At 44.8% G+C, this 143,169-nt stretch overlaps 4 protein-coding genes and 1 long non-coding RNA gene across 18 annotated transcripts in view; 2 read left to right on the forward strand and 3 right to left on the reverse strand.

Moving 5' to 3' along the window:
• KRCC1 (lysine rich coiled-coil 1) overlaps positions 1 to 5,353 on the reverse strand; it is a 14,342-nt gene extending 8,989 nt beyond the window's left edge. For 4 of the 6 annotated variants that reach the window (XM_014479658.2, XM_005900370.3, XM_070379459.1 and 1 more), the window contains exon 1: positions 5,194 to 5,353. The gene's annotated coding sequence lies outside the window, so the exon portion shown is untranslated. Of the gene's footprint in view, positions 1 to 4,972; positions 4,996 to 5,193 lie in introns of those variants that run through there. The other 2 variants (XM_070379457.1, XM_070379460.1) reach the window with 2 other exon arrangements.
• Positions 5,354 to 15,812: 10,459 nt separating this feature from the next.
• Positions 15,813 to 20,899, reverse strand: LOC138989986 (uncharacterized). Of its 3 annotated transcripts, none has more exons than XR_011466176.1 (3): positions 20,834 to 20,899; positions 20,182 to 20,319; positions 15,813 to 15,947 (listed from the first exon to the last, which is right to left on the reverse strand). It is a non-coding gene; the product is annotated as an uncharacterized lncRNA (long non-coding RNA). The 3 variants fall into 3 exon arrangements; XR_011466178.1 differs by lacking the exon at positions 15,813 to 15,947 and adding an exon at positions 16,657 to 18,110; XR_011466177.1 differs by lacking the exon at positions 15,813 to 15,947 and adding an exon at positions 18,426 to 19,064.
• A 392-nt stretch (positions 20,900 to 21,291) lies between these two features.
• SMYD1 (SET and MYND domain containing 1) lies at positions 21,292 to 68,244 on the forward strand. 2 transcript variants are annotated; one of them, XM_005900371.3, is made up of 10 exons: positions 21,292 to 21,487; positions 36,913 to 37,089; positions 39,602 to 39,815; positions 41,727 to 41,857; positions 44,581 to 44,619; positions 46,741 to 46,930; positions 59,666 to 59,758; positions 63,357 to 63,520; positions 64,894 to 65,062; positions 66,225 to 68,244. In XM_005900371.3, the coding sequence occupies exons 1-10, from the start codon at positions 21,351 to 21,353 to the stop codon at positions 66,381 to 66,383; spliced, it is 1,473 nt and encodes a 490-aa protein (XP_005900433.1). In that variant the 5' UTR covers positions 21,292 to 21,350; the 3' UTR covers positions 66,384 to 68,244. The 2 variants fall into 2 exon arrangements, with proteins under 2 accessions (XP_005900433.1, XP_070235562.1); XM_070379461.1 differs by lacking the exon at positions 44,581 to 44,619 and having other exon boundaries at positions 21,293 to 21,487.
• A 9,273-nt stretch (positions 68,245 to 77,517) lies between these two features.
• Positions 77,518 to 83,100, reverse strand: FABP1 (fatty acid binding protein 1). The gene is made up of 4 exons (XM_070380149.1): positions 83,034 to 83,100; positions 80,646 to 80,818; positions 78,364 to 78,456; positions 77,518 to 77,568 (listed from the first exon to the last, which is right to left on the reverse strand). The coding sequence occupies exons 1-4, from the start codon at positions 83,098 to 83,100 to the stop codon at positions 77,518 to 77,520; spliced, it is 384 nt and encodes a 127-aa protein (XP_070236250.1).
• A 33,345-nt stretch (positions 83,101 to 116,445) lies between these two features.
• Positions 116,446 to 135,546, forward strand: THNSL2 (threonine synthase like 2). 6 transcript variants are annotated; one of them, XM_070379462.1, is made up of 10 exons: positions 116,446 to 116,569; positions 118,266 to 118,500; positions 121,000 to 121,194; positions 122,104 to 122,256; positions 125,489 to 125,719; positions 129,301 to 129,449; positions 129,548 to 129,673; positions 132,432 to 132,583; positions 133,095 to 133,295; positions 134,484 to 135,546. In XM_070379462.1, the coding sequence occupies exons 2-10, from the start codon at positions 118,278 to 118,280 to the stop codon at positions 134,827 to 134,829; spliced, it is 1,776 nt and encodes a 591-aa protein (XP_070235563.1). In that variant the 5' UTR covers positions 116,446 to 116,569; positions 118,266 to 118,277; the 3' UTR covers positions 134,830 to 135,546. The 6 variants fall into 6 exon arrangements, with proteins under 6 accessions (XP_070235563.1, XP_070235566.1, XP_070235567.1 ...); XM_070379463.1 differs by lacking the exon at positions 116,446 to 116,569 and adding an exon at positions 116,602 to 116,799; XM_070379464.1 differs by lacking the exon at positions 116,446 to 116,569 and adding an exon at positions 116,901 to 117,633.
• The last annotated feature ends 7,623 nt before the right edge of the window (positions 135,547 to 143,169 follow it).

Genomic DNA, 143,169 nt, shown 5'->3' on the forward strand with positions numbered 1-143,169 from the left:
TCTTTGCTAAACTCACTTATTCTAGTAGCTTTTCCAAAATTCCTTGGGATTTTCTACATAGATGATTATTTGTTGTTGTTGAGTTGCTAAGCCGTGTCTGATTCTTTTGTGACCCTGTGGACTGTGAACTGCCAGGCTCCTCTGTCCATGAAATTTCACACTGGAGTGGGTTGCCTCTTCCTTCTCCAGGTTATCTTCCCAACCCAGGGACTGAACTTTATTCTCCAGCACTGCAGGCAGATTCTTTACCACTGAGCCACCACGGAGCCCATAGATGATCAGATCATTAGTATCAGCAAACAAAGACAGTCTGATTTCTTCCTCTCCAATCTGTAAACCTTTTTTCCCTTTCCTGACTATACTGGTTAGGACATCCAGGACAATACTAAAAAGAACTGGCGAGAATAGACATCCCTGTCTTGCTCCTGGCTCTTGAGGTTGGCAATCTTTTAAAACCATTATAACCTGAGGGAAGACTAGAGCACAGCCTGTATCAGGAAAGGGGTTCCCAACCCCTGGGCCACGGACAGTTAACTGTCACGGCCTCTTAGGAACAGGGCTGCAAAGTGGAAGGTAAGTGGCCTGCAACCAAGCAAAGCTTCATCTGTATTTATAGCTGATCATCGCTTGCATCCCCCAGTCTGTGTAAAAATTGTCTTCCACGGAACCAGTCTCTGGTGCCAAAACAGTTGGGGACTGTTTGGGGGACCGCTGTTTTAGGAGACTAGGTAACTGATTTCGTTCTCTTAACCAAAGTATGCTGCTTTATTCCTTTTTACCAGAGGGTCAAATTCCATCTAAGAAGTTTTGAGAGATGCAGTGTATACTTTCTAGTATTATGAATACTCACTCTTAACTGAGTTAGTTATTAACCTTGCCTTTTCAGGAAATGAGATTAGTATGTGACCTATGAGTTTGCCATAGAACTGGATGACTTATAGTTATTTTACACTAATAAAATCACACAAGTAACAGGATTTGCTATGGCACATTTCCAATGACAAAACATGAAGGAATTAACAAAATCATTAATTGGGATTATTGGTTACAAATGTAATATAAAATTTATGTCCATTTATTTTGGTTGTGCTGTACAGCTTGCAGGATCTTAGTTCCCTAACCTAGGCCCCAGCAGGAAAAGCACTGATTCCTAATCATTAGATGATCAGGGAAATTTCCTGTCTTTACTCAAACTAAGCCTTTGGTAAAGAATCCACCTGCAGTGCAGGAGACCTGGACTCGACTCGTGGGTTGGGAAGACCCCCTGGAGATGGAAATGGCAACCCACTCGAGTATTCTTCCCTGGAAAATTTCATGAACAGAAGAGCCTGGTGGGCTACAATCCATGGGGTCACAAAGAGTTGGACATGACCGAGTGACTGAGCACACACAAATGTTTTGAATATCAATCATTGTAAGTAATCTATGGCTAGCTAGCTCAAGGACCTTGACTAGATCAACTAAGAAATTAGTTTTACTTGGGCCCATTCTGAATTAGAATGTCATCAAATACGTGCCAGTCCTTCCAAAAGGTCAGTAAATGTGAATAGGTCAGTAAGAATGATCATGTCCTAACATAAGAACCTGGTTAATGGGAGGGGCTCTAAATGGTTTCTGAATAAATATAAGGGCTTATTAGCTTGATTTTCTGTCATTTGTCTCGAATCTCTGCAAAAAAACAAAGGAACACTTCAGACAATTGCTATGTAAATGGGTTAGATTCAATAAGCAGTTAGAAATGCTCTTCATTCTGAAAATGAGTCTAATTTTCTTTTCTTTTAAAAAGCCAGATAAGAAAGAACTGTTTGCTGTGGTTTTGTTTCTATTGATTTCTTAGTAATATTATTCTGAAAAAAGTTTTTAACTGTCAAAAATATTTGAGAAACTTCTTTCAATGAATTACAAAGTGTCCTGGAAAATCTTACTACACTTTCACCATAAATGTGATGTATATTTCTTTTCAAGTAAGTCTGGTCATGTGGTATTTGAGTTTTTGTGATTGAGTCTAATTTCTCAATTTCCTATTTGTAATTTACACCTTCTATATATTCCCTGCTTGCAAATTCTTAATCCTTACTGACCTTTATTATCAAGCCCAGTTTAAGAGAAGCTCCTTCATAAGTATTACAGCTATAGGTGAAAATGGATCAGGAGTTTTAATAGTCCTTTCAGGATCTTGAAAAGGAGAGTGGAATTTAATAATTGAAAGGATGATAATTCTTTGACACCTTTTGGAGGAATCTTAAGAAAAAAAGATACTGGCTAAGTACTAGATAAATTTTTTTTTTCTCTTCCAGCTCATGTACAATAGGAAATTACATTAGGCGTTTATAAATATCTAAACTAAAAATATACCGGGTCCTAGGAGTGTTTTAAATAGCATATCAAATATTTATTATTTGTTAAGTAGCAGTTAACTGAATAATTAATTAGGATATTTACTTAAAAGTGACGAGGTAATTTTTAGGTAGTAAATTCTATTTTCCAAATCCTAACAAAATCTCAGCTGTAACTCAAAATATCTCACTACTCTTTGAACGTCATTTGATAGCCATTTTAAGTCAAAGTTTCACGTTTTATAAATTGCTGTTCTAGTACACAGCCAAGCCAAACCAGTTCATAATTTTAAAGCTGGTGAGGTCCTCTATTTGGTTTGTGCAGACTTCCTCAACCTTGACACTGACATCTCATGTAGGATAATCCTTTGTGGAGGCTATGGTATGTCTATGTTGGTGCCCTGTGCTTTTCATGTTGTGTGTGCCATCTCTGGCATCTAGCAGATACCAGTAGTACCACTGCTCACCAAGCTGTTCCTTGTCCAGTGGCAAAAACCAAGGAAAAAAGTCTTCAAACACTGCTAACTGTCCTCTAAGGTAGGGGCAGGGCAAAAGCATCTGTTTGTGAAAGTCACTCAATCGGGCTAGTCCAACTCCCCTCCCCACAGATGGCAAAACAAGTTCAGAAAGTTTGGGACTTAGTGTCATAAAGCTAGTTGAGAAATTAGCACTAGAATCTATTTAGTCAAGACTCCTATGCCCTCAAAACCACCTTGAAGCAGTACAGAAAGGTAACTGCCTGCCAACACTTTGTTTTGAACTGATTTTTAGTCTTTAGTAACTGCACATATTCAAAGTCATTGCAAAACAAAACAAAACAAAAAAAACCCCACTCTGGCAAAAAGCTGTTTTTTCCCCCCCCATGAGAAACTGTTTCCAAATTTCTGTGATGTGGCTATGGAAGCTAAACTGAATTGTAGTCTTGACATCATAATAGCTCAGGCTTGTTAGTGAAAGGCAGGAAGTTTGGTATGAAAGCAGAAAATTCAGATTTTATTTTTTTAATCTCAGAACAGTAATACTAACCCAGGCTGATTGAAGACACTAAACCTAGTCTTCTAAAAGTTGCTCTCACTAAGGTACTTAATGAAACATCATTTGGTTACAGTTTCTGATTTCCATTTTTAGTGAATGGAATTTATATAAAATATTTACAAAATGTTCTAAGAAATTTATAATATTTTACTGTTTTGTCATTCCTTCAAGTGAAAGGTATAAAAGATTATTCAAGAGTACACAAAAATAGAGTATACTGTGGAAGATGAAAATAAAAATTATTTTAATGAAGTTATATTTACTGCTGTTCCTCAGGAAAAAGGAAAATTAAATTATCCAACAATGTTCTGGCTTCCACCAAAAATAATCTTCTCATTTTGTCTCTCTGGAGACAAAAAGCAACATGAGGCAACACTGCAAATACTAAAAATTAACTATGAAACTGAAGATGGCTGAATGTTCTACTAGAATCTTCTGCAGTGGGATCAAGCTCCACGATCCAAAATCATTTCAAAACTGCCTTAAAGCCTAAACTCATAGTTTGGAACCAGCAGTTTGTTTGTACTTGTAAGTTCTTACAGTACTTGTAAGAACTCAAACATCTCTTAGATCGAAATGGTCAAGAAGTAGCTCTTTGTTTTAGGGAAAATGAACTGGTGAAAACTGTAAAAACTCTAGGCAGGTATATTTCTTTCAAACTTTTGCAGAGACTTGACCAAATTTTAACATGGTCACGTTTGAATGAACCAGCCCCATCGTTGAGCTCAGGTCTGGAAAAGCTCACGGCTGTCAAAAAATATTTACTGTTTGTTCTAGCCAACACCTGATGAGGTTCCTGGCCTCTCTTTCATACAGTTCTTACTAAAGGGTTTACAATTGCGAACTCTTCCTCAGGCTCTTTGAAATGAATTTCTGTCTCCTACAGCTCGGGTGTGTCTGAGTCTCACGGATCTGAAAGTCATTCCTTTGAAATGTGATGATCATGTATTTCAGAGGCTGTCTCCCAGTTTCTGTGGGAAAACAGAATTCTCACTTCCGTAATTGCCAGCAAGCTGACACTGCCCAACCCTTTGTTAAGTCTGTACTTCTCCGACTCTACTTGAACCCCACCTTCCCCCATTCCTTCTTTTAAGACCCCCCAGTCACTTCTGCGAAAAGTCGGAATGGAGCTCAGTATTTTTCCTACTATCAGTAGTTACTGAATAAAAGTTGTTTTCGCCGCCCTAACTGAAGTCCTGCTTTGACACTGGCAGGTATCTATTAAAACTCACACCACTATCAAGATGAGCTTGTACATCTTGGAGGCTTGTTTTAAAGGGTGTTATCTTCAAAAAACCCGGGGAAACTCTGCGAAGTGATCCCTCAAAACTTAACCCCCTCTTCTCTTCCTCCAGGGCCCCAGGAACCTTGGGCTCGCGTGTTTACTTCCTATTCTCCCCAAGTTCCGACTCCACTTCTCCCTACTTGTGAGTGAGGTCGCCACTTTCCGGGATGTTCAATTTCACCCCGCGCAGGTCTACGCCCTTCCGCGTCTGGGGCCTTTTCTCTCCTTGCCTCTGTCCCCATCACATCCTCCCCTTCCCTCGCCCTGTCACTCTCTATCTACAGCCTCGGCCGGGTCGCCTCTCTCCCGCTCCAACCTCAGCTCCCCCGGCAGCGGAGACGTCCCTTCTCCCTCCGCGATCCACGTGGGAGCCCGGCGCCCGTTTCCCAGGGGTGACGGGTGGGGAGGGGAGCGGAGAGCCTCAGGTCCTGTCCGGTCCGCCATTTCGCACTCTCCGGGCGCGCCGGGCCTTTACCGGGTCGCAGGATGGAGGGGCTAAAGGCCCGGGCCGCCCCCGCCGCCGGGGCGGGAACTCACCTTCTCTGAGGCAGGGGCAGCGTCTACAACTACTGTCCCCCTCCCCGCCAGCGCCGCCAGCCCGGGGATAGGCCGAGGTGGAGGTGGCGGAGAGGCAGGGACAACCGCTGCCGCACCGCCGCCTCCGCCGCTGCCGAACAGGCGGGGTAAGAGGAGGAGGAGGAGGCGGAGACCGGACTTCCTGAGGGGAAGTCGCCGCCACCACCAGCGGCTGACTGGACGGAACCGGGGACCATGGCGGCGAGGCGCGCTACTGCGCTTGCGCAGTCTCCCGGCTCCACGAAAGCCGCGCCCTCCGGGTTGCCCTACCCGCTCAGTCCGTCACTTCCCGAGTTCTCTTCTTCTCTGGCTTGCATTAGCCTTTCTTTTGCTGTTCCTTGGTGTACCTCGGTGTTCCTTGCTGTTCCTTAGTCTTTTGCTCTTTGGTGATTTCCCTGGTGGCTCAGTCGGTAAAGAGTCTGCCTGCAATATGGGAGACCTGAGTTCGATCCCTGGGTCGGGAAGATTCCCTGGAGAAGGAAAGGACAACTCACTGCAGTATTCTTGCCTGGAGAATCCCATGGACAGGGGATCTTGGTGGGCTACAGTCCATGGGATCGCAGAGAGTTGGACGCGACTGAGTGACTCACTTTCACTTTCTTTGCTGTTCCTTGGTCTCTCCATGGGCCTTCCCAGTTGGTGCTAGGGATAAAGAACTCGGCTACCAATGCAGGAGCCACAAGAAACGGGTCTGAGCCCTGGGTCGGGAAGATCCCCTGGAGAAGGCAATGGCAACCCACTCTAGTATTCTTGCCTGGAGAATCCCATGGACAGAGGAGTCTGGTGGGCTACAGTCCATCGGGTCACAAAGAGTCGGACAGGACTGAAGCGATTTAGCACGCACCCACCATTGGAAGAGAGGAAAAACTCCTGGGGCAGCTCACCTTGGGAGAGTCTGAAACCAATTAGGAAGCCGGTACCCGACGATCCTACATTCAGGGCAGCAAAGGAGACACAGATGTAAAGAACAGACTTTTGGACTCAGTGGGAGAAGGCGAGGTTTTGAGAGAATAGCACTAAATCATGTGTATTACCATATGGTAATCATGTACATTACCATATGCACTTGTACCAGTGCAAGTTCAATACATGAGTCAGGGCACCCAAAGCTAGTGCTCTGGGACAACCCAGAGGGATAGGGTGAGGAGGGAGATGGGAGGAAGATTTAGGATGTGGGGGGACACGTATACTTGTGGCCGATTCATGTTGCTGTATGGCAAAAACCCATCACAATATTGTAAAGTAATTATCTTCCAATTAAATTAATTGAAAAAAAAAAAAAAAAACCCAAAAACCTGCGACTTTCCCGGTTCTGTAGTTAAGAATCCACTTCGCAAAGCAGGGGACTTGGGTTCAATCTAAGATCCCACATGCTGAGGAGCAACTAAGCCTGCCCGCTGCAGAGAGTCCATGTGCAACAAGACAAGGTCCTGCATGACACAACACAGACCCTGAGTGCTGCAACTAAGACCAGACATAGCTCAATAAATACAATTTTTAAAAAATCAGAAAAATACATGCCTTCCTCCCTTACCAGTTTTCTTTGTTAGAGCCTTTAATACAGGGTGGAAAATCCTTGGTCTTGATATGCTGTCATCATTGCTCCATAAATGACCTCTTTCTCTCTCCTTCTGATAGTCTCAGTGTATGCAAATATACATACACACCGGTTCATTTCATCCTCTAATTCCCTATCTCCCAAGGAAATTAATACCCTGTTTGTGGTCATTTCCTTTCATATGAATATAATATATGTGATAAAGATATACTCATTTGAAAGGAATATATGTGTGACTGGGAAAAAAGTTTCGATTATTTTTGAATTTCATAAGATTTATGTCTTTCTCTAGCGGTATTCTGGGACTTGTTTCACTTGCTGTTTTAAGGTACATCCAAGCTGTTGCATATACGTGTAATTTACTCGTTTCGTTGCTGTACAATATTCCACCCATCTCCCAATTGATGGGCATGCCCCCTGGTGCACTGTGCAAAAGTTTCTCTTCTGTATGTTCTCCTTTCCCGTCAAACTAGCATTGCCTAATTTCTGGTTCTCATTATCTTTTGTTAGAGCCGGGGCAATGTCTGCCTTACTTATCATCATTCCTGATTTTGTTACGGAAAGTGGGTTCTGGGCTGCTTGCTGCTCAAAAGTCAAACAGTCAAAAGAGGCCAGTTTGGTGGGAAGGAAAGTTTTCTTTATTTTGGATGCCAGCAAGCGGGAGATAGGGTGGAATCTGTGGAAAGACTAACTCCTACCCTTGACAATCTGGACAAGAGCTTTTATAGACAGGGAGCGGCTCCATGCAGAAACAGCCCAGTCAGCTCTGACAATCACCTTGAAATTGGTCATCAGTGGTCTGACCAGTGTCATCTTGATTGTTTTGTGTGCTGTGCTTTGTTTGCTCAGTCGTGTCTGACTCTTTGCAATCCCATGGACTGTAGCCAGGCTCCTCTGTCCATGGCGATTCTCTAGGCAAGAATACTGGAGTGGGTTGCCATGCCCTTCTCCAGGGGATCTTCCCAACCCAAGGATGGAACCCAGGTCTCCTGCTTTGCAGGTGGATTCTTTACCATCTGAGCCACCAGGGAAGCCCATGAATATTGGAGTGGGTAACCTACTTCTTCTGCAGGGGATCTTTCTGATCCAGGAATTGAACCAGGGTTTCCTGCACTGCAGGCAGATTCTTTACCAGCTGAGCTACCAGGGAACCCCCTGATTGTTTTAGGTACAGTTAATCTTCAGGGTGGGTTGTTCCCATTTCCTTGAGGCCAGTTCTCGGAACTGTGGCAGCTTATGTCATGGCCTACAGTCTGGTCATCATGTAGTTAACTTCATCTGAGGGGAGAAGTATCTATAAGACAGCTCACAGGATATAGCTCAGAATATTATCTATACCTCTTGAGGAGGAACTAAAGGCCCGTGACTTTGCTTAATGACTGCATTGTTATCATTTGGTCTCCTTTGACTGTTTTCCTTTGTTTATGCATTTTTTCACTTCTCTGATTAAACTTATTCTTTGGCTAAAGTTGTTCCATTATTTTTCCCACAAAGGTCCATGTAGTTAAAGCTGTGGTTTTTCCAGTAGTCATGTATGGATGTGAGAGCTGGATCATAAAGAAAGCTGAGTACTTTCTTTCAAAGAAGAATGGATGCTTTTGAACTATGGTGCTGAAGAAGACTCTTGAGAGTCCCTTGGATTGCAAGAAGATCAAACCAATCCATCCTAAAGGAAATTAATTCTGAATATTCTTTGGAAGGACTGATGCTGAAGCTGAAACTCTAGTACTTTGGCCACCCAATGTGAAGAGCCAACTCATTGGAAAAGACCCTGCTGGGGAAGATTGAAGCCAGGAGGAGAAGGGGATGACAGAGAAGATGGTTGGGTGGCATCACTGACTCAATGGACATGAGTTTGAGCAAACTCCAGGACATAGTGAAGGACAGGGAAGCCTGGTGTGCTGCAGTCCATGGAGTCGAAAAGAGTTGGATAGGGCTGAGTGACTGAACAACAACAGGAGTTATTCCACAGACAAAAGGCAGGCTGAGGACATGGTGGGGTGGGGGATCCAAGGACCATAGGGTACTGCTACATTTCAATTTCACCCTCCAGTCTACTCTCGGTACTGCCAAAGGGTACTACCTGGAAGTCATTACTGGCTCTTCATTCAGTCAATCATGAATGCTGTACTACTGGGCTTCTGTGCACCTCCCTGATCTCATTAGCTTCCCAGTGTTCTCACTTCCCCACCCTGCTTTCACTTTATGATTCAGCAACATTAAACCTTTACTGATTCCCATAAACAGTATGCATAACTCAGTTTATTGCATCTGCCACTTCTTCCTGAAACACCCTCTTCCTACTTCCGAATGAATTCCTCTTTTCCTCAGAAGTAAACACTATCCTGAATTCAGCATTTCTTATTCTCATGCTCAAAATTCAACAAAGAGGCCAGGTTAGTGTAAAGCAAAGTTTTCTTTTTTTTTGAATGCCAGCAAGGGGCGAGGTAGCCTGGTTCTTTATATTTTTACTACATAGATATGTATCCCTAAGTAACATGATGTATTACTTTGCATGATTTAAAACTTTACATAAATGTTATTTTGCCTACTATTTATTCCCCTGAAGGTTCCTTTTTTCACTTACTATTTTTTGATATTAACCTCTGTTGAGTTGTGAGGTTATAACTGATTCCCTTTCACAGCTCTATAACATCCATTGTATGAATACACATGAGCTATCCATTCTCCTGTCTTAAGACTTTGGGCTTATTTCCCATTTCTAATTTTATAGACGATGCTGCTTTAACTTTCTTGTTCAGTCTCATTATGCTCACATGTGAGAGTTTCTCTGGGGGATTATACTTAGGAGAGGGATCTACTTTTTAACTAGGAAGTCTCAGTAATACCCACCTCAAAGGATGTTGTGAAAGCAATATGAAGTAATGCAAATAAAGCACAGTTTCAAGCATTCAAACACTTATTTTTGCTGTATATGAAACACTGGACATAAAGGGTGAGATAGTCTGGTGACAGAGGATAAAGTGAAGTATAATACGTGTGCTTCTTTAGCTCCCAGAATACTGATTGTAATTGTCTATACAATATCATGCTGTTTCTTTACCTCCGTATCTCTGCTCTGTCCTTGGGCCTGAAGGTTTCCCCCCCACTCCCACACTTATCTTTGTCTGCTACTTATGAAGCCTTTCCTGATGTCTTAGGCTGCTATTACTACCCTTTCCCCTTTGCCTTATACATCTCTATATGCATGCGTATGTGCTAAGTCATTTCAGTGTCTGACTCTTTGCAACCCCATGTACTGTAGCCCGCCAGGCTCTTCTGTCCATGGGATTCTCCAGGCAAGAATACTGGAGTGGGTTGCCATGCCCTGCTCCAGTGGATCTTCCCAATCCAGGGATCGAACCCTTGTCTCCTTTGGCTCCTGCGTTTCAGGCAGATTCTTTATCACTGAGTGACCAGGGAAGCCGCCATTACCTATAATTCTCTCTAAATGGTCAATGTCTTAGATACCAGGCCTATATTTCAAAAAAAGTTTTTGTTGGAGTAGATTTGCTTTACAATGTTGCATTAGTTTCTGCTGTACAGCAAAGTGAAACAGCTATACGTATACATATATTTGTGCATCTCAGGTGGCGCTAGTGGTAAAGAACTGCCTGCTAATGCAGGTTAGATGTGAGACTCAGGTTTGATCCCTGGGTGGGGAAGATCCCCTGCAGGAGGGCACAGCAACCCACATCAGTATTCTTGCCTGGAGAATTCCATGGACAGAGGATCCTGGTGGGCTATAGTCCATGGGATCACAAAGGGTTGGACATAACTGAAGTGATTTAGCATGCATACATATATCCACTCTGTTTTGTATTTCCTTCCCATTTAGGTCACCAGAAAGCATTGAATAGAGTTCCCTGTGAAACACAGTGGGTTCTCATTAGTTATCTATTTTATATATCATATGGGCCTACATTTTAATCACCATTGTGTCGGGGCACTGAGTATAGTGCCTGGTAAAAGTGCTGATAAATGCATGTGGAATGAGTGCCTTCAGGAGCTCTTGAGAGGAAAGCAATTTGAGCTGAGAATTTTAGGAGCTGAAGGAAGAAAGATGGAAGCAGGAGTGCTACTTTAGTAAGAATGCAGGGACCAGAGAGAGTGTGCAGTTTTGTCAATGATGTAATTTTATAGGATTGTTACTGTTGTTGTATAGTCACTAGGTCATGTCCAACTCTATTGCGACCCCATGGACTGTAGCCCGCCAGGCTCCTCTGTCCATAGGCTTCCCCAGGCAAGAACACTGGAGTGGGTTGCCATTTCCTTCCCCAGGGGATCCTCCTGGCCCAGGGGTCCAACCTCTGTCTCCTGGGTCTCCTGCATTGGAAAGTGTATTTTTTACCACTGTGCCACCTGGGAACCCCGATTACACAGGATATAATGGACTATTCAGGAGGGAACCTGCTCCTCTCATTCTGGAATGTGAGGGCTAGGTGTGCCCACAAACCTCTTTGATCCTGTGATTATGAAATGATAATGAATCAGCCAGTGAATGCATTTGAAAATAGTGAGCAACCCCTGGCTTATTTAACACTGCTAGGCGTTAGCTACTATTAGTCTAAAGCAGGATTGGCAAACATTTTCTGTAAAAGGCCAGACAGTAAATATTTTTGACTTTGTGGGCCATGTGGTTTTTGTTGCAGTTATTCAACTCTGGGGCTATAGTGTGAAAGAAGCCTTAGAAAATATGTAAACATATGAGTATGGCTGCTTTTTTTATATGATTTATTGTTACTGAAATTTGAGTTTCACATAATTTTCAAGTGTCACAAAATATTCTTTTGATTTCCCCCATTCTACCCCAGTGCCAATCATTAAAGAATATATAAATTGTTCTTAGTTCACAGGCCTAAAGGAACCTTTTCAAGCCCTGGCCTAAATGAATCTTAGCTCTGGGTACAAAGGAAGGTCGAAACCAATGATAAAGTGCTGTACTTTTACTAAAATAATAAGGGTGTAGAGTTTTTCCCCTGGAGTAGGAAATGCAACACACTCCAGTATTCTTGCCTGAAAAATCCCATGGACAGAGGAGCCTGGTGGGGTACAGTCCATGGGGTCGCAAAGAGTTAGATATGACTGAGCGACTGAGCACAGTTTCACAGTGGGGAATGAGACAGGTTGGGAGACCTGGGGACCTTTGCTAAAATGCTTGCGCCTGGACACACCTCTCCTCCAAACAGCAAAATATAAAGAAACTATATAGGACTAAAATCAACTGCCTGCATGTGCAGTTGGGGTGAACTCTGGACAAAAGATACAGAGAGACCAAAAAACCAACCACCACTTTAGAAGAGCCGGGAGCAAAAACTGGGTGTCAGGAACAAAAGCAGGGTACAGAGCACACCCTCTGCCCACAACACCTAAGCCACCCCTCCAGCCGAACCTCTGGACACATCCCTACCCTCACCCCAAATAAGGAACAAGCTTGTCCCCTCCCTAGGGGAGCAAACAAGCAAGGGAACCTGTTGTTTATTCTTGCTCCGCCCTGCTACAGCAGGGGCCCCAGTAAAGCCATGCCTGGCAAAAAAAAAAGGTCTTCAAAAAAAGATTTAAAATCTTGCAGCTCTCTTGATTTGCCACTAGGTGGTGGTCCTGCAGGTGTGTGACTGAATCTCACCAAAAGGAAGGATCGAGCGTGGTGGATCAGCTACCATGATATTAACACAGGCACACAAACTGTCTTGGTGGTTCAAAATCGTTACTCTGGGTTTCACAGACATCTCCACCTTCACACTTACTTCTACATATTCCTTGAACTGTAGCATATCCAACTGAAGGGAATGCAATCACTCTTTCAAGGCCTCTGAGATTATTTGCTCAAAAATTCAGGATAATAATATGAAAACAGAATATGGTTAAAGACTTTGACGCTAAAAAAAAAGATTTTGGGGCTGTGATGTGGAATCTGGGAACAGATTCTATCCGAGATGAAAGTTAACCAGTGGCAAATTATCATATTGCACACCTTAAACTTATGCAATGTTATATGTTATTATATCTCAATAAAGCTGAAAAAAAATAAAGTAAAATACAGGAGTTAATAACAAATGAAAAAGAAAAAAAAATAACAATGTCTTACAACTTATTGAATAAAATAAGAATCTGAGAATCTATACCATAAATAAATACATACATAAATTAGAAAAAAAAAAAAAAACAAAGTCTCAAGAATACTGGAGTGGGAAGCCATTCTCTTCTCCAGGAGATGTTCCCAACCCATGGATTGAACCTGGGTCTCCCACATTACAAGCAGATTCTTTACCATCTGAGGCACCAGGGAAGCATCCCCACCAAAAATACATAAAAAAAAAAGTTAACCAGTGGAGCTTATAGTAAGGGTTACTTGAAACCCATGTTTAGGCTTATAATGTTATGCTAATAATTCTTTCCAAAATAGGCCCCAGTCTTGGCCACTTCATGTTAGCTTCTTCTACCGTTGAGGTACAAGACTGGGAACCCAGCAATGGTTGCCCACACTTCTTTAGGGTGCTGGGTACTCAATAGCCATAGTAATGTCCTTGTGTATGGCCTGAGTGGGGAGGGGAGTTCAGCTAAAAATCGAGGTAAATGGAACCGAAATGGAGCAGGACCCTATGGTCCTTACCACCTTCTTCCCCTCCATCGTCCCACCCATGTTCTCTGCTGACCTTTTGTTTGTGGAAAAACTTCAGCCAAATAATACGTCCAGATCTATTGGGTAAGAATCTGCTCACCAACGCAAGGGACAATTTCTGGTCTGGGAAGATTCCACATGCCCTGGGGCACATAAGCCCATGTGCCACAACTACTGAAGCCCTCTTGCCCTGGAGTCCATGCAGCGAGAAGCCGCTGCAAAGATAATCTGTGCACTGCTATTAGAGAGTAGCCCCAGCTCTCCTCAACTAGAGAAAAAAGGTCTGAGTGCAGCAAAGAAGATCAATGCAGCCAAAAATAAATAAATAAATAAATAAAATTTTTTTTAGAAAAGAATAAATCTAGTTAGAGAAGTAAGAAAATGAAGAAGCAAAGAAAACCAGTCAAAGGAGACCAAATAATAATGTAGTCATTAAGCACAGCTAAGGACCTTTAGTTCCTTCTCAATAGCTATAGATAAAAATCTGAGCCATATCCTGTGAGCTCTCTTATAGATACCAAAATCCCGACCAGGTGGAGAATTTAACTATATAATGACCAGACTGTAGCCATGACATAAGCTGCCACAATTCCAAGAACTGGCCTCAAGGAAATGGGAATAAACCCACCCTGGAACTGAAGATTAACTGTACTAAATCAAGATGAAGCTGGTCACATCACCAATGACCAACTTCAAGATGACCGTCAGAGCTGACTGCTGTTTCTGTTGTTTCTGCATGCAGTCCCTCTCTCTGTCTATAAAAGCTCTTGTGCCCTAATTGTTAGGGGTTGGGGAGTAGTTGACCTTTGGACAAGCATCCGCCTTCCTGACCCCCGGTTGCCAGCAACCAAAATAATGCAAACTTTTCTTTCCACCAGCCTGGCCTCTTTAATGGTTTTGGAGTGGCGAGCAGCTGGATCCCACTTTGAGTTACAGAACCACTGTAGTCATTCTCATCATTCCCTTGTCTGCAATCTCCTAACTCAGCCAGTACTTGTGGGACCAGGGGTCCTTTGACTTCCACAATCTCATTTTTCTTTCTTTCTTACCATCCTTCTTTATCTGTTAATAGATATATCAAAGAAAGAGACTGGATGGCTATTAAAATCATTAACAATGGGAAAGTTTCCATCTTCTTGGAGCAGAAAAGTGCTCAAGAGAGATAGGATTGTGAGGGTCTGTGAAGCTCAAGTTTAGGATCTTAACCTCGATACCACATTGCCAAATGGTTATGTCCACTCTGGACCCTCGTTTGCTCTCTTAAGAAACGTGGAATGAATCTCCTGCTTCTTCCATGCTTTGATGAATGATGCTGAAGAAAGCTCTCATGTCCTTCTTAAATCTTTTCTGGCTAAACATCTCCAGTAGAGCGATAAGAAATCCACTAAAAACTCTAAATGTGCTTTTTCTGATGATGACGACCAGCACTTTTCAATGGAGGCAGTTCCACTAGTTAGGGGCCATCTTAGAAATGTGGGGGTGGATATTTTGGTTGTTATGATGATTGTAGGGTGCAACTGACATAATGTGGGCTTCCCAGGTGGCACAGTGGTAAAAAATCCACTTGCGAAGGCATGAGACATGCCTTTGATCCCTTTTTGGGAAAATCCTCTGGAGGAAGAAATGGCAGCTCGATCCAGTATTCTTGCCTGTTAAATCCCATGGACAGAGGAGCCTGGCGGGCTACAGTCCATGGGGTCAAAAAGAGTCAGACACAACTGAGCACGCACATGTAAGCACTGGCTTATTGTTGGCAGAAGTAGGGCTAGGGCCAGCAAGAAAGGCTGATCCCAGTGGGGAAAAAATGAAATGTAGGTGGGTAGATGGGCAAAAAGCCTTTGCATAGGATTTGTGTTGGTGTTTGATACCACAGAGCCCTGTGCTCCCTTCTCCATCACCAGCCTGATAACTAGAGTCAACATCCCCTGTCTCACTGGTCCTGGCCAGAGATGCTGGATGCCCCAGGAAGTAAGCAACAGCCTTGTACTTCAAATATCTGGATATTCATTTCACTTATGTAAAATCGTATTTATAATTATCTGAGTCTAGAACACTGTCTTACGTAATCATAGATCAGTTTCTGTAAATTTTTTTAAAAAGCTGGGTCCTTTTATTTTTTAAATAGTATTAACATTATATAAGCTAGTTTTTTTTTTTATGTTGTTGTTCAGTTGCCAAGTTGTGTCCAACTCTTTGAGACCCCCATGGACTGCAGCATGTCAGAGTTCTCTGTCCTTCAATATCTCCTGGAGTTTACAATGAATATATGTTATTTTATTATAATTTAACTGTCATTTTCCCTTTTCCTTTACTAGGTTAGATCAGAGTCTTAGTCCATTTGAGTTGCAATAACAAAATACCAAAGCCTGGGTAGTTTATAAACACCAGAAATTTATTTCTTACAGTTATGGAAGCTTGAAGTCCTAGATCAGGGTGCCAGCATGTTTGGATGAAGGCTTCTTTTCAAGTCACAGAATTCTCCTTGTATCCTCACATGGCAGAAGAGAAGGGCCAAAGCAATCTCTGGAGCCTCTTCTATATATAAAGCATGACTCTTATTCATGAGGTTTTCACCTTCATGATTTAAGGATCTACCCAAGCCCCCACAGATTAATACCATCACCATTGAGGGTGAGGATTTCTACGTATGAATTTGGAGGTGGAGGGGACAAATACTCAGACTTTGTGAAGTGACCCTGTTAGTCACTCAGTCATTTCTGATTCTTTTGTGACCCCATGGACTGTAGACTGCAAGGCTTCTCTGTCCATGGAATTCTCCAGGCAACAATACTGGAGTGGGTTGCCATACCCTTCTCTAGGGGATTTTTCTGACCCAGGGATCTAACCTAGGTCTCCTGCACTGCAAGCGGATGCTTTATCATCTGAGCCACCAGGGAAGCCCCAGAGGAGTTAGTAATCTATGTTTTTTAGGTTCAAGAACTAACACATTATATTCTCTATAAATTTAATTTCATACATCAAAAAGGATTTTATATAATATTTACTCTCAGTTCAGTTCAGTCGCTCAGTTGTGTCCGACTCCTTGTGACCCCATGAATTACAGCACGCCAGGCCTCCCTGTCCATCACCAACTCCCGGAGTTCACTCAAACTCACATCCATCGAGTCGTTGATGCCATCCAGCCATCTCATCCTCTGTCGTCCCCTTCTCCTCCTGCCCCCAATCCCTCCCAGCATCAGAGTCTTTTCCAATGAGTCAACTCTTCACATGAGGTAGCCAAAATACTGGAGTTTCAGCTTTAGCATCATTCCTTCCAAAGAACACCCAGGACTGATCTTTAGAATGGACTGGGTGGATCTCCTTGCAGTCCAAGGGACTCTCAAGAGTCTTCTCCAACACCACAGTTCAAAAGCATCAATTCTTTGGTGCTCAGCCTTCTTCACAGTCCAACTCTCACATCCATACGTGACCACTGGAAAAACCATAGCCTTGACTAGATGGACCTTTGTTGGCAAAGTAATGTCTCTGCTTTTGAATATGCTACCTAGGTTGGTCATAACTTTTCTTCCAAGGAGTAAGCATCTTTTAATTTCAGGGCTGCAATCACCATCTGCCGTGATTTTGGAGCCCCAAAATATAAAGTCTGACACTGTTTCCACTGTTTCCCTATCTATTTCCCATGAAGTGATGGGACCAGATGCCATGATCTTAGTTCTCTGGATGTTGAGCTTTAAGCTAACTTTTTCACTCTCCTCTTTCACTTTCCTCAAGAGGCTTTTTAGTTCCTCTTCACTTTCTGCCATAAGGGTGGTGTCATCTGCATATCTGAGGTTCTTGATATTCCTCCTGGCAATCCTGATTCCAGCTTGTGCTTCATCCAGCCCAGCATTTCTCATGATGTACTCTGCATAGAAGTTAAATAAGCAGGGTGACAATATACAGCCTTGACATACTCCTTTTCCTATTTGGAACCAGTCTGTTGTTCCATGTCCAGTTCTAACTGTTGCTTCCTGACCTGCATATAGGTTTCTCAAAAGGCAGGTCAGGTGGTCTGGTATTCCCATCTCTTTCAGAATTTCCCACAGTTTATTGTGATCCACACAGTCAAAGGCTTTGGTATAGTCAATAAAGCAAAAATAGATGTTTTTCTGGAACTCTCTTGCTTTTTCCATGATCCAGCGGATGTTGGCAATTTGGTCTCTGGATCCCCTGCCTTTTCTAAAACCAGTTTGAACATCTGGAAGTTCACGGTTCACGTATTGCTGAAGCCTGGCTTGGAGAATTTTGAGCATTACTTTACTAGCGTGTGAGATGAGTGCAGTTGTGCGGTAGTTTGAGCATTCTTTGGCATTGCCTTTCTTTGGGATTGGAATGAAAACTGGCCTTTTCCAATCCTGTGGCCACTGCTGAGTTTTCCAAATTTGCTGGCATATTGAGTGCAGCACTTTCACAGCATCATCTTCCAGGATTTGAAATAGCTCAACTGGAATTCCATCACCTCCACTAGCTTTGTTCGCAGTGATGCTTTCTAAGGCCCACTTGACTTCACATTCCAGGATGTCTGGCTCTAGGTCAGTGATCACACCATCATGATTATCTGGGTCGTAAAGATCTTTTTTGTACAGTTCTTCTGTGTATTCTTGCCACCTCTTCTGAATATCTTCTGCTTCTGTTAGGTCCATACCATTTCTGTCCTTTATCGAGCCCATCTTTGCATGAAATGTTCCCTTGGTATCTCTTATGTAAAACAAAGTATAATACTGTATGTGTTAGTTTCTATTGCTGCTTTTTAACAAATTACTTAGTGATTTAAAATAACATAAACTTATTATATTAGAATTCAGTTATCAGAAGCCAGAAACGGAGGGTTCACTGGGTTTAAATCAAAGTGTCATCAGGGCCGTGCTCCCCCTGGGGGCTCTTGGAGGAGCAGCTATACCCCTGCCTTTTCCAGTTTCTAGAGGGCACCTGCATTTCTTTGCTCATAGCTCCTTCCTCCTACTTCAAAGCCAACCATATAGCATCTTCAAATGTCTCTCTCTCTGACTCTGACCTTCTTGCTTCCATTGTTACATCTCCACCTGACATTGATCACCCCCCAACTCCCTCTTATAAGGATTCTTATGATTTCATCGGGCCAACTGGACAATCCTCCCTCTCTCAAGAGGTTTAATTAATCACACTTGCAAAGTCCCTTTTGCCATGTAAGATAATATCTTCACGGGGTTGTGGAGTAGGACCTGAGTATCTTTGGGAAACCATTATTCTGTCTACCATGTTTTAAATTTTATTTATTTATTTAGGCTGCACTGGGTCTTTGTTGGTTTGTGTGGGCCTTCTCTAGTTGTGGTGTGCTGGCTTCTCATTGCGGTGGTTCGTCTTGTTGCAGAGCACAGGCCAAAGGCAATGCCTGCTTCAGTAGTTGCAGCTCTCAGGCCCAGTAGTTGTGGCATACGGGTTTAGTTGCTCCATGGCATATGGAATATTCCCAAACCAGGGACTGAACTCATGTCCCCTGCATTCTCATCCACTGCACTGCCCTCTACCATGTTTTAATAATATAATCTTGCTGTTCTGAGAAGGTTGAGACTCACCATTGAAACTAAAGCACCAGGTTTGATGCTCCTTCTCTCTTTCTGATTTCAGGCAGGTAGATGTCTTCCTTGACCTTGGGTTGGGCTGAACCTGTGTCTAGAGGAGAATGAGGTCATCTCTACCAGGCAGAGCTGCTGGCTCCCAAGGGTGGACCCTGGCTCTTGCCAGGCAATGTGGGTGCAGACATTCATTTGAGACTAACCTGAAGAACTCTTATTTAATTGCTTTTTTTCCCCCAAGAGCATGTGATGTTTACTTTTGGGGCACCCAATTTTAAATGTCTTAACGTATTTTGCCCTTTGGGATAGATCAGAGTTCGCTGAATTATTCTCTAGTTCCAGGTACTATGTGTTATGACCTAAAAACTGGGATACATGGAGAGAGCTTCCCAGGTGGTGCTAGCTACCTGCCAATGCAAGAACACAAGAGAATTGGGTTCAATCGCTGTGTCAGAAAGACCCCCTGGAGAAGGACATGGTAACCCACTCCGTATCCTTGCCTGGAGAATCCCATGGACAGAGGAGCCTAGCAAGCTACCATCCATGGAGTCGCAAAGAGTCGGACACGACTGAAGTGACCTAGCATGCGTGCAAGGTCTGACAGACGATTCTCCAGCTGCTTCCAAGAGCAAAGAAGCATCAGGAGATGCAATTGGGTTGAAGACACATTAGAATTTTGAATGTATCTTGATGGTTTGGGGGAAGAAAATGGACAGAATAAATAAAATAAATTTGCTATCGTTTAGTAAGTTCTGTATGAACATAGCCAAGTGCTGTGCCATATCCATTGTACCTATTATCTCATTTACCAGTGAGGTAGAAATTATCACCCTTGTTTTACAGGTACTATCTCAAAGTTGTCCTGCTAAGTTGCTTCAGTCATGTCTGACTCTTTGCGATCCTATGGACTGTAGCCTGCCAGGCTCTTCTGTCGATGGGATTCTCTAGGCAAGAATACTGGAGTGGGTTGCCATTCCCTTCTCCAGGGGATCTTTCCCACCTAGGGATCGAACCTGGGTCTCTTATGTCTCATGCATTGGCAGGCGGGTTCTTTACCATTAGTGCCACCTGGGAAGCCCATGGTCCTAGAAGGCTCAAAATTCACATGCAGACCTGTCTAACTCAGAAGCCAGTGCTTGTAAACTAGTACACTTACAGAAACCCAGAGCACAGAAATCCGTAAACAGATGCATCCCAGAAACTAAAAATATTACCTGGAAGATAAGCCATAGCTCCAGATCTGCAAGTGTCTTTCTTTTCAACCTCAGTGAGAGCTGTCTGATGATCAAGATGAGCGGCGTCCAGTGTTCAATAGCTGGGATTTTAGACTAATCCTTCCAATGTCCTCATTCCTGGGAAAGAAGGTATTGGTACTTTTCTGGTAACAGACATAAAGTTTAAGGGAGATTTGACAGCATGATAGATATGAGGACTTTCTTCTTCAAAGCCAGCCTCCTTTCATAACACATCCTGTGGTCCAACATACCTGCATTCATCAGAGAATGCTCAGACCTCCATGCCCTGGGAGGGGCACTGTGGGAGAGTCAAGGAATATTAGAGAAGAGGGAGGCCCCTTGGGGCCCAGAGAGTACTTGGTTGCTCAGTCATGTCCGACTCTTTGCAACCCCATGGACTGTACCCACTGGGATTCTCCAGGCAAGAATACTGGAGTGGGTTGCCATTCCCTACTCCATGGGATCTTCCTGAGCCAGGGATTGAACCTGACTCTCCTGCACTGCAGGCAGATTCTTTACTGTCTGAGCCACCAGGGAGGAGAGAGGTTATGTATATGGCAAAGGGTCAATTTATCATCTGTTACTTTCTGCCAATAGTCTACCCATGGAGGAAACAAGGGCCCCATCTCACTTGAGAAAGTCCAAGTCTGACAGCTGAAGGGTCCCAGAGCAGCAAACATCACCTCTCCTCTTCTCTTGGACCACTTCAGCTGTCTCTGCTTTGGATTGACAGAGGCATCTGGTTGCTAAAAATACCCTACTGACCAAGTGCTGCCCATTCCAACTAAAGCTGAGCATGACTGCAATCCAGGACTTACTACTCCTTGCAAAGGAACTTTTCCAAAGTTTTCAGGCCCAATTTGAGAAGCACACCAGCCCATGGTCTTTTTCTACTTCGTCAGCTTGGCTGGGCGGTGGAGGGGATCCTTCCTGGGTCACTGTCCACTGGCCTCCCCCATCCCGGTCTCCAAGAAAAGAAGCAGAAGGGGGAGTGAGAGAGGGCCCAGGGGCTGGAGGGGGTAGGGAAGGGGAGGTGCTTGTCCATTTATAGACTTGCTCTTTGGGATGCTGAAGGTGCTGAAATAGCTGCGAGGACAAGGGACTTGGCTCAGTTTTAAATATCTGCCGAGCTGCCCGAAGACTCTGAGATGACAATAGGGGGAATGGAGAACGTGGAGGTCTTCACTGCTGAGGGCAAAGGCAGAGGTCTGAAGGCCACGAAGGAGTTCTGTGCTGCCGACATCATCTTTGCCGAGCGGGCTTATTCCGCTGTGGTTTTTGACAGGTATGGAATGTGGGTTCTTGCCTTCTTTACTCCTGGTGATTTGGCCAGTGCCACACTCTCAAATACTTTGCTCTCAAAATTGAGGGAGAGTAGCGCTGACATATGTACACCACTGTGCGTAAAATAGGTAGGTGGTGGGAAGCTGCTGTGTAACACAGGGAGCTCAGCCTGGTGATATGATGACCCAGAGCAGGGGGGATAGGGTTAGGGTGGGAGGGAGAGGGTTATGTATACATATAGCTGATTCACATTGTTCTACAGCAGAAGCTAACACAACATTGTAAAGGAATTATCCTCCAATTAATAAAAAAATAATCATGGGAAGGGATACAATTCATGTGGCTGTTGATAATGACGGGTACATGCACAGCTGTTTGCTGGCGTTACTTTCTCTGCATGGGATTTGCTCTGGTGCCTAGGAGGGTTGCAAAGGTGATTGAAGGCTTTAGGGCATACTCTCAGGACACTGGGCTTCCCTGGTGGCTCAGACAGTAAAGAATCTGCCTGCAATGCAGGAGACCTGGGTTCAGTCCCTGGGTGGGGAGGATCACTTGGAGAAGGAAATGGTTACCGACTCCAGTTTTCTTCCCTGGAGAATCCCATGGACAGAGGAGCCTCTCGGACTACAGTCCATGGGGTCGCAAAGAGTTGGACATTACTGAGCAACTAAGCACAACACAAGCACTCAGAACATAAGTGAACTTGCCCGAGTGGGAGTGCTGTGAGTGGAGATGGTGGAGGGAAAGGGAATGAAAAGGGGGTGTGGTGTCTAGGAGACATTCTTCTATGGAAGGCTCCATATTTTTCGCTTCTGAGGTGTAATAGATATATTAGAAGATTAAGTAATTGCTGAGACTTTAAAAAAGTAATTGCAAGCATACAAGTAACACTGGAATCCATTTACCTTTGAAAATTAGAATATCACCAATGACCTGTAGTCCTGTTTCACCTTTCCCACCCCAGGTCCCAGTTTCCTCTGTCTTTCCTCAGAGGTAATCCTTGTTTTAATTTTAATGTGTTTCCTTCTAGAATGTTCTTGTACTATTACATCTCTTTACCTGTAGAAATAGGTATAGATATATATAGATAGATAGATAGATACCTATATATATATATATATATATATATCTGTACTTATCAAAATGCATAGCTGTAGTTTGTTTTTTCTTTTTAACAGAAATGGCACAATACTTTTTTTTTTTCCTGGCCACACTGTGTGGTTTGGGGGAATCTCAGTTCCCTGACCTGGGATTGAACCTGGGACATGGCTGTGAAAACACAGAATCCTAACTACTAGGTCACCAGGGAACTCCCAATAATATCATACTTTCGATGTTATCCTTGAACTTGCTCCTTTCACTAAACAACATGTTTTGATATTTATCCTCATGGGAACCGTTAAATCTATAGCCACTTCTTTTAAATCCTCAAAGATCTGTGGGCTTTTTTTTTCCTCCCCCTCCCTCAACATGTAGATCTATCCACGTTGATCCATATGCTATATGGACCACCAATTTTAACTGCTGTGGGTATTTTACCATATGAATATATGAACTTTCAAAAATCTATTGCCCTGTTGAGAGACATCTGGTGGTTTCCAATTTTTCATAAAAACAAATGTTTCTGTGATTGAAATCCTTGACCATGTCCACTTGCATACATGTGTGATTATTCTCTAGGTGAACTGGCTAGGAGAAAAATCACCGTGCCTTGGGGTGTGCTGTTTTCCATTTTAACAGGCCCTCCAAAGAGAATCTATTAAATTTACATTCCCATTTCCCCTACAGTCCTGTCCATATTTGACCACTACACTTTTGCATGCGTGCGTGCTCAGTCGCTTTAGTTGTGTTCGACTCTTTGTGACCCCGTGGTCTGTAGCTCATCAGGCTCCTCTGTGCATGGGATTCTCCAGGCAAGAATGCTGGAGTGGGTTGCCATACTCTCCTTCAGTGGATCTTCCCGAACCAGTAGCAATAATCTTTATTTTTAAAAAACCCTCCACTGTGATAACATTATGACAGTATTCTCTGAGCCCCCAAATTGGGGTGACCTGACTGACACTGATGTGGTCTAAATTAAGATGGTCTCTGATAATCTAGATTTGGTGGTTGACTCACTGTATGACCATCCTGAGAATCAAATCAGATCAGTCGCTCAGTCGTGTCCGACTCTTTGCAACCCCATGAATCGCAGCACGCCAGGTCTCCCTGTCCATCACCAACTCCTGGAGTTCACTCAAACTCACGTCCATTGAGTCAGTGATGCCATCCAGCCATCTCATCCTCTGTCGTCCCCTTCTCCTCCTGCCCCCAATCCCTCCCAGCATCAGAGTCTTTTCCAATGAGTCAACTCTTCACATGAGGTGGCCAAAGTACTGGAGTTTCAGCTTTAGCATCATTTTTTCCAAAGAAATCCCAGGGCTGATCTCCTTCAGAATGGACTGGCTGGATCTCCTTGCAGTCCAAGGGACTCTCAAGAGTCTTCTCCAACACCACAGTTCAAAAGCATCAATTCTTCAGCGCTCAGCCTTCTTCACAGTCCAACTCTCACATCCATACATGACCACAGGAAAAACCATAGCCTTGACTAGACGGACCTTTGTTGGCAAAGTAATGTCTCTGCTTTTGAATATGCTATCTAGGTTGGTCATAACTTTCCTTCCAAGGAGTAAGCGTCTTTTAAGTTCATGGCTGCAGTCACCATCTGTTGTGATTTTGGAGCCCAGAAAAATAAAGTCTGACACTGTTTCCACTGTTTCCCCATCTACTTCCCATGAAATGGTGGGACCGGATGCCATGATCTTCACAGCTTTTCAGAGATACTTTAAGTAGCATTCAAATTCTCATTTCTTCCTGCCCACCAAGACCTTCAGGGAAAAGGCTGTGAATGGAGTGTATGGCTAGCTACAGCTGAGGAATTTAGAGAGGCTGAGATGACAGTAATACTTCTTCAGGGGGAGTGTGTCTTACTTTATTTACTTGTGTGGGTGTGTTGGGGGCAGTTGAGGAATCAATTGGATTCAGAAGTAAGACAGAAAAAGCTAGAAACACAGAAACTCTGAACAATGATCTTACTACTACTACTGAGTCGCCATCTTGCCTTTTATAGAACATCCATGGGTGTCTTCAACTCCCTAAAAACCAGTATTGCCAATCAGTTTCCCTTTCAAGAGTGTCCGAAGTTGAGTGGATTTTCCTTCCATTACAAGAGTAAAACTTAGGAAGAGAAAAATGTATCTTCACATGAAGCTAGCATTGACATGGTGGTCATTTCCTTCCAGCTTATTTTAAAATGTTGTTGTTGTTTATTCACTAAGTCGTGTCTGACTCTTTGTGACCCCACAGGCTCCTCTATCCATGGGATTTCCCAGGCAAGAATACTGGAGTGTGTTGCCATTCCCTTCTCCAAGGGATCTTCCCAAGCTAAGGATTGAACCTGAGTCTCCTGCATTGGCAGGCGGATTTTTTTACCACTGAGCCACAAGGGAAACCCATTTTAAAACATAGGTTTCATTTATTTGTACTATTAGTTGGGATCTTATCTAAACTTCGAGCATTCCCAGTCATGTCTGACTCTTTGGGATCCCATGGACTATAGCCCACGAGGCTACTGTCTGTAGAATCTTCCAGACAAGAATACTGGAGTAACTCCAGGGGATCTTCCTGACCCAGGGATCAAACCTCCCCGTCTTGTGTCTTTTGTGCTGGCAGGCAGATTTTTTTACCACTTCCCGACTTGGGAAGATTTTCATTTAATGATTTAGGTATCTTCTGTGTTACTATACTCTCTTTGTAGAATTTAAGACTGCATACTTTCTGACCATTCTTTTATGAATGGACATTCAGATTGTTTACATGTTTTTCTTATTATAAAAAAATTCATCATTCATTTGAAGTAATAACTATATAAAAACAACTTTAGTGCATGTTGCAGATAAACTGTTAATAAAATCTTATTGTTATAATAGTAATAAAGATTAGGATGATTAGAGTAAATGATCTTTAAAATGATTTAAAAAATCGAAAAGATTATTTTTTAAAGTGATTTACCCAGTACACCTGAAACTAATACAACATTTCAAGTCAACTATATTTGAATAAAAAAGAAAGAAATATGGAAATTGAAATGACTGCTTCATAATTAAAAAATAAGAGATAGAATCAAATTCATCACTGCAAAGATGAGGGAACTGCTCAGGTGTACCTGAGACAGCCTAGAGAAGCATCAGAGGAAAGCTTTGCTCATCATATCCTCACTCCAATTTTAGGCTCCTGATGAGATTCAGCCACTGGAAGGGAGGAACCTGACTGGGGAAGTAGGACCAGGTGACCCACAAAAGTCACCCTATGAAAGAAGCATTTTCTAACACTGTGTTACTGCAAACCAGGCTATCTGCATTACCTTCCAAAATGAAGATTTTATCTTTAGTTGAGTAGTGCATTAAATGAAAATCTCTTCTTGCAAACAATACATGAAATATATATATATATATATATATATATATGTATATATGTATATGTATAAATTCTGTGAATCATTACAGGGCTTCCCAGGTGGCACAGTGGTAAAGAATCTGCCTGCTAATGCAGGAGATGCAACAGACAAGGGTTCGATCCCTGCATCGGGAAGATCCCCTGAAGTAGCAAACAGCAACCCATTCCAGTATTCTTGCTTAGAAAATTCCATGGACAGAGTAGTCTGGCCAGCTAAAGTCCATGGGATTGTAAAGAGTCAGACACGACTGAGTGACTGAGTACACGCACGAACATCCATGAAGCATTACAATAAATGAACCCCTGTGAAACCACCATCCTACTTAATGAGAACATTCTATTACATTCATCCTGCCTATCTTTCCCTATCCTGTCCCATATTGCCCCAAAGGTAACTATAGTAGTCTCCTGAATTTCGTGTTGCTTATTTCCCTATGTTTTCAATGATAGTTTTGCCATATATGTACATATTCCTAAACAATATATAATTTAGTTTTTATAGCTTTTTTTTCATCTTTTAAACCGGGGTATACAGTTATAGGTGGTTTTATGCTCTTGCTTCTTTCATTCAAATGTTCTATTATTTATCCATATAGTTTTGTGTAACTAACAAAATGAGTAAGCTCTGTATATGTATGTACCACAATTTATGTTTCCATCCTCCTGCAAGTAGTTGCTATGGACATTTTTGTTTGTATCTCTTGGTGAACAGATACATGGGGTGTGTATCCTAGGAGTGGAATTTCTGGTTTATGATGCATGAGATATTTAGCTTTAAAATATAATGCTGCACTGTGTCATGTTGACTTGCAAGTTGAATTGTGTCTTTGCTAGAATAGACTGGGCTTAGCATTCAGAGCAGCTCTTCAGGCCTTTATTATATAGCCCTTAGTTTGGTTAGAATCTCTTTAATTTGCTTGGTTGGAAAAACAGGTCATCTGCTTAAACATAAAAGGCCAAGAATAAAACAGAGATAATCCATTGAGACCGGCAAATGAGCAGCACTTGGGCACCAGGATCCCTGGGAGACATGGCTAATCAATCAGGCAACACCTTCTTCCTTAACTCCAACTTGGCCTCACTGTTCTTTCTAACAGGGTACTTCAGGCAGCCATTGTGCATCAACCAAAACTGACGTTTAGAAGGGAGCCTGTGTGTCATGCTTTTTGGGGATTCTGAGTTTCATGCTGGAAGGGGATGAAGGCAAAGTAGGTGGATAAGGTCAATTTACCAAGGAGTCGTCTTTCATGGATTTGGTCTTTGAAAGTGGGTGAGACCCCAAGCATGGTGGATAAGCTTGAGTTGTTCAAGGTTTCTGTCTTCTCCTTTTGCTCTGTACTTAACTTTACATAGGCTTAGTTGTCCTGCGGCATGTGGGAATCTTCCCAGACCAGGGATTGAACCTGTGTCTTCCTGCAATGGCAGACAGATTCATTTTTAGGAGCTTCCCTGGTGGCTTGGATGGTAAAGAATCTGCCTGCAATGCAGAAGACCCCGATTTGATCTCTGGGGGAAGATCCTCTGAAGAAGGAAATGGCAACCCACTCTAGTATTCTTGCCTGGAGAATTCCATGGACAGAGGAGCCTGGCGGGCTACAGTCCACTAGGTCACAAAGAGTCGGACACGACTGAGTGACTAACACTAATCTTTAAAATGTATTTTATAATTATTATTATTTTTAGTATAATTTGTTTATTTATTTTGGCTGTGTTGGGTTTTTGTTGTGGACTTCTCTCTAGTTGGGGTGAGCAGGGGCTACTATCTAGTTGTGGTACTCAGGCTTCTCATTTCGGTGGCTTCTCTTGTAGAGCACAGGCTTGAGGGCATGTGGGCTCAGTAGTTACAGCTCCCAGGCTCTAGAGCACAGGCTCAATAGTGGTGACCCAAGGGCTTAGCTGCTCTGCTGCATGTGGGATCCTCCTAGACCAGGGATCGAACCTGTGTCCCCTGAGTTGAGAGGTGGATTCTTTACCACGGAGCCACCAGGGAAGCCCAGAATTATTTTGTTTGAATTTATTATTATTAAGGAGGTGAAAGGTCTTTTAAATATGCCTATTGGTCATTACGTTTCTTCTTCTGCAATTTGTCTATTTTCCCTGTGAAGTACAGGGAAGCCTGGCATGCTATAGTCAATGGGGTCACAAAGAGTCTGACATGACTGAGGGACTAAACAACAAAAAAGATGTTTCAGTTCCAAATCTTTCTCTGGAGCATCTGTAAGCTTTTAAGCCCCCGACACTGAGTTTCTATTGCCTTCTAGGTAGAACAGGGCTTTGGCAGTCTGGAGGTGGGAAGTGTGTATTTCTTGATGACAACAGAGATGATGTAGAGTACGAGTTGGGCCACAGAGGGGAATTGGATCATAGGACCCTGAAGATCTCTTCCAGTCTGAGATTTTCTGAGTTTTTTTTTTCAGGACATGCAAGGGACTACAGTGTGGCAAGACAGGGGTGTTAGGCTAATATAGGAATAAAGCTTGTTTTGATTTAGTTTAGCATCACATACAACGAATATACTTTTCATAAGGAAAGTGGCCATGGGCAGTTCTAGAAGCCAAAAATACTATTCGATTTTTTCTTTTTTTTATTTGATAAAGTCCCAGATGTCTTACATTTAGAGAATCTCTAGCCTATGGGTTCCTGACCTGGGTTCTTGGATCCTTAGCTAGGGAAGCACCTGTGACGGGAGGATCAAAATGTATGTGGATGTGCATGCATGCTTTTTATTTCTGGGGAGAAAGTTATTACTTTCAAAATGGTCCTCAACCCAGAAGAAGGTTGAGACCCATCGAATTCATTCAAGTCCTCTCTCTTACAGATGGGGAAACTGAGGCTTAGTGAGGCTTTCCCAGGTCACACAGGGCAGGGCAAGGGTTGAGTCTCCCAGGATCTTGTCTGTCATTTCTTTTCACTATCCTCCCCAACCACCCACCCCTCACAAGTGGGCCTACCATTGCCTACCTAATTTTCTTTTGTTCTTGTCAATTATTAATATTTAGTCATAATAAAAGAAAGAATATGCATCTATTAATTGCAGAGGAATCAAGATCTGGTTCTGGGGCCTGAGAAAGGTTAGATCCAGAGACTTGTAGGTAAGAAACAGAAATATACATGTGACTATACAGGAAAAGGAGAAGGCAATGGCAACCCACTCCAGTACTCTTGCCTGGAAAATCCCATGGATGGAGGAGCCTGGTAGGCTGCAATCCATGGGGTCGCTAAGAGTCCGGCACGACTGAGCGACTTCACTTTCACTTTTCACTTTCATGCATTGGAGAAGGAAATGGCAACCCACTCCAGTGTTCTTGCCTGGAGAATCCCAGGGACGGCGGAGCCTGGTGGGCTGCCGTCCATGGGGTTGCACACAGTCGGACACAACTGAAGCGACTTAGCAGCAGCAGCAGCATATAGGAAAAGGGGCTTCCCTAGTGGCTCAGATGGTAAAGAACTTGCCTGCAATGCAGAAAACCTGGGTTAAATCCCTGAGTTGGGAAGATTCCCTGGAGAAGGAAATGGCAACCCACTCCAGTATTCTTGCCTGAGGAAATTCATGGACGGAGGCGCCTGGAGGGCTACTGTCAACAGGGTTGCAAAGAGTTGGACATGACTGAGTGACTAACACTTTCACTTTGATACAGGAAAAAAATGTTTATAATAATAAACCAATGTATTAGTTTCCTTTGTTGTTGTTTAATCACTAAGTTGTGTCTGACTCTTGCAACTTCATGGACTGTAGTCTGCCAGGTTCCTCTATTCATGGAATTTCCCAGGCAAGAATACTGGCGTGGTTGCCATTTCCTTCTCCAGGGTATCTTCCTGACCCAGGGAACAAACTGATGTCTCCTGCATTAGCAGGTGGATTCTTTACCACTGAGCCACCTGGAAAGCCCCAATTAGTTTTCTACTCTTGGTATAAAATATTATCACAAATTTTGTGGTTTAAACAACACAAATTTACTATCTGAAATAAAACAGGACTACGTTTCCAAGATTTTTTTAGCTTCTATAGGCTGCCTATATCTCTGGGCTTTATCTTTAATGCACTTGTGTAGCATCTTCTCCTCTGACCCCCTGCATCCTTCTTAGTTAGGACCCTAGTGATTACGTTAGACTCACCCAGATGATTCAGGATTACCTCCCCACCTCAAGGTTCTTAATCTTAATTTCATCTGCAAGTCCCTTTTGCCATGTAAGGTAATTCATGTAGTTTCCAGGAGTAGGACATAGACATTTTGGGGGGCTATTTTTCAGCTTACTTCAACCAATAAAATGCATTTTCTATTAATTCAATTTGTCATACATGATGTTAAAAAGTGAAAAGGACAGTGAATTTTTTTTTTTAAAGTTCTTGACCAACTCCTAAATAATTCTGTTTAAAGAGTTGGAAGTGCCCAAGAGAACCTATCTATCCATCTGAGCAGGGAAAATCAAAGATGAAAATATGAGAAAAATAAAGATTTTTTTAAACTTTTTATTTTGTATTAGAGTATAGTCAATTAACAAGCAAAGTTGTGACAGTTTCAGGTGAACAGCGAAGGGACTCAGCCATACACACACATGGATCCATTCTCCCTCAAACTCCTTCCCATCCAGGCTGCACATAACATTAAGCAGAGCTCCCTGTGCTGTACGGTAGGTCCTTGTGGGTTATCCATTTTAAATATAGCAGTGTGTACATGTCCATCCCAAACTCCCTAACTATCCCTTTTCTTCATCCTTTCCCCCAACAATATAAGTTCATTCTCTAAGTCTAAGAGTTTGAAAAGAAGGATATTTTAGAACAAATTACTGTCAGCTGGGCTTTTTTGAAAATTAAGCCAGCTCTGCGCTTCTTCAGGTCCAGCAGAGACGGCTGGGCTTTCAGCCCATGTAATTCTATGTGGACCCGTGGGAACACCAGAATTAACCATGGCATATGCACAAATACATGTGTGACCTTAACCTGGTAACAGCTGATGGGTAGGTGGTGGGATATAAATGATGCTATAAATGGAAATAATTTAATAAAGGGATTAGAGAAATTCCTGAACAGATAGTTCAGAAAATGAGTGAGTAACTGTGCAAGTATTTGGGTTACAGTCTTCAACATTTGCATTTGATGTTAAGGATAACCACAGAGTAGATTTAGACTATATATTTAATTTGGCACTTTAATTCATCTGCAGAGGTCAGACATGTTGATATGTCACATGACCCATAGTGAGCTGTGTTGCTAAACTTGATTAACTAATCCTTAAATGCAGAAGTTTGGGGATAATAGCTTTTTAAGCAAGTTCAGTTCAATTCAGTCGCTCAGTCGTGTCTGACTCTTTGCGACCCCATCTGCAGCACGCCAGGCCTCCCTGTCCATCACCAACTCCTGGAGTTCACTCAGACTCACGTCCATTGAGTCAGTGATGCCATCCAGCCGTCTCATCCTCTGTCGTCCCCTTCTCCTCCTGCCCCCAATCCCTCCCAGCATCAGAGTCTTTTCCAATGAGTCAACTCTTCACATGAGGTGGCCAAATACCAGAGTCTCAGCTTTAGCATCATTCCTTCCAAAGAAATCCCAGGGCTGATATCCTTCAGAATGGACTGGTTGGATCTCCTTGCAGTCCAAGGGACTCTCAAGTCTTTTCCAACATTACAGTTCAAAAGCATCAATTCTTTGGCGCTCAGCCTTCTTCACAGTCCAACTCTCACATCCATGCATGACCACAGGAAAAACCATAGCCTTGACTAGATGGACCTCTGTTGGCAAAGTAATGTCTCTGCTTTTGAATATGCTATCTAGGTTGGTCATAACTTTCCTTCCAAGGAGTAAGCGTCTTTTAATTTCATGGCTGCAGTCACCATCTGCAGTGATTTTGGAGCCCCCCAAAATAAAGTCTGACACTGTTTCCACTGTTTCCCCATCTATTTCCCATGAAGTGATGGGACCGGATGCCATGATCTTCGTTTTCTGAATGTTGAGCTTTAAGCCAACTTTTTCACTCTCCACTTTCACTTTCATCAAGAGGTTTTTTAGTTCCTCTTCACTTTCTGCCATAAGGGTGGTGCCATCTGCATATCTGAGGTTATTGATATTTCTCCGAGCAATCTTGATTCCAGCTTGTGTTTTTAAGCAAAGATTAGGTCAAATGCCAAGTTGTCCCCCAAACAATATCACCTCTCATTTGCATCTGAAGATGTGTTCTGAGTCTGGGAAGAGGGGTTTGGTAGAGTGTGGGAGGTGCATCCAGGTCTGAGTGAGGTGTGTAAGCCTTTTCCTGTGAGCTGTGGCAGAGAAAATCTTGAAAGTTGCTATTTTAATTAAAGAAATGTTAAAAATCTCTAGGTCTGGTCTAGGGATATACACCACCTAACTTCTGCTAAGGTAAATAATTGTGCAAATGTGAATCCCTTAAGGATTGACATGGGCCATTTAAAAACAAGATTAGAGGGCTTCCCTGGTGGCTCAGTAGTGAAGAATCCACCTGCTAATGCAGGAGATACAGGGTTTGATCCCTGATCCGGGAAGATCCCACATGCTGTGGAGCAACAAAGCCCAAATGCCACAACTACGGAGCTCTAGAGCCTATGTACAGCACTACCGACGCCCACTCGCCTGGAGCCCATGCGCTGCAACAAGAGAAGGCACTGCAGTGAGAAGGCTACACACTGCAGCTAGAGAGCATCCCCCCATCACAGCTAGAGAAAAGCCCGAGCAGCAGCAAAGACCCGGCAAAGCCAAAAGCAAACAAATACAATTTTTTAAAAATGACATTAGGTAGATGCCGTAGCAAAAAGAAACAGAGTATCCCAACTCTGGCCATGTTTCTCCTCTCTACAGAAGCCTCCACTGGACCTCTTCTGTCCCCTCCATCCCAGCCCCTCTAGCTGCAGAATAAGGTCTTATTACTGAAAGATGCATTCTAGGTCCCCCACAGTCCAGTCATTTTTCCAACATTATTTCCCAGTAATGTGATCTTGTCAAACAGTTCCTCCTGTCTCCTAGACACACCTGCCCTGACTGCTCCCCCCATGGAAGCCCTTGACTCATGCCAGTGCCTGTCCGTGGCAGAGCACTTGATCTTCTATGTATAACTCAGCTCATCTTCAGACAGTCAGAACCATGCCTCCCGGCCTCCTTGGTGATGGCCTTCCCAGGTTCCTCCTTCCTTGACCTTGAATCCTGCAGCAGGATTCCTGGGGGGCATGCCTCACCTTCCTTATATGTGTTTATGCACCAGCCCAAACTGGGGACTGCTTGAAGGCAAAGTCTGTATCTTCTTTATCTCTGTCAGCTAGCTCAAGGCAAGGCACATAACAGATGCTCAATAAATGGTTTTTAATACACTTAGAACTTTTAATTTACTTTTAAAAATATATATATAGTAAAAAACATAAAACAAACAAAAAATTCAAAACTTGAAGTATAATTTACAATATCATATTAGTTTCAAGTGTATGACACACTGATTCAATATTTTTATAGATTATACTCCATCTAAAGTTATTACAAAACACTTGCTATATTTCCCTGTGTTGTATCCTTCTAGCTTATTTCCTTACAGCTTATTTATTTTATACATAGTAGTTTGTATTTCTTTTTTAAAAAAATACGTCTTTACAGAAGGAGGTGGTAGGATCATGGAATCATTATCAATTATGATGAGACTTTTTTTTTTTTTTTAAAACCAACACCTTTTTTTAAAAATTTTATTTATTTTTTATCTTTTGGCTGCATTACAGCATGTGAGATCTTAGTTCCCCAACCAGGGATTGAATCTGCATCCCCCAGCATTGGCAGTGCAGAGTCTTAATCACGTGACTGCAAGGGAAATCCCAGTAGTTTGTGTCTCTTAATCCCGTACCCCTATCACGACCCTTCCACCTTTCCTCTCCCCACTAGTAACCACTAGTTTGTTCTCTACATCTGTGAGTCTGTTTCTGTTTTTGTTATACTCATCTGTTGATTTTAATTTTTAGATTCCACATATATGTGATAACAAACATTACTTATCTTTCTCTTTCTGACTTATTTCACTGAGCATAATGCCCTCCAGGTCCATCCACATTGTTGCAAATGATGCCCAATAAAAACTTGTGAAAAGAAGAAAGATGGGAAGGAACAAGGAAGGAAGAAGGAATTCAAAATATTGTAAAGTTCTCTGGGTACTTGGGGGATGCGATGTTCTTTTTTAAAATTAATTATTTTAATAGGAGGATAATTATTTTACAATATTGTGATGGTTTTTCATATACATCAACATAAATTGGCCATAGGTATACATGTGTCCCCCTATCCTGAACCCCCCTCCCAGATGTGATTTCTTTAAGACAGATGCTCTCCCCTGCAATTTTTAAGGGGAGACCTCCTCTCAGGCTACAAGTTTTTAGGTAGCCCAGGAAGCCAGAACAGTTGGTCCAGTCCTCTCTGGCTGTGTTTTTAGAGGGCTCGTCCACCTTGCAGGCGCCTTCTATTTGCATTTATCTGTTCAGGAACCAGTTATTTCCATACAAGGAGTTGAGCAGCAGCTGCCTTTCCATCCCTCTTGACTCTGACAGATGATACAACCCAGGGCTGCAGAGGAAAGAGTGAGCAGGGACCCGCTGGCTGGGGCAGGGCACACTCAGGGCTGTACACAAAGCAGGTAGGTTTGGGAGCTTCCTCTGCCTTCTGTGCTGGGAACAGTGTCAGGCACCAGGGACCCCTGTGAGAATAATATCTCTGGGAAGACAGTGATGACAAAATTTAAAGGTTATACTCCATTTATAGCTATGACAAAATATTGGCTATATTGGAGTATAACCTTTAAAACTTGTGAATCACTACATTGTACACCTGTGACATATAATACCATACATCAACTATAATTAAATAAACAAAGTTCTAATACCACTTTCTGACTTATTTATTTTATTGAAGTATAGTTGATTTACAATGTTTCAGGTATACAGTAATGTGATTCAGTTATACATATATATATCCTTTTTCAGATTCTTTTCCATTATAGGTTATTACAACATATTGAATATAGTTCCCTGTGCTATATAGTAGGTCCTTGTTGTTTATCTATTTTCTATACAGTAATGTGTATCTGTTAATCCCACATTCCTAGTTTATCCCTTCCCACTTAAAACCACATCTTAGATTCCAAGAGAAAGACTGCTTCTGCCAGCCAGCTTAGCTGATGACCTTCACCAAGCCACATTTCTCCTCCTTAGTCTCATTTTTTCAGTCCCCACAAGAGTCCCATTTACACAGTGCTTTGCAATTTTCAGAGATATTTTTAAGCAATTCTCTTTTGTTAAACCGTCACAGCAACCCTTTAGTGTATAGGTCATCACTGTCTTCCCAGTTGCCATTTCCTTCTCCATGGAATCTTCCTAACCCAGGGATCGAACCCAGGTCTCTCACATTGTAGACAGATGCTTTACCGTCTGAGCCACCAGGGAAGTTGAATTGTAATTAAACATTTATTATAACAAAGTGATTGTAAAGACTCTGATGAGACAAAATGAGGGCAAGAGATTGTTGAACTGGTGGCTGAATTGAGTCAAGGCCTGATAAGGGATTGTATACATTGTTGTAAAGGTCTCTCCATCACCCAGTATGGGGTGAGGTCTCTACTGTAGTATCTTGGGGCTCTGTCCCTAGCCTTCTCCTGGTCCAAGTAGTAGTAGTGGCATAGTAATTAACGGGCTGCAATTCTGCGCAATTATAAGTAATTCTACTCTTCCTCTCTCATTGGGAAAACTTCAGGGAATACAAGGGAGTGAGGAAGACATTACTATGGGAATAAACCTAACCTGTAAGTAAGCCCTAACCTTTCAAAGCCTTGAGAACTTTATAATTAATTACTGGCATTGCACCTCACAGCGGTTTGTGGAGTTGGCCACCCATCACTTCCACTTTCTCTCTGAGCCAAGAGAACACATCACGTAACACTGGTGATATCAGCAACTCTGTCATTCTCACTCTTGCTAAACACACAGAACTGTGACATAAATATGTAGATGTCATTCTGGGTAAAACAGGTCATGTCCCATTATACTGTAGATAATTATGACTTTTTTATTCTTTGGAGAAAAGGACAGTCTATTTCAACAACGAGAAGGACACGTGACACAGAATGCTCTCTCCCATGCCATGGTGCTAATGACCTGTGACTTTCAGCAAGAGGACTGTGAGGAATTTCCACCCACTCCCTTGGCTTAGAAGACGTCCCCGGTTCCTAAAGGGGAACTCCTATGTTGTGATCCATGAACACCCTGCATCCCTCCTCCTATAGTGCTGCTCATGCTGCCTGGTGACCCCAGTTCAATTGTTCCTCCAGCAACTTGCGATATTCCCAGTGCCTAACGCATACAGGTCGTAAATCTATACTTACTGAATTAACCTGGAGGGTTTATATGCAGAGTTCAACAGTGTCCCTTTATTAGTTTCACTGAAAAATATCTGCCAAAAGAATAGGTACAGGGCTTCCCTGGTGGCTCAGTGGTAAAGAATCCACCTGCCAGTGCAGGAGACATGGGTTCAATCCCTGATCTGGGAAGATCCCTCATGCTGTGGAGCAACAAATCCCATGTGCCACAACTATTGGGTCTGTGCTCTAGAGTCTGAGTCCCACAGCTATTGGAGCCCTAGAGCCTGTGCTCTGCAACAAGAGAAGCCACCACAATCAGAAGCCCTGGGACTGCAACTAAAGAGCAGCCCCTGCTTGCTGCAACTAGAGAAAGCCCTCACGGCAATGAAGACCCAGAAGGGCCAAAAATAAATAAATAAAATTATAAAAAAGAATGGTTACAGCTGGAAGGGACCTTTGGAAACCCAAGCTCCTCATTTTGAAAGGTGGGACTCTGAAGCTGAGAAAGGCAAGGACAGCCCACTGAGCCCATACCCAAATGCCAGTCTCCCAACAGCTGGTGTGGTGCCCCATGGTCAGAGTTTTCTCCCCCTATTTCCAGCCTGGTGAATGTTGTGTGCCACACCTGCTTCAAGAGGCAGGAGAAGCTCCACCGATGTGGGCAGTGCAAGTTTGCCCACTACTGTGACCGCACCTGCCAGAAAGATGCTTGGCTGAACCACAAGAATGAATGTTCGGCCATCAAGAGATATGGCAAGGTGCCCAACGAGAACATCAGGTGAGAGCTGGGCCCTGGGGTGGGGCTTTGCATTTCCAAATGTCAGGTGAGGAGTCGGGTGGCAGCGGGGGCACCACGCCTCGGTCCAAGCAAGTTGGGCTGAGAGCAAATCAAGAGAAAGCCCCAAACAGACTACGATTGCTGCTTCTGTGCTCTCCCTCGATCTGGGCTGTGCTTAGTCACTCAATTGTGTCTGACTCTTTGCGACTCCGTGAATACAGCCTGCCAGGCTTCTCTGTCCGCAGGGATTCTCCAGGTGAGAATACTGGTGTGCGTTGCCATGCCCTCCTCCAGGGGCTCTTCCCAACCCAGGGATTGAACCCAGGTCTCCCCCATTGTGAGTGGATTCTTTACCATCTGAGCCATCAGAGAAGCCCCGCCCCACTTGGTCTGGGAAGCCCATTTATGAGGGAATTTCCACTGGGTGGAGCTGGCTGCAAACTTGTTCTGTGTGGCTCCTCAATGTTTAATTTTTAAAAAGTGATCTGAGTATCATATAATATGGCTTATATGAGGAATCTAAAAAAAAAATGTCCAAATGAACATATTTACCAAATAAAAATTGAGTCACAGGTATAGAAAACAAACTTATGGTTAGCAACTGAAATTAACACAATACTGTAAATCAAGTATACTCTAATTAAAATTAATTAAAAACTGACCTGCTATGTCAAAAAATTAGCAAGTTGCACATTAAAAAAATTAAGATTTCTGGCTTCTCTTAAAAAAAAGTGAAGATTTGGCAAAATGAGAGCTCAATAGCAACTAACCTCTTTAAACAAAATAGAACTTTTCAAATTATCACAGCTCCACTCGTCCCCATGGTTGTACACTAGCCCTTTGGACTCAGTACAAATACCTGAAATGCATTTGCATTTGCAAAAATCTCTGCGCCAATACCTTAATTCCAGAGCTACTAAGTCCAGGAGGCTCTGCCAGGGTAGGACCTCATGCTAGATTGCAGGTAGGTGCTTATGAAGCTGGCAATGGAGAGTGGAGGAGATGGGGATGGTGATGCTGAAGCATTTGAACTGAGCATTTTAACTGTGAAGTTAAAGCCCAGACTGGAATCATCATATCCTGGTAACTTATGGGAAACTGCAAAATGAAATTGCTTAGTCAGCCTCCCCATCTCCTGTCCCCCTTAGTTCCATCTGTTGAAATCTTCTTTTTCCCCTACTCCTTCTTTTTGTAATTTCATGTGCAATTTTATTTACTTATAAATTTCCCTCTTATTGAGGTGTAATTGATTAAGTCGTAAGATATTGATATTTAAAATGTATTGTACATTGTGTTGATTTGCTATACATGTGTATTGTGAAAGATCTATTTATCTGTGGTCACCCAAGACAAGCTTTCTAAGTGAGTGCCCTGCAGGTTCAGAGTGCCACCACCAATCTGGAGTGGTGGGCCTCTTTCTTTGGTCTCTTCCTGCCTTCTGTAAAGGGAGGGCAGTATGAGAACCAGCACTCTGGAGGTTAGCATGGCACGGAATGTGTATTACCCTCACTTTACTCACCATTGGAGAGGTTCAGAGAGGGCAAGCAACTTGCCCAGAGTCACACAGTAAGAAGTGGAGTCATCAGACTTCTCCAGTGCTCATTTCAGTTAGCCGCAGGGTCAGGAGAGACACAGGTAACTGGACCTCACTGTGTCCCCAGGCCCCTCTCATGGCTTCCCAGACCACAAAATATGGCTTCCGTTTCCGTCTTCACCTTTATTTGCTTTCTTCTCCTTGCTCCCTAGCCCCAGCATCTTGCTGTTTCTTTTTCCCCCTGCTTCTTTTCACTGGACCCTGCAGCATGTGGGATCTTAGCTCCCCAACCAGGGACTGAACCCATGTCTCCTGTTGTGGAAGTTCATAGTCTTAACCACTGTACCACTAGGGAAGTCCCCATTTTGCTGCTTCTAATCATGCCAAGCTCTCTCTCTCTTTAGGGCCATTGTGTTCGCTGCTCTTTCCCCATCTGCACAGAGTTGGCTCCTATTCACTCCACTGGCAGCCCCGTGTGCCTCCTCCAGCCTCCCCTGAGCACCTTGGCTTCCCCTCCCGCTCCCACTCAGGTCACCCTGTTTGATTTTGGGCATAGCACTTAGCACTAGTTTAGATTATCTTTTCAACTTAGGTCTCCCCGACTCTAAAAGGGCTTCCCTCATAGTTCAGTCAGTGAAGAATCCACCTGCAATGCAGGAGACCTGAGTTTGATCCCTGGGTGGGGAATATCCCCTGGAGAAGGAAATGGCAATCCACTCCAGTATTCTTTCCTGGGAAATCCCATGGACAGAGGAGTCTGGAGGGCTACAGTCCACGGAATTGCAAGTCAGACAGGACTTAGTGACTAAACCACCAACTACCACTCTAAGACGCTTCACAACACAAGAAATTCCATCCATCTAGTTCAGAACTGTTACCTTGAGCCCGACACTGCGCCAGGCAGCAGGAGGCACTCCACAAGTGTTTGTGGAAATAATGATCGCAGTAAGGCCTCACTCACTCCACCCTTCTGCACAGGCTGGCGGCACGCATCATGTGGCGGGTGGAGAGAGAGGGTAGCGGGCTCACCGAGGGCTGCCTGGTCTCCGTGGACGACCTGCAGAACCACGTGGAACACTTCGGGGAGGAGGAGCAGAAGGAGCTGCGGCTGGACGTGGACACGTTCCTGCAGTACTGGCCGCCGCAGAGCCAGCAGTTCAGCATGCAGTACATCTCCCATATCTTCGGTGTGGTGCGTAAGAGTTCGCTCAACGTGGGGATGGGGTGGGGTGGAGGTGGGCCAGCGACCCCAGCGCTGCCAGGTCAGAGAGGAAGGGGAGGGACTTCCCTCGTGATCCAGTGGTCAATACTTCCCGTTCTGAAGCAGGGGGTGCAGGTTCAATCCCTGGATGTGGAGCTAAGATCACACATGACACACACACACACAAAACAAAACAGGCAATGTTGTAGCAAATTCAATAAACACTTTAAAAATGATCTGCATCAAAAGATAAAGTGTGGACTGGGGAAGCCAAGAAAAGCTCTGGAGGGCAAAGGAGGCCTTAGATGAGTAGCTCTCACTCAGTTCTCTTTCTGGTCTTGTGTTACTATGAGGTCATTCCTGTGGGGTCTGAAACCAACATCCCACCTGAAAACTACTCTTTATCTCCCACCGCATATTTCGATGGTGATTTACTTTCTTGTTCATCTGCACTTCTATACTTTCTCTACTCCACATTGAAAATGAAGGCCCAGGGGGACTTCCCTGGTGGTCCAGTGCTTGAGACTCTGTCTTTCAATGCAGGGGGCATGGGTTTCATCCATGGTCAGGGAGCTAAGACCCCCACATGCCTCATGCAAAAAAACCAGAACAACAGAAACAATACTGTAATAAATTCAATAAAGATTAAACATGGTCCACCTCCCTCCACCCCCCAAATCTTGAAAGAAAAGAAAATGAAGATCCAGTCACTATTTCTTCTTGCTGACCAGGCACTTTGGAAATAAGATTCTTCCTTTTTCCAGATCTAATGGGTTGATCATGGGGATGCAGGGAGAGGAGAGTAGGGGCTTTCTGGAGGGCTTTGTCTTGAGCCACAAATCCAGGCCTTCTGAAGCCGTGAGGGAGGAGGGGATGGGAGCCCAGTGGGTCAGCAGACTCAGGCTGTGGGCTGTGGGAACTTGTCTCCCATCTGGCAGGCTGAGTGCCTGCTGGGCTGCTGGTGAGTGGGCTGAGGAGGGAGTTCTCGTAATAAAATAGTATGATCGTGCTCAGCACCTCAGAGTCCTCCCCACGTGCCAGTGCTTCTGTAGTAGAGTTTTCCAGAGAAACAGAACCACGAGGATGTGTGTGTGTGTGTGTGTGTGTGTGTAAAGAGAGAGCGAGTGAGAAAGAGATTTAATGAACTGCCTCCTGTGATTGTAGGGGCTGCTGGTAGCCCAGTAGGCTGAAGACCCAAAAAGGAGAATTGTGTTTCAAGTACAAAGGCAGTCTGCTGAAAGAATTCCTTCTTACTTGGGGAATCAGTCTGGCTCTATGAAGGTCTTCGACTGATTGTATGAGGCCCACCTCCATTGTGCAGGCTAACCTGCTTTACTCTAAGCCTCCCAATTTAAATGTTCACCTCACCCAAAGAACACCTTTTAGAAACATACAGAATCATGTTTAACCAAATATCTGGTCACCACAGCCCAGCCAAATTGACATAAAATTAACCATCCCAGTGTCCCAGATATTATTTTATTATTGTACACAATCTCTGCAACACAAGAGGCAGTTCGGGGCTTTTTCTGGCACTGCTGTGTAGCTTGTGAGATCCTATATCCCCAACCGGGGACCGAACCCCTGCCCATGGCAGTGAAGGAAATGAGTCTTAATCACTGGGCCACAAGAGAATTCCTATCTTGGACTTTTTAAGAATACAGCTACCCTAGACTTTCAAGGTAATGGTGCAAATTGAGACTCTCACATGGTACTCATCTTGAGGGTCATTTGGAATCACATAGAGATCAGGAGACTAACTGTTTTGTTTCCAAACTCTCTAAGCATTTCCAGAATGAGACCACGTTTTCTATTTTTAAAATACTTTCAACAGCTGGTTAGTGTTCTGCACCAAGTCTATGTCTGGTCTGTTAGCTGACTCTCATCTTTTCTTCTGGGCAGATTAATTGCAATGGTTTCACACTCAGTGACCAGCGAGGCCTGCAGGCTGTGGGCGTGGGCGTCTTCCCCAACCTGGCCCTGGTGAACCATGACTGTTGGCCCAACTGCACTGTCATATTTAACAATGGCAAGTGAGTATGTCTTTAACTTGGGTTGGTGTGCTAGGGATGGGGAGACAGTAGGGTATCATCTCTACACTTGACTTAAACCAAAAGTAAACTGTTGGACCTGAACTAGCATGGATTTCATCTGGATAGAAAATTGAAATTTTATTCCAGAATAAGTGTAGAGAGGAAAAATGTAATGAGGAAGGTAGCAAAGTGATTTCTGAGTCTTTGTATATTTCTTGAGGTGGCTGAGATATGTTAAATAAACCTCTAACTACTGTGTAATTTCAAACTTGAAGCCTGAGATTTTCTATCTAGGGGTCACTGCAGAGCATCATTGGCCAAGAAGGCGCCTGTCAGGAGCATGTGTTAGTCAAGTTACCAGCAGAAATCAGAAGGCGCACTCAAGGGTTACCCTAAGAGAATTTAATAAAAGGGCAATTGATAGAAGTGTGGGTAAAGCTGAAGAAACTGACAAAATAATGGTGAGGTGTCCAGGGTCCGGGCAGCAACATGAAATCATGACCTCCTCTAGACTTGGAGGGGTGATGGAGGAAGTGCTGTTTCTGTGGCTGATGAGAGCTGTAGCCATGGGAGGGAGCCGTTTGTCCCCAGCCCAACAGCTCAGCTGTGCCTGTAGAGAAACCAGCCACAGCTGGAACCGTGGTCAGGCAGAGAGGGAGCCAAGAGACTAAATACCCCAATTTCTCTCTCCTCCCACCTTCTGATCTCCTCCCATTGGCTAAACCAGAAGCCAGATGACCAAAGAATCTGGTTATGAAAACTTCAGAGGTCACCCTCACCCCCTGGAAGGCACAGATCAGAGGACTGAAGGGCAGAGAACAAAATTTGGGGTGGGGTGCAAATGGAGAAGAGTCAGAAAACATGATGAATCCAGGTTGTCCATGGTTCAGACTGGGGGAGCTATGGGGATATAAAGAAAACTGTTAGTCACTCAGTTGGTGTCTGTCTTTGTGGCCTCATGGGTTGCAGCTCACCAGGCTCCTCTACCCATGGGATTCTTCAGGCAAGAATATTGGAGTGGGTAGCCATGCCCTTCTCCAGGCAGTCTTCCTGACCCAGGGATGGAACCCGGGTCTCCTGCATTGTAGGCAGATTCTTTACTGAAATATTTCTTTTACTGTTAGAGACGAGCTCTTATGATGATGCAAGTTAACTATAAGCCATCAACAATGAGCAGGTTTGCCCCCAAAAATAATGGTTTCTGGTTCTCAGCCAAGAAACAAGCTTATGCTCCAGTGGAGCCTGGACTCTGATTTCCCTTTTCCTTCCTAATTCTGAAAGCAAGGGCATGCATGACACTAGGCTTTTGAGCACTTGAGAAAGTCCCTCAAGACAGGAAAGTTTATTTTGGACCCAGATGACAATCTTTTCCCAGTATATTTGTGTTTCCCTTCCTAAACCTCTTGGGGTCACTGGCCTGGACTTCATGGAATCCTCCCAGAAGGACTGGTGTCTGGAGTTACCTGGTAGGCAGGGAGGATTAAATTCACAAGTGGGACTGGTCTTTCTGGGTACCCCTCCCATAAGTGGTGGTGAGCCAGTGCCCTTCTTGTCACTACCATAGAAACCTGAGGGGCCCTTTCTTCAGATCATCACCAGTGTCCACTCTGGCTTCGATGCATCCTCTAATTTTGAGCAGACACGCGGTACCCGAGCTTCTTGGCTGTTGTGTGAGAGAAGGTGACTTTGCAGTAACAGTCTAGGTGCCTGCCATAGTGGAAAGAATACTTGTTGTGATGTTAGGAGTCCAATTCTAATCCTAGCAATTTTTACATACTACCTGTGTGACTGGTCTCCAGACATATTCAAACTCTTCCCAAGACAGACATCAAAAGAGGCCACCCTTATGCCCAAGATGCTTGTTTAGAGGGATAATAATATGTAGCTTCCCATATGATTTTTTAGCACTCTACTTCACTTATTTATGGAAAAGAATGCCTGCAGGAACATTTATTTCATTAAAAGAGAAATTGATGTTGTCCAGTCGCTTAGTCCTATCCAACTCTTTGTGACACCATGGACTGCAGCACACCAGGTTTCCTTGTCCTGTGCTATCTCCTGGAGTTTGCTCAAACTCATGTCCATTGAGTAGATGATGCCATCCGACGATCTCATTCTCTGTTGCCCCCTTCTCCTCTTGCCCTCAATCTTTCATTTTAAAGAGAAATTAGCCAGAGTAAACCATCCAAGGATTGTTTGATTCTGCTTCTTGGTGGCAATGCTGCTGGTGACTTGAAGTTGAAGCCCTATTGGCGAACCACTCAGAAGACCCTAAGGCTCTGAAGGGCTACTCTAAGCCCAATTTGCCCATGATTTGGTGTTCAAATTTGCCTGGGCACCCAGGAGCATCTTTCATGAATGGTTCGCATGCTTTTTTTTGCCCTGCAATTGAAAAATATGGTAGCCCTCTACTTTTGAATTCATTGTTTTATGACAGTCTTGTTGTTAGCTTACAGATGAAAACATCAAGGCTCAGGGAAGGGAAGAAACTTGCCCAAGGCTGAGTCCTTTTGAACCCAGAACTTCTCGTTTCATATCAAATGTACTTTCCATTAACCAGGCTACATCTTGCCAAGGGAGCTCAGCTAGAAGGGGTTGGGAGAGAGTTGGTTGTGCTGGCCAAAGCTTTGATGGCATAACCTGGAATGCTGTGCACTGTTGCTAGCTGTATGGGATGAGCCGATGATAATGATTTCCATTTGGGTGTCTGTTTTGTTTTTCAGTCATGAGGCAGTGAAATCCATGTTTCACACCCAGATGAGGTGGGTCAGTCTTTGAAAACCTCCCTGTTCCTCTGACCCATCTCCCTCACTTGCCTGATTTGCTGGGAATGCCCCTTCCTGAGACCCGTTGGTTGCTGTCTGTCTGTAATGCCTGTCCGCTCCCCCAAATCTCGTCTTTGCTGAATACTGTATGTTTAATGCATTTATGTTAATCATCTTGTTCCTCACCCACCACTACCTTCTGTGCTGTGCTTGCTTTTGCTCCCTTTCTTCTTTCTCTTTTACTCCTCATTTCTTTCTCTCCTCTAACCCCAAAGTATGACAGTCCCTTCCAGTCCACATCTTCTTAGAAAAACACACATGATTCCTCTAAACCCTGTTTACCATGAAATGAGGACTGGTGATATTACTGACCTACTAAAGGACTGTGTGTTTGTTCATAACCTCCAATTTCGTACTCAGACTAGTTCTAAAATTGGTATCTGTAATTGTGATGTTTTTGGTAAGTATTTATTCATATATTCTCTTTACGGCTTCTGGGCCAACCATGAATTAATGGCCAGTATGATATGATAAAGCTCTTGAGTTCAAAATCTTGGCCCCATTGCCAAAGTGCTGTGGGACCTTCAGGGAAGTTACTTCATCTCTCTGGGTATCAGCATCCTCATCTGTGAAATGAGAAGGTCAATGCCCTGCAGCTAGGACATATTAGGATTCTAAGCAGAGCTGCGAGTAGGCCATCTTGCCCTTCTCTCCTTTTTCTTTTCACTCCTTCAGTTCAGTTCAGTCGCTCAGTCGTGTCGACTCTTTGCAACCCCATGAATTGCAGCACACCAGGCCTCACTCCTTCAGTAACAGTCAAAAATTAGGGTGGAGATGAAAGGAAACAAGGGACTAAAGGTGACAATTTTGCCGGTCTCCATATAAGTTGTGTGTGTGTGTGTGTGTGTGTATGATCACATTTATTGGGCATCACAGTGTACCCCACTGTGAGAGGAGTAGTCACCTCAGATACCTGGACACACGTGTCACTGCCATTCAGCTGTTCCTTGCTGGGCTGTCACCTCAGAACATGTGGAAGGGGTTGCCTCTGACTGAGACCATCTCCTGCCTTTCACATGGCATCTGACTCAGCCTCTCTGGGAGGTGAAGGGAACAACTGTGGACCTCTCTGCTGATGCTTTCCTAGCCCTCTGCATCCTGCCACTCACTCTCTAGGTGATGGGTTCTCTCTGGGAAGGAAGGTGCCAGGATCTTGGGGAGATACAGGAGCACAGCTTAGATACAGAAGCACAGTTTTCTGGGCTCACTACTCTTTCTATAGCTTCTGGCCTTGTGGGTAGAAGATGCATGGCTGAGAGGCCCACGGGCTGGTCTCTGCTGGTTTGGCTTAGCTGGGTGTCAGTTGTGCAGCGGCCTTTTGTCTTCAGCACATTCTGTCTCTATTACATGGTGAGGTGTGTAGTGCTGTAGGTAACTGGAGGCTCAGGTCTAGGCTGGAAGGTGGTTGAAATGTCATCTGCTCTTTCTAACCCACCTTCAACCCCAAATCCATGTCCCCAAGTAAACAAAAAAGTGAAAAATGCAGTGGGGTGCTAAAGAGCCAGGCTTTAGTTGCCTTCAGAGATCTCCAAGCATAACTCTCCTCACTTAATGTTGGCCTGAACCATTGGACCAAAAGTTTAGATAGGCCAGGCCTTATAATTAGACACAAAATGGGTTAAGATTGTGGGTAACTGAATATGTGTGTTTCTGAGAGAAGCCGTTCTTGACCAACCAGACATGACTATTAAGTCTTCTCTTGTTTGAAGTTTGTACCTTATTATTTCTCCTTTCCTTTTTACAATCAGTGGCTAAATGCACAGGGATAATTGCAGACATGGAAGCTTCATATGCTTTTATGACCAAGCCCAGCTCTCTACTGGGAGTCTATTTGAGCTGATTCCAGAGCAACAGACTGAATGCAGCAGATTTGATTGTTATGACAAGTAGAGCAGACCTATTCAGAAAACTGTCCTTTATGTCACAATTGCCCCTTTTGGAGGAATGTTTTCTCAGAGTGTTAGTGGAAGTTGTCTTTGAGGTTCAACTCCTTGAAACCTTGAAGAGCATGTATCCCACCCTGGATTTGATTGACTCTTTTCCTTTACCTTGGTCCAGAATTGAGCTCCGAGCCCTGGGCAAAATCTCAGAAGGAGAGGAGCTGACGGTGTCCTATATCGACTTCCTTAACGTCAGTGAAGAACGCAAGAAGCAGCTGAAGAGACAGTACTACTTTGACTGCACGTGTGAGCACTGCCAGAAGGGGCTGAAGGATGACCTCTTCCTGGGGGTGAAAGACAACCCAAAGGTACACGCAGCCCCACTACTGGGGTGCTTTTGGGCATCTTCCTCAAGAGCCAGACAAGGGTGGATTCCCCAGCTAACCAAGGTGCCCTTGCCTTGCTGATTTGTGGACAGAGCACCACAGATGGGTCCTAGCTAGTGTCTTGGTGCCACTGCTTGCCAGGTTTTTGAGCTTGGGGAAGTAACTCTGTTTTCTCAATTGTAAAATAAGAACATGACATCCACTGTGAGGGGCTGTTATGAGGATTAAACAGGATGATCTATGTAAAGGAAATGCCATAGAGAGTAGACACTTAGTAAATTTAAGTTCCTCTTCTTGCCCCCTTGCACATTAAGTGATGCAGAGAGTTTCTCATAGAGAGACCAGATGGGCAAAGAGATTTGTTGTCAGATTATCACAGATATGTTTCTAGTCTTATGGAAATGGGCAATGTGCAAACCAGGTGATATTTAGATTGGTTAAAACATTTACCTCCTGAGTAGCTCTTTCCTCATCAGTGGTGAGACCACTGAGCATTGCAAGTCTTATCAACGAGGGGGTCAGGGGCTTGCTGAATTGGGAGAGCTAGGCTGCTAGGTGACAGAATAGCCAATTAAAGCAGCAAGCTTGTAATCACTTACCTGTAATGGTAAAGCATGAGACTGAGACTGGAGTGGGCGCCGATTCCCCCAGTCCATTTTCCCCCCATGGGAAGGCACACAGGTGGAGGGTCAGGTAGATCAGCACAGATGTGAGGGTTGGCTCACTGCTGAGGGACCCAGAACTGAAGGCCCCACAGTTTTATGGACCCTGAGGCATGTGAGTGAGGGGGTGGGAGGTGGGGGAAGAGTTAGGAGTAGAAAAGTCTGGGATACAGAGTCAGAATGAGGAAGCATGTCTCAAAATCCCCCAGGGACTTCCCTGGTGGTCCAGTGGTTAAGACTCCATGCTTCCAATGCATGGGGTATGGGTTCCATCCTCAGTCCGGGAGCTAAGATCCTACACGCTATGTGGTGCAGCCAAGAAAATACTAAAAAAGAAAAGAAAATCTCCCCCAACTCCACTTTCACAATAAGCAGGCCTCAGTAGAGGCTCCTGAAGAAGACCTCAAGACCTCAGTTAATCAACTATACTTCAATTAAAAAGAGAGAGAGAGACTTAAGAATGAAGGCACCTGGGTCAGGAATGCCTGTATGTGAAGAGTGTGACCTGCCAGGATGGGCCTGAGCCCTTGGCTGCACCTCCCTTCAGAGACGGCAGTGCACTGGCCTTGCACCAAGTCTTTCGTGGGGAGAGCAGCTTTCCCTCCTACCTGTGTGGCCTGCCGGGTACAGCTTATAGTCAGATCTGAAAAAGCACATATAGGTTTTTAACTGGGCACCAGACTCCTTGGAGAGACTAACTCAGTACTTCTGTATAATGCACAATCCATCAGTGCATTTGAAGACACAAATATACTTGTGAATTAACTTCTGTATCCTATTGGGCTTCCCAGGTTGCAGTAGTGTAAAGAACCCACCTGCCAAAGCAGGAGACATAAGGGACTTGGGTTTGACCCCTGGGTTGGGAAGATCCCTTGGAGGAGAGCATGGCAACCCACTGCAGTATTCTTGCCTGGAGAACCCCCTGGACAGAGGAGCCTAGTGGACCGTAGTCCATAGGGTCACAAAGAGTCAGACATGACTGAAGTGACTGAGCACGCACACAGACATTGCATCCTGTGTGTTGGCAGAAACTTGTCTCTGGTTACAGCAAAGGCTACAAACAAAATTGACTTCTAGGTTCAGATGGTGGGACCCACTCAATTACTTACAGCATCAGTGCTACTGTCCCCCACTCATTTCTCTCATCCCCAGGCTACTCTAGACATTTTTTTTTTTTTTTGCCACTAGCTTATTTTTATTTTTTAATAGATAATATTTTTACCCTTTGGCCAAGCTGTTCTAAGAATTACCCTGCAGGTATACTTGCATACATGCATGGGTATATGTATAAAGAGATAGGACACTGTGGCATTGTTGGGAACAACAAAATATTGAATAATACCTAAGTAACCACCAATAGGGAAATATTTAAGTTAGGGCAATACCTCAAAGTCACTAAAACTGATAAGGTATATCTTTATGTACAAATATGAAAGGAGCTCTATTTCTTTTTTTTTCATTTATTATTTTTTAATTGAAGTATAATTGATTTACAGTGTTGTGTTAGTCTCTGGTATACAGCAAAATGATTCAGTTATACATGTGTGTGTGCATGCTAAGTCGCTACAGTCATGTCCAGCTCTGTGTGACCCTCTGGACTGCTGCCTGCCAAACTTCTCTGTCCGTAGGATTTTCCAGGCCAGAGTACTAGAGTGGGTTGCCATGCCCTGCTCTAGGGGATCTTCCTGATCCAGGGATAGAACCTGTGTCTCCTGGATTGGCAGGCAGGTTTTTTTACCACTAGTGCCATCTGGGAAGCCTATACACACGCACACATAATTCTTTTTCATGTTTTTTCCCATTGTGGTTTATCACAGGATACTGAATATAGTTTCCTGTGCTATGTAGGAGGACTTTGTTGTTTATTCATTCTATAGATAACAGTTTGTGTCTGCCAGCCTCAAACTCCCAATCCTTCCCTCCCCGCCCCCTTGGTAACCATAACTCTGTTCTCTATGTCTGTGAGTCTGTTTCTATTTTGTAGACAAGTTCATTCATCTCATATTTTAGATTCCACATGTAAGAGGTACCATATAGTATTTGTCTTTCTCTTTCTGGCTTACTTCACTTAGTATGATAATCTCTAGGTCCATCCACGGAACTGCAAATGGCATTATTTCATTCTTTTTAAATCCCTGAGTAATATTTCATTGTATATAGGCACCACATCTTCTTTATTCATTCATCTGTTGATGGACATTTAGGTCGTTTTTGCATCTTAGCTACTGTGATTAGCTGAGCTCTACTTCTTTCTTTAAAATCATTTATTTATTTATATTTGGTTGGGCTGGGTCTCTTGCAGCGCACAGGCATTCTCTAGTTGTGGTGAGCAGGGGCAACCCTTCGTTGCAGTGCTCAGGCTTCTCGTTGTGCTGGCTGCTCTTGTTTCAGAGCACATGCTCTGGATGCTTTTGTAGTTGTGGCACACAGGCTCCGTAGCTGTGTGGCATCTTCTCGGACCAGGCACCAAACCCGTGACCCCTGCATTGGCAGGTGGATTCTTATCCACTGTGCCACCAGGGAAGTCTGAGCTCTATTTCTTAAGGGAAAAGAGTTAAGGGGCCAAACATTGACATATGAATTTGTTTCCTAGGGCTGCCATAACACCCAGGACCCCAAACTGGGTGACTTACAATAGAAATATATTGTTTCCCAGTTCTGGAGGCTAAAATTTGAAATCAAGGTCTTGGTTAGACTGGTTCCTTTTGAGAGCTATGAAGAGAGTATCTGCTCTAGGCCTCATTCCTTAGATGGTAGACGGGCCTGGGCCTCTGTCCATGGTCTTCCCCTCATGCATGTATCTTTCTCTTTACCTGGCATTCTGTTTATAAGAACACCAGTGCCATTGGATGAAGGGGCCACCCTTAATTAAGTTTGACCCCATCTTAATTAATTACACCTGCACTGACCCTATTTCTAAAAAGGTCATGTTTTGAGGTACTAGGGGTTAGAACTGAAACATATGGATTGAATTTGGGAGGGGAGTGTAACACTGTATGCAAATTAAAATTAAATTTATTTAATTATTAAAATTAGAAAGGACACATGCACTCACACAGATACGCGTACCCACATGTGTGTGCAAGCAGAAGTCAATCTCGATACAGGGCAGGATACAAAACACTCAGGGATGTGTTCTTTATAGGAACAACCCCATTTTCATAGAATCAAAGGTTCTATAGTCCAGGAAATGTGAATTGGCTTGTATGTATGGGGCACTGAGCTCAGTACCACAGGAGGTACAGAAAGGAATAAGCTACTGTGTCCACCCTTAACCTGACCTTCTAGAACCTGCAGGTTAACGTGTGTCTTATCTGCAAGCCAGCCAGCCTTCCCGCCTGCTGCCTGGACCTGAGTAATTTTTTTATAACTTGCTTCTACCACTACCTGGAGAAGGAAATGGCACCCCACTCCAGTACTCTTGCCTGGAAAATCCCATGGATGGAGGAGCCTGAAAAGTTGCAGTCCATGGGGTCACTAAAAGTCAGACACGACCGAGCAACTTCACTTTCACTTTTCACTTTCATGCATTGGAGGAGGAAATGGCAACCCACTCCAGTGTTCTTGCCTGGAGAATCCCAGGGACAGGGGAGCCTGGTGGGCTGCCGTCTATGGGGTCGCACAGAGTCGAACACGACTGAAGTGACTTAGCAGCAGCAACCACTACCTAATTTTTAAGAGACAAGATCTTCTTTTCTCACTTCTGAAATTAAATGAAATAACTGTAGTTATTTCTTTGAATCTTTTGAAATTTCTTTTTATAGAAACCAAGTTAAGGTATTAGTTTAATTATAAATTAATTAGTACAAATGAACTCAAAATAAATTAGATAAGAAACAGGAATTACTTATTATGACATGGAATATCTGTTTCTTATTTATTTTGAGTTCATTGCATGCATGCTAAGTTGCTTCAGTGTGTCTGACTCTTTGCGACCCTGTGAGCTGTAGCCTGCCAGGCTCCACTGTCCATGGGATTTTCCAGGCAAGAATACTGGAGTAGGCTGCCATGCCTTCCTTCAGGAAGTCTCCCCGACCCAGGGATCAAACCTGTGTCTCTTTATGTCTTCTGTATTGTCAGGCTGACTCTTTACCACTAGTGCCACCTGGGAAGCCCCTTTGAGTTCATTAGTACTAATTAATTTATTTCCCATTTACTTATCCTGAAAGGACCTGTCTATGCTCATATAATACACTGTACATGTAGATTTTAATATTTTTGTATATTTTATACATTTTTAGGAGAATATCCTTAAACACACCCAAAAATCTATAGTCAGATTTTAAGATTCTGAAATCAGATGTGTTGTTTTTTCTTTTTTCCATTTCGTCTTTTTATTTTTTATGGGAGTATAGCCAATTAGCAATGTTGTGTTAATTTCAGGTGCACAGTGGAGCAACTCAGCTATACATACACATGTATCCATTCTCCTCCAAACTCCCCTCCCATACAGGCTTTTGAATTTTTTGATATTTACCTGGCAGTGCCAATAGTTAAGTAGGTGATGTGTGGCTGTTAGTTCCTGCCCCTTCACTTTAGATAAGCTGCTACCAGATGGTGACCATATGCCCACATCTTCCTATCTGAATTGAAGAGCTGACATCTCTCTTGATACAAAACATCAATGATTTCTGCTTGAACTGACCTGGATTCAAAGCAAAAGCTTTTTATTATTTTTATATCAAAATGGTTTCTCTATTAAAATAAAGAAATAACAATAACTCGGGTTTTCATGTTGACTCAGACAGTAAAGAATCAGCCTGCAATGTGGGGACCTGGGTTCGATCCCTGGGTTGTAAATATCCCTGGAGAAGGGAATGGCTATCCACTCCAGTATTCTTGCCTGGAGAATTCCATGGACAGAGGAGCCTGGCAAGCTGCAGTCCATGGGGTCACAAAGAGACACGACTGAGTGACTAACACTTTCACTGCCTCCCTCTGCCCCCACCACAGCCCCCCACCCTCCCACCCCCCAAATATTGTAGCAGAAAGAACACTGGAGAAAAAATTAGGAGGCCTGTGTTCTCATTCTGACTGTTACCCTGAATGTTTAAGCTTGGGCAAGGCTCTTCCTTGTGGGTTTCAGTTTCCTCATCTGTGAAGTGGGGCCTTGGACTAACTTATTAACAGTTCCTTCAGGCTTTTCTATGATGTCATCACAATTGCTTTTATTTATTTAAATAATGCTTTATCACAGCCTGATAAGCTCCTCTCTGTACATCAGCCTTTGTGACTCAACTTCAAACCTTCAGTTGGCATCAAATTGTTTCTGACTCATATATATATATATATATATATATATATACACACACATATATATATATGTATATATATATGTTACATTATACATTATATATATGTATACATGATATATATGTATATATAATATATACACATATAGAGCTGGATAAAAATAAAAACCAAATGTTTTTAAAATGAGAAAATAACACCAATTTCCCTCAGTTGTAGCTTTGTACCCTCCTTGTTTAGGTTGCTGTTTTTTAAATTTTTTATTTTTTCCCTCTTTCTCCAGCTTTCACCTATGGTTTTCACAATAGGAATGTTTCAGTTTTTCAAGTTTGGGGAGCCAGTGTCCCTCTTTCCCTCCCCTCCTCTTCTTTTGGTTCCTCCTCCGGTTCCTCCCCCTTCACCACTAGCTCCTCCCCCTTCTCCTCTGGCTCCTCTCTCTTCCTCCCTGTTTTAATCTTTAATCTCCTCCTTCTATTAATCTTGGTGCTCCTGGAGAGGGAAACTCTCTGTGGGGTTCCTTAAATCCTGTCTGCAGATCAGGCTTTCCTTCCTTTACTCTGAAAAGAGAGCCAAGTGGAACAGCCCATTTCCCTTCTCAGAATAGCTTCATCACATGTTGCATGGGTCAGTTAACAACCTTTCAGCCAGGTTGTTTTGAGAACCTTGGCAGTTGCCTCCTTGAAAAAATTTAACTCCCTTCAAGAGCTTAAAGTAGCACTTTTTCTTACAGCATCAAATTGAAGAAGATTAAAAAAAAAAAGCTTTCTATAAGAGATGCACTTTATTTTTTTAAATTTGTTTTTAATTGGAGGATAATTGCTTTATGACATTATGATGGCTTCTGCCATACAACAATGTGAATCAGCCATAAGTATGCAGATGTCCCTCCCTCTTGAATCTCCCCCCATCTCCCCATCGCACCCCTCTAGGTTGTCACAGAGCACTGTGTTGACCTCCCTGCACTATACAGCAACTTCCCATTAGCTGTCTATTTTCCATATGGTAATATATACATTTCACTGCTACTCTCTCAATTCATGCCACCCTGTCCTGCCCCCTCTATGTCCAAGGTCTGTTCTCTATGTCTGCGTCTCTATTCCTGCCCTGCAGATAGGTTCATCAGTACCATTTTTCTTAACATCTAACAGCTTGGTATTCTCTGAGTCTATCCTGCAAGTTATTGATTACTTGAGAAGATTTATGATGTACTCTGCATATAAGTTAAATAAGCAGGGTGACAATATACAGCCTTGACATACTCCTTTTCCTATTTGGAACCAGTATGTTGTTCTATGTCCAGTTCTAACTGTTGCTTCCTGACCTGCATACAGAATTTCTCAAGAGGCAGATCAGGTGGTCTGGTATTCCCATCTCTTTCAGAATTTTCCACAGTTTACTGTGATCCACACAGTCAAAGGCTTTGGCACAGTCAATAAAGCAGAAATCGATGTTTTTCTGGAACTCTCTTGCTTTTTCCATGATCCAGCGGATGTTGGCAATTTGATCTCTGGTTCTCTGCCTTTTCTAAAGCCAGCTTGAACATCAGGAAGTTCATGGTTCACATATTGCTGAAGCCTGGCTTGGAGAATTTTGAGCATTACTTTACTAGCATGTGAGATGAGTGCAATTGTGCGGTAGTTTGAGCATTCTTTGGCATTGCCTTTCTTTGGGATTGGAATGAAAACTGACCTTTTCCAGTCCTGTGGCCACTGCTGAGTTTTCCAAATTTGCTGGCATATTGAGTGCAGCACTTTCACAGCATCATCTTTCAGGATTTGAAATAGCTCAACTGGAATTCCATCACCTCCACTAACTTTGTTCGTAGTGATGCTTTCTAAGGCCCACTTCACTTCACATTCCAGGATGTCTGGCTCTAGGTCAGTGATCACACCATCGTGATTATCTGGGTCGTAAAGATCTTTTTTGTACAGTTCTTCTGTGTATTCTTGCCACCTCTTCTGAATATCTTCTGCTTCTGTTAGGTCCATACCATTTCTGTCCTTTATCGAGCCCATCTTTGCATGAAATGTTCCCTTGGTATCTCTAATTTTCTTGAAGAGATCTCTAGTCTTTCCCATTCTGTTGTTTTCCTCTATTTCTTTGCATTGATTGCTGAAGAAGACTTTCTTATCTCTTCTTGCTATTCTTTGGAACTCTGCATTCAGATGTTTGTATCTTTCCTTTTCTCCTTTGCTTTTCGCTTCTTTTCTTTTCACAGCTATTTTGTAAGGCCTTCTCAGACAGCCATTTTGCTTTTTTGCATTTCTTTTCACATTTCTTTCCAGCACAAGCTGGAATCAAGATTGCTGGGAGAAATAGCAATAACCTCAGATATGCAGATGACACCACCCTTATGGCAGAAAGTGAAGAGGAACTAAAAAGCCTCTTGAGGAAAGTGAAAGTGGAGAGTGAAAAAGTTGGCTTAAAGCTCAACATTCAGAAAACAAAGATCATGGCATCTGGTCCCATCACTTCATGGGAAATAGATGGGGAAACAGTGGAAACAGTGTCAGACTTTATTTTGGGGGGCTCCAAAATCACTGCAGATGGTGACTGCAGCCATGAAATTAAAAGACGCTTACTCCTTGGAAGGAAAGTTATGACCAACCTAGATAGCATATTCAAAAGCAGAGACGTTACTTTGCCAACAAAGGTCCGTCTAGTCAAGACTATGGTTTTTCCTGTGGTCATGTATGGATGTGAGATTTGGACTGTGAAGAAGTCTGAGTGCCAAAGAATTGATGCTTTTGAACTGTGGTGTTGGGGAAGACTCTTGAAAGTCCCTTGCAAGGACTGCAAGGAGATCCAACTAGTCCATTCTGAAGGAGATCAGCCCTGGGATTTCTTTGGAAGGAATGATGCTGAAGCTGAAACTCCAGTACTTTGGCCATCTCATGCAAAGAGTTGACTTATTGGAAAAGACTCTGATGCTGGGAGGGATTGGGGGCAGGAAGAGAAGGGGATGACAGAGGATGAGATGGCTGGATGGCATCACTGACTCCATGGATGTGAGTCTGAGTGAATTCTGGGAGTTAGTGATGGACAGGGAGACCTGGCGTGCTGTGATTCATGGGGTCGCAAAGAGTTGGACACGACTGACCGACTGAACTGAACTGAACTGAACTGAGAAGATTCACTAAGAATTTTGAATATGATGGAACTTACAGTAACTTGGAGACTAGTAGTCATCAACTAGATGGGATTTTATGAGCCAACACTTGGGCAACAAATGATAGGTGAAACCGAAGATGTAGGTTTGATGGATGGATGATACGCTACACCTCTGGACTCTACTCACAGGACTCTGCATACCAGGCAAGATGTGGACTCCTCTCACTAATGTGGTTGATTCAAATGGGCTTAGGGAAGCAGACACACACTGAAATGATGTGGTCTGGGACCAAAACATGACCACTTAACTAACAGGGGGCTGAGTAGCACTCAGGCGGGAAGTCAACATTTGGGTCAAGCAGGAAGGCAGCCAGAAATCTCAGCCAAATCAAAGGTCAAGGTGAAGGATAACCCAGGTGTAAGACCCAATAGAAGGCAGAGCACTGACGTATGCATCAGTTGTCAGGCTGTGAGGCAAGTACAGAAACAAACAGAATTGTGGGGAAGCCCAGGCTTCCCTGGTAGCTCAGACAATAAACAATCTTCCTGCAATGCAGGAGGCCTGAGTTCCATCCCTGGATTGGGAAGATCCCTTGGAGAAAGGAATGGCAACCCACTCCGATAATCTTGCCTGGAGAATTCCATGGACAGAGGAGCCTGGCAAACTACAGTCTATGGAGTCACAAAGTGTCGGTCATGACTAAGTGGCTGACATTTTCACTTTTCAGGTACAGAAGGATATGGAAATGAAGGTAGTTAGAATTATAGGGATAATGAAGAATTCTGCAGAAGTCAAAGTAAGTGGAGGGGAGGGGAGAGAAAGAAACATAATCCCACTTCTTTAAGTGATCCTGATGTTGAAGCAAGCTTGTCTTGGTTGGCAGCTCTCCTACTGCAAAGTGAACACAGCAGACCTGGCTCAAGACAGCTGGGAGCCTGAGAGAAGACCCCGATCTCCATCTATGGAGGAGGGTTGTTTTTAAGGGAACAGATGCCCATTCTCTTGTTAGTTTTTGATAGTTTAGGGAAGGTGACTCCACAAAACAATTTAAGCAGAAAATCTAAACAGAGTTGTTGACCCCAATTCCTTATGGTAAAAAAAAAAAAATTGGATACTTGGAGACCTGATTAAATAAATTAGTCTAGCTTCATACAGTAGAATATTCTAGTTATTAAAAAGGCAATATAGGTTTTTTTTTTTTTTTAGCAGTTACAGGGCTTTTTTTGCCTGGGATAGACCATTTTCCTTAGAAAATTGGTCTCATGCTCCTTTTGCTCCAGACTGTCATGCTTAGAACCCAGAATGAATGAGCTCTTCATGTGGGCAGCATGATAATGTCTGTAAAATTCTTTAAAATGCTTGGTAGTTTTGTTTTCATATTTATATGGGGAAATATCTACTGTTCAGTCACTAAGTCATGTCCAACTCTGTGCAAACCCATGGACTGCAGCATTCCAGGCTCCCCTGTCCTTCACTGTCTCCCTGAGTTTCCTCAGATTCCTGCCCATGGAGTCAATAATGCTATTTAACCATCTCATCCTCTCCCACCCCCTTCTCCTTTTGCTTCAATATTTCCCAGAACCAGGGTCTTTTCCAATGAGTTGGCACTCCGCATCAGATGGCCAAAGTACTGGAGCTTCAGTTTCAGCATCAGTCCTTCCAATGAATATTCAGGACTGATTTCCTTTAGGATTGACTGGTTTGATCTCCTTGCACTCCAAGGGACTCTCAAGAGTCTTCTTCAGCATCATAGTTCAAAAGCATCAATTCTTTGTCACTCAGCCTTCTTTATGTTCCAATTCTAATATCCACACATGACTACTGGAAAAACCATAGATTTGACTATAATGAGTGAAAAAAAAAAACAGGCAATAGAGATAAATATGTTACTATACCAGTTAGAAAAATATGATGCTATAGATGTAGACACACTCATGCATGTGTGAACATGCAGGACCGAAGTTCAGCCAGTGTAAGCTAATATGGTCATGTGGACATACTATTGATGTGTCTGTGCCTTTGATCTGTCAGTGCTTTTCCTATACTAGTTGTTAAATATTTAAAATATTATTCCTATGTATATGTATTAGAAAATACTCCTCAACATACTGTGTCCATCTTTGGGTGTGTTCTGGGATTTCTGCTTTTTTTCTCCATGTTTTTTTTCATATGTTTTTTTTTTTTTTTTACAGTTTGCATATATTAATTTTACAGTCAGAATAAATAATAAAGATATTTTTATTTTGGAAAAAATTATATCAGATTTGCCTGAGCAAAAAACTTTTTTTTTTCCCCCCAGAAAAGAGCTTCTGATATTGGTAAGCATTGCAGGCAAACTCTTTCTTTGGTCTTTGGGAAATCTGGCACTTTTTCTTCAAAATTATGCTTTCATGGGAACTGGCTTCTTAATTATGGTACCTTGAATATCAAAACCTCATTTTTGTTTTACAAGATCACTAGACTGCTTAGGCAAACGTAGGAAGCCTAATTGGTCTAGATTTCACAGCTAACAAGTTCTTCATGGTAGCCTTTTTTTTTTAATCATGCGTTTATTTATTTTGTTGTGTCCGGTCTTCGCTGAGGCCCACGGGCCTTTTGTTGCAGGGCACTGACTCTGGAGGTGTGGCACTCGTGTTTCACTAGTTGTGTCACGCAGATTGGTTGCTCCTGGGCATGTGGGATCTTATTTCCCTGACCAGAGATCAAACCTGTGTCCCTGCTTTGTAAGGTGGATTCTTAACCACCAGATCACCAAGGACATTCCATGATATCATTTTGATCATCCTAAGGAACTATGAGCAGGATGCAGAGACACGTGAAAGGGTTGACAGCCCATAGCCACAGGGCCCTGTTTAATGAGCTTCAGTGGCAAACTGGAGTATGATTTTTTTTTTTTGTCAAACTCTCAGCCTCTGTCCTCAGCCCTGTGCTGGTCAGTATTTGGGTGAAAACAAAGATTCAAGACCATACCTATAGAATATGTGGTTGATTTGAAGTCAAGAGGAAGAATGGCAAATATTTTGGGTGATAGAATACAATAAGAATCCAAAATGCCAGAGAAAACACAACAGGGATTAATGTCAGATTCTTCACTGGGGTCTATAAACCCAGGCACGAGCTGGGCTGGGGAACATGACCCAGCAGCAAGGCTCAGGAACTTGGTCAATGGAAAATGCAATGTGCATCAGAAGCATAATGAGGGAGTTGGAAAAGCTATAGGGATCCTGAGCAGCATTTACAGAAATGAAGCATTCACAAGGAGGAAGGCATTAATCTCGTACTACAGTAAATGTCAACAAGAGCAACTGAACCTATTTGCAGGGCAGGAATGAGACGCTGACATAGAGAACTAAAAAGTAGACATGGTCGGGGGGATGGGAGGGTTGGACAAATTGGGAGATTGGGATTGACATATATACTCTGCCATGTATGAAAAGAGAGCCAGTGGAAGCCTCCTCTATAGCACAGGGAGTTCACTTCAGTTCTCTGGGATGCGGGGTAGGGAGGTATGAGGGAGGTCCCAGAGGGAGGGGGATATGTGTACAGTTATGGATGATTCACTTCGTTGAACAGCAAAAACTAACACAACATTGTAAAGCAATTATACTCCAATAAAACAAATGTTGGCTGTTCAGAGATGCGGTGGGTTGCCTCACGAACGGGTCTCCAGCTCAGTGTCCCTTCCTTTCCCAGCCCTCTCAGGAGGTGGTGAAGGAGATGATACAATTCTCCAAGGATACACTGGAAAAAATCGACAAGGCTCGCTCCGAGGGTTTGTACCACGAGGTAAAAATTCATTTTTATAGGGGATAGGGGTGGGGAAGAGGGCAGAAGTGTTCTCTAGTAAAGGAGGGAAATGGTGGGGGGCAGTCAAGACGGAGAGGCTACCAAACAGGTTTTTTTTCTGGAAGATGGCCCATGGTTGAGACCATGACTCTTCTCGCCCTTAAGCCATGCAGCCTCTTTTAGGGGCGTGTTCTCACTGATGGTTCAACTCACTAAAACTGGGTTTGAGGAAAGCACAGGCAGCCTGACAAATGTCCCTGGGGTTTGGGGGATGGTCTGTAATATTTTAGGTTGGCATCAGGGATGGAGGAATGGAAACGGCAGTGGATGGCTTGCTTTCTGGTAACTGAACGTGTGTCCTGTCTACAGTTTCCAGGCTCTTCTAACTGTGCATTCAACCCTGGCTGTACGCTAGAGCCAGGCTGTACACTAGAATCATTGAAAAATACTGACACTCAGGACAGTCCTTCCAGAATCTCTTAGAGTGGGACCCAGACATCAAGATTTTTAAAGCTCCCATGTGATTTCAATGTGCACCTAAAGTTGAGACCCACCACCAGCACTGACCTGCAGAGCACTTACTTGCATTGAATTCTGTCAGGCAGTTTGTTGGAAATACAGATTCCTGTGTCTCACCCCCTGAGATGTGATTCACCCAGTCTGCAACAGAACACAGGGATCATCACAGTATTTTTTTTTCCCCCTCCAAGCTCTTTAAAGAACTTGTGTGGCTGGGTTTGGATGCCACTAGGGTGTGGCAGTGTGGGAGATTCATTTCTGTTCATTTCTGTCAGCTTGTCCGTTGTCTTCATTCTTCTTTCCTCATTCATTCATTGCCTATTTTTGAGCCCTTATTGAGGTGACCAACACAGGACATGCTTTGCCTCCCAGGAGTCTGTCAAGTCTCAGGGAGAGTCCCATGAACAAAGTGTTGCTGTGCAATATAGAAAATCTAGAGGTTTGAGGTAGGAGCTTCAGTTCCTGATTCCATTCCTCTGTCCTCTCTTCTTCTTTGTCTGTCCTCTTCTGCGCTTAAGCTGGGCAGGGCCAGATGTAGGGCTGGAGAGTGCCTATGAGTTCATGATTGTTTTCAGGATGGATGGCTTGTTAGCTCACACTCCGTCACACCACCACCCAGTTGCCCCAGGGGCCTCTGGGAGAATCTCAGAGAAAACTAATTCCCACTCATTAGAAATGGAAAGAATTGTGTGACGTTTCTTCCATGAGATTGGCAAGGGAAAGAGAGGAGAGCTATGAACCACTAAAATCTAGAAACCATCTGACTTTGTAGGGCATCACTGAAGCTATGTCTACATGTGAATTAGTCAGGAAAGCCTGCCTCCAAGTCCCTTGGGATTGAGCCCATCTTCTTCCTCACCAGGACCAATGTGGCCTCCTTCTAGTCAGTCTCCTGGACCCTCTCTCTTCCAATCCATCCTGTACACTTCTAGCAGGTCATGACTGTCCAATGTCACTGTGCATAAGGGCCACCCGGGGGCAGATACGAGCTACAGATGCCAGGGTCCCTCCCCTAGATATTTAATTTCTTTGGTCTGGGGTAGGACTCAGACACCGGGATTTAAAAAAGCTCTCCAGGCACTTACAGAGATTTTGTCCCAATGGTACCTGAGTGCATACTGGTATCACTAGTCCAAATGATGCCTTTTATAGCCATAGAGGTGTGGAAATGGAGCCATAGCTTGGATTCTACTGGTTACATCACCTACCGTACTACACATCCTCCTAGCCTAATAAAAAGTGTTATAAGGCTGTCAAAGGCTCAGGTGAAGCACTGCTTTATAAGCAATACTTCATGAGAAGGGGTCATATCTTCCAGCATGTGGTATACTCTTTATGTTTTTCCAGCTTTATTGAAGCATAGTTAAGAAGTAGAAATTTTACTTGTTCAAGGTATTAAAAAAAAAAAAAAAAAAGCTCTCCAGATTATTCCGAAGTAGAGCCACGATGGAGAATCATGGACATGATGGTTAAGATAAAGCTCCATTGCTTGGTTTGAATCTGCACTGCATCGCTCACTCTTTGTGTAACTTCAGCAAAGCGCTTACCCTCTTTGTGCTTCTGTTTCCTCATCGGGGAAAATGAGGATATTAGCAGCACTTCTCTCGTCATGCTGTTGTGAGAGGAAGTAATGTGTGAATATAGCTTTCATAACTCCCTACTGACTTCTTTTTTAATTGGAGGATAATTACAATGTTGTGGAGGTCTCTGACATGCATCAATGCCCCCTTGAGCCTCCGTCCCTGACACATTCCACCCTTCTAGGTTGCCATGGAGTGCCAGGCTGGACTCCCTGTGTTATATAGCAGCTTCCTGCTAGTTATCCATTTTACACATAATGGTGTATATATGTCAGTGCTACCTTCTCAGTTTGTCCTTCCCTCTCTTTCCCCTGATGTGTCCATTCTTTATATCTGCGTCTCCATTCCTTCCCTGCAAATAGGTTCATCAATACCATTTTTCATATTCCACATATATGCATTAATATACGATATTTATTTTTCTCTTTTTGACTTACTTCATTTCACTCTGTATGACAGCTCTAGGTCCATCCACATCTACAAATAACCCAGTTTTGTTCCTTTTAATGGCTGAGTTCCTTTTAATATACCATTGTGTGATTCCATTATTCTCAACCAGTTTTATTTAGGTTTCTGTCAATTGCTAAGGAAACTCCTGACTAGCACACATACATACAGCAGATAGGAAACTTAGCTCATGTTTGTCTGGCCACCTTCCTTGCATATCATCTCGCTGCATCCTCACATGGCAGAGGTATGGACACAGAGAAAGATGTCTGCATCTCCATCTCTTCTCTGCAAATAGGTTCATCAGTACTATTTTTCTAGATTCCATTTGTTGTTGTTCAGTCATGTCCAACTCTGCAACCCCATGGACTGCAGCACCCCAGGCTTCCCTGTCCTTCACTTCCCTGTCCTTCACTTCCCTGTCCTCCCGGAGTTTGTTCAGACTTGTGTCCATTGAGTTGATGATGCCATCCAACCATCTCATCCTCTGTCATCCCCTTCTCCCCTCACCCTCAATCTTTCCCAGGGTCAGGGTCTTTTCCAATGAGTCAGCCCTTTGCATCAGGTGGTCAAAGTATCGGAGCTTCAGCTTCAGCATCAGTCCTTCTAATGAATATTCTAGATTCCATATATATGCATTAATATGCAATATTTGTTTTTGTCTTTCTGACTTACATCATTCTGTATAACAGGCTCTAGGGTCGTCCATCTCACTACAACTGACTCAAATTCATTTCCTTTTTATGGCTGAGCAGAATTCCCTTGTATATATGTACCATTCATCTGTTAACAGACTCCATACTAACTTCTATGGTAACTCCTCATCCTGCCATGTCAGCACTGTGTCCCACAGTTACCCTTTCCATCTCTACATCTTAGCCAAATGGGAACCATTTTTCTCTTCAAATCACAAGCTGGTGCTTTCCCATCTCTGTTAGCAGTTTCCTCAGTCTTCGAAGCATGAGTGTCCATGATGGCATCATGATGCTCCCGTATGTGAATTAAGCTTGTGCTCTGGTGCAGTGAGTACAATCAGGGCTTGTGTCTCCTAGGTTGTGAAGTTATGCCGGGAGTGCCTGCAGAAGCAGGAGCCAGTGTTTGCCGACACCAACATCTACACGCTGCGACTGCTGAGCATTGTTTCCGAGGTCCTCTCCTACCTGCAGGCCTTTGAGGAGGCCTCACACTACGCCAGGAGGATGGTGGATGGCTACATGTAGGTGACGATCCTGGGTCTCAGGTAGTCTCCAGAAATGTGTCTATTTCAGGGATGGTAAGAAGATGGCAGGCATATCACTATATCCCTCCCTCTGGCACCCACAGCAGGCATTAGTAATCTATCACCATCCTCTTTATGACTGAACCTCTTTATCATGGTGTGCCCACCAATAATGTCCAAATAATCAGATCTGATACTTGAGATGAAATCTGTGTGTCAACCTTTGTCTTTCCCACCTCCAGGTTGTCTATTATTTGGGTGGCATCTTCTGTTTTTGGTTTCCTTAAGGCTAAATCTGGCTTGCTTTTAAGTGCCTAGAAAGGTTCCCCCCACCCCCAACCAATCAACCAATCAACAGAGGCAATCTTGCAGCTTTAGAGTTTATCAAAAGAAAAAAGAAAGGGACTTCCCTGATAGTCAGTGGTTAAGACTCTGTCCTTCTACTGCAGGGGATAAGAGTTCAATCCCTGGTTTGGGAACTAAGATCCTGCAAGCCCCACAGTGTGATAAAAAAACAACAAAAAAACAGAGAGAAAGAGAAGGAAAAAAAGAAAGAAAATAAAAGAGGTGTGGGCCATCCTTGCTTATAAACTGTAAAAGGCAACTTCCTTACCTTTCCTCTGCTAATGTCTTCTCTTGCCATATGTGTCCACATTGGTGTGTGAATTTGTATTTCTGGCCAAATGAATACTTTTGCATAAGAAAGTTGTATTTTTTGAATGGAGGGTACCCTTTTCAATCCATGGAGGGTACAAAAGGAGGGTACCAGGGAGGTAAGAATACCACTTGGTCCCACGAAGAGCATTCAAATTATTTTTTTCCCCTAAACTTCTTAGCTTTTTCCCAAGGAGAGGTTGGGTACTCCTGAAGGCTGCAAGCTCCCAGTACTCAAGTTCCAAGTACAATCCTGCCCCCGTTTCCCTGTGAGGACTTGGCTCAGTGGCCCAGGTCAGAGTCTCCACCTCACAGTCTCACCATGTGGGGTGTTTGGTATCTGACTGCAGCTCTGTGTGCCTCAATCTATCTTTGATGGCAGATACCTCCCAGGGCTGATGGGAAAGCAAATGGATTTAATCAGTGAGGTCACTTTTATTTATTTATTTATTTATTTTTGACTGCCCTGGGTCTTCATTGCAGTGTGCTGAGGCTTCTCTCTAGTTGTGGCACACAGGCTCTCTAGTTGCCCCACAGCAAGTGGGATCTTAATTCCCCAGTGAGGGATTGAACCTGTGTCCCCTGCATTGGACGGAGGATTGTTAACCACTGGACCACCAGGAAAGTCCCATGGTTGCTTTATAAGCTGTCAAATGCTGTGCAGATGCAAGGCAGGTTGGGAATATGGGTTATGATTACTTGCTATGTCCCCACAGGAAGCTGTACCATCACAACAATGCCCAGCTGGGCATGGCCATCATGCGGGCAGGGCTGACCAACTGGCATGCTGGCAACATTGAAGTAGGGCATGGCATGATCTGCAAAGCTTATGCCATCCTCCTGGTCACACATGGACCCTCTCATCCCATCACCAAGGACTTAGAGGCAAGTGGCATCTTGTGGCTGGGCTGGGCTCTCTGAAGATGAAAGCTGAGTACTAAATTCTGCTTTTGCAAAGACCCTAGTTGCCTGCTAGACCAGGAGGGAATTCAGACATGCTTAGTCCCTCCTCTCATTTTACATCTGAAAAAACTGAGGCCCAGGGAAGGAGACTAACCTGTCCTTAGTCACAAAGCTAGTGGATGGCAAAGCTCAGACTTGAACCCTAGGATGCTCCAAGCCTAGACTGAGAAAACCTAATGGTATGCATGTGTGTGTAACACGTACATTAGAAAACCTGCTATGTGGAGTAGAGTCAGAGAGCACAGGCTCTAGAATCAGACTGCTGCTGCTGCTGCTTTACCACTTTCCAGCTGTGTGGCTGCTAATACTGAATGTATGGGCCTCAGTCTCCTTATCAGTGAAATGGAGGAAAAAGACAGGGTTGGCACAAGGGTTTGATGAATTGGTGTGTGAATGGAATGCTCTTCATAGCTACTGGTTTCCTTTGTGCTTTGAACACTGATTTACTTGAAAGTAACAGAGTCCAAAGGCCTGTCCTCAGGCAGCAGTATAGGGAAAGAAGACAGACCCTAGCGTCATAGAACGTACGAGAAGACTAACTTTATGTCAGTATATTAAGCTTGTCAAATAAGTCATTGTCACCGTATTCACTGCTTTGACCTTAGCCCTGCAGCGAAGCCTGGCCCTTGATAAATATTTCTTGAATTAACATTAGGAGGGTGAGGGTTTTGCTATGTGTCACAGGCTGTAGTCTTCCTGGCACATTATAAAGTACAGGGCATCTCACCCATTTCATGTATGAGCAAATTGAGGGCTGAAGGAATTAAGTCCCACAATGTTAGATGGGACTTCAGTGCAGGAGCCAAGGTTCAAACCCAGGTCCCCACCTGGCACTTCCTAAGAATAATCTCTGCTGAGAATAGTCCCACAAGCTGCTCTCTCAGTGGTTCGTGTGACTGCCTCTTCCTAACAAATGGAGCCCACTGTCAAGACATTCGACCCCCAGTGGATGAGTGTGAGTATACATGCGTGCATGTGTGTGTAGGGTGTATATGTGTCCTTTCCAGCAGGGCCAACATAAGTCAGAGACCGACACGTCCTGGGGCTTTGTCATCACTGTTTCCGATGTATCCGCGTCCCACAGGCCATGCGGATGCAGACGGAGATGGAACTGCGCATGTTCCGCCAGAACGAATTCATGTACCACAAGATGCGCGAGGCCGCCCTGAACAACCAACCCATGCAGGTCATGGCCGAGCCCAGCAGAGAGCCGGCGCCAGCTCTGTTCCACAAGAAGCAATGAAGACCTGCATGGTGGGGGAGGGGCGCCGTGGCTGGGGCACTGGGGAGACATCCTGGGGGTGATGGGTTTCTGGGGAGACCCTTGAGGAAATCAGGGTAATACGCAACTATGTTGCCATGGAAACTTACTGCTCTGTGATCCCTGGTGTCATTTTCTTTAACTTCAACTCAGTCCAATTCAGTTTAACTCTATCCCAGCCCAGCCCGGTCTAACTCATCCTACAAGTGTTTATTGGGTGCTAGACCTTAGGTATAAAGAAGTTCCAAAGGTAACTGGGGAGAGGAAACATAAACAAACAATTAAAACACAGTGTGACAATAAATGCAATGGTAAGCTGTATGGAGAGAGGGATATGTGTCTAGGGTGTGTGTGTGTGTGTGTCCATCGCGGGGTGGGGGTGGGTGGCGGTTAGTCATGGAGGAGATGACCTCTGAGCTAAGAGTTGCAGGTACCTGGAGTCTCAGCTGTCTGCTCACCTATCTGTGCAGGTGTCTCAGGGATATTCAGGATTTGCTGACTGGAATGAGTGTTGTCCAGTTTCCACAGGTGACTGTGGAGTTATGAAGATGGGACTGTGTTTGGGCCATGTGGGTCCTACTCAGAGAACTAGAACCTCTTTAATAAGGGTACTATGCAGAAGGAGAGGGAGGTTTGCTCAAGCCACTTGAGGCCTCAGTTTAAAGTCTGGGTTCCCAGGATTATTCTGAAACTACTTTTAGAACAGAGACGGAGTGGCTCCCTTCTCTACCCTCTGAGTCAAGCCTTATGATTCCCATGATGTGGGAGTAGTTGGACGTTAGCTGAGATTTCTCTGGCCCAAGTCTCTTTAGGGTGAAGCTGAGGGAGAAATTTGGAAACCCACCTACCTGATAATCATGGGTCCAGCAGAACTGGCCTTTGGATATTTGATTTGGTTACATGTGCCTGGGTGGTCTATATCAGCTTAGACTTCATCACTGACCCCCAGGAAATCTCTATTTTTAGTTATGAATAATTATGACTTCCTTGGGTTAATTTCTTTCATTGTCCATACCCTGGGTTCTTTACTTTTCTTACCAGGAGAAATGTCTAATCTGGACACTTCACACTGAGGTTGGGACCTCTTTGGGGTATGATCTACTTGCTCTCATCTCCTGGGGAGCTGCTCTTGATTTTTCACTCAAGAATGAGGGTCTTGGCAGAGGGATGGTATGGGGAGGGAGGAGGGAGGAGGGTTCAGGATGGGGAACACATGTATACCTGTGGTGGATTCATTTTGATATTTGGCAAAACTAATACAATTATGTAAAGTTTAAAAATAAAATAAAATTAAAAAAAAAATTTTTAAAAAATGAATGAAAGGGTCCACAAGGTACAAACATCCAGTTATATGATGTCATAGGGAGGTAATGTATAGCATGGTGGCTATAGCAAATAATACCATATTGCAAATTTGAAAGTCACCAAGAAAGTAAACCTCAAAAATTCTCACAAATAAAATCATGTGTAACTTTGTGTGGTGACAAGTTCGTTACCACAAGCAGACTCACTGTGGTGATCTTTTCCTATATATACAAATGTCAAATCATATGGTGCACACTTGAAACCAATATAATGTGGTAGTCAACTGCGCTTCCATAAAAACATAGAAAAAGCATTAAATTAAGTTCAATGTTAATACATGTCAATTCTATTTAGTACATTTCAGTGATTTAGTTCAATTGTACATATTCCCAAAAGTGTGGTGCCTTAGGCTTTGTTCCAGATCATGTAAGATTTAATGTACAAACAAATACACTGCCTATCTAAAATTTGTGCTAAAATGACATAGTTTGCAAATGGCCTAGTTATAGAACTACAGTGATAAAAAGAGATAAAGAGAGCTTTTTGAGTCTTAAAAACTTATGTCATCAAGCTTCTCAATTTTATGCTTCAATAATGGAAATGTGATACCTTTTGAATTCTGATTTCTCTTTCCTTAAGTACATAAGCAATAAATATGCTGACACAGAATTGCATTAAAAAAAAAGAATGAGGGTCTTGGGAATCAACCAATCCAGCTGTCCCATTGGCCTGGGACAGCTGTTCTAATTGTGCTCTTGTATCTTCTGGGAGCCCAAACTTATCACCAGTGTTTTGGGGGATCCTGGACCAAAACCCTCTTCTTGGGAGTGTCACCAAGTCTTCTATATCCTTTGGAGCCACCCTTGACCCCAGAGCTCTGACTAACATCTTGAAGTCACATGATCCCCCCAGGACCTAGATTTGTCACCTGTGCCTAAAGAGTCACTTCCTCCATCCTTACACCCCTTCAGCCTCAGAACAATCCACTACCTCCCTTGGAACCTAACAGCCCTGCCAATGTGCCAAAATCTTTGTCCAAAAAGTTCTGCAAAGATGCCAACTCTTTGCAGAGTGCTTGTACCTGGCACTTGGCTCTTTACTGAGGACACCTGCTTCTTTAGAACTTTCACTGGGAGAGTGACAGTTCTTCTAAGCCCACATACTACACGGCAAAGGATGGAACCAGCCCTCTCCCAGGGAGCCAACTGTGCCAGTTCAAATGGTCCCTCTTCTATTCCCAGTCTTCCTAGGTGGCACTAGTGGTAAAAACTGGCCTGCCAATGCAGGAGACCCTGGTTTGATCCCTGGGTTGGGAAGATCCCCTGGAATAGGAAATGGAAACCCACTCTGGTATTCTTGCCTGGGAAATTTCACGGACAGAGGAACCTGGCGGGCCACAGTCCGTGGGGCCACAGAGTTGGACATGACTGAAGTGACTTACCCTCATATAAAACCTTCCTCCAAATCTCTTTCCTTCTTTGTACTCTCATCTGCCACACTGCTGGTCATTCCCCCATATTCCTGGTCTGTTTCCCATCCCCTCTTCCTCAAATTAGGTGTCTGTCTTCCTTTTGGACCATGCCCCCTTCCAGCAGAGTTCTGACCTAGATTAATTCAGCTGTCTTATTTTTCCTCTGTTGTACCTGGAGGTCTGTGCACAGCCAGGAAAATGGCACCTTTCATCACAGGTTCTTCCACAGACTCCTTGCCAACCTCAGCTGGCCTTGGGGTGCAGCCCAGATGTGCTCCCTGTGCCCCTTGCTGGCTCCCCCTTTGCCCAGTGGTTATTTCAGCTCTTCACTCCTGTTCTTGCGTTCTCAGCTTTCAGCAGGCCCTCATTGCCTGCTTCATGGAGGGGCCAGGAGATGGGATTTCCTCAGTTTCCTCTTCCCACGTGGGTTCACACATGTCATATCTGTGCTTGTCCTTCCCGTCCCCCCTCCTCACACCCCCTTCTCCTCCAAAGCCAAACTCTCCACCTGCGCCTTGGACTCCTGTCCCCTTCTGGGTCTTTAAACCTCGCTTCCCCTATATTCTCTCTCATCTTGGATTCTTCACATTTCTGGCTTATTTAAAGCAGTTAATTGACTTGCAGGGGACTCATAATCTTTAAGGTTAACTATTTTTTAAAAGGCTTTGTCTCCCATGTTTATTAACAGCTCTTTTTAAAAAAAATTTTTTATTGCTTTTGGCTGCATTGGGCTTTTTTTTTTTTTTTGGTTGTGGCACATAAACTCTTACTTGAGCATGTGGGATATATTTCCCTGACCAGGGATCGAACCCAGGCCCCCTGCATTGGAAGCACGGAGTCTTAGCCACTGGACCACCAGAGAAGTCCCTCTTTTAAAAAAAAAAAAAGCTTTTTTTTTATTATGGTAAAAGTTACATAATACGAAACATACTATTTTAACCATATTTAACTGTACATTTCAGTGGCACTAAGTACATTCCCATTGTTGTGCTCACCATTGTTCATCTCCCAAATTTTTCACTTTCCTAAACTGAAGCTCTGTCCCCATTAAATACTAACTCCCCTCCCTGCCCTGCCCTGCATCTACCAATGTACTTTCTGGCCCTATGAATTTGATTATTCTGGGTACCTTGTATAAGTGGAATCAGACAGCATTTTTCTGCACCTACTGTATACTGGAATTTAGCTTTCTTCACTTTCCATTTCTTCCTGAACCCACTGCAGAATGATCGTGGCGCCTTCCAAGGTCGACTCATGGTGGGCCATTTCAGCCTTCGTATTATTTGGCTTCTCTGCTTCAGTTGGCATCACAGCCCTTGATTTCTGGGCACCACATCCTTGTAATGATTCTCTGTTGAGGTTTCTCTCCTGCCCTTGACAGGCTGGTATTTCCTAGAGCTGGTTTTGTTCATTCTGGTCACTCTCAGTTGGTCCTCATCTCCCTCTGCACACCTTCCCCCAGGAGCTCAGCCAGGCTCTTTGTTTCCTCGCGGCCTCAGGGCTTCCCTGATGGCCCAGATGGTAAAGAATATGCCTGCAGATTGGGAAGATCCCCTGAAGAAAGGAATGGGAACCCACTCCAGTATTCTTGCATAGAGAATCTTATGGACAGAGGAGCCTGGCAGGCTGAAGCCCATGGACTCGGAAAGAGTCAGACACTACTGAGTGACTAACACTTTCATACTTTTGAGGCTGATGCTCTTAAGTCTGTACCCTCTAACCTTGTTCTTGAACATTAGTCCCACATCTCCTGTCGAACGTTCTGCCCCTCAAACTCATCATGTCCAAAAGGGAACTCTTTCTCTTTCCTTTCTCCCTACTCCTGCGCCTGTTCCTCTTCAACACCCATTGCCCCCAAGGAGAACATCTGACTACTGGTCTAGTTACTTACTGTGTATTTACTTCATCTGAGATTTTAGTCAGGGCCACTTACTCATGGGTCCTTGGGTGACCCATGTCCTCCTGTGCCTCTCTGAGTTTCGAAACATTGTGTCTAAAATATGCAAAACCTATCAACTCCTATTCATCTTTCAGCACCCACTTTGGAAATCACCCTTTCTGTAAAGCCCTTCCTGAAAGCTTTAGATTCAGCTGGCTGCCTATCTGAGTCTGTCATATTACCCTTGAATCTCCCATCATAACATTTTCCTCATGACCTTATATCGCCTTTTTACTTGTCTGCCTCCTCCGTCATATTGTAAACCTCTGGAGGGCAGGAGCTTTGTCCCTTTATTCATCTTTCTATCCCCAGAACCTAGCACAGGTCCTGGGACATAGTAGGTGCTCAGTTAATATGTATTGAATGAATGATTAAGTGAATGAATTTGCTTAGATCAGAGCACAAGAGACATAGAACTATGTATCTTGAGTTTTTATTATAGCAGTCCAAATAGGCTATTAAATTTCCATGTTTCCAAGCAAATGTGTGTGGCTTCTTTCTTTCTGACAGTCTGTTTAAAGCAGTGTTAATAGACCTCTCTGTCATGATGGAAATGTGTTTTATCTGTGTCCAGTATGGTAGCCACTAGCAACATGGGACAACTGAGAACTTGAAATGCGTCTAGTATGAGTGACGAACTGAGCTTTTAACTACTATATTTCAATGAAAATAGCTAATGTAGCTGGTGTCTACTGTATTAGTGCAGTTTTAGAGAATTCTTCAGTGTAGTTTTTAAGATCATGTACACTGACACAAATTAAGTTCATATCAGTGGTCCTGATATTAGTTAGATGATCTTGGGCTGGTTATTTCATCCATGCTTCAGTTTCATTATTTCTACATACCATGGAGTGTTACTATAAGAGATACGGTTTTTTTTTACAACAATCAGAATTATTGTAATTAAGATAGTTTTCCACCATGGGGAACTAGTTAACGTCTCCCAAAGTGAGGCAATTGAGGCTTCAGGAGTGTCCATAGCCCCAATCATCTTGTTCATGTGTTTAGAAAAATAAGTAACATCAGTGCTCATATCAGGTATATATGTACAGCATTGGGTATGAATAATGGCACAAGTTCTTCCTTGCGCAGCTGTCAAAATATCTAAAGCCAATCTGTTTTGTAAAACCACCTTTCTAATTTGTGCTTGTTCAGCCTTAAGAGCTGAAATAGCTTTTTGAGAATCTTGCAATGCCTGTTGAGTAAAATTAGTCAAAACATCTACTCGTAGCATAACATCTGTAGTTTCCAGAGAGGGAACAAACACTGCAGCCAAATAATCATACTAGTGAAATACAGACCTTGCCCATGGAGTTTAAGGTGGGGTAAATCAGCAGATTTTTCTGGAAGCTCTGAAAACATAAAGCCACGAGTAAAGGCACCCTAGGGTGCATCTCCCTATCCAACCAGGGGGAAGCCATGCCCATAGGTAAGAGCCACATATCCAATAGGTCCCATTTGGAGCAAGCCGGCGTGACTGAGATATCCAGTCCCAATTAGTGCCTGGCCAGACAAAGGAAGGACCTAAACTGGGGTTGGAAAACATGGGAAAGATTACGTTGCATATATCCTGAGGCAAAAATCCCAATTGCTTCCAATCATTGTAATTAAGTTGTTGGCTAACTTTTGGGGATGGCTCTGTTTTTTCCCAGCATATAGGGGCAGTAGATATTAGACGTCCTTTTTCAGGAGTTAGCCATATAGCCTCATCCCATATTTAATAAACATCAGGTAAAAAAACCATTAGATCTAGACCTATTTGCCTTATGTATAGTGAAACAGTCATCGAACCGAGACAATGTATAATCAAAATTAAAAGTCACGTTATGTCCATAGTTAAAGTACAAGTGTTGCACCAGTCCATTTTAGGGTTGTTAGATGTCATCAGTTTAAGAAGAGGCATCACATATGATTGTTGTTGAATGTATTTGCAGACTTGGAGAAAGTCTTTTCCTTGAAGTGGAGATGTCCACCACAGGAAGCCTTCCACTCCACAGACCCAGCAGTTAGACCGATTATGAAATGCTGCGTAGGAGTGAGCCCAGGACAGGAAGGCATTGTCTTGAGGATTAAATGGCAGACTCAAGATTTTTGGAGTCAGCAGAAGTAGGCTCACATAGATTATCAGGCCCATCTGAAAAGTACAAAGTCAGAGCATAGAAAGTAAAGACATAAAATGAAGTCACTTAGTTTCGGTCATGGTGCCACCTCTTAATTCAAGTGTGATGTACCCACGAATCAATTCCTGGCACTTTGACAGCTCGGTTCCTGGCTCAAATAGAGGCTTGCTTGACTCAGAGGTTGGGTCAGGAGTCGTCTCCTGGAGTTCTGTTAATGCTTGTTGAAAAGCTTTTGGCTTGTCCAGACAGTCCCATTACAGAAGTGGATCAGGAAGAAAGTGGGCCAGAGGCTTCAATAAGCTCGGAATAAGTTGCCCCAGTGTCTCCAACTGGCCACCATTCGCCATCCTCCAATGGATACCATGGCCATGCAGTATCACATAGGAAGACCAGGTGTGTCTTCTTTAAGCCCTGGGGATCAAATCTATCCCAGTTTTTCAGGATACAGTTCAAAGCAGTGAGGCTGGAATTGTTAGCTCCCATCTTGTCCTGAAGAATCCCGGACGAGCCCCCCAAGATGAAAGGTTGTTGCTGAATCATGCAAAGAGGCCAGGATCCTTGGCCTCTGGAGGAGAAGAATTCAATCTGGGGCCAGAGATGAGGCTTGATCGCTCAGAGCTTTTGTGTAATAAAGTTTTATTAAAGTGTAAAGGAGATAGAGAAAGCTTCTGATATAGACATCAGAAGGGGGTAGAAAGAGTACCCCAAGATACGTTTTTAAAAATATAGGTTTCTTAAAACAGTGCCTGTCTCATCCTAAGTGGTCCATGAGCGTTCCACCCATGCTTCTGTTGGGGTGTCCCTTCCCCTACTGAGAAAGTGGGGGTGAAGGACAGAGACAAGCAGTGGTGTGCTAGACCAGCTCGAGACAGTCAGCCACACACGCCTCTTCCCACCTCTGCATAGCATCACACTGATAACCTGCCACTGGACTTGGTGGGAATATTTACGTCATGGTGATCGGTTGAACTTTAGAAGAACATATTAATTTGTAGTGTTATCAGTCAGTAAAAGTGGAGTTTGCTACATAGATACAGCAGAATAGATAGAAAGATCATTAAAGAGTCAAGGGTGAACTCTGCATTCTGAAACCTCTGCCTTCCAGTGCCACACCAAACCCTTCAGACTAAGCCTCTTGTCCACCGCCCCACAAGTGAATTAACAGATGTGTATTAAAGGCCAGATATAACCTTTAACCTGGATGGCTCAGGTTTACTTCTCTTAAGGATGCAGAAAGAAGTCAATAAGGAGATCCTTGGGGAAGAACCTGTGTCTTGTCTTTTCCAGCTTCTAAATGCTTCTTCTAGAATGCCCACATTCCTTGGTTTGTGGTCCCCAGTCAGCAGGACATCACTCCTTCTCTGACCCTCCTGCCTGCCTCTTTCACTTAGAACTCTTGTGATTTCATTAGCCCCAGTGGGATAATCCAGGATAATTTTCCCACTTCAAGGTCTTCACTTTAATCATAGGGTCCATGACTCAGATCTGGCTACCACCTTTTTCTACGTGGTGTGGGAGTTAAGGATATTTCCCCATGTTTAAATAGGTTGGAAAAAAAAAATCAGAGACTCCTCTGGTGTCTTGTGGTTAAGAGTCCACCTTCCAATGCAGGGAACATGGGTTCAATCCCTTGTCTGGGATCTAAGAGCCCACATGCCTCAGGGCAACTAAGCCCGTATACCACCGCTGGAGAAAGCCTGTGCACTGCAACAAAAGATTCAGCACAAACAACATTTAAAAATAAATAAAAAATTAATTTTAAAAAAAGTTTTAAAAAATCAAAAGAAGAACACATGAAAATGATATGAAATTCAAATTTCAGTGTTCAAAAATAAAGTTTCAGTAAAACACAGCCATGCCCACCTGTTTGGGCATCATCTGTGGCTGCTTCAGTGTTAACCACAGCAGAATTGGTGGGCTGTGGCAGAGACTGGGTGGCCCACAAAACTGAAAATATTTACTTTCTGGCTTTTTACAAAAGAAGTTTACTGATCCCTGTTATAGAGACATGAATGCCATTTGTGGAGTTTGACTCTCATGTATAAGTCAGTGAACTGGGATGCATTATGACCTGTGCTGTTTTTAGGGAAGATGACAGTTCGTGGGGTGAAGGTTCACAGGTAAGAGAGAGAGGCAGGGAGTTGCCATTGTGGCCTGCAATACTATGCAAGTAAAAAGTAATTGGGTTTCACCTCCAGAAAAGGGAGGAGAAGAGGTGGGAAAGGTGACAGAGTCATTTGTTCATCAAGGTACATTTTTTTTTCAGAAGTGAATTTCTGGAAATTTTTTTTTTACCTTTATATTTTGTACTGGGGTATGACTGGTGAACAGCAGAGGGACTCAGCCATACATACACATGTGTCCATTCTCCCCTGAACTCCCTTCCCATCCACATAACGTTGAGCAGAGTTCCCTGTGCTGTACAGTAGGTCCTTGTTGGTTATCCATTTAAAATACAGCAGTGGGTACTGTCCCTCCAAAACTCCCTAAATATCCCTTCCCCCCACTCTTCCTCCTGGCAACCATAAGTCTATTCTCTAAGTATCATCAAGGTACATTTGTTGAGAGATTTCTGTGGGCTGGATGCAGTTCTGAGAGCTGAGGGATGTAAGATAGAAATTCCAGAGCTTGGCAGCTCTCTGGCTGGCTCAAACAATTGACATTTGTTATCTCAGAATTCTGGAGTCCAGAACTCGAACATCAAGGTGAACAAGGCTCTGCCCCTTCTCGGGAGGTGGAAAAGGATCTTGTCCCGGTCTCTCTCCTGGTTTCTGCTAGTTCCTCAGCTTGTGGTTGCATAACTCCAGTCTCCACACGGCATACTCCCTGTGTGCATGTTTCCATTTCCACAAACTTATGCTTTTCTTTTTTTTTAAATTTAACTGTGCTAGGTCTTAGCACAAGCAGTCTTTGTTGTGGCATGCATGCAAGATCTTTACTTGCAGCGTATGAGATCTAGTTCCCTGACGAGGGATTGAACCCAGGCCCCTAGCATTGGGAGCTTGGAGTCTTAACCACTAGATCACCAGGGAAGCCCTCATCTTGCTTCTGCTTGTACTCATTCATGTCCAAATCCTTACAAGTCCATGGACAGTAGCCTGCCACAATCCTCTGTCCATGGGATTCTCCAGGCAAGAATAACGGAGTGCATTGCCATTTCCTCCTCCAGGGGATCTTCCCAACACAGGGATCAAACTCATGTCTCCTGCATTGGCAGGCAGATTCTTTGCCATTGAGTCACCTGGGAAGCTCGAAGTCCCCATACATTTGTCGTTTTTATAAGGATACCAGCCACATTGGATTAGTGGCCTGCCCTACTCCAGCATGACCTCATTTTAACTTACCTAGTTACATCTGTAATGGCTATGGCTGAGCAAGGTCACAATCAGAGGCTGAGGGTTAGGACTCTGACACGTGAGTTTTGGGGAGATGCAACTCAACTCATAACCGTTTGGGGAAACACCCCTCTTCTCCCTTAATCTGCTTCTGCCCACAGCCCAGAAGGACTTTCTAGAGGTTTCTCTGTCCACTTCTGGCACTCCCTAGAGGGAGAATTGTCCATTGGGTGGTTCAGGGCCTGCTCCTTTTGTTCATGTCCTCAGGTGGGTGGGGCTGGTGGGGCTGCCAAGGCCACACTTGTGGGCATGGCTTCCCTTTGCCTGTCCAGCGATCCTGCTCTCTCTATCCCCATGGGAGTGACCTAGTCCACCACACAGCCTCATGCTCCAGCTCCTTGCTGTGTGGCTGTCCAGCGGGACATGTCATTCCAGGGCTGGTCTACAGATCCAGCCACATCATGTGTTCCTTATAGGGTTGCCTGAGTGGACAGCCTGGGGTCTGCTTTCAGGGTAGAATCAGACCTAACCCCGCAGGATGTAACATGTAGATGATCAAGATTTACAAAACTAGAGGTGATCAGTGTTCAAGAACCCCATCAAGGAAAAGCCATTAAGAAGAAAGGACATTTTGGGGACTTCCCTGGTGGTCCAGTGGCTGAGACTCCCAATGCAGGGGGCCTGGGTTCCATTCGTGGTCAGGGAACTGGATCCCAAATGTTCTATGCCACAACTAAGCTGGTGAAGCCAAATAAACAAAAATAAATATTAAAAAAGAGAGAGAGAGAGAGAGGCAACACCAGGTCCATTTCTCTCTCAGTCTCTCTCCTTTAACTCCCCTTCCCCTTCCTCCTTTAAGCAAAAAGAAGACATTTTTTTCTTAAAACAAAGTTCACTTTATTACATTAGTTGTACATACTAAAAGAATATGAAATGCAGACTTTGTCTAAATTCTCTTGCTGACTCTCTTGAAGACAACGTCGCCCTTCGTCATGGTCTGAAAGCCAGAAAAAATCATGAAATGTTCATCTGATGTAGAATTATAAAGGATAGTTAAACCCCCAGTATGCTAATATACGCAGCAACTCAGAGACGCCTCTGTTGTCTATAGGACCGGAGGAAGGATCGGCAATCTTTTCTAAAATCCCATGCCAAGTCTTTGTCACTTCCTCACATGCAGAGCTGTCCTGCCTTTTACAGAATTCCTTTCTACATCAGTGACTTAGAGCAAGACCAGTTCAATCCAATCCAATTTCTCAACATTTCATTGAACACTTCTTGCTCCTGCTCATTCTCTAACTTGTGTCTGACTCTTTGCGACCCCATGGACTGTAGCCTGCCAGGCTCCTCTGTCCACAGGATTCTCCAGGCAAGAATACTGGAGTGGCTTGCCATTTCCTTCTCCACAGGTGCCTTATTGGCATTCATTGCAAGATGGTAAGAAATGTACAAAGCCCCTCATCTGTAATGAGAGTGGCTCCTCCTAGGGTTGTGCAGTGTATCACCATGGATATCAGTCTTGTGAGTAAGATCCAGTTCAGAGGAACCCCAGCTCTGCCATTTCCTGGCTGTATGCTGCCTTAGTTTCCACATTTAGGAAATTCAGCATTGGTGGGAAGATTTGAGAAAATGTGTGGAAACTGCCTGGGGCACAAAGGATGCTCAGGAAGCAGTAGGAGAGACTGACCACAGGAAATAGTCACTGCTCTTCATGTCTCCCCTGACCCCCGACTACCCACCTCCCCACCCAGCCCCAGGTACTAGGACCCCCAAGCTGAGAGTGCAGACTTACACTGGTAACAGTGTCACCATTGAATTCAGTCACAGACTTGATGCCCTTGAAAGTTGTCACCAGTTTATTATCACCTTCCTGCTGAACCACTGCCTGTAGGGGACAGAAGAAATAGCCTGTGAGGACGGGTCCCAGAGGGAGTAACTCTCTCACTAATGAGGTTGGCTCCCCGGCATGGGACTCTGCTTACAGCAACCAAACCCCCTTCCCTGGCTCTGAACAGAAGTGAGGTTATGTAAGAACTGAAGAAAACGGCAGGGCTTCTTTTGTCAGACTTTTCATTTATGGGCTGTGATCCAGGAGTCAGCATAGGATGGCTAAGTAGTCTCAAACAAACACTAAAATAAAATCAAGTAACAATTCTCCAAGTTAATGGAGGGAGGAAGTAGATTCAAAACACTGGCCGTTTGGGAGAACACCTGTCTTGGTTTTGTGTTACATTATGTTATTCCTTCTAGCACCTTCATCTTTCCTCTTGTGGTCTCCTTTTCACACATCCAGGGAGAGGTAACAGAAACCCAGCAGGGAGCAGAAGATACTGGCCAAGGTTAAAATTTGCCTCCAAAATCGACAGCTGGAAAGGGCCATGACTGTTTGCCCCTTACTATTGGCGGATAAGAGAGTTTCCCTTCTAAAATTTATCATAGGTTTCCTGATCTGTAATGTTTCATCTGGGGAAGCAGAAGTCAAGAGCCACTAGAAAAGGTTAAAAAAAAAAAAAAAAGACCAATGGTTGTGCTGAGACAGATGCACAAAGTTTTCTGGGGTCGGGGATGCTGGGGGAGAGGAGTGAGGACCTCTGCTCAGTGGTATCAGTGAGGCCAGTATTGGCATGCGGGGTTTGGGAGGGAGGAATAGAGACCCTTTGTGAGGGGCACCCCCTTGCCTGGATCTCCCTGCCACCGCCTGCCCACCACTCACATCCTACCTCCAGCTTGAATTGCATACCTTATCCACAGCCCAATAGAGGTGATGCTGGCTTACCCACTATCTTTGCTCTGGGAAGTGACTGTGTCCATTTCACAGATGAGGTAGCGAAGACCAGGAGTCACTGACCAACCTGCTAGGCTTGATCTGAAGGCCTGCCTGGAGCCTTGGTTCTCTGGTATAGCCAGCACCTCCTTCAGGAAGTCTCTCCCCATGACCACCAGCTCTAGGCTCGGCAAAGCTATTTCCTTAGGCTCAGGGATGAACTTAGGGCTCTGTTAAGGTTTTGCACTGACTCTCACTTGTCTGTTTCTGGGCCTGGAAGATCTGAATCTTAGACTCCTGCTCCAGGTCTGGTTCCCCCATACCCTCCATATGGGACAGCTCAGATTCTCCTCTAGTCAAAGCTATGGTTTTTCCAGTAGTCATGTATGGATATTACAGTTGGACCATAAAGAAGGCTGAGTGACAAAGAATTGATGCTTTTGAACTGTGGTGCTGGAGAAGACTCTTGAGAGTCCCTTGGAGTGCAAGCAGATCAAACCAGTCAATCCTAAAGGAAATCAGTCCTGAATATTCACTGGAAGGACTGATGCCAAAGCTGAAGCTCTAATACTTTGGCCACCTGATGCGAAGAGCCAATTCTTTGGAAAAGACCCTGATGCTGGGAAAGATTGAAGGCAAGAGGAGAAGGGGGTGACAGAAGATGAGATGGTTGGATGGCATCACTGACTTCAAAGGACAAACTCGGGGAGATAGTGAAGGACTGGGAAGCCAGGTGTGCTGAAGTCCATGGGGTCACAAAGAGTCGGACGTGGCTGAGCAACTGAACAACAATAACAGATTCTCAGGCCAGAGTTCCCCAGGAGGTCCCAGGAAACTGACACCTTTCCTAACAGCTTCTTAAGAGCTGGTTTATTCATTTATTTTTAATTGGAGGATAATTGCTTTATAATATTGTGTTTTTTGCTTGTGTGTTTAGTCGCTCAGTTGTGTCTGACTCTACAATACCATGGACTGTAGCCCAGCCAGCTCCTCTGTCCATGGGATTTCCCAGACATGAATACTGGAGAGGGTTGCCATTTCTTACTCTAGGGGATCTTCCTGACCCACGGATCGAACCTGCGTCTCCTATGTCCCCTGCATTGCAGGTGGATTCTTTATCCACTGAACCATGTGGAGACAATATTATCTTGGTTTCTGCTATCTCACTGCCTTTCCACCCCAGCTGTGGGTTCAGAGATAGGGTCTCAGCAGTAGGAATTGTAAGCTGGGAGCCTTGAGGAAGGAAGTCTGGGTCCAGGCTCCAGGAAAAGTTCTGGAAGCAGAGGGTGGCTGGAGGGGGTGCCTCCTACCTTGATCTTCTCCCCAGTCATGAACTCCATCTCACACTCCTCCCCCAAGGTGAACTCATTCTGGATCACTTTGGAGCCAGCGGTGATGATGAACTTGAAGTGCTTCCCATTCTGCACGATTTCCGACACCCCCTTGATATCCTTCCCCTTCTGGATGACGTCATCGGGCATCCCTGGAGAGAAGCATTAAAGGCTTAGGGGCGGGCAGAAGTGGGAGTGGGGCATCCCTGGTGGCTCAGTCGGTAAAGAATCTGCCTGCAATGCAGGAGACCCAGGTTAGATCCCTGGGTTGGGAAGATCGCCTGTAGAAGGAAATGGTTACCCACCCCAGTATTCTTGCCTGGAGAGTCCCATGGACAGAGGAGCCTGGTGGCCTACAGTCCATGGGGGTGGAAAGAGTTGGACGTGACTGAGCCACTAAACAGCAGAGGTGGGACCTGCAAGCTGGCGGTCACAAGAGAAACCCTGTGGTGAGAAGCGGGAGGAAAGATCCCTGAGGCCTTGGCACTTCCTGGAGCCCTGTGAACAAACTGAGCTTCAACCTCTGAAAGGGAAGGTCAGTGGCCTGACTTGGCCTGACCTCAGGTGCCCACTATCTTGCCAGTTTGGTTTGTTAAAAAAAGAAAAAATCACTTCTCAGCCCTGGGGAAGCTTTCCTCGTCTGAGCACCTGCTTCTTACTCACTCTCCCTCCTCCGTCCTCCCTGTTTAAAGCTCAGAGACTTTGCTCTTTGAGAGTAAGTATTTTTTTCCTCCACACTCAGGGTGACCATCAGCTTGTCTCCCAAGCCAGGTCCCTCCTGAGAGTGAAAGGGAAGCTCTTAAAAATTATGCCAGGATGGGAGGGAGATTCAAGAGGAAAGGGGTATACATACACTTATGGCTGATTCATGCTGATGTATGACAGAAACCAACACTACATTGTAAAGCAATTATCCTCCAATAAAAAATTAATTAATTAAAAAATTATTCAGGGGCAAGAGGCACACAGCAGGATCATGCCTGACAAGCCTATGCCCCCATCCCTGCTTCCACCTCTGCCATCAAGGCTTTTAAGGAAAATGGACCAGGAGTCCCTTCTCCGGGGACAGAATGTGATGAATGTCAGAGTGTCTGTGCTGTCATATGAACTGAGGCTCAGGAAAACCGGGTGCACTGACAGTGATGGGGAGGCTCCTGATGCCAGGTGAGGGATGCAGGGACAAGAGGTGTTGTGTTGTGTCCTACAGGAGAAGATCCCAGCTCTCAGCCACCCCAAAAGGCTTCCTGTCTCTGCCTTTGCTCTCTTCCCCACCCTCTCCTTCTCAGCACTCTTCTTTGTTTCCCCACCCCATTTACTTCCTCCCCCTGGAACACAATCTCCTCCTCCAGCCCCCAGGGGACACCTTCTCATCTCCCAAGGCCCAAGGCTCACCTTCACTCCTACCAAGCCTTCCCCTGATACCCTCCCACGGCCTCCACATCCTCCTGTAAGTGACTCAGTGGGGTGGGTGGGTGACAGGGATTTAAAGTGGGGTCCCTGGGAACTAGTGCTGGCTTTATATCTCAACTCAGGTTGGGATTATGATCTGTGTGACCCCGGTTGGCATTAGTTGCTCTTTCAAGGCCTTCATTGCCTTGCCTGTAAAATGGGAAAAATAATAGTGCCGAGCTCAGAGTTTTTGGTGAGGACTCAACCTGGTGGCTCATACGGTAAAGAATCTGCCTGCAGTGTGGGAGACCTAGGTTCAGTCCCTGGGTCCAGAAGATCCCCTGCAGAAGGGAGTGGCAACCCACTCCAGTATTCTTGCCTGGAGAATTCCATGGACAGAGGAACCTGGTGGGCCACAGTCCATGGGGTTGAAAAGAGTTGGACACGACTGAGTGAGAGGAAGCTAACAGCAGGAAGTTGGCTGTCCGGGGCTTTAGCACGAGGCCTGATACTGAGTCAACACTCAAGGCACATTAAGAGAGGCTGTGTTGCATTCATTTCTTCTCTTTTTTCTTTCTCTAAATTCTGACCTTGAAATGTGGCTCATTGTTATCTGTCTTTGTGGTATCTGCTCAGCACAGCACTCTGCTCAGCGTGTGGTTGGCCTTGAATCAAAGTTTGTTAGAAGAGTGGGGAAAGGAATGAATGAGTGAATGAACACGGTCACCCAGTGAGGTGGCCATGGAGGTGACTTCACTCTAGATCAGATCTTAGTTCAGTGCCATTTCCACTTCCCTAAGGCATAGTCTTGTCCAGGGAGGAATAGCCCAAAACTGCACAAGGAACCTGCAGAACATGATTCCAAATCTGTATGAAGCTTGAACTGCTCCTCCTGTCTGACTTCAGGACCCTGACTGGCCACCATCTGCAGGGCCAAGCCTTCATGGCCACGATCCCCAGCCTTGGCCCAGCACTCACCGACTGCCTTCATGAAGGCCTCATAGTTCTCCTGGGTCTGGACTTGGTACTTGCCGGAGAAGTTCATGGTGGCGGTGATCCAACAGCTCTTCTGGCAGGGCTGCCAGTGTGGGCTGGTGTGGGCTAATTTATAGGGGGCTCTTTCCTCTCCAAAAGTCGGTCACAAGTCATCAGCTGTCATCTCCTTTATGGCCAGGGTCAAACATTAACTCTTGAGAGCAATGGTCAACGATAAAAAAACAGGATGGGCCTGGCAGTGGATTGCTCCAATTCAGCAAACATTGGTGAGTGTCAATCAGGTGCAAAGCCCTCCAGCCCTGCAGCCTTTAAGACGCCCCTTTCCTGTGAAGTGTGTGTGTGTGTGTGTGTGTGTGTGTGTATACCTTCCTATTGTTGTTGTTTAGTCGCTCAGTTGTTTCCGACTCTTTGTGACCCCATGGACTGTAGCCCACCAGCTTCCTCTGTCCATGGAATTTCCCAGGTAAGAATACTGAAATGGCTTGCCATTTCCTTCTCCAGGCAATCTTCCTAACCCAGGGATCAAATCCCTGTCTCCTGCATTGGCAGGCAGATTCTTTACCACTGAGCCACCAGAGAAGCCCATACATACCTATACACACAAACCTGCATGTGTGTACATGTTCACATGTATGTATACCCATATACATGTAGGTGTGTGTGTGTGTGTGTTTGTGTGTGTGTGTGTTGGAGTCTAAATCTAGATGCTCCAAGAAAAATACCAAGGAATCCCTTCAGCCTCAAAATCTCACTTTAGTTATATAACCTTACGATCTCCTCCCATCTTTAAAAAAATAATTTTTAAAATTAATTTATTAGAGGGTAATTGCTTTATAATATTATGTTAGTTTACATACTGTACACTATGTTGCTGGACAACATCGTGAATCAGCTGTAAGTACACATATATCCCCTCTTTCTTAAGCCCAGCCCTCTAGGTCATCAGACAGCACTGAGCTGAGCTCCCTGTGCTGTACAGCAGCTTCCCATTAGCTAGCTATTTTGCACATGGTAGTGTATATATATATGTCAATGCTACTCTCTCAGTTCGTCCCCACTCTCCTTCCCCCACTATGTCCACAGTCTTCCCATCTTTATCGTCACACAAACTTAGTTTTTACAAACCTGTCATCAGCCCCTAGAGCTGCTTTGGGAATCCCTCCTTGATGCCCACAGGTGCACAGTATCCTTTTGGAAGTGTGAAAGGATACCTTTAAATCAGACATGTGGAAATTGAGATACATTTAATCAGCCAGAGACAAGTTAGGAGAAAGAAGAGGGTAGGACCTCCTGGATCAACAAAACCTATCAGGGTATCCATGCCTCCCTGTGGCTTTCACGGGGCTCCCTCTGCCTCTCTTTTCTTCTCCCCTTGGTCATCTTCTCTGTGAATCCTCTGGGCTCAGAGAACACGTTGCAAATATCTATATTCTCATTCCTACTGGGATTTTTTTCTCTAAGTCTTCTTTTCCACTGTACCTTTTCTTTGGTATTCCCAACACACGGGCACGTAGTCAACGTCCAGTGAGTGATGAGTCAGCAAATAAAAACGGTTAGTGGACAATGAGGCCACGTTGTTTCTCGTTAAACAAAAACAAGAGATAGAATAGTCAGGTTGGTCCACCCTATCAAACCACTGAATCGTTGGGGCTGGGCAGCCAGGAGATTGGTGTGTGTGTGTGTGTATGCCTAACAGATTTGCGCCTGGCTGAAAGTTTAGCATTGGCGGATGTGAATAGGGCTGGTACTGTGGACCTCAGGTCCAAGAGCCAGTGACAGTCTTCCCACCCCTGTCGGTCTCTCTCCTTTCTCTGCAGTTCTGGTCTGCCATTCCAGCTCGAGTCTGAGCGGATGGTAGGAGATTCCAGGCAGAGCTTTCTCTGTTTGCTGGATAGTTCTCTCCCCTGCTGGGGGATCTTATCTGGTCCTACATGTAGCACAGTCACCAAGGTGCTCACTTTCTCATCTGCCAAACTGGCAGCCCTCCCCACCAGAAATCTGCACCCCAGAACTTGCTGGGCTGCTGGGCCATCTGCTCTGCAAGCCTAGAAAGCCCTCAGGTTCTGACTGTGCCTGAGGTAGGGGACCAGTGAGTAGCTGAGGACTCATGACAGGGGACACCGGTGCCCCAGAGCAAGACTAACAGGGTGTGTCAGCCCACAGTAGAGGTGCGTTCCCTTCTCTCCAGCCCTCTCACAATACTTTCCCAAACTTCCAGAGTTCAGACTTGTTGATCCAGCAGAGTACCTTAGAAGTCCACGTGCTCATGCCAGAGCCTGGCTCTGGCTTTCCTGGCAGGTGCACTAGCATACATCCTGCCACGGGAGATCACTACCTGCCGAGCAGTGTGGGCAGAGGGTAGTGGCTGATGTGCCCGAGGATCTGGCACCAGTAAACCTTTTCCTCCAAGTGCAGAGGCGGGCTCTGCTCTGCCCTCCCTCTAACAGTGCCTGGGACACAATGTGCTTTCCAGGCCACAAGTCAGGATGGTCCCTGGAGCACATTAAGCATGAGACGTGTATGTTGAGAACTCACAGCCATTTTTAGTTACCACGAATGCCATGGCACTGGGATGGAAGTGGGAAAATGGCCCAGACAGGATGACGGCACAGCCTCCTCTTGTCTTGTTCTGAACCTTAATTGTGTGAGTCACTTAGTTGTATCCAACCCTTTGCTACCCTATGGACTGTAGCCCACCAGGCTCCTCTGTTCATGGAATCCTTCAGGCAAAAATACTGGAGTGGGTTGCCATGTCCTCCTCCAGGGAATCTTTCCAACCTGACCCAGGGATAGAACCCAGGTCTCCTGCACTACAGGCAGATTCTTTACCATCTGAGCCACCAGGGAAACCTTAGGTCCCTTTAAATATGTCTCCTTGTACTGAGGGTCTCCACCAGGTGGGACGATGATTTTTTGGGGGGATGGGATATGTAAGGAAGTAAATGGAGAAGGGCATGGCAACCCAGTCCAGTATTCTTGCCTGGAGAATCCCATAGGCAGAGGAGCCTGATGCCCTACAGTCCATGGGGTCTCAAAGAGCTGGACACGACTGAAGCAACTGAACACACACAAAGAAGTAAAATCCATTATCTTAAGAACTGGAATCAGAATTTGTCTCAGAGAGGAAACTCGTGTGTGTGTGTGTGTGTGTGTGTGTAAGAGAGAGGAAATGATCAGATAAGCTGCTTGGGAGAGAGAGCGAGGGAGCTGGGGAGGTGTTCAGTGAGGCTGAGATGATGAAGCAGGGCTGTGCTGATCAGGAGATGGAGAGAGAGACACTGGTTCCATCTTCTTTCTCTCTCCCGGATGGTTGGAGAGAGGATGGAGCAGGGCAGCATGCCGAAAGGAGAGGGGCCAGCAAGAGGGTATGGGGTGACAGGTCACTAAGGCACCCCCAGGCACAGGGAGGTTTCTAGGAGGACTGATGTTGAATCTGAAGCTGCTTGTTTGCTGCCAAGTGAATCCCCATCCATCTTTCTTTAATTATCTCCCCAGCTACCTCCATGTTTCAGTAAAGTATAATTCTTGCATCAGTAGATGTGCAAGAGGAAAATGATGAGGGGCTGAGCTTCACTTCTGGGTTGATGTGATGGAGCCGAGACAGCACAGTGAAACCAAGAAGTACTGAGAACAGTACCTGGTACTGAAAGCAAGAAATACTGAGAACAGTACCTGGTACTGAAAACGGTACCAGGAAGACCAGTGGCCAGGGGATGCATTCCCTCAGGGATCTCCCTGAGGGAGATCTTAGGTTGGGTTTAGGAGAAATTCAAGCTAATTTTGTTCAAACCCCAGAGGACCATCCAATCTCTGCTGGCATCTGGGTTACATAGGCTATTGTTGTTTAGTTGCTCAGTCATACTTGACCCTCTGCAACCCCGGGGACTGTAGCCCACCAAACTCCTCTCTTCATGGGGTTCTCCAGGCAAGAGTACTGGAGTGGGTTGCCATTTCCTTCTCCCCGGGATCTTCCCAACTCAGGAATCAAACCCTAATCTCCTGCATTGGCAGGCAGATTCTTTACCACCGAGCCATCAGGAAAGCGCATGGAGGCTAATGCCCACAGGCTGATAGCTGGTATGTGTCTGTCTAATGACTGTACGGTGGTTGAGCCTTGGGCTAAATTCATTTATACCTGAGACCTCCTCCCACCTCAAAACCCTCCCTGCTCTATCTGCGAGGATCACTGGCAGTGGCCTGGACACACCACACTCTAGTATGCAGTCATGCCTGCCTAACACCTCTTCTTGGGTAAAGGGATACCGGACATAAATTCCACATCTGGACTCTCTCCCCTTGACCATGAATGTCAAATGCCACACCCACAGTGCTGCTCAGTGGGCCCCAAGGTGGAGAGGGGGACAGAGCATCATAAAAGTTTCTTCATAGGGCAGGACAGTATCAGTCCCAGAGACCTATCAGGAAGCCTGGATTGGCTACCTTTTCTAGTGTCTGAGGGAGAGCAGTGCCTAAGAACCAACTCCCTGCAACCCTTCCACCTGCCCTGCATTCCCTGCCTCCCCATCCAGGCAGCACTGAGCGTGACCGGCTCAGAGACTGGGCAAGGGGCTGGCCTAGCTGCTGGAGACCCTACAGCCTCCACACAAAGGGACAGCCTGACAGAGGCATGTGGACCAAGACTACAGATATGAAGCAAGGACTTCTTCCCTCTCCCAGACCCAAGACAGGGAGACTGTCAGGCAGCCCTCGATAGCCTGCTCTTGGCTAGACTGTGTGTGTGTGTGTGTGTGTCTTGAAGCCACAGAGATTAGTAGCCACTGCAATATTTAACACTTGTAAATGGTTTTCCATAAAATCAAAAAGGGTAATGACATTTCTCGCCCACAAGCTAAGTAAACACAAGAGGAGATAAGTCCAATTGCAATGACAAAGTTCAAGTGGCTTCCAAGAAGAAAAAAAAAAGACTCCTGTTTCACAGGCTCAGCTTCTGATTTTTGTCCACTCAGAGACTGCAGCCCGCTCCGAGCCCCACCAGACAGTCTTTCTCTTTACTTTCCCTACTAGGTGAGCAGTGTGGAGGCATGGGAGCAGGGACAGCCTCTTGGTAGCCAGAATATGACCGCCATTCATTTGAGGCCAGGCTCCTCTGCACTTGGATCTGACCCCAGGACGCCTGCAGCTCCAGGTTGCCCAATTTCCTGGGTGTTTTGGGAGATGCCACATGAGCCATACTTCTTTAGAGGCAGGGCTGCAGGAGGGGAAGGACTTGAGTTTGGGTCTAGGGCTCCTGCTAACAGATGTGTGACCCTGAACAAAAGCACTGAGCTTCTCTGGGGCTCCACTTACTTATCTGTTGAATGATCCTGACTGTCTCCTGAAAACACGTTGTCAACCTGTGTCACCTTCAGGAATGTGAAGGTCCTATCAGAGGCGGGGGTCACAGCACTTTGCATCTGCTTCTGCTGTGTGCCCAGAGGTATCTCAGCTCAAGCCCAACTGTTATGTTGATCTGACTTGAGGACAGGGCTTCCCAGGTGATTCAGTGTTAAAGAATCCCTGCTGCCAATGCAGGAGACGATGAAAGTTTGATCCCTGAGTCTGGAAGATCCCCTGGAGGAGGACATGACAACCCATTCCAGTATTCTTCCCTGGGAAATCCCATAGACAGAGGAGCCTGGTGGGCTGCTTATAGTCCATGGGGTTGCAAAGAGTTGGATGTGACTGAGCATACACACACACACAAAACTTGAGGACAAGTTTCCTTCCCATCTCCCTGGGCCAGTGGGTAATGTCTCTAGGTGCTCCAGGCTCAGCTCACTGCTTACTGCTCCAACTTTCAGTTCCTACAGAGCTCCTGGCATCAAGGGATTTTTCTTTCTTTTCTTGTAACCTCAGCCGTACATCGGAAACACTGTTATGGTTCAAGCGGCAGGTTCATCCTGAGGGAAGACTTCGTATCAGCTTGGTTGGCCATGTCATCACTCCTGCAAGTCTCTTCTTTCTGTCACGTGCTATTTCAGATCCTTTGGGTGGGATTTCAGGATGTACATCCTTCTGCAAAAATGTTTAAAACACCTTCGTAAGCCTTGCTGATCATATTCTATTCTGTCTCTTCAATCATTGTAAACTCCTTAAAGAATCTCATCCTATGACTTCCCTGGTGGTCCAGTGGTTAAGAACCCACCTTGCAATTCAGGGGACGCGGATCCCATCCTTGGTTAGGAAACTAAGATCCCATATGCTGAGGAACAACTAAGCCCATGCACCACAAGCAGAGAAACCCCATGTGCTGCAATTAATGAAACCCACATTCTCTAGTGCTGTCACGACACAACTAGAGGGCCCACGAGCTGCAACGACTGAGCCTGTGAGCCACAGCTAGAGAGTCTGTGCGCTGCAATGGAAGATCCTACAGGCCACAGCTAAGACCTGATGCAGTCCAGTAAATGACATGTAACGTAAATAAATGTTAAAAAAGAATGCCCTCCTATAACAACTGTCCAGTACCTAGAATGGGAACCACTCAACACCCTTGGCCTTTTAGAGGTCTTGCCTGCTTGAAGAAGTCACTAGAGGGGCACAAGGGCAAATATGCCAAACAAAAATTGTGGGTGGTAGTTTGCCCTGTAAGAGAAATCACACTTACACAGACTATACTGAAAAATGTATTCAATAAAATTTCCTTTTCTACAATAACCTTTTGGACTATCCCTATGATAAAAAGTGAGTCCTTCCTGTGATTCACTTTGGGCCCACAGTGAGTTTACTGTGATGCAGTAAAGCAGAAAGTGTTGTGAATTACATGGGAGGCAGTAGCACTAACTTGAGGGCTGATGTAACAAGGAAGAACTTGAAACTTATCTGCAAGGCTGGTTTGTAAAGCTCCTGTGTAGGCTGTAAAAGCTAATAGTGTTTGCTTGCCCTGTGTCCCTGTGTCCTTGTGGCCCTTGCCCTCTGAGTGTTGGAAGCTTCCAGCTGGCTTCAAAGTCAGTCAGCCTGACACTTCAAAAAGAAAGCTCTCCCCAGGCAACCCTTGACCAACTTAACACCCCCACCCTTCAGCCCTGCATTCTCTGTGTCTTTGGGCCGTGAATCATCAGCCATTTAGAGTCAGGATGATCACTCTGCTGACACTGCTCAAGGCTCAGCTCTACAGTCCCTCTGCATGTAGCCCTCCTGGGGGGCTCAGCTCCTCTAGATTGACAACTTCTTTCGTGATTTCTATTCAGTTCCATGAATTCTATGACATTAACAGCAATAAAATGCACCTTCCACTAATTGACTAAGGACATGCTTTCTCTGTGAATGGACCTAGAACCTGTCATACAGAGTGGAGTAAGTCAGGAAGAGAAAAACAAATATTGTATATTAACACATGCATGTGGAATCTAGAAAAATGGTACAGATGACCTATTTGCAAAGCTGAAACAGAGACACAGACATAGAGAAGAAATGTGTGGACACCAAGGAGAGGTGGGATAAAATGGGAGATTGGGACTAACATATATACACTACTGTGTATAAAATAAATAACTAACGAGAACCTACTGTATAGCACAGGGAACTCAGCACAGTGCTCTGTGGTGACCTAAATGGGAAGGAAATCCAAAAAAGAGGAGATATGTTTCTAAATATGGCTGATTCACTTTGCAATACAGTAGAAACTAACACAACATTGTAAAGCAACCATATCCCAATTTAAAAAAATGAAAATTATTACTGTATCTTCAAAACGATACTCTAGGGTAAGCATTATTATTCCCATTTTCAGATGAGAGAACTAAGGTGAGAAGCAGTTAGTAACGGCTACCCAAATAGGAAGCTGCCAAATAGCAGCATGAACCCCATGTGCTTGACCCCTAAAGCTTGTCTTTGACTTTTCTTATTTCCATATTGTGATTCTTTGAACTTTTTCTTTTGTATTAGGGTATAGCCAACTGACAATGTCGGGGTACTTCTAGATGCACAGTGAAGGGACTCAGCCTTACACATACACGTATCCCTTCTCAAATCCCCCTCCAATACTGTAATTTTAAAAGGAGTATCTTGGTTAATCCCCCCCAGAATTCTTCTAAACCAGAGATTAGCATTGCACTTTCCATGGAACATGAGTCTAGAAAATGTTGATAAGACAACAGGCTAGGTGCTATTGACCTCTTGAGTCACTGATGGCTGGGTTACCGTCGGTTTAGAAATGCCCTATTGCTCTAGACCAAATAACCAGACAGTCCATGTGCATGAAGCAAGATTTTGAAGAAATGAAAGGTCCTGAGGTTACTGCTGAGCCTTTGTTCAGAAGAGGTGCCCTGCAAAGCGTATTTTATTGAATGTTAATTCTTCAAAGTTAGGGTCTGCTGCTCCTCCTGTATTGGATTTACTGGGATATTTCCCTTGGGCCACTCTGTAAGCACTCATCTTGTGCTCCGTGGCGATCGTGTGCACCACTCTGCTCCCTCCTCCGGGGCAGCCTTTATCCAGCCTCAGATACCACAGAAGCCACAGGCATCAGATAACTCATCTACTTCTTGACTATTCACCCAACAAGTGACATGCTGACCTACTCTATGAAGTTCCTGCACAGGTTATATTTTGAATCTACAAAGGAATTCACTGCAAGGGGAGTGTGAAAGAGGTCAAAGCTGCCCTTTGACTAGCGTGAAGTTTAAATGATACTTCAGAATGTTGGGATTCCCTGGTGGCTCAGAGGGTAAAGCCTCTGCCCGCAATGCGGGAGACACGGGTTCGATCCCTGGGTCGGGAAGATCCCCTGGAGAAGGAAATGGCAACCCATTCCAGTATTCTTGCTCGGAGAATCCCATGGACAGAGGAGCCTGGCGGGCTACAGTCCACGGGGTTGCAAAGAGTCGGACACGACTGAGCGACTTCACTTTCACTTCAGAATGTAGGGGATGATTAAATTAAGAATGAGAAGGAATTTTCTGCTCAGGGAAGGAATCAAGATAGTTTCATGAATGGAGAACAAAGCATGCAAAGATGTGACAAAATATGCTGTTGCTGAAGAAAGGCATATGGTTTGGGGGGAAGGACAGAGAAGAAGATGGAAGAGTTTATAGGAGAACCAGAGACAGGAGCTGGGGAGGGAGGCTACAACCAGATGGTGACATGGAGGCTACACTGTAGCCTCTAGACTATAGTTTCCCAGAATGGGGTGTATATCAGCACAAGATATGATTTAAGATGATATACAGGGCTTCCCCAGTGGCTCAGTGGTAAATAATCCACCTGCCAATGCAAGAGTCATGGGTTTGATTCCTGCTTGGGGAAGATCCTGCATGCTGCAGAGAGCAACTAAACCCATGTACCAGAACTACTGAACCTGTGCTCTAGAGCCTGGAAGCCGCAACTACTGAAGCCTGAGCACCCTAGAGCCTGTGCTCCACCCCAGAGAAATGACCACAATGAGAAGACTGAGCACAGTAACTAAAGAGTAGCCCCCACTCACCGCAGCTAGAGAAAAGCCCGTGCAACAACGAAGACCCCAAACAGCCAAAAACATAAGTAACTGACTAAATAAATAAATTTTCCCCAAAAAGATGGGAGATAGATGAACAACTTAAATATTAATAGTTCTGCACTTAGTCTAACATATATTAGACAGACATACACCAACGTACAACCTCATGGATATTATGGCTTTAGATAAGGTCAATCTGCTTCTTTTTAAAAAGGGGTCACTTAGAGAAAAATAGTATATAACTAATAGTACAGGAGTCCAGTATGGAAAACAGACATTACCCTAGGTATTTCAAATGCAGGAATTGAATACAGGATATTGGTTACCAAGGTGTTGGAGGAGCTGTAAGAGCAAAAGGAAGAAGGGGGTTCGAAGCTGGTGATGCCCCTGGGCTGGAACCCAGAGATCTAAACTTGCCTCTACGGTGTTGGAGGTTGTTGGCACCTTCAATTCTGGATCCACCTTGACCTGGCTGCTGGAATCTAGAGCCACTGTACTCCTACTGCCACAATAACAGCCATGAGAACTTCAAATAAGGAAGATTGCCTCTTCTTTCTGATGTCCAATTGCCTTCTGGTTGGATGATTGGCATACCCTACATCCTAACAGAAAAGCAGCTGGCAAAGGAGTTCAGAAAATATAATTTGTAGATTCCAGTCCCCAAAACACAGAGCAGAGTGGTGAATCGAGGGGAAGGGGCTGAGAGACACAAATTAAGAACTGGCACAAGAACACAGGGAAATGGGACAAAAAGATGGGAAATTGATATGCTAGTGAAAAAATTTACGATATTGCTGTGCTAGGTGATGGGAAGTCAGCCAAAGTTCTTAAGCAGAGGAATGATAATCAGATTTGTGATTTTGATAGAGCACCCTTAGATAGTATGAAAGATGGGTTGGATGGAGAGAGAATTTGAGGTGGATAAGTAGATTAGGAAACTCCTGTGAAAATTCTCGCAGGAGAGGATGAAGATCTAAATGTGGGAAGAGGTGAGTGGGTATGAATTGGAGAGCTATTGTGTGATTGTAACTGAGAGCATTTGGGGATCCATCTCAGATGGTAAAGAAGCTGCTTGAAATGCAGGAGACCCGGGTTCCATTACTGGGTCAGGAAGATCCCATGCAGAAGGAAATCGCTACCCACTCCAGTATTCTTGCCTGGAAAATCCCATGGACAGAGGAGCCTGGTGGGCTACAGTCCATGGGGTCAGAAAGAGTTGGACATGACTGAATGACTAACACTTTTGCTTTTTCACTTTTATAGGTGGGTGGGAAGGTATGGGAAGAATTGAAGATGCTCCTGAAAGCTGCAGCCTGGGTTACCATGGTGATGTTAACACCATCCATCTGCTCAGGTGGGAGATGTAGGGAGATGCTGAGTCCTGCTTCAAGGCCACAGGTGCGAGGTCTTGTACCAAGGCCACAGAAGTGGAGCCCAGAACCAAGGTCACCTGTGAAGTTGACTTAACCCCTTTGCAAACATTTCCAAAAGCCCCCATGATCATCACCAGCAGGCTTCCTGACCCCAAATTAGGTAAAAATACCCACTCCAGTGATCACCCTATAGTGTCTTAGTCTTAGTCGCTCAGTCACGTCTGACTCTTTGCAATCCCATTGACTATAGCTCACCAGGCTCCTCTGTCCATGGGATTATCCAGGCAAGAATATTGGAGAAGGTGGCCATTCCCTTCTTCAGGGGATTTTCCCAACCCAGGGATTGAACTTAGGTCTCCCACATTGCAGGCAGATTCTTTACCATCTGAGCCACCAAGGAAGCCCTGACCAATCTCCTAATGCCAACCTTCCAGCAGGAATTTTCTGTCTTGAGGGCATAACAATTGGCTACTAAACCATGAGAACCATTGACTCGCCCTGGTCTGTCAGAAGTTTGGCCCATTGCACTTGCAGTGCTCACATTATCACTGCTCTTTGTTCTTAATAAACTCACTCCCTTCTGAAATGCTCTGTGTCTGGCAATTCTTTTCCAACCACGTTAGGACTGCCTCTACCAAAGAAAATCATCTGAAGACAATCTTCCTCCCCTTTTCCCTTTCTGCTCCTCCTAGCTGGAAGTATTTCCTTCTCACTCTAGACTCCAGTTGCTGCCCCTCTCTCACTGTTTATACAACTCTATTTTACAACCTCTCCTGGTTTTATGCCTCCTCCTCCCTCCGATGCAAGGTGCTTGATAATAGGGTACAAGCATTCATCCTTGTCTCTGCTACTGGGCTTTCATAGTCTCTGGCACAGGGTCAGGATCAGTAAATGTTTGATGAAAATAGCAGTAGCTGTAATAATGTAATGAAGCTATTTGTGTATTTGGGAGCTCTCCCTTCTCTGCTCTCCACTCAGCTTCAGTTCCTAGTAGGTTGTTTGTACATAGTCCAATGTCCATGATGCCCTTAAAATCCCAAGGGCAAAATCCAGCATCTATGTCAACAGCTCAACAGAAACAGTCAAAGCAGATGAAAGTTGTTTAGCAGAATTCCTTCAGGCTGCCTTGTCACTTGACCCCTGTGCCAGGCTCCCCTTCCTGATGGATTCTCTGGTTTTGTATATGTATCATGGGCTCAGCAAATTCTGATTAAACTTTAAAATGTAGTCCCCACTTATTTCAAGGGTCTGTGACCTGGAATATCCTTAACCCTAAAGCTTGAACTTGCTTGGTTCATGAATGAACATCCTCCACATTGATATTCTCTTTGTAGTGTTATTTAATACAATTTTCCCCAAACAGAGCTGGGGAAAGGATAACTAAAATATCCACCAATGAAGGATTGTTTACATAGATCATAGTCCATGAACAAGAATGAATGCGTCCTGTTTTGAAAATATTTCCAAAGATGTATTACTAAGGTAATAAAAGGTGGTTGTTTAGTCACTAAGTTGTGTCCAACTCTTTTGCGACCCCATGGACTGTAGCCTGCTAAGCTCCTCTGTCCATGGGATTTTCCAGGCAAGAATACCAGAGTGGGTTGCCATGTCCTCCTGCAGGGGATCTTCCTGCCTGAGAGAATCTTCCTAACGCAGGGATTGAACCAGAGTGTCATGCATTGCAGATTCCACTGAGCCACTGGGGAAGCCCCAATAAAAGGTAGTTATAGAAAAAAGTGCATAATATGATTTCATTTAAAATTTTAAAACCCAATAACCATGATCATAGGTGTACATACACCCATGTGTATGTGGAGAAAGTCTGGAAGGAAGTGTTTATCCCAGACAGTTCATAGGTGTGACCTGTGAAGAGAACAGTGGGAAGGGAAAGAGTCGTGGGAAGGGAAAGAGTCGTGGAAAGGTACTGTTTACTTGCTTTTATTTGATTTTTTCCCCACAATGTATTTGTTTGGTAAATAACTAATTAACTGATTAAAATGAGGCAGTCATTGCCATGTGAGAAATACTCAGCGCAGTCTCTCCTTCTGCTAAATCAGGACTTCCTGGCTGCTTCCTGTGGTGATGAGAACAACTGGGACCAGTCAACTCCCAGATCTAGACCATGGTCCTAGACTCAAAATTGCAGGGCCACCCTGTTCCTTTAGCATGCCCTTGACTATTACAGCTATTCACTACACAAGGCTAATACTGAACATTCACTGCTACTGGCTCATTTATATGAATTATCCCATTTATTCAATATGTTAAAACCTACTTTAGAAAGAGCACTGTGAGGAATAAAGAAACTTACTCAAGCTCTCCCAGGTGAGACATACAGAAGCCAGGATTCAAAACCATGGATCCGTCCCTGCCAAGGGAAGAGTCTGGACCATCTCTATCAATGACATCAGTTCGAGATGAGAAGTCAGACTCCATCAGATTTCCCAAGTGCATCAAGAAGCACAGGGATTGATATTCACCAAATGCATAGGAATCATGTATAGAAACCAGGGCAGATGGGTTCATTAATGTGAGAACCGTTCTGATCTCCTTATAGATACTGGACCTAGGACTGACTCCACTTAGGAGGAACCACTGTCATGCCTTCGTCAGTATGCTTCCCACAAATGTACAAAAATTGGGATGGCTTCACAATAGATGGAATCTCACCAAATGGTCTGTAGTGTTTTTGGGGCTGCCAAGAAAGATCTCAAAGAGCTGTAAGTTCCAAAAAGTTCTGTTCGGTTCAGTCGCTCAGTTGTGTCCGATTCTTTGAGACCCCATGAACCGCAGCACACCAAGCCTCCCTGTCCATCACCAACTCCCGGAGTCCACCCAAACCCATGTCCATTGAGTCGGCGATGCCATCCAACCATCTCATCCTCTGTCATCCCCTTCTCCTCCTGCCCTCAATCTTTCCCAGCATCAGGGTCTTTTCTAATGAATCAGCTCTTCACATCAAAGTAACCCTGAGCTATTCTGTAGACCCACCAATAGGCGTGGGAATACCCAAGGTTCCATTCAGTCTGAAGCTAAAGGGAAAATCTTGGGACTCCTTCAATAATCACCTCTCCCCTCGTGCTTCAAACTCTGGTTGGGTTATTAAAATTTTGAGTATTGTGCCATATGTGGAATAGATAGCCAGTGGGAATTTGCTGTACGACTCAGGGAGCTCAAACCAGCGCTCAGTAACAACCTAAAGGGGTGGGATGGAGTGTGAGGTAGGAGGGAGGATCAAGAGGGAGGGGACATATGTGTACCTATGTGTGATTCATGTTGAAAAATAGCAGAAACCAACACAATATTGTAAAGCAAGTATCCTCAGTTAAAAGAATAAACAGAGAAAGAGAAAACATATTTTTTTGAGTATTGTGGACTTTAGATTAAGCAGTAAAGTTTCCACAAAAAGCAAAATTCTTACTTTTAGTCTACTGAACTATGATTGGGAGGATTTCAACTTTCAGGAAATAATAACCATAGTGTTAAATCAGAGGTACAATGATAAAACCAGATATGAAACTTCTGGGTTTGTAATGACACTTCTATTTCTGTTTTCTTTTGTTTATTATTAGTAAGTTTCTTGAGGACCAGGAGTATATGTTTATGTGCGTCTTTGGAACTTAACAAAGTTGCTGAGAGTAGAAGCCACTCAGGACATGCCTGTTGAATGGCTGAGTGAACAGATAAGAACAAAACAAATGCTAAAGACTTTGCCTGCCAGTGGCAGCTCTTTCTAGCATTTGCAGCCTGATGAATCCTTAATTACACAGGATAAAGGAATAAACTGTGCCTTGAGTGAATATGAGAGAGGCTTGGCATCTGTTTAGTAATATCCTTATAAGCATTTCATAGAAACTGTAAAGCTCACTAACCTTTGGAAAAAGTTGGGGGCTTCCCTGGTGGCTCTGTGGTTAAGAATCCGCCCACCAATGCAGGGGACACAGGTTTGATCCCTTATCCGGGAAGATCTCCCATGTGCCTTGGGGCAAGTAAGACTGAAGCCCAAGTGCCCTAGAGACTAAGCCCGCACTCTGTAACTAGAGAGTAGCCCCTGCTTGTCGAAACTAGAGAAAGCCCACAAGGAGCAATGAAGACCCAACGCAAGCAAAACTAAAATACGTTAATTTAAAAAAATCTTTAGAAAAAAAAGGAAATAGTCAGGGAAGACTACCGTTCCATGATGCAGACAGAGCTCACAAAATGTACATTGTCCACTGAAAGCAGGAGTAAGACCAGTCCCCCATCTGCTGATAGGTATGTGTGTTGGGGTTGTGGGGTGCATTTTATATCACAAGTCCAGCTCGGACCCAAATCTCTCCTTTGACCAAACTTTTGACAATTTGGTTAAATTTCAACTAATTATTAATATTTGACAGACCCACTTCTCGTAACTTAGGGCATCGGAGTCTGTCCTCCTTCCTTGGCTGTCTTTGCTGAAAATAGCTCTGATGTGAACTGTTCTCCAAGGTCAGTGCAAAGCTTTCCAAGAAAACCCTGGTGTCCAGAGAAACGGCAGGATTAGCTGTGAAAAGTGGATTCAAACCTTTTCTTTTTCCTCATAAATACGTATGGGTCAAGGTGGGACTTGTCAGTGTCTCAGACCATTCACTTGACTCCTTTTCCAAGTAGGTTCATCAGACAGACTCTTGATTCTTTTCATTATAGTTGGGGAGCCCAGTTCAAAGAAACTCCAAATTTCTGAAGGCTAGAATAAAACGCCAAATGTTATTCTGCACAGCTCAGCTTACAAAGACCTACTCATTCCAACAACCCGTTGGGCAGACACGGTTTACACTATCACTCCCATTTCTCCAGAGAGAAAACTGAGACTCAGAGAGGGAAAGCATCTTGCCTGAGGCCACACAGCAAGGAAACAGCCGAGAAGGCAGGCCTTCTGAGAGTGATCCTCAAACTGTCTGCACTGTGCCAGGGGTGCCTCCCTTCACACCTTCATTCTAAATGCAAAGCAAGGTTTGGATTTCTGTTATTTCATTAGTGAAGCTCTCCTGGGGAAGGTTCTGTGGATGAGATGGGATGTGGTGGCTGGAGGTCCCCCAAGTATCTTGGGGATCTCTCCAGGGGGCTCCCTTTCCCATTTCTCCCTCCCTTTTGGAAAACCTTCTACTAGACCTTCAAGTTGCCCACTATATTGTCTATTCAAGTCTATCAGTGGTCATACATCCTGGCATCCAGAGACCCCTCTGGCACTCAAGTGGGCATAATAAGACTCCAACTGTCATGTACGGTTTATTGCCGTCAATCATCTTCAGTGACTCTTGGGGAGGAGGGGTCCTGGCCTCTACTCTCAATCTCTTCAATGGGCATATGAAATTGTTACCCAACCAAAACTTAGGTCCACTTGCCTGAGTGCAGTAAAGCCAATCTACTGACACTGGGTCGTGGTTAAGGAAAGTGCAGCGTTTACTGTAAGGTGTCATCAATGAGTCTGGGACAGTTAATGCTCAAAAGGCCTGAAATCCCCAATAGGTTTCAGCAAAGCATTTTTTTTTAACTTAAAAAAAATAATTTGCTTATTTTTATTTTTTGGCCATGCTGTGCAGCATGTGGGATCTTAGTTCCCTGACCAGGGATTGAATGATGTCCCTTGCACTGGAAGTGCAGACTGCCAGGGAAGTTCCTTTTTTAACTTTTTATTTTGTATTAGAGTGTAGTTGATCAACAATATTGTGTTAGTTTCAGATGTACAGCAAAATGATTCAGTTATACATATACATTATCTATTCTTTTTAAAATTCTTTTCCCATTTAGGTTGTTGCATAATATTGAACAAAGTTCCTTACGCTATACAGTAAATCCTTGTTGGTTAAAAATGCAGCAAAGTGGTCTTCCCTGGTGGCTCAGTGGTAGAGAATCTGCTGCCAATGCAGGAGATACCGGTTCAGTCCCTGGTCCAGGAAGATTCCACGTGCTGTGGAACAACTAAGCCCGTGTGCCCAGGTATTGAGCCCGTGCTTTAGAGTCCGTGAGCCACAGCTACTGAAGCCCATGCACCCTACAGCCTGTGCTGCATGACAAGAGAATCCACTGCAATGAAAAGCCTAGGCACCACAGCTATAGAGTAGCCCCCACTCGCCTCAACTAGAAAAAAGCATAAGCAGCAACGAAGACCAGCACAGCCAAAGATAAATAAATACATAAATAAAAATTATTTTAAAATGCAGCAAAGCATTTTTAAAGGCAAGGTAAGGGAGGACAGTCACAGTGTGTGTGGTCAGTTGGTGCACAGTTCTGATTGGTTGATGGGGGGGCGTGTAATAGGGTAGTGTCACAGGGTTTAACATTATCAATCCTTAGGGGCTAGTAGGTGTGGAGGGCGTGGTGGTAGTAAAGGGCTCAGGCTCATCAAGTGGTTAATTTCTTTTATTTGTTGGGGCTTTTAGCATCTGCAAAACTATCCAAGAAATGTGCATCAGACACTATTATCTGGATACTTCAGAGAGGAGCTAAAGTAGAGTATATGGGGGGTGGGGATCTGTCCTGGGAAAGTTGCAAAGGGTCCCAATTGGTTACAAAATAGTCATTGCCATCAATCGGAAAGAGTGCAGAATTTGTAGTCTTGTTACCAAAAGAGGCTGTGGATCTGGCTGCTTGCCACTCCAAAGCCAATAAACAGGCCAGGTTGGTGGAAAGGAAAGTTTGCTTTATTTCAGATGCTGGCAACTTGGGGTAGGGGAAGGTGATGGATACCTGTCCAAAGGCTTACTTCCCCCACCCCTGACAAGCAGGCAATGAGAACTTTTATAGATAGAGTGTGTGTGGGGAGGGGGGAAGGGATACACACAAAAAACAGCACAGTCATCTCTAACAGTCATCTTTAAATTGGTCATCAGTGGTCTGACTAGCCTCATCTTAGTTGTTTTAGGTACAGGTAATCTTCAGTTCCAGGATCCACTTGTTCCCATTTCTTTGCGGTCAGTTCTTGGAATTGTGGCAGCTCATGTTCTGGATACAATCTGGTCATCATGTAGTTAATTTCTCCACCTGATGTTTTAATATCTATAAGACAGCTCACAGGATGTGGCTCAGAATATTATCTACAGCCCCTGAGAAAGAGCTGAAGGTCCTTGACTATGCTTGCTGCTGCTGCTGCTAAGTCACTTCAGTCGTGTCCGACTCTGTGTGACCCCATAGACGGCAGCCCACCAGGCTCCACCGTCCCCGGGATTCTCCAGGCAAGAACACCGGAGTGGGCCACCATCTCCTTCCTCAATGCATGAAGTGAAAAGCGAAAGGGAAGTCGCTCAGTCGTGTCCGACTCCCAGCGACCCCACGGACTGCAGCCTACCAGGCTCCTCCGTCCGTGGGATCCTCCAGGCAAGAGCACTGACTATGCTTAATGACTACATTATTATTATTTAGTCTCCTTTGACAGTTTTCCTTTGTTTCCGAATTTCTCACTTCTCTCATTAAACTGATTCTTTGGCTAAAGTTTTCCACAGACAAAAGGTAGGCAGAGGACATGGTGGGGGGTAGGGGGCAAGGACCATAGGCTCCTGCTCTGTTTCAGTCAGACCACAGAGTCCTGGTTACACAATCCCAGCTTCCCCAACAACAATTTTGTCACTTGCAGAATAAGAAGCCTTCCACTGGGCTGGAGGAAGCACAAACTGGAATCAAGATTGCCAGGAGAAATATCAATAACCTCAGATATGCAGATGACACCACCCTTATGGCAGAAAGTGAAGAAGAACTAAAGAGCCTCTTGATGAAAGTGAAAGAGGAGAGTGAAAAAGTTGGCTTAAAGCTCAACATTCAGAAAACTAAGATCATGGCATCTGGTCCCATCACTTCATGGCAAATAGATGGGGAAACAGTGGAAACAGTGAGGGATTTTATTTTGGGGGGCTCCAAAATCACTGCAGTTGGTGATTGCAGCCATGAAATTAAAAGACGCTTACTCCTTGGAAGAAAAGTTATGACCAACCTAGACAGCATATTAAAAAGAAGAGACATTACTTTGTAAACAAAGGTCTGTCTAGTCAAGGCTATGGTTTTTCCAGTGGTCATGTATGGATGTGAGAGTTGGACTATAAAGAAAGCTAAGCGCCGAAGAATGGATGCATTGGAAATGTGGTGTTGGAGAAGACTCTTGAGAGTCCCTTGGACTGCAAGAAGATCCAACCAGTCCATTCTGAAGGAGATCAGCCCTTGGTAGGACTAATGTTGAAGCTGAAACTCCAATAGTTTGGCCACCTGATGCAAAGAGCTGACTCATTTGAAAAGACCCTGATGTTGGGAAAGATTGAGGGCAGGAGGAGAAGGGGACGACAGAGGGTGAGATGGTTGGATGGCATCACTGACTCAACGGACGTGGGTTTGGGTGGACTCTGGGAGCTGGTGATGGACAGGATGGCCTGGTGTGCTGTGGTTCATGGGTCGCAAAGAGTCGGACACAACTGAACGACTGAACTGAACTAAGAAGCAATGTATTTATTGCTTCACACAACTAGTGTTTATGAGGCATTTACCTCATGCTGGGATGTTGCTCATCCCTTGTTAATACCCAAGATGTTAACAAGTTGCAGCCCCTGTCCTTGAGGAATTTACTGATCTTCCCAGCATGGCAAATTGTCTCCTGGCACTGCTTAGGGCTTTAATAGAGACCAACCATGTGGGTATCTTCCCCAAGAAGAAAGGCTGAGGAGCATGGGGGGCTAGAGGTGCCTCTTTGCTCCCTATAAGGGAGCAAAGGTGCCCCTTTGCTCTCCATAGCAGCTGTGAGCTGCTATGCAGAAGTTGAAGGTGCAGGAGCAGGGAGATGGGGCGATGAAACATGGAACTTAATGTGCTATACAGAGCAAATGGTCCAGACTTGGCTTTTGTAAGGATGATAAGGGGTCAGAGGTGGTAAGAGATTTGCCCAAACTTCCAGAGTTCTGGTGTTGAAGCTGATACTCAAACTTCGCTCGACTTGTGATCAGGGCTGTTTCCCTACACCACGCTTACTGATGCAGCAGACACTGTGGGGGTTTCCTAACGTACATCCTCACCCACTTCTTTTCTAACAAAACCTCAACCTTGTTCAGATGGTATTGTGTTTTCGCCTACTTGCAGTGCTGTGCATGTCTGATAAATCAAGTACTTTTTGTATCTGTGTCTATATCTATATCAATCTAAAGAGAAGCGTTATCTTTATAACACCGTTATCTCATCAAACATATCTGCACATCCTCTTATGTTCTTTGTTGCTGTTCAGTCCCTAAGTCATGTTTAACTCTCTGCAACCCTATGAACTGCAACGTGCCAGGCTTCCCTGTCCTTCACTATTTCCTGGAGTTTGCTCAAACTGATGTCCATTGAGTCAGTGATGCTACCCAACCATCTCATGCTGTGTCACCCCTTTCTCTCACCCTCAATTTTTCCCAGCATCAGGGTCTTTTCCAGTGAGTTGGCTCTTCACATCAGGTTGCCAAAGTATTGGAGCTTCAGCTTCAGCATCATTCTTTCTAATGAATATTCAGAGTTAATTTCCTTTAGGATTGACAGGTTTGATCTCCTTGCAGTCCAAGGAACTCTCAAGAGTCTTCTCCAGCACCACACTTTGAAAATATAAATTCTTCAGCACTCAGCCTTCTTTAATAGGATTCAAAAGTTTCCCCACATCAGGACTTTGCTGGTGGTCCAGCTGTTAGGACTCTGCACTTTGACTGCCAAGGATCCTTCAAGCTACATGGCATATATATACATTTTCCCACAGAAGTGTCATGTGTTTTATAAAGTTAATTTCTTGATGTTTTAGAGATATTGCTAATATTATGCTCTGTGCTCAGTCCCTTAGTCATGCCCAACTCTTTGTGACCTCATGGACTGTAGCCCATGAGGCTCCTCTGTCCATGGGATTTTCCCAGCAAGGCTAATATTATAGATGTATCATATTTTCTATTTTTTTTAAATTAAAGGATAATTGCTGTACAGAATTTTGTTGTTTTCTGTCAAACCTCAACATGAATCAGCCATAGGTATACATATATCCCCTCCCTTTTTTTAAAATCCCCTCCTTTTTGAACCTCCCCCCATCTCCCACCCCATCCCACACCTCTAGATTGACACAGAGCCCCTGTTTGAGTTTCCTGAGACATACAGCAAATTCCCATTGGCTATCTATTTTACATATCGTAATGTAAATTTCCATGTTACTCTTTCCATACATCTCACCCTCTCCTCCCCTCTCCCCATGTCCATAAGTCTATTCTCTGTCTGTTTCTCCAGTGTTGCCCTGTAAATAAATTCTTCAGTACCTTTTTTCAAGATTCCGTATATATGCATTAGAATATAATATTTATCTTTCTCTTTCTGACTCACTTCACTCTGTATAATAGGTTATAGGTTCATCCACCTCATCAGAACTGACTCAAAAGCACTCCTTTTCATGGCTGAGCAATATTCCATTGTGTGTATATACTACAACAACTTCTTTATCCATTCATCTGTTGATGGACATCTAGGTTGCTTCCATGTATTAGCTACTGTAAATAGTGCTGCAGTGAACAATGGGATACATGTGTCTTTTTCAATTTTGGTTTCCTCAGGGTATATGCCTAGGAGTGGGATTGCTGGGTCATATGGTGGTTTTATTCCTAGTTTTTTAAGGAATCTCCATACCATCTTCCATAGTGGCTGTATCATTTACATTCCCACCAACAGTGCAAGACCATTCCCTTCTCTCTACACCCTCTCCAGCATTTATTGTTTGTAGACTTTTTCATGATGTGAAGTGATATCTCATTGTAGTTTTGATTTGCATTTCTCTAATAATAGGCAGCATTGAGCCTCTTTTCATGTGTTTGTTGGCCATCTGTATTTCTTCTTTGGAGAAATGCCTGTTTAGGTCTTTTCCCCACTTTTTGATTGGGTTGTTTGTTTTTCTGGCATTGAGTTGTATGAGCTGCTTGTATATTTTGGAAATTAATCCTTTGTCAGTTGTGTCATTTGCTATCATTTTCTCCCATTCTGAGGGTTGTCTTTTTACCTTGCTTATAGTTTCCTTTGCTGTGAAAAAGCTTTTAAATTTAATCAGGTCTCACTTGTTTACGTTTGTTTTTATTTCCATTACTCTAGGAGGTGGGTCAGAGGATCTTGCTGTGACTTATGTCATCGGGTGTTCTGCCTATGTTTTCCTCTAAGAGTTTTGTAGTTTCTGGTTTTACATTTAGGTCTTTAATCCATTTTGAGTTTATCTTTGTGTATGGTGTTAGGAAGTGTTCTAATTTCATTCTTTTACATGTAGCTGTGCAGTTTTCCCAGCACCATTTATTGAAGAGGCTGTCTTTGCCCCATTGTATGTTCTTGCCTCCTTTGTCAAAAATAAGGTACCCATAGGTGCATGGGTTTATTTCTGGGCTTTCCACCTTGTTCCATTGATCTATATTTCTGTTTTTGTGCCAGTACCATACTATCTTGATGACTGTATCTTTGTAGTATAATCTGAAGTCAGGAAGGTTGATTCCTCCAGCTCCATTCTTCTTTCTCAAGACTGCTTTGGCTATTCAGGGTCTTTTGTGTTTCCATATGAATTGTGAAATTTTTTGTTCTAGTCCTGTGAAAAATGCCATTGGTAATTTGATAAGAATCACATTGAATCTGTAGATTGCATTTGGTAGTATAGTCATTTTCACAATATTGATTCTTCCTACTCAGGAACATGGAATCTCTCTCCATCTGTTTATGTCATCTTTGATTTCTTTCATTAGTGTCTTATAACTTTCTTGTAGTCCCATTAATACTCTTGACTTTCATTCTGGGATGTGGTTTCAAAAAGTTTGATTCTGTTGGATCTTTAAGATTTGATAGGCAGGCTGGAACAGTGCTCTGACTAGGAATAATTATTCCCCAGTAGTGAGATTAGCTCTTTCAAAAGTAAGGATTCAATTCCCATAATTCATGTGGTGGGAGCAGGCACTATTACCTCTAATCCTCTGGCTTGGTTCTTTCCTTGGCTTTGGAGTAGTTCCCTTGCTGATCAGTTCTCTGGTAACACTTGAAGATCTCTGGGATTCTCTGCCTGTGATGCTGTCTCCTCTCTAGTCCTCTGTTTTGCAAGCTTTCACTGACTTAGTCTTCCTGGATATTCAGTTTTGTCTCCTCAGCTCAAGAGGTTCACCAAGGTCTGCCTGGGTTTCCTCTGCTTGTGCCATAGTCTAGGAACTCAAGCCAGTAAGTTGGGACAATCATAAGACTTATATCATTTACTTTCAGTCTCTGCAAGATTAATTTCCTTCACTGCATGCTGTCCAGACTTCTGAAAACTGTTGTTTCATATATTTTTTGTTTTTGGCTGTTTTAGGCAGAAAGGTTCATTGTGGCCAGAAACAAAAGTCCTCTCTCTCTCTTTAAAAAAGATTTTTTGGTCTTGAGTTTGTTTTCTTATTTTCTCTCTATTTAAACAAAATTTTAAAAATGTTTATTTACTTGGCTGCATCTTGTCTTGGTTGCGACGTGCAGGATCTTTTTATGTGGTGTACAGGCTCAGTAGTTGTGGCACACAGGCTTAGGTCCCCTGCAGCATGTGGGATCTTGATTCCCCAACCAGGGATCAGACCCCTGCCCCCTGCATTGCAAGGCAGATTCTTAACCACTGGACCATCAGGGAAGTCCCCTCTCTTTTTAATTACTGATAATCATATAATCTTCAAATAATGACAATCTAATCTCTTCCCGTCCAATTCTTATGCCTATTATTTCTTTTTCTTGCCTTATAATCTTGGCCAGGACTTCCAGAGCTGTGATAACAATAATGGTAATAGTAGGTCACCTTGCCTTATTTCTAATTTAAAGTTTTCATGTTTTTATCTATGATGGTTGATGTAGGTTTTAGCCAATAGACTTCACTTGCTTCAGTCTGTTTCATTTGAATTCAGTGAATCTTAACACAAAAGTATGCCAAGTATTCCTTTGCAGGTGCTGGGCATAGAAAGATGTAGGTGGTAGTCTTTGAGGAACAGTTCATAGCTTAGTAGGAAAAGCAGGAAGCATCCTTGGTCCCTCGGGACTCACAGGAAGCTTAGCTACTAAGGTCTTGGCTGGGGAGATTTCTATCCTGTTTGTATCTGTGAGTTAGTGACCAGCTCTTCAATCCCATAAAAAGCAGAATGAAGTGCCCATTTAGCATATATCAGGAGAGCCTCATGGACAGAGATTCTTATGCTGATCTCCAGGTTGAATCCAGCCCTCTCCCCCAGCCTGCCCATAGTATCCAAATTCCAGATCAACCTTGAACATCAGAACTGCAAAGGACACATTCTTTGAAAACATTCATTCCAAGAGATTGTAACCAAGAATCTATGGGACCCAGAAGGGTCTAGGAATATTCTGAAATTGTGTACAAAGTATCATATTGCATTTTTCTAAAAAGATGCTCTTTTGACTCTCAACTTTCGCCTCTCAAAACATGCAAGAAGTGATCCCTTGTTAATTTTAGGAAACAGAGAAGTGAAGTGAGTGGCTCACAGTCCCACAGCCAGGAAGGAGTGGAGCTGGAATAGAACTTGGGGGGGCAGCTCCATCCCACTTGGAACCTAGAATGCTGCTGCTGCTGCTAAGTCACTTCAGTCGTGTCTGACTCTGTGCAACCCCATAGACGGTAGCCCACCAGGCTCCCCCGTCCCTGGGATTCTCCAGGCAAGAACACTGGAGTAGGTTGCCATTTCCTTCTCCAATGCATGAAAGTGAAAAGTGAAGTCGCTCAGTCGTGTCCGACTCTTAGCTACCCCATGGACTGCAGCCTACCAGGCTCCTCCATCCATGGGATTTTCCAGGCAAGAGTACTGAAGTGGGATGCCATTGCCTTCTCTGGAACCTAGAATAGAAGCCCCCAAAGTGGTCCACCGAGGTCTTGTACCATGTTCAACATCCAGATGTCTGAACCCACTGCAGACCCACCAGTTGGATCTCTGAAGGTGGAGTCTGGGTGTTTATGAATCTCCCCTTGTGTTTTGGGGCACAAAACAGTTGAGAATCTAGGACCTTTCTTATAATTTTAAAATGCACATCAAAACACACCTAGGGCTACCTTGATGGTCCAGTGGTTAAGAATCTGCCTTGTGATAAAGGGAACACAGATCGGGGAAGATCCCACTTGCTGTGGAGCAGTTAAGCCTGTGGGCCACAACTACTGAGCCAGCGCTCTAGAGTCTGAGGGCTGCAACTACTAACCCGTAGGCCGGAACTACTGAAGCCTAGAGTGAGTGCCTAGAGCCTGTGCTCCACAAGAGAAGCCATCGCAAAGAGAGGCCTTCACACTGAAACGAAGAGTAGCCCCCACTCACACTAACTAGAGAAAGCCCATGAATAGCAACGAAGACCTACCACAGCCAAAAAATAAAATAAATAAGTTTTTTTAAAAAAAACACACCCAATAAAAGGTAAAAGTAATGAGATCATTACAACCACTTTCAACTTTTAGCTATTTTTTTTTTCTGATACTTTTCTATACATTTCTAAATAACACGTTTTATAATTGTTCCTTTTTCTTCTTTTTTTCCTCCTCTCATTTCTTTTCTGGCTTTAGATGCTATCAATGATTCATTATCATGGAAGATTAGGATCACAAGGCTTATTTGGTGGTTTTCAGGTGCCCAGGTGGGCACACCTCTGCCATCTTGCTGTCAGAGGATGCCCCGGCCATGCCCCATAGCACCTGCCACAGAAAGTCCAACCTCTCCTCACCTTGTGGAGCGTGGGCAGAACTCGCACAAGTGAGAGAAGATGGTGCCAACTGGAGATCATGAAAAAAAGTAAGTATAACATTACCAGTGTGTATACCAGGTCCCTGGCCAGGAGGTGGGGTAGTAATAAAAGATAATTCTCAATGGTGGTCCAGTGGCTAAGATTTTAACCTCCCAGTGCAGAAGGTCTGGGTTCGATCCCTGATCAGGAACTTGATTCCATATGTTGCAACTAAAGTGTTCACATATGGCAACTAAAACCCTGCATGAGGAAACTCAAAAAGATATCACATGCTGCCACTAAAGATCCTGCATGCTGCAATGAAGACCGAAGATCTCATGTGCTGCAACTAAGACCCCTGAAGACAAATAAATAAATAAATATTAAAAAAAGAAAATTCTCATAGCAAAACTCTAGTTTTTGCCAATTTTCTTTTCTTGGCCACAGCAGGCAGCATGTGGGATCTGAGTTCCCTGATCAGTGATCAAGCCTACACCTCTGGCATGAGAAGGCAGATTCTTAACCACTAGACCACCAGGGAAGTTATACCAATTTTCTAGGAAAACATTAGGCAGTAATTTCCAATCACCATGAAGAGTCATACTCTAGTATTTGCCTAATTTTTCAGTAAGTTTGGGTGATGGATATAAATGTCATATACAAATTTATGAAGTAAAGTAAAAGAAATGGAAAACCCTATTGCCACAAGATTTCTCATCTTGTCCCCCTTCCCCCACAAACCAAAATTGAAACTAGTTCAACTGATACTAGGGTTGACAGTAATAAAGCCACTGTAGCAAGCACGCTTAACTGAATACTGCCCTCTAGTGGCAATGAATGTAAACACTCTGGTTTATGCTGGAATCAAGAACCAAGAGCTGGAATTCAGGGTGGTGGTACCATGCAGGAGAGAAGGGAGTCAACGGCTCCTATCACTTAAAATTTCTGCATGGTGTGACTGTATAAAAGACACCCTCTTCCACTCCACCTAAAGTTGCAAACTCGAGTTGCCCAGGCTGGATCAGGGGCCACCTCTTCCATGAAACTCTGGCTACATCTCCTGAGCCCCAAATCTATGTGGTGAGCCAGGCCTGTGCTTGCTTCCCTTGGAGCACTTGTCAGTTGTCTGTGTTCCTCTGCTCTGCAGACTATGGGGTCATGAAGTGCAGAGCCTGGCCCAGTGCCTGGTACTTTTTTAGGTGCAATATATATATTGGAGAAGGAAATGGGAACCCACTCCAGTGTTCTTGCCTGGAGAATCCCAGGGACGGGGGAGCCTGATGGGCTGCCATCTATGGGGTCACACAGAGTTGGACACGATTATATATTATATATATATATATATAATTTAATTATTGGGCTTTCCTGGTGGCTCAGATGGTAAAGAATCTGCCTGCGGTGCAGAAGACCTAGGTTTGATCCTGGGTTGGGAAATCCCTGGAGAAGGGAATGATTACCTACTCCAGTATTCCTCCCTGAGAATCCATGGACAATATATATATATATATATATATATATATATAACATATTTAATTATGCATCATATATGTACTATTTATTTAACTTATATGCAGAGTACATCATGAGAAACACTGGACTGGAAGAAACACAGGCTGGAATCAAGATTGCCGGGAGAAATATCAATAACCTCAGATATGTACATAACACCACCTTTATGGCAGAAAGTGAAGAGGAACTAAAAAGCCTCTTGATGAAAATGAAAGTGGAGAGTGAAAAAGTAGGCTTAAAGCTCAAAATTCAGAAAACAAAGATCATGGCATCCAGTCCCATCACTTCATGGGAAATAGATGGGGAAACAGTGGAAACAGTGGCAGACTTTATTTTTCTGGGCTCCAAAATCACTACAGATGGTGACTGCAGCCATGAACTTAAAAGACGCTTACTCCTTGGAAGGAAAGTTATGACCAACCTAGATAGCATATTCAAAAGCAGAGACATTACTTTGCCAACAAAGGTCCGTCTAGTCAAGGCTATGGTTTTTCCTGTGGTCATGTATGGATGTGAGAGTTGGACTGTGAAGAAGGCTGAGCACCAAAGAGTTGATGCTTTTGAACTGTGGTGTTGGAGAAGACTCTTGAGAGTCCCTTGGACCGCAAGGAGATCCAACCAGTCCATTCTGAAGGAGATCAGCCCTGGGATTTCTTTGGAAGGAATGATGCTAAAGCTGAAACTCCAGTACTTTGGCCACCTCATGCAAAGAGTTGACTCATTGGAAAAGACTCTGATGTTGGGAGGGATTGGGAGCAAGAGGAGAAGGGGACAACAGAGGATGAGATGGCTGGATGGCATCACTGACTCAATGGACGTGAGTTTGAGTGAACTCCGGGAGTTGGTGATGGACAGGGAGGCCTGGCGTGCTGCGATTCATAGGGTCGCAAAGAGTCGGACACGACTGAGCGACTGATCTGATCTGATGTATTATACATTAAATATACATCATATATATTATACATAATTTATGCAATAAAATGTGTGAATGGCAGAGTAAATGTTTATCACTTTAACAATGTCAGCTCCAGAGAATGAGAGTTCTATTCCTCTGAAACCATTTTCTAAATGAGGAGGATGCTACAATGCTCTGCTCACACTCTGCTTCAGGAAGGAAGAGCGTTTTCCTCAGCTGCTGGGAACCCCTGGGAGAAGACCTTCAACCCATAGCCTTGTTTGGAGATTCTATCAGCTGATGGGACAATTGTAGACACTGATTGCATCGGCTTCATTCAACGTCACACCTCCCCCTGGGGCAGCCGTATGCAATGACTGACAGATGTCAGAGTGACTTATAGCATCATAGCTAATTCCTGAAGACACTGTGATGTCTCCAAGGTCTGGCCTCAGGGACCTTCTTCCCCCAACGGTGGGTAACTTGCCCCATTTCTTCGTGTGCGCTCAGACGTGTCCAACTCTTTGCGACCCCTGACGTCAAGGCAAACACACTGTTCTCCCCTCTTCTCCTACTACTTGGGATAGTGCTCCTTCCATTCAGGAAGCTCCGATGAGCATCGCAGATTTAAAAAATGTAGCCTAGGGACTTCCCAGGTGGTCCAGTGGTTAAGACTCCTTGCTGCCAACTCGGGGGGAGTGGGCTCGAAACCTGGTTTGGGCACTAAGATCCCCTGAGATCCCACATGCTGCGTGGTGCAGCCAAAAGATCAACCAACCAATCAATCAAATAAAAAGAAAACTGTGTTTTAAGCTGTTCCCCTTGCCCCTGTGCCCCTCTGTGGCTCACATAGTTTCCTGGCCTCGGTGCCTGCCTTCCTTTCCTTGGAAGATATTTTCTTGATGCTGCTTGTGGCATCCCATTGTGAGATAGATGGTCAACAAGTCCTGAATCTCCCTCAAAGTTTTCAGACAAATACTTCCCACGTTCACTCTCTCCCTGTCAATTCTACTTAGGAAGAAGCTGCTAAAACAGGGTGGGCAAACATCCTCTGTAAAGCGCCAGAGAATAAACATATGAGGCTGTGCGGGTGTGGACCAAAAATGTCACCTGCCTTATTGGGAAACAAAGGATATTGGAGCCATCAAACCTTCAGCCACTGCAGCCTCCATCAGACTATACACCCCAAGGGGATTCACATTAGAGAAAAGTGGGACACTGGCCTTAGACAGCTAAGGTGCATATCAAAGGAATGATTTCAATGAACCCAGACTCTTACATCTTCCCATACATAAGTGCTAAATTCATTAACTTGACATGTCTGATTTCCCTTTTGACAGTTATCTTTTTCATTAAAAAAAATTTTTTTTAGACAGTTATCTCTTAATGTTCTGACTACTTGGTTTCTGTTGTGAAAATTCCTATATATTCTAGCTCTTCCCTTACCTCTTTGGAGCAGTGCTTCAGAGCTATCTGAGAGGCTGCCTCCCAGGCTTAAGTTCTCAGTAAGTCTGCCAAACAAAACGTAATTCTCAACTTTTGTACATTTTTTTCCCAGTGGACATGGGCCACAGAGTCTATGGTGCAGCTTCTCCACTCTGTGCAAAAGCAGCCATAGAAGGTACTCAGATGAATGGGCACAGCTGGGTTCCTGTAAAACTGTATCCATGAAACCAGGCAGTGGGCCAGACTTGGCCCGTGGGTCATAGTTTGCTGAGCCCTGTCTGAGACAGTTGACATCTGCTCCCAGCCTAGCTTGATCTATGACAGTCCTGCCTGACTTGTGTCCCATATTGTCTCAGGCTTGTTCTCTGTGATCTTGACCTGTGTCATCCACATGGTGTGTACAATACCTGTATTGACTTGATGGTCACCTATTATTTCTTAACTCACCTGAAGTAATAAATTATATATTGACCTTACTCTATTTTGCCTCCCTCCAAATTTGTTGAAAGCCACACATAACCACACTCAGAGTTATTGTTTAGTTGCTAAGCCATTTCTGACTCTGCAACTTTGTAGCCCACCAGGTTGCTCTGTCCATGGGATTTCCCAGGCAAGAATACTGGAATGAGTTGCCATTTCCTTTTCGAGGGAATCTTCCTGACCCAGGGATTGAACCTGCATCTCCTACATTGTCAGGCAGATTCCTTACTGCTGAGTCACCGGGGACACCCTCACTCAGAATAGCATTACTCATTAAAAGGAATTAACTGATTGTTTTTATTCCTAGTCATGTGCTGGTAAGAAGTTTGGGACTAAGAGGCACCAGGAGGAAGGGAAGGTATCAGGGTAGAGACAGTGTCAAACATCTCCATCACTGCAGTAATGTCTTCCTTCCTCTTTAAGCAAATACTTTATCAAGCATTTTCTATATGACAGACACTGTTCTGAGCACTGGGGATAAATCAGAGAATGGAACAAAACTATCCTATGCTTTCCGGGGATCTTCCAGTACAGTGAGGAGAAACCAGTGACCCTCTAGATTGTCTGGGGGTGATAAGTTTATGGAAAAGAGTAAAACAGGGTAGAACAGGGACAGACATTACAGGGACGGACACTCAGTGGTGTCCAACTCTTTGTGAGCTCGTGAACTGTAGCCACAGCTCCTCTGTCCATAGAACAGTACTGGAGTGGGTTGCTATTTCCTTCTCCAAAAGGTACAAAGCAGGTGGTTAAATAGTTCATCTCACTAAAACATTTAAGTGAAGAAAAAAGTATGGGAACCCCTGTAAGTTAATGATCACTCAAGCAAGCAGATTTGGGAGGGAGGCACAAGAGGGAAGAGACATATGTATATTTAGAGCTTGTTCACATTGTAAAGCAGAAACTAACACAACATTCTAAAGCAATTATACTCCAATTAAAAAAAAAGAAAGAAAGTAGATTTGTTTAACCACAAAACCAAGCAGGGTTGCGTAGCAACAAAACCATGTAATAGAAGCATAAGACGCACCCAAAAACAATAAAACAATGGTGGCATGAGACCCACACCCTGACCAATGAGCTCACTAAGTTGATGAGTCCTAGGACACACTCCTCTGCATGCACTAAAAACAAAAATATAAGGAAAAAGTGAGATGATTTACCACTTTTAACATATGTCACTGCCTTTTTGCTTATTTCCATTGTGCCATGACAGCACGCCACACCTCCCTGTCCATCACTAACTCCCAGAGTTTATTCAAACTCATGTCCATCAAGTTGGTGATGCCATCCAACCATCTCATCCTCTGTCGTCCCCTTCTCCTCCTGCCCTCAATCTTTCCCAGCATCAGGGTCTTTTCAAATGAATCAGTTCTTTGCATCAGGTGGCCAAACTATTGGAGTTTCAGCTTCAACATCAGTTCTTCCAATGAGTATTCAGGACTGATTTCTTTTAGGATGGACTGGTTGGATCTCCTTGCGGTCCAAGGGACTCTCAAGAGTCTTCTCCAACACCACAGTTCAAAAGCATCAATTCTTCGGCACTTAGCTTTCTTCACACTCCAACTCTCACATCCATACATGACCACTGGAAAAACCATAGCCTTGACTAGACGGACCTTTGTAGGCAAAGTAATATCTCTGCTTTTTAATATGCTGTCTAGGTTGGTCATAACTTTTCTTCCAAGGAGTAAGTGTCGCTTAATTTCATGGCTGCAGTCACCATCTGCAGTGATTTGGGAGCCCCCCCAAAAAGATAAAGTCTGCCACTGTTTCCACTGTTTCCCCATCTATTTCCCATGAAGTGATGGGACAAGATCCCATAATCTTAGTTTTCTGAATGTTGAGCTTTAAGCCAACATTTTCACTCTCCTCTTTCACTTTCATCAAGAGGCTCTTTAGTTCTTCTTCACTTTCTACCATAAGGGTGGTATCATCTGGATATCTGAGGTTATTGATATTTCTCCCTGAAATCTTGATTCCAGCTTGTACTTCATCCAGCCCAGAGTTTCTCATGGTCTACTCTGCATATAAGTTAAATAAGCAGGGTGACAATATACAGCCTTGACGTACTCCTTTTCCTATTTGGAACCAGTCTGTTGTTCCATGTCCAGTTCTAACTGTTGCTTCCTGACCTGCATATAGGTTTCTCAAAAGGCAGGTCAGGTGGTCTGGTATTTCCACCTCTTTAAGAATTTCCCACAGTTTATTGTGATCCACACAGTCAAAGGCTTTGGCATAGTCAATAAAGCAGAATAGATGTTTTTCTGGAACTCTCTTGCTTTTTCAATGATCCAGCGGATGTTGGCAATTTGATCTCTGGTTCCTCTGCCTTTCCTAAAACTAGCTTGAACATCTGGAAGTTCATGGTTCATGTACTGCTGAAGCCTGGCTTGGAGAATTTTGAGCATTACTTTACTAGTGTGCAAGATGAGTGCAATTGTGTGGTAGTTTCAGCATTCTTTGGCATTGCCTTTCTTTGGGATTGGAATGAAAACCAACCTTTTCCAATCCTGTGGCCACTGCTGAGTTTTCCAAATTTGCTGGCATATTAAGTGCAGCACTTTCACAGCATCATCTTTTAGTATTTGAAATAGCTCAACTGGAATTCCATCACCTCCACTAGCTTTGTTCGTAGTGATGCTTCCTAAGGCCCACTTGACTTCACATTCCAGGATGTCTGGCTCTAGGTGAGTGATCACACCATCGTGATTATCTGGGTCGTGAAGATCTTTTTTGTACAGTTCTTCTGTGTATTCTTGCCACCTCTTCTTAATATTTTCTTCTGTTAGGTCCATACCATTTCTGACCTTTATTGAGCCCATCTTTGCAAGAAATGTTCCCTTGGTATCTCTAATTTTCTTGAAGAGATCTCTAGTCTTTCCTATTCTGTTGTTTTCCTCTATTTCTTTGCACTGATCACTGAGTAAGGCTTTCTTATCTCTCCTTGTTACTCTTTGGACCTCTGCATTCAAATGGGTATATCTTTCCTTTTCTCCTTTGCTTTTGGCTTCTCTTCTTTTCATAGCTGTTTGTAAGGGCTCCTCAGACAGCCATTTCGCTTTTTTGCATTTCTTTTTCTTGGGGATGGTCTTGCTCCCTGTCTCCTATACAATGTCACGAACCTCCGTCCATAGTTCATCAGGCACTCTTATCAGATCTAGTCCCTTGAGCTATAGGGAAACCCCTAGAATAGATCTATGCTTAATAAAAAGTGTTTTCCTACAAAACGATGTCATGAATCCCCGTGGATTCTGAATTCCTGACGCACTCCTGAGAAGTTCCTGAGAAACAGAGAGCTCATCAATCTTGAGATTTTTGCAGGTGGGAAGCGTGAAGCCCAGCGAAGCTAAGGACCTTTCTTCTTTCCACCTGGCGCTCAGTTTTTCAAATCTGAAACATGCGGCGGTATGGTACTTCCAGGGCTGCAGTGACGATTAAGAGGCTGAATAAAACGTTTAGCAAAGTGGTTTTAAAAAAGGCCAAATGTGGAATACAAGGTTCCGTCTCATTTTCATTTCCTCCTCCACTTATTCCGCCCTCGGCCTCCTACCCATGAGGCCCTGCTCATCCTCCGACCCGAAGCCTGCATGCTGCCCGCCCAGTCCCGCCCTCAAGACCGGAGCCTGGCACTCCCACTGCGCTCGATCCGCCTCCCCGGCCGAGCTCTGCCGCTTCCGGAGCCTGGGACCGGGTAACCACGCCGCCCCAGCCCCTGCAGCCCTCTTACCATCCGGCCCAGCCGGCTGATTCCGGGGTGGGAGTTGGGGTTCCGCCCCACGCGAGCCGGCGCGCCGGCCTCGGGTCCCCTCCCCGCGTCGCCCCCCGGCAATCGCGGCGGCCTCGCAGAGCTCATCGGTAGCGAGACTTCTGAGCTCCGAAACTACTCGCGATTTCGCTCAACCCTGTCTTCAGCGTGGCAGGGTCGGCCTCCCTGCCCCCCCTCCCCCTTTTTTTCAGCCTCTAGTTCGGGCGCTGCGACTTGGAGGAAACCTGGGAGGGTTGAGGGTTCCCGACGCTTCGAAAATTTTGCAGGATTTCTGCAATTCACGGAGAGCCCCGACACTAAGCCTGTTGGGTTTTTCTAGGCTGGGAGTGGAACTTTATCCCGCAGGCCTGATCAAAAACGCCTTGGCCCAAGGCCAGGCCAGCCAGAGGTGCCAGTGACTTGGAGAGGCTGGCGGCGCCTGCCATGGCCCTGCCTTGGCCACCATCCCAGGGGCGCAGCGATAGCCGCTTAGGGTTCGGCCGCCCGATTTTAAGTCTCCGCCCTGCCCCCATCCTTGCTCAGAAAATCTCTTGGCCTGGAGGAGGAGCCCTTCTTAAAATGTTTCCCTGCCTTGCGGCCATTTCTTGTTTCCTTTGCTCTGCATCCAGATTATTGGTCAGATATTTTCTGACCCGTCTCCACCCTGGAATAGGGCCCAGCGGAGTCACAGGGGCAAATTACAAAATCCTGCGCCAGAGGTCATTAGTCCGTTCAGCAGTCCAACCCAGGTGCTAGATTTTCTTGGTTAACTTCACAAGTTCACGTCCTGTGGCAGCTGCTTCTGCTTCTGGGCTTCTCTTTCTGGTTTGTTGCTGTTCAGACTCTGCAACCCCCATGGACTGCAGAAGGCCAGGCTCCTCTGTCCTTCTTTATCTCCTAGAGTTTGCTCAAACTCATGTCCATTGAGTCTGTGATGCCATCCAACCATCTCATCATCTACTACCCGCTTCTCCTGCCCTCAATCTTTCCCAGCATGAGGGTCTTTTCCAGTGAGTTGGCTCTTAACATCAGGTTGCCAAAGTATTGGAGCTTCAGCTTCAGGATCAGTCCTCCCAGTGAATATTCAGGGTTGATTTCCTTTAGGATGGACTGGTTTGAACTCATTGCTGTCCAAGGGACTCGCAAGAGTCTTCTTCAGCTTTCAGTTCGAAAGGATCAACTCTTTGGCCCTCAGCCTTCTTTATGGTTCAACTCTCACATCCCTACATGACTACTTGAAAAACCATGGTTAAGTTAAACACGTTTAACTGCTTAAACAATGTTTAAAGTCAAACAATTTGACTCAGTTTTCTAGGTAGCGCCAGGGGTAAAGAACGCCTGCCAGTGTAGGAGACATAAGAGACTCGAAGTTCGATCCTTGGGTTGGGAAGATCCCTTGGAGGATGGCATGGCAACCCACTCCAGTCTACTTGCCTAGAGAATGCCATGAATAGAGGAGTCTGGCAGGCTCTAGTCCATAGGGTTGCAAAAGAGTTGGACCCGACTGAAGTGACTTAGCACACATGCATGCCTGATGAGTGATGGCCTAGGGGTTAGCTGAGGGAGCTGGATGTACTTGGGCTTTGCCCCATGGGGTACTGAGCTTGGAGATTAAATGCCTCTGGGGCTGGTCCCTCTGCAGGCCCCCGGGATCATGTGGTATGTCAGCACTCGGGGTATGGCCCCACGGATTGACTTCAAGGAGGCGCTCTTCTCTGGCTATGCTCCAGACGGGGGCCTCTACATGCCTGAGGAGCTTCCACAGCTGGGCAGAGAGACGCTGCATGAGTGGAGCACGCTCTCCTACCCCAGCTTGGTGAAGGAGCTGTGCAGCCTCTTCATTGGACCTGAGCTCATTCCTAGAGATGACCTAAACGGTGAGCACCCCTCTACCTTTCTACTCTCCCACCTCACTATTCTGCCAGCCCGGCCCCCAGAGTTGCAAATCCGTCATTCAACCCCTAGGAGATCCCCAGTCATATTTCCCAAAGTTTGGCTTCCCAGGTGGCTCAAATGATAAAGAATCTGCCTGTACTGTAGGAGACCCAGGTTTGATTCCTGGGTTGGGAAGATCCCCTGGAGAAGGGACTGGCTACCCTCTCCAGTATTCTTGCCTGAGGAGCCTGGTGGGCTACAGTCCACGGGGTCACAAAGAGTCGGACATGACTGAATAACTAACAAGTCCCCAGTCATATTTCCCAAACTTTGGAGTTTTTCCCAGACTCTGAAATCCCAGAATTGGAAATATCCTCAGAGTTTCATCCATTCCAGTTCCCACCCCAGTGTGGGGAATGCCAAAGTAATCGGCAGAGAATTTGTTTTTAAAAAAAACTTTTCAAAACTAGGGATTTCACCATTGACCTTGAATGAGATGCTCGAATGTTTGAATATTTCCTTCTTGCATATACTTCAGCATTTCTGGGCTTCCCTGGTGGCTAGATGGTAAAGAATCTGCCTGCAATTCGAGAAACCTGGGTTCAATCCCTGGGTTGGGAAGATCCCCTGGAGGAGGGATTGGCAACCCACTCCAGTATTCTTGCCTGGAGAATCCCCATGGACAGAGGAGCCTAGTGGGCTACAGTCCATGGGGTCACAAAGAGGTGGACTCAACTGAGCAACTAAGCACAGCATAACACAGCACATATATAACACATAACACAGCACAGTATATAAAGCACCCAGACCCACAGATTGCTATTTTATTTCCTCAAATGGTAATTCCAGAAGGGATTTTGAGAGTGTTCTGGACCAGCTCATTTCAGACTGTTATGTGCCTACAGATTGTCCCTGGGAATCTTGTTAAAATGCAGATTCTGATTCAGTAGATCTGGGGCGGGCCTGAAAATTCTGCATTCCTATCAAGCGTCCAGGCTTCCCTGGTGGTGCAGGGGGAAAGAATCTGCCTGCCAATGCAGGAGACTCAAGAGATGTGGGTTCTTGATTCCTGGGTGGGGAAGATCCCCTGGAGGAGAAAATGGCAACCCCCTCCAGTATTCTTGCATGGAAAATTCCATGGACAGAGGAGCCTGGTGGGTTACAGCCCATAGGGTTGCAAAGAGTCAGATATGACCGAGCAACTGAGCATGCATGCATCAGACGTCCAGATGATACTAATGCTGCTGGTCCATGGACCAGCTGTATAATATAATCCAGCAGCAGCAGCAACCTAGTAATGAGAGTTTGAGACTGAAAACTCAAAATGTAGTTTGGGACTTCCCTGGTGATCCAGTGGTGAAGAATCTGCCTGCTAGTGCAGGGGACACCGGTTCGATCCCTGGTCCAGGAAGATTCCACGTGCTGCAGGACGACTAAGCACGAGTGCCTTAACTACTGAAACCGGCTCACCTAGAGCTCGTGCTCTGCAATGAGAGAAGCCGCTGCAGTAAGAAGCTCGCTCGTGCAACTAGAGAGAGGCTAGCTCTCTCACCCCAGCTAGAGAGTAGCCCACCCACAGCTACTCTGGATGTAATAAAAATAAATAAATAAAAAAATTTTAAATGTAGTTCAGTGACCAGCACTGATGGCATTGCCTGGGTATGTGTTAGAATTCTCATTACTTCCTCCGACTTACTGATCCAAAACCTGCATTTTAAGATCCCAGGTGACTGGTTTGCCAATTAAAGTTTGAGAAATGCTACTCTGGATGGGCTTAGCTTTAGGTAGGACCCCAAGTTTCTGGCATCACAGGTGTGAGATTAAGTAATGCAAAACAAAGAAACAACTCTCTATTTTTAGGAAGGAAAATTAGAAGAGATGAGATACTTGATTTGTTTGTTGCGTGATTGTTTAACTGAATTTCTACTGGAATACATGCACACAAGAAATCCAAATGGTGTAGAAATCTATAAAGTAAAAAATGAAAGTCTTACAGCATCAATTCTGCTGTCTGGGAGAATCACTGTGAGGAATCCATGAACAGTTCGAGTTCGGTTCATGTCTTTCCAAACTTTTCCCCCTAGGATTATACAATTATATTCATACACAGTATCCTTTATGATAAAAATTTCAGGTATTTTACTCTGGTAACAAGATAGAAAATTCAAATTTAAAAGTGTAAAGAGACTAAGAATGAACTTGGAGGACAAGTGTGTGTGTGTGCGCGTGTGCACACTCTCAGTTGTGTCTGGCACTTTGTGACCCCATGGACTGTAGCACATCAGGCTCCTCTGTCCATGTGATTTTTCAGGCAGGAATACTGGAGTGGGTTGCCATCTCCTCTTCCAGGGAATCCTCCCAACCCAGGGATTGAACCCACATCTCTTGCATCTCCTGCATTTGCAGGCAGATTCTTTACCACTAGTGCCACCTGGGAAGCCCTGGAGGAGGATGAGAGAATGCCGTTTTCAATGTACGATTTCCCTTCCTTCCCCTTGCAGATCTGATTGATCGTGCCTTCAGCAGATTCCGCCACAGAGAGGTGGTGCATCTGTCCAGGTTGAGGAATGGGCTGAACGTGCTGGAGCTGTGGCACGGGGTCACCTATGCGTTTAAGGACCTGTCCCTGTGCTGCACAGCACAGTTCCTGCAGTACTTCCTGGAGAAGAGGAAGAGGCACATCACCGTGGTTGTAGGTGTGCATCTTGGGCATGTGCCCTGGAGCCCACAGTACCCCAGCTGGCTGGTGTCCGCCCATGGGATGCCCTCCACTGATGTCTCTTGGGGAGTATGTTACTGATTCTTCTAGAGCAGCTTTCTTTTTTAAAAAATTGAATTATAATACCATGTGAGTTTCAGGTATACGGCACAGTGATTCGGTTATATGTATCTATTGTTGTTTAGTCGCTAAGTTGTGTCTGACTCTTCTGCAACCCCATGGACTCTATCTAGCACACCAGGCTCCTCTGTCTGTGGGATTTCTCAGTATTACAAAATATTGAGTATGGTTCCTTGTGATATACACTAGGTCCTTGTTGGTTATCTGTTTTATATATGTGAAGTGCTCAGTTGTGCCTGACTCTTTGTGACCCCATGGACTGTAGCCCACAAGGCTCCTCTGTCCATGGGATTTCCTAGTCAAGAATACTGGAGTGGGTTGCCATTCCCTTCTTCAGGGAATCTTCCTGACCCAACAATCAAACCTGTATCTCTTGTGTTTTTTTGCATTGCAGGTGGATTCTTTACCCGGTGAGCCATCAGGGAAGTCCTGTTTTAAATATATATGTTAATCCCAACCTCCTCATTTGTAGAGCAGGGTTCTTAACATTCTCTTGTGCCATGGACCCTTTTGACAGACTGATGGAGGCTATGGAATCTTCTCAGAATAATAATTTAAATAAAAAAAATACATAGATGATATGCTGCCAACTTCACAGGTGCCTTGATTTGTATCCATGGGTCTCTTGGAGGTTCAAGGACCCCAGGTTAAGTACTGGATTCCTATCCTCCAGGGTATCCCCTCACTTGGCAACTGTGCTTTAGGGGCCAATTTCTTTCCATCTCTCTTTGTCTAAAGAGGGGGGTTCCTCCTTCTTCCCATCCAGGAACTTCTGGAGACACAGGAAGTGCTGCCATTGAGAGTGTTCAGGGGGCAAAAAACGTGGACATCATTGTTCTGCTGCCCAAGGGTCACTGTACAAAGATTCAGGAGCTCCAGATGACAACAGTGCTAAGAGAGAACGTCCACGTGTTCGGAGGTGAGTGTTGGGACTGAGGTTCTAGGGACAGCGTGGCCCTGCCTTGAGTGGTTCTATGTTGCGAGATGGACTGGAACCAAGCTAATCAATTGTCTAGCTGAGCATCCTGCCTCCTCTCCTTTCTCTCTCCTTCCCTCCCTTTATCAGTCATATTTTGAGGTTGGTATATGCCCTGACTTAGCCCTAAGTAGGCTTGTGGCTACACAGTCTCAGAAACTATTGGAGGTGACTGGTGCATAAACCATTACTAATAAATAGTACATCCAAGGAAGTGCAGGTTTAAACCCATACCCCAAAGAATGCCACCTTCATGCACATTCAACCTGTTTGTGCCATGTCTGCAAGGCAGCTCAGTCATAGCCTGAGCCAGATGACTTGGATTTTTTTCCAGGGCACAGAGGTTCAGAGGGCAAAAACACATTGCCCTCTGAGAGAATGTGCTATTACATGTTGGCAGCTCACATCTTCCCTTGCAGTGTTGAATCAACTAATGCATTTGGTTAGCAGGTCTAAGTATTTAAAATAGGAAGCTACTCAGTGGTACCTATGGCTCATGACTCCTACTTCCTGAGCCACATCATGAATCATAGCATTTTATGCTTGCAGAAAGGCAAAAAAAATCTTAATGTCTGGCCATCTATTCTGAGCGCATGTAATCATTATGAAGCCCAAGAGTGTAGGAAGGCAGAGTGAGTTTGAGTGGAGCCATACTTTTTATTGTGGGCTTCCCTAGTGGTTTAGACAGTTAAGAATCTGCCTGCCATGTGGAAGACCTGAGTTCAATCCCTTGGTCGGGAAGATCCCCTGAAGAAGGGAATGGCAAACCACTCCAGTATTCTTCCCTGGAAAATTCCATGTACAGAAGAGCCTGGCCAGCTACAGTCTATGGGATTCCAAAGAGCTGGATCTGACTGAGCAACTAACACACACTTGTATACTTTTTTATTTCTACCTGTCACACCCCACTGCACCCCAGGGACCCCCAAGGAAGGGATAGGAAAATGAGCAGTAGAGATCTTGGTGAAGTTTTGTGCTCTGTGGCCTGGAGCAAGCTGTCTAGGTAGCCTGACTTGGTTTGGTCACTCACCTAGCAGGACAACAAATGTGGTAGCAGAGAACCCTCCTTCTGTAGCTGGCCTGGCCTCCTGTTATAATCCCATAGATGAAGTTTTATATAACACCAATTTTGTCAAGGACCAAAAACACAGCGAAAACAACTGTTACCCAGGGGATTAGCGTGAATATCCTTTGTCTGTTTGTTCAAGAGCAAACAAAAAGCCTCTTCTACTCTTTCCTTTAGCAAACCCATGTACATTCCAGTGAAAAGTTTATTGTTTAGCTAAGGCAAGTGTTGGCAGAATTAACCTTGGTAATTCATTGCCCATATCTGGCCACATATTGGGCTTCCCAGGTGGCGCTAGTGGTAAAGAATCCACCTGCCAGTGCAGGAGATACAAGAGATGCGGGTTTGATCCCTGGGTTGGGAAGATCCACTGGAGTAGGAAACAGCATCCCAGTCCAGCATTCTTGCCTGGAAAATTCCATAGATAGAGGAGTCTGGCAGGCTGCAGTCCATGGGGTCGAAAAAGAGTGGACGTGACTGAGCGGAGCATCTGACTACATTTTCCTGCAGTCATGGCAAGATTTTAATGCACAACATTCAGGTTCCTAAGGGTTTCTGTTAAACCCTAAGCACCAGAATTGCTATTTATGGATCTGCGACTGTCTTTGCCTAGAATCAGATCAGAGAATAGCTTTTTGTGCCTCTGTTCTGGACCTGCAGCCTTCTCTCCTTGTATACAGATGTTGGAAGGCTTTTATCTAAGGGCGTGTATAGAAGCATCATTCCTGATCATGAGTTGGAGAACAGTGCACATTAGGAAAATGTGGCAGACATGTGGATGGTGATGAATACAGTATGTCATAAATGTGCATAAATTAGTTTTTATTTCAAAACAGTACCGTTCAAGTTCTTCCTTTCCTTTCTGGAATCTTCTGACTTGGTTTCCAGGAGAATATGCGTTAGTTTGGGAGCTAGCAGTGGGTGTGTGTTTTCCCTAGGACTAGGGAGCTCAGGGAGCAGAGATGGGTCACCTGAATTGTTGTGTCTTAGACACTGATGTTTTCTGAAGTCATTAATACCCATTGTACATTATATACTCAATTCTTCTTAAGCACAGGATAATCAGCCAATGTTAGTTATGTATTATTTGGGTTGTTTTTGCCTGGAAGTAACAGAAAACCTAACTCAGACTGACTTGAACAGGGGTAATTTCCAGCTCATGTACCTGTAAGTATAGAAATGGAATGGGCTTCTGACTGGGTGTTTCACTGCCTTCTGGGAGCCAAGTATTCTTGGTTCCATCTTCCCCAATTCTCAAGCTTTTTGTGGTTCATGATGGTTACTGAAGGTAACCAAGTCTCTCTTCCTGTGGCTGTCTCTTGAAAGCAGTGAATCTTTTCCTTGAACCCCAGCAAATATCCCCCTTGTAACATGGATCTGGAGTTAGTACTGCAGTCTCAGTGCTACTACATGATGAAAGGGGGAATGAATGGTAACCTCCACGCCTACTCTGGCATTTACCCCCAATAATCTTATCCCCCTCTGGCCTCCAAGTTTGGATTCAATGGAGAAATAGACCCAGGTTTTAGATAAGAGATTAATGTTGGCTTGATTGCTGGTTGGGCTGGGTTGAGGGGTGCAACTTGGACTAGGTGCTGATTTGCCCAACAATTACCCAATTAATTTATCCATAAATTAAAGTGCACACACACCCAGCTTAAGGAGAAATCCTGCCCATACCAGCTTCCCTGCCACGTAGGAGCCGAGGGTAGAACCTCCACCCTTTGATCTAAATGAGGGAACAAGGGCAGATCCCATAGAAAGAGCAACTCTTTCCCCTCAGCCCCTGATGGAGAACCATGGAGTAAAGCTCAGCCTCTCACCATCTTATAACCTGATAAACTATCCTGTCCTTGTTCCCAGAGCCTGGGGAAGAGGGCCTGGACTACAAAGAAGAATTCTTCCCCCAGTGTCCCAGAAGGTTGACATTTAATATCTAATTTTAGATAATGGTAGAAACATTGGAAATGTGACCACAACGATATGAGCCATGGGTTGAGTGAAGGTCCCAGTGCGATGGGCTCAGTCTGAAAGTCCTTGTGGGCACATGCTGACCATCTAGGGGTTCTCTGTGCTCCTGACAGCTCCGTCTCCTCTCTCCCCTGACAGTGGAGGGTAACAGCGATGAACTGGATGAGCCCATCAAGACGGTGTTTGCCGACGTGGCCTTTGTCAAGAAGCACAACCTAATGAGTCTGAATTCAATCAACTGGTCCCGGGTCCTCGTGCAAATAGCCCACCACTTCTTTGCTTACTTCCGGTGTGCGCCATCCTTAGACATGCACCCCCTGTCCCCCGTGGAGGTGGTTGTGCCAACGGGGGCTGCCGGTAACCTTGCAGGTGAGAAGACCCCTGGATGGAAATGGGCTTTCCAGAAAAATGCCTGTGGTCCTTGTCCTCCCAGCCACCTTTTGGCTATAACCTAGGTTGGGTCCTTTGTTGTTTCGTCGCTTAGTCACGTTCAGCTCTTTGCAACCCCAAGGACTGTAGCCCACGAGGCTCCTCTGTCCATGGGATTTCCCAGGCAAGAATACTGGAGTGGGTTGCCATTTCCTTCTCCAGGGGATCTTCTCGATTCCGGGATTGAAACTCGGTCTCCTACATTGGGAGGTGGATTCTTTATCACTGAGCCACCATGGAAGCCCAGGTTGGGTCCTAGGTGATGGGGAACTACACAAAAGAACCTTCCAGAAAATGTCCCCCTGACTTCCTGGGAGGACATCCCGGCCTTTCGCCACAGAGGGAGAGTAATGGGTTAACCCCAGTGTGCTCGGCCGCCTGATCTGATGTGTCGCTCAGCAGAGTGTGGGGAGATGAGGTGAAGGTTCAGCTGCTGTTCCTGGATGGCAGAGCCCTCTGCCGGGAACGTGGACTTTCCTCCCAGCCCTGGCCAGCTCCCTGCTCTGAGGATAAGGACTCGCCTGGCACAGCATGTTCTCCTCACAGACCGTGTGATGTGGAAAGAGTCCTGGACTTGGGCTTCTGGCTCCAGTTCTGTCCTTTACTAGCTGAATGGCTATCCCTTAGGTTCAGCTCCTCGGCTATCAAAGGGAGGTTGGACCGCTTATCATATCTCTCAGGACGAGCGTGAGGTGCAAATTAGATTCTGTGTGTATGTGAACTTTGTGAAGGTCGAGTGCTATAAAGCTGCATGGCATGAAAATCATTTCCTGTAATAATTTATAGGAACGTTGATCAAGCACTGACTGTGTGTCAGGCAGTGCTCTGAATGCTTCCCTCATATCAATTCATTTAATCCTCACATGGGCCTATGAGGGGCCCACGTTAATTTCATTTTACAGTGAGGAGGCTGTGGCACATAGAAGTCCTTGGACAGCCTGTCATTGTTTATGCACTGGTCAGTCCCAGGGCCAGGATGGTGGCCCAGGCAAGCTGGCTTCAGTCTTCGCCCTAGAACTTATGAGGCTGCCTCTTGATGGACGTGACTTTTTTCTGATGGTTCTGTTAATGGCATCGCTTCTGATGGGTGCCCAGGTTGGCTTAGGTGAGACCATGAAAGCATCTTAGTGCTCAGGAGTCTTTATGACTTCAGCTAACACAGCGATGGAAAAAATGAGCTGGCTGTTAGACAAGGACGGCTCAGCCTTCTTCCCCGTCCATGGAGGGAAGCCCACCACACTGCCTATCTGCATCACCCCCCAGGGAATGGTACCACCTGCCTGTGCCCTGTATCTGCCACAGTGCCTGGCACAAAAGCAACATTTGCAGAGGGATCTCCTATCTAGCCCTGCTCCATCAGGAACTAGCTGCTTGACTTTAAGCCCTTGGACCCCTTAAGCCTCCATTGTTCCCCTGTCATGCAAGGTTCATGGCATTTACTGAGGGTCCCATGAAATAAGACTGTGAAAGTGCTTTGCAAAATTGAGTGACACTGGGTGGTGTGGGTATCCCTAACTCCTTTTACTTACTCATAGAAATAAACTATTCATGGGAATAGGAACCTTCCTAAACTACATTACCTTTCTGGGCTCTCCATCTCTCGGGGTGAGGCATTTTATTTGTTTCATGCAAACAGGAGCTGCTGTTAGGTGGACAGTAGCTGCCTCCCCATCCTCCTTCGGCCCCTTTCCAGGAGACTCAGCCTGAAAGCACTGAAAGACTCAGCCTGAAAGTTCTTCGTCTGGGGCTCAGCGTGTGCTCCAGACTTAGACAGACCTCTAAGTTCACATCCTCACTCTGCCACTTAGCAGGCTCTGAAAGTGCAAGAATTAGTAGCTCAGTCGTGTCCGACTCTTTGCAACCCCATAGGCTGTAGCCCGCCAGACTCTTCTGTCCGTGGGATTCTCCAGGCAAGAATACTGGAATGGGTTGCCATTCCCTTCTCCAGGGGATCTTCCCAACCCAGGGATTGAACCTGGGTCTCTCAAATTACAGGCAGATTCTTTACCATCTGAGCCACCAGGGAAGCCCAAAGCAGGCTTTGGGTGGGTCATTTAAACTTCTCAGAACCTCTGTTTTCTCTTCTGCAAATGCTGTGTGTCGGTACCTGGTGGGGGCAGGGTTTGGCGTGGAGAACAGCATCAGGGCACAGTAACCCCCTCCTACTCTTTCCTCCTTTTTTGTTTTTTGGTAGCAGCTTTATTGCTCTATGATTCACATACCATACAATTCACCCGTTTAAAGTATTCAGCTTAATACTTTTTAGTGCACACAGATTTGTGCAACCATCACCATAATGTTTTAGAGCATTTTCATCACCCTAAGAGGAAGCCCTGTTCCCATGAAGTAGTCATTCCCTCCTCTCTCCCAGCTTTAGGCAGTCACTCATCTATTTCATCTCCGTAGATTTTCCTATTCTGGACATTTTATGTAAATGGAATCATCCAATATGTGGCCTTTTATGTCTAGCTTCCTTTCACTTAGCATGACATTTTCAAGGCTCATCCATACTGTAGCACGTGTTAGTACTTTATTCCTTTTTATGGCTGAATACTATTTTATTGTATCAATGTATCACATTTTGTTTACACATTTAAGAGTTAATGGACATTTGGATTGCTTAGGTTTTTAGTTATGAATAATGCTGCTGTGAACGTTTGTGTATGTGTTTGTGTGGCTCTGTTCTCAGTTATCTTGAGTATATACAAACTAGGAGTGGATTTCTGGGTCGTACTGGAGCTCTGTGCTTAACTTTTTGAGGAACTGCTGGACAGGTTTCCAAAGTGGCTGCACTATTTGCCATTCCCACTAACAGTATATGGGGGTTCCAATTTCTCCACATCCTGACCAAGACTTGTTATCATCTGTCTTCTTGATTCTAACCATCCGAGTAGGTATGAAGTGGTGTATCATTGTGATTTGGGTTTGTGTTTTCCTGATGACTAATAATGTTGAGTGGGCTTCCCTGGTGGCTCAGTGGGAAAGAATCCACCTGCCAATCTCTGGGTCAGAAAGATCCCTGGAGGAGGAAATGGCACCCCACTCCAGTATTCTCACCTGAAAAATCCCATGGACAGAGGAGCCTGGTGGGTTACAAATGTTGCAAAAGAGTTGGATACCACTTAGTGACTAAACAACAGCAACAGTGATGTTGAGTGTCTTTTCATATGTCCGTTGGCTATTTGTTTATCTTTTCTGGAGAAATGTCTACACAAGTCCTTAGCCTATTTTTTAATTGGATTATTTGTATTTTAATTGTTGAGTTGTAAGAGTTCTTTATATATTCTCGGTTCAAGTCTCTTATCAGATATACAATTTGCAAATGGTTTTTCCTATTCTGTGGGTAGCCTTTTTATAGCGATAAATTGATAATGATATATTGATAGTGTCCTTTGAAGCATGAAAGCTTCAAAAAGCACAAAACCTTCTTAATTTTGATGATGTTCAAGTCATCTATTTTTTCTTTTGTTGTCTGTGATTTTGGTGTCATGGCTAAGAAACCATTGTTCTCCTCTCATAAGCTGGGTGCATCGCTCAGAAGATGGGGCTGCCCATTCACCTGGTCGTGGCAGTGAACAGCAATGACATCATCCACAGGACCATCCAATGGGGAGACTTCTCTCTGTCCAAAGCGGTCAAGCCAACCTTGGCGTCGGCCATGGACATTCAGGTGGGATGTGTGTGCAGGTCTGCCCCAGGTGTTGGTTGGATGGAGGTGGACAAGGGCTGAGGTCAGCATGACCCCTGGGACCCTGCCTCTCTGCTCAGGTTCCCTACAACATGGAGAGGATCTTCTGGCTGCTGTCTGGCTCTGACAGCCAGGTGATAAGAGCCCTCATGGAGCAGTTTGAAAGTACAAAAAGTGTGAGTCTACCCAAGGAGCTGCACAGCAAGGTCAGTTACCACTCACACACCATGGAGAAAGGAAAGGGTACAGCCACGAGACCAGACCTGGGGTTTGAAAATCTTTTCAAGGAAAGGAGATGCTTGGGTATTTTTTTGAGTACCTGCTATGAGTCTCGCACTTCTGGAGTTTATGAGGATTTATTTTTTGAATGGGGAGAGGTGGTTGGTTTAGAGGTTTTTGGTTTAGAGTTAGATGCATGTAAATCCAAGCCAGTTATGAGGCCTTGGGTTAGATTCTTAAACTCTGTGCCTCAATCTCCTCATCTGTAAAATGGGAATCATGAGAATACCTGCCTCATGGCATTGTTGAAGATTTAAGTCCATCAAGCGCTTTGTATACTGCCTGGCAATATAGGGCTTAATATATTAACTATCATTATTTTATTCATTATTGTTGTTGATTTCCAATAATAACAACTGGAAGCCACTTTCTCTATCCAGTATGTGCAGAGACTATTGTTCAATTAACTTTTTTAAAAAAAATAAAGAAGGAGAGGGAGTTTCTTGGCAGTCCAGTGGTTGGGGCTCTGTGCTTGCACTGCAGGGGACCTAAGTTTGATCCCTGGTCAGGGAACTCAGATCCTGCAAGTCACAGCACTGCCAAAAAATTACATTAAAAAAATAAAGAATAAGGAGAAATTTTGTCTCCAGATGGATAGGAGTCTAGGGCTCAGTTGCTCAGTTGTGTCCAACTCTTTGTGACCCCATGAACTGTAGCTCTCCGGTCTCCTCTGTCCATGGGATTCTCCAGGCAAGAATACTGGAGTGGGTTGCCATTTCTGTCTCCAGGGGATCTTCCTGACCCAGGGATCGAACCCAGGTCTCCTGCATTGCAGGCGGATGCTTTACTGTCTGAACTACTAGGAAGCCCTCTAGGGAAGGATTGCTTTTATTTTAATGTAACCTGGTGATGGAAACTTATTTAATATCAAAAAAGGATTTCATATATTGAATTTGACTATAATTTTCTCTACCACATTCCTACCAATTGGTCATCCAGACTGTGTATACTTCCAACAACAAGGACCTCACTACCTCACATCAGCTGTCGTCATTACAAAGTTCTTTATGTCAAGCCAGAATCTGTTCCTTCTAGCTTGTGTACTGGTGAGCTGATTCCCATACTTGAAGAGAATCTTCCTTTACCTGCTAAGCCTTCCTGGTTCCTTTAGCTACATGGTGTGAATTACATGGCGTAATTTTGAGTGGTTGGTGTCCATCTTAAAGAGTTGTTCCCAGAACTAGATACAGTTCTGTGGGCTCAGTCACTCACACAGACGGGTGTGGAATTTGTCTTCTGGAATCTGTGCTTCCCACCAGGGAAGTCTCCCTATGCTTCTTCGATGCAACCTGTTTTAATCAGTTTGGACTGCTATAACAAAGTACCACAGACTGGTGACTTATAAACAATGCAAATGTATTTCTCACAATTCCAGGGACTGGAGGACCGAGGTCAAGGTGCTAGCATCAAGGTCAAGGTTGGATTCTGGTGAGGGCCCCCTTCTGGGAGGTAGTAGGCCACCTTCTTGTATCCTCATATGGGGGAATATGAGACACTAATAAAGATACTAATTCCATTCATGAAGGCTCCACCCTCATGACCTAATTACCTCCCAAAGCCTCACCTACAAATACCATCATATTGGGATTAGGGCTTTAACATATAAATTTGGTGGGAACACGACTATGAAGACCGTAATACAACTAAAGTTCAGCTTATTTAATGGTTTGTTTTGATATTCCTTCTCCTCATGTAAATGAGATGCTATGTGAAGACAGACACCATATCCCCTGGTTCTTCATTCTCTCCCTGGCTGTACATGTAGAAGTTACTCCATCTGCTGAAACAACATTCATTCATTTGTTCATTCATTCATTCATGTTACTTATTGCCCATGAGCCAGGAACTGTGCTTGGTGCTAGAGATTCAAATATAAATAAAACAAACACACTCATTGTCTGCTGTGAACCATAATGGGTCAGGAAGATGTCTAAACAATTTATAATAACCTGTGGTTTCTATTGGGCTTCCCAGGTGGCGCAGTGGTAAAGAATCCACCTGCCAATGCAGGAGACATGGGTTCGATCCCTGGGTTGGGTAAATCCCTGGAGAAGGGAATGGCAACCCACTCCAGGATTCTTGCCTGGGAAATCCCATGGACTGAGGAGCCTGGAGGGCTACAGTCCATGGGGTCACAAAGAGTCGGACATGACTTAGCAACTAAACAGCAGCAACATGGTCTTTATTGATTGAAGTTGATTATATTCATGGTTTTTGGCACATGCAGTGCATTTCCAGAGAATGATCAAATAAACCATCTACACCGAGGGAGCACTGAAAAGGGAGTCTTCCTTTTCTGAGGTAGTGGGCAATTTTCCTAAAGGAAAGCTGGAGATTTGGGTGGAAACCGATGGGAAACTATTCCCATACCTACAGGGAGGGGGCGCACTAACAGCAAAGCACTAGGAATGCTTGAGTGCCCTTAGCCTGTGTTTCCTTTGGTTGCTGAGCAAGCATATGTTCTATTTTGCTGATCCAGAGCCAAATTCTAAATAAATGTATTGACCTGAAACTCAAACGTGTGCTTCCTCTAACTTGAGTGAATCTGTTTAAAACTGGGAAACATGGGAAACTAGCTTTTTCTCTGAGCTGAATCTGAGCCATTTCATTTGAGTTTCTGATGTGTACTCAGATGGTTGTATTGGGTGGTGGGTTTTTGGTCATCTCTTCCCCACTTCCCCTCAGCTTTCGGAGGCAGTAACCTCTCAATCGGTGTCAGATGAGGCTATCACCCAGACGATGGGCCGCTGCTGGCAGGAGAACCAGTACCTGTTGTGCCCACACTCAGCCGTGGCCGTGAGCTGCCATTACCAGCAGGTGGACAGGCAGCAGCCCAGGTACTGGTGGGGTGGGTGCCTGAGTTTCAGGGAGGGGGGACCCCTTTGGACCTCTCTGGGCCCATCCTTTTCCCCAAGCAGGGGGCACAGGAATGTGAACAACTTGCTTTTCTTGGGAGGAGGGGTGCCCCACATGGCATGTGAGATCTTAGTTCCCCGACTAGGGATCGAACTCAGGCTCTCTGCAGTAGAAGCACAGAGTCTCGACCACTGGTCCACCAGGGAAGTCCCACAAATGGGTTTTATGAGCATAGTGGGTGCTGAGTGAAGGTGTGTGCTGAGACTGTGGTCCTAGAAGAGGGAGCTTGAACCCCAAAAAGCAGGAGCAGTTGGCTTGCAGAGTTATTGCAGAGATGAATTCAAGGGACCAAACCTGTTTTTTTCCCTGTCTCTCTCCACCCTACCTCTAACCTTCCCCTGTTCCTTCTTCTCCCGCCTCACCTTCTTCCGGTACCTGCCCCACTATCTATTATCTTCCACCCCCTGTTTTCACCTCCCCCACTTCCCCCAGCCCTCCCCGCTGTTGTCTGGCTCCCGCCTCTGCAGCCAAGTTCCCGGAGGCTGTGCGGGCTGCCAGGCTGACCCTGGACACCCCGGCAGAGATCCTCGCCCTGGAGCACAAGGAGGCACGCTGCACCCCAATGCGGAAGGGCGATGACTGGACACGGATGCTCCGGGACACGATTGAGGACCTGAGCCAGCAGTGGCAGAGGCGCTTCCTGAATCTCCCGGCATAGCCCCGCTGGAGATGGCTTCCTTTAGGCCTCGGACCCTGGGAGGTGTCCCCTGTGAGCCGCTTGGGGCACCTTCTCCCCATTGAGAGTCTGTGCAGGAGGTTCTCGGGGGGCTGCTCTAGAGGTGGGGGTCTGGAGCCAGCGGGCTGTGCTCTGTTCCCAGGATGCTCTGTGCTGTCACCGCCTGATGTTGTGCCTGATCCCCTGGGAGGTGGGGAGGGCTCCTGTAGATGTTGCTGGGGGTGCACTGCCACCGCCGGACAGTGCAGGAGCATTGCTGCTGCCTGTGAAAGTTTCAGTGGATAAGAATGTGCCTGCCAGTGCAGGGGACACAAGTTTGATTCCTGGTCCAGGAAGATCCCACATGCCAGGGAGCAACAAAGCCCCTGCACCACAACTGCTGAGCCTGGGCACCTGGAGCCCGTGCTCCACAACGAGAGAGAGCACCACAATGAGAAGTCTGTGTGCTACAGGGAAGAGTAGCCCCCGCTTGTAGCAACTAGAGAAAGCTCGAGCAAAGCAACAAAGAATAAGTAAATACATAAATAAATAAACAAAAACTTAAAAAAGAAAGGAAAGTCTGGGGTTCAGGGTCAACCTCGGCTCTAAGATTTTGGACCCAGGCAGATGGGGACCGCTGAGTCCATTAGCACAGGTCTGGCTTGAGTCTTAGTTTATCTGGTCCCCAAACCAGATCACAGGCCTTGGCCTGCCTTGTCAGAGGCTTTGTTGTTGTGTCTAGTAGATAAATTGTGTCCCACTCTTTGCAACCCCATGGACTGTAGACTGCCAGGCTCCTCCTGTCTGTGGGATTCTCTAAATAAGAATACTGGACTGGATTGCCATTTCTTTCTCCAGGGATCTTCCCAGCCCAGGGATCCAACCTGTGTCTCCTGCATTGGCAGGCGGATTCTTACTATCTGAGCCACTGGGGAAGCCCAACGTATGTGTACTAAACTATGTATAATTTCCCTGGTGGTCCAGTGGTTAAGACTCCATGCTTCTAATGCAGAGGCACAGGTTTGATCCCTGGTCGGGGAAGTTCATATAGTGTGGCAAAAAAAAAAAAAAAGATATATATATATATGTTTAGCACACAGGGTGTGCTAAATAGACATGAAGAAATAATAACAGCACTTACATTTATCTCTTCTGCCCCCGTCCAGTGGATTGCCTGTGGGCCTGTCTTTGGTAGTCCTGGTTGAGCACTGTGCCTGGTGCATTCTGGAACTGGCAGGACCAGGAACAAAGCTCCTCTGTGACTGCACATCTACCAGATACTGTGTGATGACTCTCAAAGTGTGGTCCTTGGGTTTCCCCAAAATGCAAACTCCCAGCCCCCACCCTGCTGCTGCTGCTGCTGCTGCTGCTGCTAAGTCACTTCAGTTGTGTCCGACTCTGTACCACCCCAGAGACGGCAGTCCACCAGGCTCCCCCGTCCCTGGGATTCTCCAGGCAAGAACACTGGAGTGGGTTGCCATTTCCTTCTCCAATCGTGAAAGCGAAAAGTGAAAGTGAAGCCCCCACCCTAGAGCACAGCAAATCTGTGGACATAGGCGGGGTGTCTTCAGTTCTTACAAATGCCCCCACATAAGTTTCCGCCCTCTAATTTCAGGAAACCCTGGCCAAGGACTTTAAGTTCATAAATAATTGTCTGTCACAGGGAGATATGCTTTGTTTCCACAAGGGCATGCTCTCTTCCTGCTACTGTTTTTATGATCTAGCCTACACTGCCCAATTCAGGAACCACCAAACATTTGTTGAGTTCTTGCAATGTGAATAGTCTGAACTGAATTTAAAATTTTTTAATTAATTTACATTTAAATGTCAAATTTTCTTACTTGATTCAGTTATTGGAAAACTTTTAAGTATGACTGGAAAAATTCAAGTAATATGGATCTGCTTTTTCAGCTATAAAATTTATGAAGTACATAAAATACTTTGTTTTGGAGTATAGTTGATTAATGTTGTGTTAGTTTCAGCTGTACAGTAAAGTGATTCAGTTATACATATACACGTGTCTGTTCTTTTTCAAGAAGATTCTTGTTAAGATATCTTGATTCAAGATAGTGTTCTGATTGAGATGTACCACAAGTGTAAATTACATGTTGGATTTCAAAGACATCTAATGAAAAAAATCTAAAATATCTCAGTAATTTTATATCAATGATCTGTTGAAAGGATGGTGTTTTTATGTATTAGAATAAATAAAATATAATATTAAATTAATTCCATCTTTTTCCTTTTCTTTTTCTAAGGACATTTAAAGTTGTATATGGGGCTTGCCCTTGTGGCTCCCAATGTATTTCTAGAGACAGCAGTGATCTAGAGCTTAACCTTGGCTTTGTGTGTACATGAACACGCCACAGATAGTTGTGGATTTACTTATATTATTGGGTTCAAATCTTGTGTGGATTGAGGGAGGGGGTTAGACAAACACAAAGACTGCAATATCAGCACACCCTCAGACCCTGGACCCTGGGAGCCCCTTCGGATGGCAGGTGAGGCAGGCACAGTGTGGAGAGATTTCTGACCACTAGAGGGCACTGTTGCAGCTACTCTGAGGGCTGCTGTGAAAGGACCCAGTGGCCGTCTAGCTGTCTTCTCCCCATAGTTAAGGGGAGTTTGGGATGGACATGTACACACTGCTGTACTTAAAGTGGATAACAAACAAGGTCTTACTGTATAGCACAGGAAACTCTACTCATTGTTATGTGGCAGCCTGGATGGGAGGGTAGTTCAGAGGGGAATGAATACATGTATGTGTACGGCTGAGGCCTTTTGCTGTCCACCTGAAACTATCACAACATCGTTAGTCAGCTATAATCCAATATAAAACTAAAAGCTAAAAAGCTGCCTGCCTGCGCCCTGAGGTCTACAGGAGCTTCTGGTCACCCAGGCTGATCTCTGCCTGCCACCCCACATCAGAACTTCCAGGCCTGCATCTCCGTGGTGTCCAGGGGCTTGAAGGGAGAGGCCAGAGGGCACCCTCTTACTGAAAAACTTGACACCGAAGCAGGACACTCAGTGCAGAGAGAGCAGGAATGCTGGACACACAGGAGGACGGGGCAGCCTCCTAAAAGAATGACATGACCCTTACAGCCACAGGACTTCACAGCTTCTGAGACACTTTAAGAGCAAACGTGATGGAGCCTCCTGAACCCATTTATCCATCAGGCATGACAGGCCTGATACTTCGGGGTCATGAGATATTTAAGAGGTCCATGGAGATATTTTAATTTCTTTTAAAAGCTGAGGAGAGCATGGCAGCCCACTCCAGTATTCTTGCCTGGAGAATCCCCATAGACAGAGGAACCTGGAGGGCTACAGTCCACGGCAGTCACAAAGAGTTGGACATGACTGAGCGACTAAGCACAGCACACAAAAGGAAGCGAATATAATCTGGCTTGGGTTGTATTCGTGTTTATACCAACACAGTAGTACAAAAATTTTTAAATATTTTTGCCCCCTGAAAGCAAAAGTGCCCGGGGCCCACCGAAGTCATAGTGCAGCCCTGAAAGGACCTACTGTACACCAGGCGATATTTCATCAAAGCAACTAACTTAATCCAGATGGCAAGTTGTGCAATGCATGTTACTATCAACTAGGTTCTAGAGCTGAAGTAACTTGTCAGGATGGCACCAAGAGGAAGCAGAGGGGTGGGACTTGAGCCCCATGTGTCTTCAAGTTCAGCGTGCATTTTTCATCTCCCCAGGTCATAAGGAGCTGGTCACATCCTGCTCTGGTCTGCCGTTCTCCATCCTGCCCCGGACCGTGGCCCTTCTGCTGGGTCCTCCTCCACCCTCCCTTAGGCCTATTACAGGCTTCTGCAAACCTGCTTCCCACGTCCCTGCCTGCAGCACCCCCCACCCCACCCCCACCCCGGCACCCAGGACCTGCTGCGTGTGGCCAGAGACAGTGGTTCCTTATTCTCTGCTGCCATATTTCTGAGGCCTTCAGGGCAGTGTTGGGGGTCACGTGTGTGTGCCAAGTTGCTTCAGTCGTGTCTGATTCTGTGCAACCCTGTGGGCTGTAGCCTGCTAGGTTCCTCTGTCCATGAGATTCTCCAAGTAAGAACACTGGAGTCAGTTGCCATGCCCTCCTCCAGGGGATCTGCCTGAGCCAGGGATTAAACCTGCATCTCCTGCATGGGCAGGTGGATTCTTTACCTCTGAGCCACCCTGGGAAGCCCTAAATAAGGCATGCATGCATGCTCAGTCACTTCATGGGGTCACAAAACCCCTCACCTTCTGGATGGTTTGGAGACCTTTGCAGCAGTGAGAGGCCACTGTATATCTATGAAAGGGGACCCAGAATAAAGCCACTGGACACTGCACAAATAGCATGAAACATGAACTTCAGGATATTCTGGCCATATTCTGGGGCTGATTGGAGGAAAGGATAGGAGTGAGATGAGGTCAAAAGAAACATCTACCCTTGTGAACAAACAAAGGCACACAGACATATGTACAGACAAATACCTACATATACCCAATCATACTTACATACAATGCATCCCCCTCAGTGGCCAAAGCAAGGATCCCAGTACGAAAGAAGTTAGAAGCAGGATGAAGTTCTCTTTCTGAGTTATCCACTAACTGGCAGTGTGACCACACACAGGCCATTTTGTCTCGCCGAACCTCAGTTTCCTCATCTACTAATTATAACACTTACCTTGCTGGTTTATTTTGAGAATTTCATAAGATTATGCATTTCCAATAGCTAGGTAAATGTTAAAATGCCATACAAATGCTTCTTATTAACATAATTTAGTCTGCACTGAACAATTTAGTACTTCTAAGCTGTCTTGTGTTTTTTACTAGTTGCTTCCCGAATTTGTCTTCTTTTGCCTCTTCCTGGAGAATAAATTTCCCTCGTGGCCCCATGGAGTTGGCACAGCTCTGGGTGCAGTGTTAGAGTTGTTCTGGCTTGATCAGTGTGCCCAGCAGAATCTTTGCAAGGGTCAATGGGAGACTGAATGTCAGTAGGGGCTCTTCTGGGCCATTAACAAGTCTTGTTAATTTGCATTGATGAAGATAATTGGGATGATTCCCTTTCTTGAGCACTCATAATAGGCTGTTGCTGTTCAGTTGCTACATATACATAAGTCATGTCCAACTCTTTAAGACCCCATGAACTGTAGCCCTCCATGCTCCTCTGTCCTCCACTCTCTACTGGAACTTGCTCAAATTCATGTCCATTGAGTCAATGATGCTATCTAACCATCTCATCCTCTGTCATCCTCTTCTCCTTTTGCCTTCAGTCTTTCCCAGCATCAGGGTCTTTTCCTATAAGTCAGCTCTTTGCATCAGGTAGCCAGAATATTGGAGCTTCTGCTTTAGCATCTGTCTTTCCAATGAATATTCAGGGTTGATTTCCTTTAGGATTGACTGGTTTGATCTCCTTGCAGTCCAAGGGACCCTCAAGAGTCTTCTCCAACACCACAGTTTGAAAGCATCAATTCTTCAGTGCTCAGCCTTCATGATCCAACTCTCATATTCAACTCTCACCACTGGAAAAACCATAGCTTTGACTATATGGACCTTTGTTGGCAAAGTGATGTCTCTGCTTTTTAATATGCTGTCTAGGTTTGTCATAACTTTCCTTCCAAGGAGCAAGCATCTTTTAATTTCATGGTGGGCTCAGCCTCTTGTAAAGCATGTTCCAGACACTGGCTTCTTCAGTCCTGACAAGGACTGAATGAGAAAGTACCACTATGGGCTCCATTCTAGAGATGAGGAAATGAAGCTCAGAGAGGTTAAGTAATTTGCCTAAGGCCACCCAGTCAGTGAGTCCTGGAAGAAGGATGTGAGGCTGAGTGCAGGGTTTGTGAGCTAGATCAGGAGAGGAGCTCTGGGCCTGATGGCTCCCACGTTCTCTTTAAATCAGAGCCTGCGGGCTAGATGGGGTAAGGGCCATGTCTGAGGGTGGAGGAGAAGAGAAGAAAGCACATCACTAGCAGAAGGGCCATCTGGAGGGGGCGGGGGTGGTGGTGCACAGAGCCAGCACCTTTGCAAGGAGCTCTCCTCTGGCTCAGGCTCCAGCTTGGAGCTGGGTTCCTCCTGGGGCTCCCTGGAGCTGGTGTCTGCTGAGTGAAGTGGCTGTGGTCATGGGACCAGAGGGAGGTGAGAATCATTCTGTGGGATTGTCAGCCACTGGCCAGGAGGCCCAGCCTAGTGGCTCCCACTGGAAAGACTCAGATGGATGAAGTCAGGGAGCTTTTGCTGAGTTTTCTGTGTCCCCAAGTAAACAAAGGGTGAGCAGCACAGGAAGGGCTGGACAACTGGCTTCCTGGAAAGAGGAGAGGGCCCCCTTCTCTGTCCTGCTCTTGGCCTTTGCCCAAGAAAGCATCTTCCCAGAATTTCTTTTTAGGCCCTACCCATTGGTTAATAAATGAATAACATTCCACAACCTGGGCATCTCCCAGGTGCCTGCTGGGCAAACGCTGAGGGCCAGCATGCTGGCTTCCTAACAAGTGCTGCGGAGAGAGAAAAGGTAGGAAAAGATGGGGCGAGGGTCAACTTATGGAGAAGGGTAAAGTTTGTGGGAGCCCCCAGGGGCTGTCCCAAGGCTGTGAGGTCTGGTTACTGGTTCACCAGGGCAGGAGACCAGGCGTCCTCCTGCAGCCTCCTCCTCCTCCACCTGCCCTGACCTGTGTCGTGGCGACTGGTTTAGGGCCTGCTCCCCAATTACTAAAACATTCCTTAAGGGCTGCTGTCAAGTACCCCATAAGCCAGAACCTGGCCTCCACTCCTAACCTTCCCTGAAAAGAGCTTCATACCCAGTGTATAGAACAGAACAAGCAGGGGGCGCTGCAGGGCCTAGAGGAAGAAAGATGACAAAGCTGGAGAGGGTGGGGTGGGGTGAAGAAGGCTGGGCTGGGTCTCCAAGGGTCTGATGCTCCTAGACTCAGAACTATCTCCTTCTTCTCAATGGTTTAGCCATCAAAGTACCTGCCTGTTCAGTCGTGTCCGACTGTTTGCAACCCCATGGACTGTAGACCACCAGGCTCCTCTGTCCATAGAATTTCCCAGGCCAGAATAATGGAGCGGGCTGCCATTTCCTACTCTAGGGGCTCTTCCCAATCCAGGGATTGAACCTGCATCTCTTGCGTCTCCTGCTTTGGCAGGCAGATCTTTACCACTGCACCACTTGGGAAGCCTCAGCCACCACAGAGATCTATTACAAGAAGGTGAGGGACCTCCTGTTGTAGCGAAAGAATCTGTGTACTTGATCCTCGGGGAGGGGAGCTCCTTCCCACTGAATGAATGCGCAGAACCTAAGTCACCAAGGCCAAGGTCCTGTAGAGTGTACAGAGCCAAGAACTGAGGCTGGGCTCTGGGTGGTCCGGTCAGGGTGAAGCCCCTGGAGTCTCCTTGATTTGGCCGCTAGGGGGACCTACTGAGCGCCAGCTCTCCAGCCTCCTCTTGGTGTCCTCAGTCGCCGGGATCACAGTCTTCCACCATCCCTGAGCCAGACCTCATCCCGAGGCAGGGACAGCGCTAACTTGTAAAACCCACGCAATTTAGGTCTTGAGCGTTCAGAACAGTCAAGACCCAGCTCTGGGCAACGCTCCTGAAAATGCAGGTCCTTTCGAGCTGCATTCTCGCCCCATTCCCCTGTCCCCCTCAACCTCTGGACCAATTTGTTGTTCAGTTGCTAAGTCGAGTCCAACTCTTTGCGACCTCATGGACTGCAGCACGCCAGGTTTCCCTGTCCTTCGCCATCTCTGGACCAAAGGAAAGTGAAAGTGAAGTCGCTCAGTCGTGTCCGACTCTTTGCGACCCCATGGACTGTAGCCTACCAGTCTCTGTCCGTGGGATTTTCCAGGCAATAGTACTGGAGTGGATTGCCATTTCCTTCTCCAGGGGCTCTTCCCGACCCAGGGGTCTAACCCAGGTCTCCCGCATTGTAGACAGACGCTTTACTGTCTGAGCCAAAAGAGCCCTCCAAATTCTCGAAGTCTGGAATGAGCCCGGCCGATTATTCACATGGCCAGCAGAGGGCAGCAGAACACACCCAAAGTCTCTCTCCTTCCAAAGATGACTGACATCTCCCCACCCAGCTCCAGCCCCACCCCCACACCCCACAGGCCTGCAGGTCTGACTTTGTTCTCTAGAAATTAGTGTCCCTGAAGGTCAGAGGGTGTGATGGGCCCCAGAGATTTTTATTTTTAGCTCATTGCTTCTCAAATTTAATATTGGCAGCTCCCTCTTTTAAAAGTTAAATATATATATATATATATCATGTGTTTGTGTTTGTGTGTATCACATATATTTCCAATATTGTCCTACATAGGTTTTCTTTTGTAATCATGCTACTAAAACATATACAAAGGTAAAACTACCTATGAACCTGTTATACTGATAACGCCCATACAAGAAACAGAGATAAACATTCCAGTTAAATGAGAACAAATCCACAAACAAAATCAATAAAATTCAAAGTAATCCCATTGATGTATGTGATCACTCGCTCATGTACTGCACTCAAATCTCTGGTGTCCTGTGACGGGGGCACTGCACTCCTTAGAGGTGATTGTTGTGGCTCGTTTAGTGTATTTACCTCCCTTTTGCAGTGGAATAACTTCCTCCTCCATCACCTTTCATATATTATACATGGGAACACATCCCAAGCACAGTCCTTTGTGATGTCATATAACCTTATATCTGTCTGCCTCTCCTTACTGGTTTGTGATAAGTGAGGTGATATTGTTGCTTGCAATTGTAAATACAGGTATAAATGCAGACTGTAAAATTATGTGTTGACTTACTTTTAAGGGGGCCGGACAGATGGTGCAGAAAATGCCTTTAAAAAATTATCAAATGAAATCATCACACACACAAATATACTACTGATCAAGAATTCTTAAACGGCAAGAATATTTACTCTTTGATGTTACTTACATGTGAAATCTAAACACGGATACAAATGAATGTATATGCAGAACAGAAACAGAATCACAGACACAGAGAAGAAGCGAGTGGTCACCACAGGGGAGTGGGGAGGCAGAGGGGACTTAGGGGTATGGATTAAGAGATGCAAACGACTACTTATAAAACAGATACACAATGAGGATAAATTGTATAGCACAGGGAGTTATAGTCATTATCTTGTAATAACTTTTAATGGCATATAGTCTGTGAAAATACTGAATTACTATGCTGTATGCATGCATGTTGAAACTCCAGTACTTTGGCCACCTCATGTGAAGAGTTGACTCATTGGAAAAGACTGATGCTGGGAGGGATTGGGGGCAGGAGGAGAAGGGGACGACAGAGGAAGAGATGGCTGGATGGTATCACGGACTCGATGGATGTGAGTTTGAGTGAAGTTGGTGATGGACAGGGAGGCCTGGCGTGCTGCGATTCATGGGGTCACAAAGAGTCGGACATGACTGAGCGACTGAACTGAACTGAACTGAATACATGCATTTTAGTCACATCTGACATTTTGTGACCCTATGGACTGTAGCTTGCCAGGCTCCTCTGTGCTTGGGATTTTCCAGGCAAGAATACTGGATTGAGTGCCATTTCCTCCTCTAGAGGATCTTCCCAACCCAGGAATCAAACCTGTGTCTCTGGTGTCTCCTATGTGGGCAGGCAGATTCCTTACCACCGAGCCACATGGGGAGCCCCTACTATACTGTATACATGAAACTAATATAATATTGGTAAATCAACAATACTTTAATTAAAAAATAAATAAAATTTTAAAAGAATGCAGGTCTGGAGACAAACATCTTCTCCCCCAACCCTTGCTTTTCACAGATGAATGAACAGGTTCAGAGAGGAGAATTGACTTAACTAAGGCCACACAGCTAATTAAATAAAAGCTTGATAACTCTGAGTC

Source organism: Bos mutus, chromosome 11 (genome assembly GCF_027580195.1).
Source record: "Bos mutus isolate GX-2022 chromosome 11, NWIPB_WYAK_1.1, whole genome shotgun sequence".
Taxonomy (NCBI): domain Eukaryota; kingdom Metazoa; phylum Chordata; class Mammalia; order Artiodactyla; family Bovidae; genus Bos; species Bos mutus.

Bases quoted from the DNA above. Each gene is read 5' to 3' on its own strand.
- SMYD1 (XM_005900371.3), top strand. From the start codon at position 21,351: ATGACAATAGGGGGAATGGAGAACGTGGAGGTCTTCACTGCTGAGGGC. The intron at 41,858-44,580 runs GTGAGTATGTCT...TTTGTTTTTCAG, and splicing joins GTCATATTTAACAATGGCAA to TCATGAGGCAGTGAAATCCA. The intron at 46,931-59,665 runs GTACACGCAGCC...TTCCTTTCCCAG, and splicing joins GGGTGAAAGACAACCCAAAG to CCCTCTCAGGAGGTGGTGAA.
- FABP1 (XM_070380149.1), bottom strand. From the start codon at position 83,100: ATGAACTTCTCCGGCAAGTACCAAGTCCAGACCCAGGAGAACTATGAG. The intron at 80,819-83,033 runs GTGAGTGCTGGG...GCTTCTCTCCAG, and splicing joins GGCCTTCATGAAGGCAGTCG to GGATGCCCGATGACGTCATC. The intron at 77,569-78,363 runs GTAAGTCTGCAC...TCTGGCTTTCAG, and splicing joins ATGGTGACACTGTTACCAGT to ACCATGACGAAGGGCGACGT.
- THNSL2 (XM_070379462.1), top strand. From the start codon at position 118,278: ATGTGGTATGTCAGCACTCGGGGTATGGCCCCACGGATTGACTTCAAG. The intron at 122,257-125,488 runs GTGAGTGTTGGG...CTCCCCTGACAG, and splicing joins GAACGTCCACGTGTTCGGAG to TGGAGGGTAACAGCGATGAA. The intron at 129,674-132,431 runs GTCAGTTACCAC...ACTTCCCCTCAG, and splicing joins CCAAGGAGCTGCACAGCAAG to CTTTCGGAGGCAGTAACCTC.